Below are 144179 nucleotides of genomic sequence, written 5' to 3'. Positions count from 1 at the left end.
AAAATCTTACATACCTATTACTCTTATCTCATGGCTTTCACTGACATATTTAGTGAACATTGTTTTGAACACATGGCTTATAAGATTATGTTTCTCTTCCTGGAAAAGTGAGAAATAATTTTAATTTTTATATCTGTGGATAGAGCAAACTAATTTTATTTTCAATTTAAGGATATCAGGAGACATTGCAACCAGTATTCAATGTTTGAATTATTTCATTTAGGTCTCTTTTTTTCTCTGCCACAAAATACCAGTGATCTTTGAGTGACAGCTAACAAATGAACCTCATAAATTTGCACTCATCAAATAAGATTTGGATGTCTATTATAATATATGTGCTATATAGTCCGCATTGAAGAAAGATAATTAAATTATGGCTCATGCCTCAAGGAGCTTATAGTCTAATAGAGATGACAGTTATGTTAATAGGCAATTATAATATAAGTAAATATTAGAAATAAGTCACAGAGAAGGAAGTGATTATCTGGTTGGGCAAATATCTGGAAAAAAAAGTGCTTATAACTAAGGCTGATGATTTATTGCAACCAAGTGGATACTATTTAAACAAAATCCCTCTCTACTTAGAGTTTAGAAACAAAGAAACAAGAGAACATCATAACGACAGTAGGTCAGGATACTTGAACTTCTCTTATCCACCTCAAAACTTTTCCAGGAGTGACTGGATGAAGACTTACTGCTTCATAGAACCTATGAGAGCCATTGTACTTTGAGGAAAGACCGTGACCACCTAAAATAAGAAATACCTACAGTTTTTAAAAAAATTTTTAATGTTTATTTTTGAGAAAGAGAAAGAGAGAGACAGAGCATGAGCAGGGGAGGGGCAGAGAGAGAGGGAGACCAGAATCCGGAGCAGGTTCCAGGCTCCAAGCTGTCAGCACAGAGCCCGACATGGGGCTCGAACCCACAAACAGTGAGATCATGTCCTGAGCCGGAGCCAGATGCTCAACTGACTGAGCCACCCAGGTGCCCCACCTACAAACACACTTTGAATTCCACCTCAAGAGAGGTGGATAACGTATCTTCACTCTACATTACCACCCCATCTGATAACTGTCAAAACCATTTTCCCCACCGTACCCCCTAACAATGCTTCCCTTAGTTAAACCCAATTTGTGGAAAACATATCCCTGGAAAACATTGATGCTATCGGCAATAATAGTAGTTCTTCATTACATTTTGCAATGTCCTGTATTCCAGTATTTAATTTGAACCTAAATCCTGCTTGTTGGTTTCTATAATCTACATTGTATAATTAAGAGTACTAAGGCTCAGTGATATCAAATAAGTAACTTCATGTCACACAATAGCACGGATGCTACAAATCAGTGGCACAAATCCACAGTTGCCAGTCATTTGACGTAAATTAGGTATTTTGGGTTTTTTTTTTTTAACCAAATTTTGTGAAGCCTGTCTAAATACTGAGCTACCAAGAAAGCATCCTAAGTATAAATTTTGACTTAGGGCCATTATTATTTGTGAATTAGAGTTACCTTCTCAAGTTATGCAGAAGGTGACATCAAAACTATTCTTAAACAAAACATCAGCCTAATAGACCCATTAGAATTTATATACTGTTATAATTGAAAATAATAATAATCTTCAAAGTTATATAACTCACTTAACTGACTAGATCATGAGTTCTGAATGTTAACATGAAACAGATTCTTGAGATCTTACTCAAGGTTGTGTGAAATTGTCACCCAATTAACTATAATTCCACTTCTTTCTCACTCAGAAAAGCATACTGGAGTTTGAGTGACAATATAATGCATAAACTTAAATCTGCATGATCATAAAAAGTAAGCTATTGCAACCTTTTATACCTTAACCATTATTTTTAAGACTAATCTTAATGTTCTTCAAGACAGACAAAGTCTTACCAGGGTGCCACAATACTATGATTTAGACTTTTGATTTATCCATTTATCACATTTGTGGAGTTTTTTGCCTTTATAAAGTCATTGTTTTAAATTTTTTTAATGTTTATATATTTATTTTGAGAGAGAACAAGCATGTGCATGGGCAAACAGTGAGCCAGGTAGGGGCAGGGAGACAGAGAAATCCAAGCAGGCTCCACGCTGAGCCCAACGTGGGGCTCAACCTCATGAACTGCAAGATCATGACCTGAGCCACAATCAAGAGTCAGACGCTTAACCAACTGAGCCACCAGGCCCCCATAAAGTCTTATTTTAAAAGTACCTTCAGATATCAACATAGTTATTTAATCCTTGGCTTTCACTCAATCTTATTTAAAACTGACCAGCCCCTCCCCTGCTCACCCTCTGTCTCTCTCAAAAATAAAATAAACATTAAAAAAAATTTGCACCAAAATATCTGATAATTATAATAATAAAATGACTAGATAACTAGTATTGCTTTAGTGTTTTATAATTTACCAAGTACTTTCACACCTGTTATACTTGATCCTCAATAATTCTGTAATGTGCTCAGCAATTCCCATTTTACAGATCAAGCTGAGATTCATAAAGGAAATGTTGGAGATATGAAAAATTATGCTTATTGGCACTCTTATCATTCTAAGGTTAGTATGCCTGTAAAAGAGAAAAACTTTGGAACATACAAATCCAGGGGGAATTATCTCAGCCACCAAACCTGGGATTCTTAATTCCAATTGGTTTGTTCTGCATCAATACAGTTAATTAATATACAACTCCAAATTAGCTTTCGCAGGCAGGGAAATGTCAGCGGGTTTCTTCTTGTCCTCCTGCTAAGTGGAGGACATTAAATCATTATTACACATAATAGTTCCTAATTTGCAGGTGGAAATATTAGCTCCCAAATGCATAAAAATCATTCTGAGCCTGAAGGTCAATAGTTGCATATCAGATTGTTTTGGTTTCCTGCTGGTCACTTTACAACATGGTTTAATGGTTACCATAGTATCTTTCTTCCATAGTGAATTGTGACCTGAACTTTAACCTTTCAATTTTGCTTAACTATGAGGTAGCTAGGAAACCAGATTATCAACTGCATTTTTCTAACATAGGAAAAGAATCCCAAAAAGGTTAAATGACTCACCAAAGGTCACACAGAAAATTTGACTGCTCTGTGGACCTTCCAGATTGGTGCAGGCTTTGGAAGGAACTGATCCACGTATATCTTCTTGCTTATCTAAGTGTCTCTTCTCTGCCCTTATAATTCTACATCCCATGACATTCAAGAAGACAGTGGAAAATGCATGGCTTTACCAGCAGCAAACATACCCTGTAAATAAGACTGCCATTAGTGGGGGACTCACTATTGCAGTATTTTATCTGCTGGACGGCCAATTCATTAAAACAGATATCTAGTGTTTTAATCACTCTGCCAAACCACCATCTGTTTTCATCCCTGCCTCTCCCAATCCTAAACATCCCCCATACCTTCTGCCATGGTCCCAATCAGATTTTGGTATAGGAATGGACAGCTTGCAAGTGGAATGTCAGGGGCCCATGCAATAATTCATCTTTTGGGCATGACAGAACAAGCTGTTGGATGCTGTGAATATGCATAGCAGGTCTTGCTGGGCAAAATCCTAGATCTGAAAGGAGAATGGCTCCCACTTGGTGGAAACAAATGCTTTCTTCCTCTCCTCACTCGACTCAAAATGCTTACCAATCCCTAGAGAAAGCCTAAGAAATATTTCAGAGCCCAGGAATAAGCCTCTTCGATGAAGGGGTTGTGAATTCCAATACTTAGGAGATGAATCGAGATCAAATGTGTCATTTATTATTAGAAATAGGACTATCATTTAATAGATTCTTACTATGAGTTAAGACAATGTTAATAAGCACTTTACATAATCTCATTTTAATTCTTAAACTTCCTGGGTAGTAGGTTATATTCCCATTTTATAGATGGATCAACTAAATGAGACTCTGGGTACTAAATGACAGAATGGTCACAGCTATTAAATGACAGAATCTGCATTTGAACTTGTGTTTCTTTGACAATTAAATCCTACACCCTCAATGACTATATTACCTGTCCCCCTGTCAAGTTTCATAATGCCATGGAGATATTAACAATGGGCTGCTTTCAGTGATAATTTTATGTTATATGCTATGGCTTACAGTATGATTGCCTTTTTTATTTTCACTGTAACTGTTAACAAAAACAAACTCTAGTTCAGAAGGTTAAGTTATTTTGTACAAAATTATTCAGCAGAATCTCAGTAGGATAGGTCTTTTGGTGTCCCAGCCCAAAGCTTTTTCTAAGCAAAGTTTAGCCATGAATACACGTCCAAGCCCTTGATAAACTGGGCAATTTTTTTTTCCAAATTAGGAATGAGCCTCAGCCTTGCCACCTCTCCACTTTTCTAATCTGCAGAGGCCAGGTGCACATATTCATGTCCAGCAGTGTACTGGAGCTATCTCATAATGGTCCAGCATTCTGGGTTCTATAAAGTCAAATTGGTAGACCAGGCAGGTCCAGCAACATAATTTACAGGCTCCAAAGCAAAATAAAAATGCAGGGTACCTTGTTTCAAAATTATTAAGAACGTCAATTCGGCAACTATGGAGCATTAAAGCATGGGAGCCTTCTGAGTGTGGGATACTGGGCACCTGCACAGGTCACATGCCCATGAAGCTGGCTCTGTCTAAATCTACAAGAGAGGTCCTGTTTTCCTCCACCTTACTCTTCTCATATTACCCAGAGTAGAAAGAATGTTAGAGTAAGAGGCTCTAGTCCTTGGTCTTGGTTTAGGGTGTATGGTTAACTCGCTTTTTAATTTCAAGTTTGTCATTTAACCTCTGGTGCTAGGAGTCCTCACAATCTGTAAAGTCCACCCAAACCGTCCCAGCCTATAATACGTAGGCCTTCCAATTGCCTCCCTTGCTCTACCTCATTCATCTTTTCAATTTCCCTTAGTGCCGAAGCAAATCTGAAACTTAGTTGGCCTCCGTAATACTGTACCACAATCAACCATGTTTTTCACTTTTCCCAGCCTCATCACATGCTGGGGAGTCACTTCTCCCACTGCAGTTACCAGGTCACCATAGCTCACGCCACATCTTCTCATCAGCTCAGATGCCTACCCTGGGCCATTTGAAGAAAGTTATTTTAAGATTGTTAAAGAGACAAAAAAAAAATGTTCCTGTTTGTTTATTCTAACAACTCCATGATAGTGAGGGGAAATAGCAGGAGATTATCCCCTAAGGGACACATTTGTTAAAATCATGTATTTCTTAGTTGTTTTTTTTTTAAACAAAGGTTTCTGTATCATGAAGATAAGCAAAGCCATACTAAAATTGCTTATTTAGGTACACTTCAGAATAAAAGTCTTTCTTCAAACCGTAACCTCTATCTTGTGAAAAATTACAGTGATACCAACCTAACCTATCTTTTCTCTATCTCCAGTTTTCCTCCACTTGTCCTCTCTACCAAAAATAAATAAATTTATTCTGCTTTTATCTCACTCCCATTCCTGAGTCCAGACTGAATTTCTTTCCTTTTTACTTTAAAACTCTCTCTGAGTCATCTTCAGATCCCTCAGTCCCCCAACCTCTATCACCACCACTGCCGTCGTCTCCTACCAATGACTTTCAAAAACGTTTCTCCCTACCTTAAGGAGTATATTTTTTATAGCTCTGCATTAAAAAGTCCTTGCTTTTTGTTTGAGCTAGATTTGGGAATTTTATAAAATGTACTCCTTCAAAGAAGAGCTCAGATTCCTGCTTTCCGACTAAACTTTCCTGACTTCTATCCATCCAAACTGATGTGATCTTTTGCTTTGCACAGCCCTTTCAGAATATTTATCACTTCTTAAGGTTGGTTAAAAGTATGTATGCACATGCCTCATCACCCCATCTGGCTTGTAGGCAACATGAGGACAAGAAAGCATGTCTTGATTAGATTAGAGTCGTGGTGAGTGTTTGTTGAGTGAATGACTGTGAACTGTTATCAGAGAGACAAGTTAAAACAGGAACAAGTGGAATAGACTCTTATCTCAGCTGACCTCTCCCCCTTGATGTTCCTTGTTCATGTATCTCAACTTCTGAGTCTATCAAAAGCCAAGTGAAGAGGCTGTTTCTCTGAGATCATTCGTCTGTCCTGTTAATTTGTGTTAAGTGGTACTATATCAGAGCCAAGCTTTTAAGTCCATTAAAAGTCTTACAGCTTCTCTCAAAGTTGAGAACACTATTAAAGACAACATCAATCCTGTAGCTCTGCTCTACACTCAGGACAAGCTGATGCTTTCAGTCCAGGTCTCAAGATCAGCTTCAGGACCTCCAGAATAACCCTATGGAATGACAGCAGGCTGTGGAGGGTCACTTCTTCTGAGATAAGAAACAGGCTGTCCTAAACCCAAGAATCCCTCATAAAGATATCAGCTGGAGAAGAAATAAACATGCTGGTGATGAGGCATGTGCATGCTATTATCCTCAAATGCCCTCATCTCTCAAGCTTTATAATGCACTTTTTTAAAACTCTTTTTAAAAACAACAAATTTGACAGGCCAGACACAGCTCACTAACCTGGGAGATTTGTTTTAAAAATACTGATTTCCACATACCATCTGTAGAGAATTTCCGGGGTGAGGCTCAAAATTGTGTATTTTTAAAAGTTCCCTATGTGATTTTTATTTGTAGCTAGGGCTTAGAACTCCTGGAAGCCTATTGCAGACTGCAAAGCAATTTAACATCAGCTATTATTTCATTTGGTGTTTACAGAAATAGCTAGGAATAGTATTCCCATTTTAGGAATGAGAAACCAAAGCTTGGAGAGATCTGATGACTTAACCTAGCATGAGTCCTAACTTTGGTCTTCAGTTAGAACATAAGCTCAGGTCATCTGAATCCCAGTCCAAGGCCTGCCCACTGTTCACTTTGAGATCTTATAACTGTAGTTACCAACAAATTATCATGAACTAATTTATCACACTGTGATAAAAAGGATGAGAAACTAGGGTAGTACATTTTCAACAGAAGAAGAACCACACGAGCAAGAAAAGTTTATATGATGGGGAAGCCCTCATTTATTTTTTTAATTTTTTTTTACTGTTTATTTTTGAGAGAGACAGACAGACAGTGAGCAGGAGAAGGGCAGAAAGAAAGAGAGACACACACGCAGAATCTGAAGCAGGCTTCAGGCTCTGAGTTGTCAGCACAAAGCCCAATGTGGGGCTCGAACTCGTGAACCATGTAATCGTGACCTGAGCTGAGGCTGGACGCTTAACCAACTAAACCACCCAGTTCCCCTGGTGGGGAAGCCCTTTAAAAGCCTTCTTCTATTTCCATTTTTCCTATTTTTTTTTCTTTCTCGTCTCCATCACAGCTTTTCTTCTTTCTTCCCAGGCAATGACTTAGAACCATTACCAATACGAAAAAATGTTAGATCACACAGTTTCAATTAAAAAAAAAAAGAAGAGGATGGGAATGAATTGTGCACACATGTGCCAAGGTTCTGAACTATTACTGTTATGTGGAGGGTTGCCCCTCTTCTCATGTTTTTTGCCCCTGTCTTTCTAAAAATTAAGATCCTTCTCCAAAGATAGAAAGAAGTGCTGATTTGATCAGTTGGAGTGCAGGCCTTCTACGGGGCCATATTTTACAATTGTGTGGGTTTACTCTGCCCCAAAGATTAACACCTGTGTGCATCTCTTGTCTCTTCTTAATAAGACATACATGTACATATGTATTTGGAACTTCAGTGTATGGGAGGCATGTCAGATAAGTGAAGAAAGGAGAGACTATTTTCAGGGCACCTGGAAGGCTTAGTTAAGTGTCCAACTTCAGCTCAGGTCATGATCTCACAGTTTGTGGATTCAATACCCGCATTAGGCTCTGTGCTGACAGCTCAGAGCCTGGAGCCTGCTTCACATTCTATGTCTCCCTCTCTCTCTGTCCTTCCCCTGCTCATGCTCGCTCGCTCTCTCTCTCTCTCTCTCAAAAACGAGATAAATTAATAAACATTATTTTTTTGAAAAAAAGAGACTTTTCAGTTAAGCTAATAAAATGTTTATTCATATAGAAAATGATAAAGTTGGACAACTCTGTCACTTCGTATACATTATAATTAGAAAGGAAAAGATTTATTTAAAAAGTCCAGAATCTAGGGGCACCTGGAGGGCTCAGTTAGTTAAGTGTCTGACTTCAGCTCAAGTCATGATCTCATGGCTCATGGGTTCGAGCCACAAGTCAGGCTCTGTGCTGACAGCTCAGAGCCTGGAACCTGCTTCAGATTCTGTGTCCTCCTCTCTCTGCCCTTTCCCCACTTGGACTTTGTCTCTCTTTCTCACAAGAATAAGCAAACATTTTAAAAAATGTAAAAAGTCCAGAATCTAGCTATTTATCTGCAATTTGGCCAATAGCATCCTCACTGGTCCCCATAACGTTACCTTGACCCCAGTGTCTCATTTCAACACTGCAATCTTAGCGATACTTCTAAAAAATAATTCAGAACCCAATAGCTTAAAATCTTTAATGCTTACCAAACTCATTAGCAATGTAATCCAAAATCCTTAATATGGCTCATTAAGATGTTTCATGATTCTACCACAGACTACTTGCCTGACGTCAACTGGTAAGGTTCCATTTTCCATCAGTCAAACTACTGTAGATGCACTGGCGTCTTTGCTCTTTCTCAAATAGGCTGAGTTTGTTCTTGCCTCAGAGCCTTTGCACTTATCCTTCCTTATCCTAGAATATTCTGCTTATAGACATCTATATGATTTTTCTTCATTTTCTGAAGGTATTTGATCAAATTTATTATTACATAGATCTTCTATGATCACAAATGTATACTTTTTAAAAAAATATTTATTTTGAGATAGAGAGGGAACATGAGCAGGGGAGGAGCACAGAGAGAGGGAGACAGAATCCCAAGTAGAATCTCTGCTGACAGTGTAGAGCCTCATTCAGGACTCCAACTCCTGAGTCATGAGATCATGACCTGAGCCAAAACCAAGAGTTGGACGCTTAACAGACTGAGCCACCGAGACACGCCACAAATATATACTTTTCATGTCTCTTCTGCCTATCATTGTGTCGACCACAGTGTCTGCACTTAGAATTCATTAAATTCATTATCCTCCATTCATTATTCTACTACCTTTTTATTTTATTATTTTCTATTATCATTGGACATATGCTGAATCATCCTATATTAATAACCACAAATTTTTGGTGTCATAGGTAAAAAGAGATTGATTATAATAAGGTTTTGTTTATTCTAAAGGTCTGTCTTGGGCTGGTGGAGGGGGTGGCTCTGTTCATCTTACTCAAGGACTCAGGAAAACAAGCAACCACCATTGAAATATTTCCAGTTACTCTGTCAATAGAAAGAGGTCTGATCAAACTCAACCTAGAAATCAGCTTGAATATCCCTTCATGGCCATATTTATTTCATCTTCTGTGAAATTTCTGCTTATAAATATTGCCCTTTTTATTGCATTTGTCTTCTTAATAATTTGTAGAAGTTATTTATTTACTCTTGGTACTAATCCTTTCTTAGCTATGTGCATTGTAAATATCTTCTCCCCATTTCTCTAGTCTTTTCATTTACTATAAGGTCTTTTGACAATAAAGAAATGTTATTGGTTCTGTTAGAGAAAATGTATTACCAAAATCCATCTCCTATTTCCAGATGAAAGCATCCAAGTTATCAGTCTTTCCTTGTCAAGATGGAATCCTGGAGACCAATTAGGAGACTATTAGGTAGTGGTTATCAAATTAGAAAGAAATAGTTGGGATCTGGATAATTTGAGAGTAGAATGGAAAGAATTTCATGATAAATTAGGGATAGGGAAGGTACATAATGAAGGAAAGGGGAGTCAAATATAACTTTAAGATGTTGGGCTTGGCCAATTAGAAGAATGAGTAATATGTTGAAATTACAAATGTAAAGGAGCAAATTTGGGGAAGACAGTCAAGAGTTTGGGTTTGGTCATGCTTATTTTGAGATATTATCAGACATCTAAAAGCAAATAGATGAGGCACATGGATAGATGTCACAGAATTCATGGGTGATAATGAATTTAGACATGAACATTTGGAAGTCGACAGCATACAGAAGGCATTTAAAACTGTGGGATAAAATACACATACTTACAGAATTTGGTAAATGGTGCAGAGAAAAAAGTTCAAAGACTGAGCTTCCAGGAATTCCAATATGTCCTAATCAGGATAAAGAGGAAAGTAAAAAAAAAAAAAAAAAAAAGGAGGAGGAGGAGGAGGAGGAGGAGGAGGAGGAGGAGGAGGAGAAAAGAAAAAAAAGAAGAAATGGCCAGTGAGATAGGTGGGAAACCAAGAGAAAGCAGTGCTCCAAAATCCAAAGAGAGAAAAATTATAAAAATAAGAGAGTGATCAACTCTGTCCAGGTAAAAGAGCGAGACAAAGAAATTACAATTACGTTTGGCAATGTGGAGGTTTTTGGAAAACTTGACAGAAGTAATTACAGTGCACTTTGGTGAGTGGAGTTTAGTAGAGTGGTTTGAGAGAGATTGTAAAGCTAGGTGATGGGGAAAATATAAATAATTTTTGTGGAGAAGGTTTTTATTTGTAATTTTGGTTTTGTTTGTTATTTTTTTAGGGGAATAGGAAAATATAGCAGTAATTGCATGGAATTTGATAACAAGGAAGTTTGGGTTTTTTTTGTTTTATTTTTCTGTTGTAAAGAAAAGAACAGCAATTGTACTACTAGGTATTTACCCAAAGGATATAAAAAATACTGATTCAAACGAATACATGTACCCTGATGTTTATAGCAGCATTATCAACAATAGCCAGATTATGGAAAGAGCACAAATGTCCATCGACTGATGAATGGAAAAGAAGATGCAGTGTGTGTATATTGTATATATGTATATATATATATATATATATATATATGTATGTATGTGTACATATATATATGTACACACACAATAGAATATTACTCAGCCATCTAAAAGAATGAAATCTTGCCATTTGCAATGATGTGGATAGAGTTAGAGTGTATTCTAAGCAAAATAAGTCAGAGAAAGACAAATGCTATATGATTTCATATGTGAAGTTTAAGAAATAAAACAGATGAACATAGGAGAAGAGGAAAAAGAAGAGAGGGAAACAAACCATAAGAGACTCTTAATGGTAGAGAACAAACTGAGAGTTGACCGAGGGAGGTTAGTGGCACATGTGCTAAATGGGTGATGGGTGTTATGGAGAGTACTGGTTATGATGAGCATGGGGCGTTCTGTGTAAGTGAGGAATCACTAAATTCTCTTGAAACCAATGTTACACTATATGTTAACTAACTAGAATTTAAATAAAAATTTGAAAAACAAAAGGCAAAATCCCAAACCATACAGCATGACTCTATGCCAGTAGGAATGGCCTAGTAAAAAGGAAAAATTTGACAGTGAGAAAGCATCCTTCAGTGAGTAAGATGCAAAGGGCTGGCTTAAGATAGGACCATGGACAGCTAGTCCACTAGAGCTGAAAATGAAAGAGCATATGAGGATATAGAAGCAGACGTGTTAGTACATTTAGGGAGGGAGATTTTTATATTATCCCCTGCCTTTCCAGATCTCAAATTCCATGATTATACCCCAGTACCCTCATGTAATTGACCCCATTAAATAATGGTGGGGGTGATTTCCCAATGTCATTTAGAAAATTATAGACACATTCAGGGCCAGAAATTTAGTCTTCTGATGACCATATCTGCAATATTTAGTTCACTCATACATTTATTAGGTAGATTTTTATTGAAATCCATTTGCCAAGAACTCTTCTAGACACTAGGAATAAGTAGTGAATGATATGATTTCTTTCAGTATATTTGAATCTAAAATGTGAGACAAGCATATTTGCATAATTTGAAATGCCATAAGTTCTACAAAAACAAGACGACTATGCAGTAAGAAAACAATATTGGGACTGACCTAAGGTAGCTGGGGAAAGAGAAATAATTGATAATCTGAAATTTGAAGAATAAGTAGGACTCGTGTGTGAATTAAAGTCTAGGAAGCATGGGTAAGAACATTGAAGGAAGCACAAATACCCTACAAGAGCACCTCGAAATATTCAAATGTGGCAAGGGAAATGAGAATAAAGAAAAAAGGAGTATAAGTTCCAGGAATAGGCAGGAATCATATTACATAGGGATGTAGTTAAAAGTTCCTATTTTGCCTAGAGAATATTGAGAAGAGATTAGTTTAAGCTATGGATCAGCTAGAACAGATCTGTGTTGCAAAAGGATAACTACATTGTAAAAAGAGGAAAGTGAAGAAAACAAATACATATGCAGACAAAATGGTTGGACTATTATTAAAGTAATAGATGTGTGAAATGATGTTAGCATACACTAAGTTGGTTTATGGAGAGATAGGGAGAACTGGATGGATTTGAGAGATATCCAGGAGTGTGGATTGATAGGATACGATGGTAGGTGGTTTGTAAGAGAGAGATACTTTGGAGGATGACTTTAAGGATTTGCATTAGAATATATAGGTTGATGGTGGTGCCCTTACAAAGAAGAGAAGGTTTTAGAGTCAAAAATGAGTTAGTACTGGACAAATACAATGCCAATTAGATGTCAGTGGTATTTTCAGGTGAAGGTAACAAACATACCAAATACCAGCCAAGTGCTATATTGTGTTCTGTCAATAGAGAAATAAAAGTCACATTCTACCCTCAAAAAGCTCATAGTTTAGCAGCTCATACTCTACATTGCTATAGCACCTTTCTCATTCTGAATCTGCTACCAGATCTGAAAGTTCAACTTTGTTCGAGAATGGCTGGACGGAAGAAAAAAAAATCCAAGTCGATATACTTCAACTAGGCAACAGTTACTCCTAAAAAAGATCAGAATGTGGTGTGAAATATGCTAATAACATTTATGCTAATGAACGTTCACTGTATTAACTACAAGATCAAGGGATAACTGCAAGTAATTTGGTAATGGGCTGTAATTACCCTTCCATCTATAGCATAGGGGATGAGGGTGATTCATGAATCAAACACTGTTACTAAATACTTTTGCATTTCATCAGTGCCTTCTCTTTATCATTGTATTTGAACATACCTGGAAAGCTATTACAAAATAAACAAGTCATTTTTACTATCAGGCTAAAGTAGAGAGAACAGTTTATTCTACTTTTTTCCTTTCCCTTTTTTTTTTTCTCTTATTCTTGACTTGATAATGCCTGATAGAGAAGTCTTTCTTAAAGTGTTAGCAACTAGGGCTACAATTCCACATCTTCTAAGAACTAGCTTTGTGACTCTGGTAAAGTTATCAATCTTCTTTTCAACTCAGTTTCCCCATTATTCGTACAAGGATATTAACATTTGTAATCGCCTCTTCAAAAGCATCAGAAATGACTGCTTTTTATTTACTTAGAAACATTTAAGACCATTTTTCTTTTTTACTTTTTATTTTGAAGTATTTTCAAAAGTTGCACAACAAAGAACTTCCCTCTGCCCCCAACTGAATCACATGAAAAGAAGTTTTCAAAGTGGTGTCCCACTCCCTCTGAATACTTAAAGATGTTTTCCTACTAACATGGTGTTATTCTATATAGTCATGGCATGGCTATAAATGTTAAGAAATTAACACTGATATAGTCTACTTCCTACTGTTTAACACATAGTACACATTAGGTGTTTGTCAGTTTTTCCAGTGACATGTTTTGTCGCAAAAAGAATCCATGTAGTATCATGTGTTCTATTTGGTCCACACATCCTTCAGTCTCATTCAGTTTGAAAAAGCTGGTCAGTCTTTCCTTGACTTTCATAACCTTGAACTTTTTTAATATTAAAGCCAATTATTTTATAAAATATCCCTCAATTTGGATTTGTCTGATCTTTTCTCATAATTAGATTTAACTTACGCCCATTCATTTTTTAGGGGAGGAGGCAGAAATATAACAATGTGCTTTTATTGCATTCTGTTGGGTGGTACATGGTTTAAATTTGAACCAGTGATTAATGTGGTTTCTGCCAAGTCTCTCTTTTGCGAAGTTATTCTTTTTCTCTTTGAAAAAAAAAAGCAGTGTTTGTGGGAGATATTTAAAATATGTAAACAGCCCATTTATCTTCAGACTTTTTTATCCACTTGTTTTCATGTTTGTTTACTTTTCTTCATTTATTTCATGTTTATTTATTTCAAAGTTTATTTATTTTGAGAGACAGAGTGCAAGTGAGGGAGGGACAAAGAGAGAGAGAATTCTAAGCAGGCTGCACGTTATCCGTATGGAGCCTGACACAAGGCTTGATCCCATGAACCATGAGATCATGACCTGAGTCGAAACCAAGAGTCAGACACTTAACTGACTGAACCACCCAGGCATCCCATTCATTTACTTTTTTATTTGCCTGATTTCATTATCACTCATATGCTTGAAATAGTATTTTCTGAAATTCTGTCATTTATTTTAAATTTATTACTTGGCATTTTACTGTAATGAGATGTTTTCTCATCTTCTAATTTGTTCATTTCAGATATACCTTTATGAACATATCAATTCCTATTTTATTCAAGGTGTAATTTGCTATTATTTTATTTATTTGAATTATCTTAGATTTGGCCAGTAGCATCTCCTTGAAATGGATTTTTTTTTTCCCCAGACATGTATCCATGGTTCTCTGAGCCCTCCTTAACTGTTGGCACAATAAGATCTCCCAGGCACTTCTTATATTTCTCTTGCCCAGCTTTGGAGTCAGCCAATTATTCAAAGATCTTTTTTTCTTTCTCTTTAGTGGAGGATAGTAGTTGGAAACCAAGATCTGGATACAACATGTGCTCATTGAGCTGGATAATGTGATACCATGCATGGATTCCAGCTACTTTGGAAATGCTGCCCCCAAATACATGCTGACTGTCAAACCCTTTCAGGGACTAACCTCACCTGAAGAAAGCTATCTTGCCCAAGGTCATCTCACTATTAGAAGTACCACCACAGTGAGTTACTGTTTATTAAAAGCTCTGGCTGCTTGCTTCAAATCAGTAATATCCTGAATTACAATCTCAGTTCCAGAGCTTCCCATGAGGCCAGCTGGAGTCTTGATTGGGTCTGCATACTAGCTTAACTTCTTTCTTTGCCCAGTTCTGCTTCTTTCCCCTTCCTTCCACGAGTGTGATTTCCCAAAGGCCTGTCTCAAAGTCTGCTTTCTAGGGAATGCAACCCTAGGAGGTATGGCGTGTCACTGTGCTCATGTCCTCTCAATGGACAAAGCTAGGAAATACATGTATGCATTTCTTCTACTTAAATCTTTGTCTCTAGCTATTTCTCTATATATTTATCTATATAGTGAGCATCACAAAAGTGGTAGGAAGAAAATGGCCCTCTGAAGAAGTCCACATCTCTGGAGACTGTAAATATGTTAGGTTGTATGTTAAGGGAAAATTAAATTTGCAGAAAAGATTAAAATTACTATTTGACTGACCTTAAAATAGGGATGTTAACCTGGAGTATCTGTGTGGATCCAACATAGTAACAAAGTCTTTTTTTTTATTAAGCTTTTTATTTAAATTCCTGTATAATAAATGTACAGTATTATATTGATTTCAGGCATACAGTATAGTGATTCAATAATTCACAGTGTTCGTCATAAGTGTATTCTTTAGTCCCCATCACCTATTTCACCCATATGCCCTGCATACCTCCCCTTTGATGACCATCTGTTTTCTGTAGTTAAGAGTCTGGTTTTTTTGTTTTGTTTTGTTTTTTTTTTTGGTTTGTCTCTCTTTTTCCTTTGTTGGTTTGTTCTGTTTCTTATATTCCATATATGAGAGAAATTGTATAATATTTATCTTCCTCTGACCTATTTCACTTAGCATCATATTCTCTAGCTCTATCTGTGTTGTTGCAAATGGCAAGATTTCATTCTTTTTAATGGCTGAATAATATGCCATTGTGTATATATACCACATCTTTATCCATTCCTCTATCAATGGACAGTTGGGTTGCTTCCATAATATGACTGCAGTACTACAGTAAACATAGGGACATGATATCCCTTTGAATTAGTGCTTTTGTATTTTTTGGGTAAATACCCAGTATTGCAATTACTTGATCATAGGGTAGTTCTATTTTTAACTTTTTGAGGAACTTCCATTCTGTCTTTCATAGTGGCTGCACAAGTTTCCATTCCACCAACAGTGCATGAGGTTTCCTTTTTCTCCACATCCTCACCAACACTGTTTCTTGTGCTCATGATTCTAGCCATTCTGAAAGGTGTTAAGTGATATCTCATTGCAGTTTTGATTTGCATTCCCCTGATGATGACTGATGTTGAGCATCTTTTTATGTGTTCGTTGGCCATCTGGATGTCTTCTTTGGAGAAATGTCTGTTCATGTCTTCTGCCCATCTTTTAATTGGTTTATTTGGTTTTTGGGTATTGAGTTGTATCAGTTACTTAAATTATGGATACTAACCCTTTAGGAGATATGTCATTTGCAAATATCTTCTCCCATTTAGTAGGTTGCCTTTTAGTTTTGTCGATTATTTCCTTTGCTGTGCAGAAGCTTTTGATTTCAATGTAGTCCCAATAGCTTATGTTTGCTTTTGTTTCCTTTGTCTGAAGAGACATCTAGAGAAGTGTTACTATGGCCAATGACAAAGAAAACTACTGTGTTCTCTTTTAGGATTTTTATGGTTTCAGGTCTCACATTTATGTGTTTTGTCTATTTTGAGGGGGTTTTTTTGAATGGTGAAAGAAGTTGTCTAGTTTCATTCTTTTGCATGTGGCTCCCCTATTTTCCAAACACCATTTGTTGAAGAGACTGTCATTTTCCCATTGTATATTCTTTTCTCCATTGTCAAAGATTTATTGACCATGGAATTGTGGATTTATGTCTGGGCTTTTTTATTCTGTTCCATTGAGCTATGTGTCTGTTTTTGTGCCAGTACCATGCTCTTTTAATTACTACTGTTTTGTAATATAACTGAAGTCTGGAATTGTGATACTTCCAGTTTTGTTTTTTTCTTTTTTGAGATTGCTTTGGCTCTTCAAGGTCTTTTGTGATTCCACACATATTTTAAGGTTGTTTATTTTAGTTCTGTGAGAAATGCTGTTGGTAATTTGATAGGGATTGTATTAAATCTGTAGACAGCTTTATGTAGTATAGCCATTTAATCAATATTTGTTCTTCCAAGCCATGAGCTTAGAATATCTTTCCATTTCTTTGTGTCATCTTCAGTTTCTTTTATTAATGTCTTAGTTTTCAGAGTACAGTTCCTTCACCTGTTAGGTTTATTCCTACATATTTTATTATTGTTGGTGCAATTGTAAATGGAATTGTTTTCTTAATTTCTCTTTCTGTTGTTTCATTATGAGTGTATAAAAATGGAACATATGTCTCTGCATTGATTTTGTATCCTGCAACTTTACTGAATTCATTTCAGGAGTAGTGTTTTGGTGAAGTCTTTAGGGTTTTCTTTATATAGTATAATGTCATCTGCAAATACTGAGAGTTTTACTTCTTCTTTACCAGCTTGGAAGTCTTCTATGTCTTTTCGTTGTCTAGTTGCTGTGGCTAGGACTTCTAGTATGTTGGATAAAAGTGAGAAGAATGGACATCCTTGTCTTGTTCCTGATCTCAGAGGAAGAACTCTCAGTTTATCCCCATTAAGGATGATGTTAGCTATGGATTTTTCATAGGTGGCTTTTATCATGTTCCCTCTAAACCTACTTTGTTTGTAGTATGTTGGAATTATGTTGTACTTTGTTAAATGATTTTTCCGCATCTATTGAAATGATCATATGGTCTTTATCCTTTCTTTTATTGATGCAATGTATCACGTTGATTGCTTTGTGAATATTGAACCACTCTTACATCCGGGATTAGTACTTTTTGCCATTTTAATTTTTCCATTTTAATTACTATGTGTCTTGGTGTGGATATCCTTGGGAGGATTCTTGGGTAATTTCTGTGGCTCCTGGATCTGTGGATGTCTGTTTTCTTTCCAAGATTAGGGAAGCTTTCAACTATTATTTATCCAAATAAATGTTCTGCCTCCTTTTCTTTGTCTTCTTCTTCTGGCATCCCTATAATACGAATGTTATTACACTTGATGGAGTCACTGACTTCCTTAAGTCTTTTTCATTTTGTGTATTTTTTTTCTCTCATTTGTTCAGCTTGGTTACTTTCCATTAATCTGTTTTCCAGGTCATTAATTTATTCCTGTGCTTCCGCTAGCCTGTTATTTATTCCACCAAGTTTATTTTTAATTTTATCTATTGTGTTCTTTATCTCTGATTGGTTCTCTTGTAATCTCTCTGTTAAGGCTCCCACTGATGTCCTCCATTCTTTTCTGAAGTACAGTGAGTATCTCTATGAACATTACTTTAAATTCTCTATCAGGCATATTACTTATATCCATTTTGCTTAGGTCTCTTGCTGTGGTTTTGTCCTGCTCTTTCGTTTGGGACATATTCCTCTGTCTCCTCATTTCATCTAACTCTCTGTGTCTGTTTCTGTATTAGGAAAGTCAACTACATCCCCTGCTCTTGAAGGTAATGTCTTGATGAATAAGAGGTCTTATAGTACCCTGCAGTGCAATGCCCACTGAGACCCAGCACTTGGTGTCTCAGGGAATATCTCTATGTGTGTTGTATGTGCCCTGCTATTGTGTCCTGGCCACTTTTTCCTTCAGTTCAGTCATCTCCAGAAATTCTCTTTGCCTGCTATAGGCAATATTTTGTCTGGACAGGGTGAGGCGTGTTTTATCGTGGTGTAGGCTGGTCTGCTTGTGAAATGAGACCTGCCCCCACAGCTGCAACAGAAGCCCCATAGAACATTGCAAGTCAGAAGACGTGTTGGCATGGTTTGCACTGGTCTTCTGGGGGAGGAGACCCCAGTGCCAGCACTGAGGCAAGAATGACTGGAAAGGGTGTATCCACCAAAGTGTGGAAAGAGTCAGGGCTTAGTATAAGCAAGATAGGTAGTGAGGATTGGCCTCTTGCTCATTCCTGCATGTGTCTCTGTGTTTATACTTGGGAGCAGGGGATGGAAATGGCACCTGCCAGTTACTTTGTTCCTGAAGGGGTCTCCCTCCAATCCCCACCTCTCTGGGACATGTTCTGAGATGAGTAAATAACTGTCCCTCCTATGTGCCCCAGGTGTTTTTCAAACTGCTGCTTCTAGGCTATATCTCTGCTGCTCCTTTCAGATGGAGACTCAGCTTTCTAAAGCCCTTGGAACTCCCCCAGAGCTGAACCTTACAATTTTTTAAATCCCAGGTTTTAAGTCCTGCTGGCTGTAAGAACTCACAAGATTCAGCCCCTCTCACTTTCAAAGCCAAGTATTATGGGGATTTGTCTTCCCCATGCAGGCTCCCCAGTATGCTAGTCTGTATCTCACCTCTCACTGTACCCCAGCTCACTCCTGATTACCCACAGCCATGGTCTTCTTCACTCCCAAACCATGTCTCCACCCTTCCTACCTTCTTTGGTGTGGCCTCTTCTCTACCTTTAGTCGTGGAATTTGTTCTGCCAGTCTTTGGGTCATTTTCTGGGTTATTTGCACTGCTGTGAGTGTTACCTAGTTGTATCCAGATGGGAGGAAGTGAGCTTAGGGTCCTCCTACTCTGTCATCTTTCTAGACTCTCCTTCAGTAACAAGGGTTCTTAAAAAATTGGAAGTGGTAGGCAGAAGAAGGAGGCTAGAAGGAGACGTAACTGAAGATGGTGAGCGTGATGCAGTGTAAAAACTTCACCCACAGATGCTGGATTAAAGGTGAAGGAAAGAGGCCATAACCAAAAGAATGTTGGTGGTTTCTAGCAATTAGAAACAGGGGAAGTAATTTCCCCTAAAAGCTCCAAAAAGGAACCTAGGTTTTTGTTTTTGTTATTTTCCAGTGAGACCCATGTTGTACTTCCTACTTACAGAAGTATAAGGTAATAAATTTGCATTGTTTTTAGCTGGTGAAATTGTAAAATTTGTTACAGCAACAATAGACAAGTAATATAAGGAGTTTATACTGATTCCAACTAATTTCAGTCCAATACCATAGCAGTTATTACAATTTTCTCCTTTTCATATTTGTAACTTCCTTTTCCAGCATTGAGAAACATGACCCCCAATATGTTCAATACATTTACTTATTGGATTAACCCTGATCCCAAATCCACTGGGCCACTGCCCTGTGTGGCCACCTTGCTCACTTGGGCCCTACCCTTGTGTCCAATCACCACTGCTAATGACACTTAACTAAGTGATTAGGGAAGGAAGGAAGGAAGGAAGGAAGGAAGGAAGGAAGGAAGGAAGGAAAGGAAAGGAAGGAAGGAAGAAGGTTAGAGGAAAGAATAGCAGCCAAGTCATGGATTTTTTTCCAAGTGTCTATGGATAGACCTTGAAGAGTTGTATTACATAGCCCACCCCCAGAATTTTCTGAAAAATCAGTACTTACGTTTGCTTCCCCAGGGTATAGATCCATAGTTTTTATCACTTTCTCAAAAGAGATGCCTGAACTCTAAATAAGTTAAAAAGCACTGACTTTATAACTATATAGTCAAAAAGTAGAGTGATGACCTAAATGTTCTCCTTAAAATCCATTTACAAGCCTCATAATAGACCATAATAGATCTTCAAAACACTCAAAACACATCTATTCTTATTAGGAGTTGTTAAAAGTTTACTTTCTTTATTTCAGTTTTGTCAGAGGTTAGAGAAATATCTATAGGTGCCCAGAATCCTCACATTTCAGAAAGATAGTAGACCAATTATAGGAAATGCTATAGGATCATGAACCCAGTTTGTTCAAGTTAGTGTTAACAACTTCATCTTCTACAAGGACCTAGATCAAAGAGGCCCTAAAGGATGAATTTATTGATGAGAGTTTTTGATGTATGCATTTACCTATCCTTTCCAATCCCTGCAACTCCCAACTATGGGTCAGTTGTAGAAGGAGTTTCCAGCTACAGGTCCTAAAACTCCCCATGAAAGAAAAAAAAAAAACAGCTTTCAGTATCAGCCAAGTGCAGATTACAATACACCTGGCCACCAAACACCATGCTTCCACTGTTCTCCTGAGGTTCACTATACAGGGATAAAAAACTAAAACCTTCAAAGGAGAGATCAGAAGCAGCAAGGGGAAGGAGAATCAGTTGACCACAGCCTCATTGCCCAATATTTAGTTGCCCTGTAGTTCTATAGGCTGAAAGCCATATAAACTTTCAGGGGAAGAATTTCTAAATTAGGTAAGATTTGGCAGCTTTGGGATAATTGCACTGGGTTGTAGATTTTAATAACAGAAATGAGATTAATTCTGCAACTGAAAGTTACCAAAGGACTACTTAATTCTGTAAAAAAAAAAAAAAAAAAAAAAAATAGAGGAAAAATAGGGTACTTTCCCCAAATTCCATACAAGAAATGGGGGAAATATGTCCATGGATTGTGTTTCAATAGGTTGTGGAAGAAAAATAAAGCTGTCTTCTGCTTATATTCTTGGGTTAGCTTCTGTCAAAAATGGCTTATTTTTATCAAATATGATATTGAAATAGTGGTAGATTTAGAAAAACTTGTATTTTTTATGATCTGGTGGAAAGAGCTCTTAGAAGCCTACTTGTTCTTTCCTGTTTTTCATCTGACACATTGGTGGGCATGTTACCTTAACTCTAAATCCAATATCCAGCTGTGACATTCTACAGTCCTAAAAGCTATTACTCAGTGGTCTTTAAGCACTCTAAAGGAGACAGTTTAAGTAAGGTGATGTTTTCAGAACTTTGAGGGCAGATTATATATACATCAACCTTGGGATATTTTAGTAAACTTATTTTTTTCCTCATCTGAAAACCACTTAAACACTTTCAAAGTTTCTGAGATTGACTTTTTTTTTCTTATTCAAATTTACTTTCTCTCTAATGGCCAAAGCCATTCCATGGATGTACTGATGCCCTCTACCTGCCTTCTCAGTCACCAAGTTACTTTTTATTCTATGGAAATACAATGATTATTAGTAGGAAGAATAAATGAGATAAGAAGTCATAAGAAATCACTAGAAGTCATAAGAAATCACAAGTCATTTGGGAGGATTATTTCATTAGTTTTTCTACCTTTCAGCTTGATAGCCATAAGATGTGCCCCCAGAAAAAAAACATTTAGTCATTAAATAAGTAAGTATTTGTGGAAAATCTATTTTGAGCAACGCCTTAAGCTAGGGACTCAGTAGAGAACCTTTTTAGTTGAAATTATCATCATTATCATCTAAAGAAATTCTACAAACTTTGTCATATTTCTTTCATAGTCTGACAACTCTCATTGTGAATAACCCGTTTATAGGTTCCATGTATTATGCTCCGATCCTGTATTCACAGGACATCTCTATCCATTGCCTTAAATCACCTGTGTGTAGGTTTGTCAAATATGTGTGTATATGTTTATACATACAGACATACACACATATGGAGTGTACTATTTATAGCCTAGGGCAGGAACACAGGACATTCTGAAATAGGCTTTACTTTACAAGTGGATGGTGGAAGAGGGGCTTGCATTTACAGTATTATTTAGAAGTACAGTGGCTAAGATCCCTTCCCTTTTAAGTCTGAGTGACCTGGGAAGAGTCTTATCTGTGTCGACTCACCAGCTTTTTAAACTGACACAAGTCTATCTTATCTCCTATCGGCCTCACTATTCTCATCTGAAAAGTGGGGAGAATAACAATCAGCCTCACTGAGTATTATGAGGTGTTAAATGGGAGGGATACATGAGTGCTAGTGCCCAGCACATAATTTCTGCTCAATGAATAGTAGCTTTTTAGTGCCTGTTGTATGTGCTTGTGATCATGACAATCTTACACAGTAGTGTGAATTCATTTCCCATCATCATTTTTTTTTCCATATGAAGAAATTTAGACTGAGAAAATTTAGATGATTATCTGTGTTTATGCAACTAGTAAATTACAAGATTCCAGACTCAGTCCGCCTTTGGCTGTGACATTCTGCTAACTCCCTTCCTCTCTCTGGTATACATGTTTTGCACTCACAAACACACAAGCACAGATAGACCTAGACCTGCCATGTTCTTGTGGCATTTTAGAACTAAGGAATCTTGGAATTGTAGACCTGTAAGGAACCATTACTAGTAACATTGGAAATGTAATTCTAAGTCCTTAGTACTCCCATTGAAATTTGTAGTTCTAACACATTTTTGCAAATTTTATCTATTTCAGTTCTGGAACTCACCAGTATATCTTGAGCTGGACAGAACATGCACTATGAATGCCAGCTTACAGAAGAGGCAAAAATAAGGATTCAGCATGTTCTTTGACTTTGCTTGGTTCTCAACAGCCTGACTTCTTCATGGCCACACATCTGGTAAGTGGTAAAATTTTGACTTGAGCCTTTCTAACTTCAAGTTCAGTGTTCTTGTAGACACATTACTTAACACATGAGTTATAATCCCTCTCATTTACTGACAGATTCAGTATTTGCTCAGCACTGTTCTAGAGTTTTATGTCTCACAACTAACTGAAGCTTTGACACAAACTTTTAAGGTGTATGTGTATGTATGTGTAAATATATATTTGATAAAGAAAAAAAGGCCTGGAGAATTTAAGTAAATTACTCAAGATCTGACAGAAAAGAAGTTTAGAAACAGGCACATGAATTCAGTCATTGTACTGTGGGAGTTAATTCTCTCCCACTCTACTACCGTGCCTGAAGACGGAGACCAGAGAGCTTCACCATGGAAGATTTTCATACTAACTCCCCACTGAAAGCCATTGCTGCTTTCATGCATGAATTGTTTTCCAGCTTGAGTATGTTGTTCAAGGTCAAACAGCTATTTGATAGATTCCATCTCTTTTCTACTTAGATTCAAGCCATCATCTAATATGCATAATAATTGAATTTAACTTTCATGAAAAAATTCAGTGTACCTGTTTCCCTGTCCTTACACCTTTTTCTTCATCTCTACGCTCAATTAAAAATGATTCAGAGCAGCAGAAATAATTTTTTTAAAAAGCATGGTGTCCCAAATGCCTAGAGCGTTAGTTTTCTTACTCTGTAGATTCTAAGTGCCCACTAGCTGAACCTGAAAGATGTAATAACTTCCTGTGGGACCTTTCTGGGTTGATGTTTTAAAGGGACAAACTGAGAGACATTGCCTTTAATATCCACTTATCCTCTAACCCATTGGGTCTTTTTGCTGTGATACATGATGGAGCAGAAAGTGTTTAAAATGGCAGTGCATGTTGGTGGGAGGGTAAAGCAAGAACCATTTTTGGAGGGCAGTTTAGCAACATAGATCAAACTGAAGGTGTGCAAATCCTTCAACCCAATAATTCTATAGAAACAAATTATAAGGAACAGTTTGAATAAGAGTAGGAGGGAGAGGAGGGGCAGAGAGAGACTGAAATATTGACAAACAGGAAGCAAGCTAAATATGAGTTAGGAAACTAGTTGAATACACCACAACAAATCAATTCAATGGATTTATAAGGTTTTTAAAAAATAATGATGTAAACCTGTATGTAAAGGCAAGGAAAGATGTTTAAGAATTTTTGATAAGTAGAAAAACAGGTTATGAGTAAGTATGCATGTGTATATACGAATGCATCAAATGTTTATTGAGCAAAGATTAAATTCCAAGCATTGCTCTGATGCAGTCAAATTTGTATCATGAGTATTTTGTGTGCACTTCTGTTTTATACACACACAGCAAGAGAGAGATCTAAAGAGTTATTCATATAATGATAAATGTATGGGATTTGGGGAACAAATTTTGCTTTTATTCTATTTTCTTATCAGAATTCTTTACATTTCAAAAATAATTAGCACATATTGTTTTTATAATTAGACAAGTCAAATTCATTTAGAGGAAAAATGAAATGCCTGTCCATTGGCACATGGAATTTCTGCTCCAGTAAGCCCAGATGAAAGTCAAGGGACAAAAATGCCAGTGATGCTCTAGTTTCCCAAGAAGTGAAACGATGAAGCCCCCTCCGAGTTCTACTCTTGAGGGATCATGTTTTAGGCAGAGAGAAGGGATCCAGGAAAGATTGTACTCACTAGTGAGGCTGTGGGGCTCTGAGCATCTGAAGTTCTCTGAGTTAGGGAAACAGTTGCATTAATTATAGCTAATGAAGTTTGCAAAAGGAGGCCAGAGGAAGGCTGTGTCAACAACTGTCCCTAGAGCTCAAAGTCACTTTATTATGCTGGACCTTAGCCAGAGCTGAGATCTGTTCATCTGGCCTCTGCCAGAGACCATGCATTTGGGTTCATGGAGAAGATCCCTGCAGTCAAATATTAGGCGCATGGATGGGGTCATCACCTAAACTCTGGTAACTCTCCCCTCTGGTTTTAAAATCATTTGGAGGAGGTGGGGTACCTGGGTGACTCGGTTAAGTGTAAGACTTTGGGCTCAGGTCATGATCTCACAGTTTGTGAGTTTGAGCCCCACGTTGGGCTCTGCACTGACAGCCCAGAACCTGGAGCTTGCTTCAGATTCTGTGTCTCCCTCTCTGTCTCTGTGCCCCTCCCTTGCTTGTGCTCTCTCTCTCTCAAAAATAAATAAATAAACAGGAAGGAAGGAAAGAAGGAAAGAAGGGAAGAAAAGAAGAGAAATCATTTGGAGGAAGATTTTTAGAAAACACCAAAGCATGAGTAAAATATGTCTGTGATTCAGTAGCCTGGTGTAAACCTAAGCATGAGCATATTTCAAAAGCTCATTAGGTGATCCTGAGCAGACTGCCAACATTGACAACTGGCCTTACAGAAAGAACTCTTGCATTCTTGTCTTATCTCCAATACTTACTGGTTGTGTGGCCTTGGGCATAATATTTCATATGAGTTATCATTTGAAAAATAAAATGAAGATACAAATATTCATTTTACCAAACTCATGGTCGATGTATTATGTTAGAGAATATATATAAAAGTCTTTTGTAAAGTACTAAGTGAATGATATTATTTCATAAGTTTAACCAACTTCTCCCCCTGTCCAAATATGTGACATAATTCAAGGTCAATATGTAATGCATCATTTCTCAATATGTAAAATGTGAAGTATCTACGTCAAAATCTCCTCAACTTCTTGTTAGAAATGCAGAGTAAAATTTTTTTAAGTGTCAGAAAATAGGGTCCAGTATCTGCATTTTAAACAGGCAATCCAATGTGCTTCTGTGAAGTAAGGTTGAGAACCAGTGCTAAATTCTTGGAGGTATTGCAGGAGACTGGTAGCTCTCAGATACAGGACACAGATGGGCAGCAGTTCAAAAGTAGCAGCCCTACCAGCATTAGGTTAATGTTAATGACAAAAGCAGATCAGAAGATACAAACTGACTCTCGGTATTGATTATATCAGAGTGGATTTCCTTAGTGTTCTCCTGACTTTCTGTGCTGGGGCTTGCAAAGAGGACTTATCTCATCCCTGTTTGGCTTGCCATGTGTGAAACTTCACAAGAGTTAAATGCATGATGTTGATTGCTGTTTCATCACTCCGCCATTACACTAAAGGTACAGGCTCTTGTGAGTAAGTAGGTGACTTTCAGAGGTCTAACTCCATAGACTGATTCAGCACCTTTCCAGAACAATGCTTTCCTCATGTCTAGTCTTCTTGCCTCTTATGCCTAGAGAGATGACTATACTTGAGTTAAAAATGCTCTGAGAACTCCTTTATGAAATATTAAATTTCTAAGTATTATATCCTGCCTCCAGCAGCACAAACAACCTCCCAGGATGGAGAAGGAGCTTAGGATACTTGATGATAGCGTGACCAATTCCTATTTTTCTAGTACTTGGAACAATTGCCTAGCACAGAGTCAGCTCAGGGGACACAAGGTAACACACACTCTGTCAAAGTCTGTGAAATATGCCAATCTGTAGACATGCAGAACACCAGGCTGAGTAGCTAAAGACTTGGGATCATGTCCTTTTTCCCAATTACTCATGAGCTAATATGAGCCTCAATTTATAAATTTATAAAGTAGAGAATGCAAAACTTTTTAAGAATTTCTCAGGAAACAAAAGATGGTGTGAGATTAGATTGAGAAAATGATAGGATAATGCTTGGAACGCCACTGAATGTACAAAGTTCTGGAGGATCTTACAGGGCTGTGGACAATGATGTGATAGCTAATTATCCCTCAATCAATGCTCTCCTCCCAAAATAGTACCCTTTGCAAGTGCTCAATGATTCCTGAAATTTCTCTATAAGAGACAAAAGCCCATCTTGCCATAAATTGAAGTCCTATTTTGGAGTGCAAATGACTCGCAGAGCATCTGCTGTCAAGGGGAAGTAATGGTAGAAAGCACTAAGAGCAGAGCACGTGTGCCTCAGCAGTTCTAAGGAGAGTATACAGACTCATAGGGCCCCAAAATAAAGCTGATGAAGGAGGCAGGAAGAATAAGGGCAAGGAAAGTGGGGAAGATTCAAGATTTCTGAGTACAAGCAATGTTAGGGATGTTCTTTGGTACAAAATTCATGGAAGTTTTGAAATTGAGAATAACCTTCGTTTTTGAAACCTCCTCTGACTTGGGAGAAGTCTGGATATGACACAGGAACTGGAGAGACCTCTGTTTGGAGCAGAGAGGTCATCTTCTCCATAGGGAACATGAGGGAGGGGTGCTGGGCCTAGCAGAGCAGAGCATATTAGTGGCGGGTCAGCCCTTTCACAAGGATAAGCTATTTCTCCATAAAAGTAGGCTGCCTAACAGACAAGGGCAGGAAGCACTAATTCACAGGCTTTTAGTGGCTGACAGACACTTCACATTCATAACTCGCTCTCTGCTTGCCACAGCCATTAAAGCAGTGGCAGGGGGCTTGTGCCTCCAAAGAGAACAAGATGACCTTGGTCAGGGTTGGTGGGGAAGAGGATAAAGGGGCAGCACAGAGAGATATTGAGATCTACTCTTATAACAGTAAAAGTAGAATTAAAATAGTCTAAGGCCATTGCCACTTAAACCTAAAACCTCTCACCACCATCCCCAAAACATACCTCTCACCCAGATAACTTGATCTTCAGTACAGACTCATAAATGCTCAGAATAGGACAAAAATAGAACCTAGTCCCCCCCCCCACCTCCTTTATAAAGGTCTAGACAGGATAAGCTGTCTTTCCTTAGATACCAATATGTGAGATAACAATCTATTAAGTGGCATATTCAGACTGGAGATGGTAATATAGGAATATTTCTTGCAATATATCATTTAGCAGATCTCAGATTTCTGCAGAGTAATTTATCATTCTACATTTAGAATGTACTTTGTGTTTTTAAATGCTGAAAAAGTAAATATTTTACTTAGCTCTTTCAGTTATAGGCAAAATAAACACACATAAGGTTTTAATAATGCTACTATTAAAAATGTGTATTGAATGCTTATATACAGGGCACTATGATAAGTGGTTCATGTGGGATTATCTCATTTAGCTCTCACAAGAACTTTATGAATCTGGGTGATTTGTTTTCGTATTAGAAAAGTTAAGACACTTGTTTATGATCACACAGTTAGTGGGAGGCAGAGCTCATATTAAACTCAACTTACAGGCCCTCAACAATCATGTAGATATATTTAGACCCTAAAGAGAAGCAGCCACATCCAATGGTTTGAGCATAAACCTTGGAGGCCACAGTGTCTGGGTTCAATGTGGGCTTTAGCTATGAAACACTACCTAGTAAGTTATATAATCTCTTTGTCTTAGTTTCCTCATCTGTAAAATGGAATTATTATTGGAACCTATGTCAGAAAATTGCTATGAGAACAAATTAAGTACACAAAGGTTATTGAACAACATCTGTCATAGTGTAAGCTTTCATACACATTAGCTAAAATTATTATTAAATGGAAAATAAGAAGGAAGAGTTTAAGAGGTGAAATATAGTCTAGAATCTGAGCATATTCCTTATGATTCAGCAAACAAATACTGAAGACCTACTATGTGCCAGGCATTGTGACACCTGTTGGGGAAATAATGGTGAAAAATTCTAGTGTGAACCCTGGTAACAAGGTACAAGTTCAATTTGTTTCTTAAATTTGACATATGAGTGAAATCATATGGTATTTGTCTTTCTCTGACTTATTTTGCTTAGGATAATACTCTCTAGCTCTATGTCGTTGCAAATGGCAAACTTTCATTCTTTTTGTGGCTGAGTAATATTCCATTGTATGTGTGTATATATACACCACATCATCTTTATATATTCATCAGTTGATAGAGACTTGGACTGTCTTTATAATTTGGCTATTGTAGATAATGCTGCTATAAACATTGGGGTGCATGTGTCCCTTTGACTTAATATTTTTGTATTCTTTGGATACCCAGTATTACAATTTCTTGATCATAGGGTAGTTCTATTTTTAACTTTTTGAGGAAATTCCGTACTGTTTTCCACAGTGGCTGAACTAATTTTGCATTCTCAACAGTGCAAGAGAGTTCCCCTTTCTCCACATCCTTGCCAATACCTGTTGTTTCTTATATTGCTGATTTTAGCTGCTCTGACAAGTGTGAGGTGATATCTCATTATAGCTTTGATTAAGTGGAATTGGAATAAAAACTTTAAAGAAAGGTGACCTGGTGTATATAAATATACAGTGGGATATTACTCAGCCATAAAAAAGAATAAAATCTTGTCATTTTCAATGGCATGGATGGAGCTAGAGAATATTATGCTAAGTAAGATAAGTCAGAGAAAGACAAATATGATTTAACTCATATGTGGAATTTAAGAAACAAAACAAATGAGCAAAGGGGGAAAAAAGAGAAGCAAAACAAGAAACAGACTTTTAACCACAGAGAACAAACTGGTGGTTACCAGAGGGGAGGTGGGGGGGAATGGGTTAAATAGGTGATGGGTCTTAAGGAGTGCACCTTTTGTAGTAAGCACTGGGTGTTTTATGGAAGTGTTGAATCACTATACATATATCTGAAACTAGCATTACACCGTATGTGAACTAACGGAATTAAAATAAAAACTTTTTTAGAAGTACAAGTTCAATAATGAATAAATAAATAAAGCCTGTTCAAATTTCACAAATCATTATAAGTGTTTCATAGCTAGTTTCCATATGAGGAAATTGAGGTTTAAGGGGCATACTTGGCAGAGGTTACAGGAATAATGAGGGACTGAATCAGTATTAAAATGAGTCTTTATTCTAATTTTAAAAATCTGTGTTCTCATAGGCTCCATTATTCTGCATCATAAGTGAGTGTGTGTGCGCGCGCGCGCATGCGCACATCTGTCCTCAGTTAAAAAAAAAGACACCGAGTGGGCAAGATAATGCAGAAAGCTAGATTTAAAACTTTCATTTAAAAATTCCTTTTATCCACATTTTGTATCTGTAATCATACAGGTATACAGTAGTAAAAATTATAAAGAAAATCCTGAGATTGTCAGAACTTTTTGGATACCATAACAGAATTATAGTTAGACTAGATTAAGTTACAGAAATAAAATAAATTTTATCCATACCTGATGGATATCCTATCTGCCTGCCATATACCTCTTTCCACAACCATAGGCACAAAACCAATGACTTTAATCATGTAAAAAGGAAGCTTGACTTTACAACATGCTCTATACACGGATGAACTCCAGATTGATTAAATTCCTAAATGAGAAGGATACGTAATACAAGTTTTAAGGGTGTATCTTTATGACCTTAAGATTATGAAGCATTTCTAAATCAAGACCTAAAAATTGTAAACCAGAAAGGAAAACATCGGTTGATTTTTATATACCAAAATTAAATAGTACTTTTTAACAAAAGATAACATCGACAAAGTTAACAGACAGGTACCAGTGTCAGAGAAGATAATTGCCAAATTAATAACTAACAAAGGATTAATTAAAATTCCTGCAAAACAAGAAGAAAAGCCTATGAAACCCAAAATAAAAATGGACTAATTATATGAATAGCACATGAGGAAAAACTTGACAGACTGCTTACCTGGAAGAGATGGTCAACCTCAGTACCAATCAGAGTCATGCAAAGCACAACAGTAACAAGATATGATTTTACACAATTAGGATGGCAGGAATTCAAAAAACTGATCCAGCATGCTTGTGATGATAGGTCAAAATGGGAATCCTCATGAACTGCTGATGTGGCATAAGCTAATAAGCCACTTGGGAAAATAAAAAATCATGTTCCATTCATCACGTGAGTTCTGTCCATACTCTGAAATACAGCAATGGTGCTCCTGTGTGTATGTCCCAGAGAAGCTTTTATAGGTGCACAGACAGCCAAGTATTTTGTTGTACATGGCCCTTTTTCCACATGTGGTGGTAAATAGTTGGGTGCAATCTATGGTCTCTCAACAAAAGAGCAGATTAATGAAATACATACTTAAGATTTACACTATGCGATGATCAGAAGAACTGAACTCTATATGTGATGATGTGGTTTGTTCCTCAAAGTATGATATTAAGGAAAAAAATTATGAAAGCAATATTTATAATGTAATATGACCTGTCATGATTTAAATGTCATACACCCACTACACAAACCATGTATTTGTAAGACTTTCATATATGTAAATAAATACATGGAAGCATAATGGAAAGGGTTACTTGAATACAAAATTTATAGGTCCCCATCAGGAGAAGGAGATAAGATTATAAATGTAAAATGCAGGGGAAATAATAAAGTATGTGATGACTATGTACTATGAATATTAGAGTGGCAGTGGCTGTCTGAAGTAAGGGAAAATGGTAGTCATATATCATAATTTACTATTTGTTGAGCATATACTATATGCCTTAGTCTGCACTTTCCATTAATTATCACATTTAACTGTCACAAAACATTACAAAGTGATTATCGCATGACTGTTTTACAAAGAAGGAAACTGAGGCATCAGGAGAGAAAATTGCCAAAGCTTACAAGGATAATGAGGGGTTGATGCAAAGTTGATAAAGTAGCACACTGTGAGTCTGAGCCCAAATCCTATGTTCTCATCTCCAATGTCCTGCCTCACGATTATTTCAAAAGATAATCCTATGTTAAATTGTACAGAAGAAGGTAATAAAGTAAAAGTTTACTTCAGCCTAGAGTATCATGAATCGTTTTAGTTTTGAATTTCCAAATCCTAATCACCTCGGCAAATCAGGCAGCAGGACAAAAGCTAATCTTGAATATGCTGTGCTGTTTTGCATAAGGAGGCAGTGGATGGGTATGAAACCCCTAACTCCTAGCATTGTTTGAACATGGTAGGCATCAAGTGGTTGTCCTCAAAATTGTAAGATGGCTCAGTTGAGACTCATGCTTAGTTACGCCTGGGTGCTTCAGTCGGTTGAGCATCCGACTCCAGCTCAGGTCATGATCTCATGGTTGAGGAGTTTGAGCCCCGCATTGGACTCCTGCTGTCAACGCAGAGCCCACTTTGGATCCTCTGACACCCTCTCTCTCTCCCCTCCCCTGCTCATGCTCTTTCTCTCAAAACTAAATAAACATTAAAAAAAGAGAGAGAAGCATGCTTTAAAAAGAGAGATGCTTAAGTTCGGGCTAAGTGGAATATGGAGTAGCTCAAGTTTGATTTATTTTTGAGAGAGACGGATGGAGAGAGTGTGCATGTGTGGGGGAGGGGCAGAGAGAGAGGGAGAGAGAATTCCAAGCAGGCTCCCCACTGTCAATGTAGAGTCCCACACGGGGCTCAAACTCACAAGCCATGAGATCATGACCTGAGCCAAAATCAAGAATCAGACACTTAACTGCCTGAGGCACGCAGGTGACACTACAGTAGCTCACGTTTTAAATAATAGGCGCATATAAACTAAGGAGATTTGAATCAGAGACTAAATTAAAACCTTTATCACAGAGGGTGGAATCACAGAGTTTAATTTATTTGGACATTTAAAAAAGTCATTGAAAGCAATGTTAAGAGAGAATCAGTAAAAAAGTTAGTTGTGTTTCCATTGATAAAAAGAATTCAAGACCCCAGGTCAAATGACAAGGTTGATGTTCAGTCAGAGCCCTGAAGAGCACACACGCCTGACTGAGACCATTATCCTTTGTCCACCGCGTTACATATCTTCTGCTAGCCTAATCCATGATGCCATCCCCTGGGCAGTAAATAGTCCATGTTTCTGAAGTCAAATCCTATTCCTTAGTGTAAGAGTTTGCATGCTCTTCTTCTGAGGATCCACAGCCTGTGTTATGGCTACACTCTACAGGCAGATATATATTTCAGCTTGAGAAGTTTTAGGAAGTAGGCAGAAGGTGATTATAGGGAGTGTCTGAGTATTATCTTCATCAATGCACTCTTACTCCAGGACCTACCCATTTTATCCCTCTCCAGTAGGTCTGAGGCAGCTATCCTAATGCTTAGGATGAAAGTTTCAACCACCATTTAGTGAGGATAGAAAATCTATTTCCATTAAAGCCAAACCTTGTAACCGAAATACCCAGATTCTCAATCAGGGTGTCATGCTTGTCTCTGTGTTTCCATTTAACTGCTAATATGCAGTGTTTCCCAGCTTAAAGGACAATAGGAGAAGGAAAGAAAAGAAAGAAGAATCTTTATGAGAGAGTTAGCAGAGGCAAGTCATGCCATCAGGAAGCATGGAGATAAAAGGAAAGTAACCCTACAAGACAGCATGCAGGTGAAGAAAGCACAGGGGCAAAAGTAATAAGACGTGTCTGTTATTTCTGAAATTTTCCAAAACAGGCTGGCTCACTTTGGGTTAGTCATTTAATTTGACTCTGCTTCAGTTTTCTTATCTGTCAAATGGGATTAATTAGACATATCTTGCGTGACTCACAGGACTATTGAGGATAAAGAAGATAATACTTATAGAGGCTATTTGGAAAATGTTATGTAACTGCTTTTGGAACCTAAAAGGTTATTGATGACAATATGTGACCAGGGAAGGTGCATTTTAATTGATGATAGCTTAGGTATATCAAGAGAAAAAATGTATTCTCACTTATATGGGGATGCAGTAGTAGGGGAAGTAAAAGTGTAAACATGAGTAATTTAGAAATATTTATTAAAAAAGGAACGGAAAGGTATTTTGTGACACAGAATCATTACAGTGTGAGAAGACCTCATAGGAGATGTCTTTTAGGCCAAGAAAATATATAGAAGAACACTGGGGATATTGAAGAAATAATTAGATACCTTCCTTGGGGGAAGGGGGCTGTATGAGGTGAGAAGATAAAATGGAGCACAAAGATAGAACATAAAAAGCTAATAATAAGACAATCTAGGAAGATCCAATGGAAGATTTCTTTCCTCTAGAGAAGTTTGTTGGATGTTGTTAATAAACACCTCAGTTGTAGATGCATGAAGGAAGAATCACATTCCACATGGTCATGCATGTGTCTTTCATGAAATGACACTGTGTCAAAATGTTGAGAGAATTTTAAAGTCAAAAGAGTCTCAGAGATTATCAGTTCCCCACTTCATGCAGGAATTATGGATATGCATTTACGTTCAGAGAAGAGAGGCTCACCACCTCATAAGCTACCCTATGCCATTATCATAGAGCACTTTTTATTCAATGTCTCTTCTTTACAAGGAGAAGACATTTGTTTTTTCTGATGGTTTCCTACTATACATGAAAAGTATACTCAGCCTACTTCTTAACGTTTTCTGAGTCCCTGCTCTGTTAGGCACTGTACTAATCAGTAGAGACTTCAAGATGAAAACAGACTTTTAAATAATTCAGAGATCCAGAGTATAGAAATTATAACTATGGGGAACACAAAACTGCACCCTCCTCTGGGGTCCTTCAAATACTTAAGTGCAATATCTAAGTCTTTGTTGATCTTTTATTCTGCTACATAAATGTATACAGTTTACCACAAATTACTTATTTAATTTTGTTTCTAGATCATCTCATGTTCTTACTTTTTCTTTGCTGGACATGATCTAGTTTTTCAAATCCCTTAATATATGCTATCCAAAATTTTTAAGTTTAATTTTTTTGGAAGTGTGCATTCTTCTGAAATAAGAAGTGCACTATTAGGAACTTATGAAGGATATTCCATGATGATAAGAAAGAACAAATTTGGGATCTCAAATAGCCAAGATTTCACTGGCATCATAGTTAAACCTTCAGCAATAGATGGCACAAGAACAGACACTCAGATCAATGGAACAGAATAGAGAACCCAGAAATGGACCCACAAACGTATGGGCAACTAATCTTTGACAAAGCAGGAAAGAATATCCAATGGAGTAAAGACAGTCTCTTCAGCAAGCGGTGCTGGGAAAACTGGACAGCAACATGCAGAAGAATGAACCTGGACCACTTTCTTACACCATACACAAAAATAAACTCAAAATGGATGAAAGACCTAAACCTAAGACAGGAAGCCATCAAAATCCTTGAGGAGAAAGCAGGCAAACACCTCTTTGATCTTGCCCACGGCAGCTTCTTACTCAACACGTCTCTGGAGGCAAGGGAAACAAAAGCAAAAATGAACTACTGGGACCTCATCAAAATAAAAGGCTGCTGCACAGCGAAGGAAACAATCAGCAAAACTAAAAGGCAACTGACAGAATGGGAGAAGATATTTGCAAATGACATATCAGATAAAGGGTTAGTATCCAAAATCTACAAAGAACTTATCAAACTCAACACCCAAAAAACAAATAATCCAGTGAAGAAATGGGCAAAAGACATGAATAGACACTTCTCCAAGGAAGACATCCAGAGGGCCAACCGACACATGAAAAAATGTTCAACATCACTCATCATCAGGGAAATACAAATCAAAACCACAATGAGATACCACCTTACACCTGTCAGAATGGCTAACATTAACAACTCAAGCAACAACAGATGTGGGTGAGGATGTGGAGAAAGAGGATCTCTTTTGCACTGTTGGTGGCAATGCAAGCTGGTGCAGCCACTCTGGAAAACAGTATGGAGCTTCCTCAAAAAACTAAAAATAGAACTACCCTACAACCCAGCAATTGCACTACTAGGCATTTATCCACGGGATACAGCTGTGCTGTTTTGAAGGGACACATGCACCCCCATGTTTATAGCAGCACTATCAACAATAGCCGAAGTATGGAAAAGGGCCCAAATGTCCATCGATGGATGAATGGATAAAGAAGATGTGGTGTGTGTGTATAATATATATATATATATATATATATATATATATATATATATATATATATATATTATGCTAAGTGAAATTAGTCAGAGAAAGACAAAAATCATATGACTTCACTCATATGAGGACTTTAAGAGACAAAGCAGATGAACATAAGGGAAGGGAAACAAAAATAATATAAAAACAGGGAGGGGGACAAAACAGAAGAGACTCATAAATATGGAGAACAAACTGAGGGTTTCTGGAGGGATTGTGGGAGGAGGGATGGGCTAAATGGATAAGGGGCATTAAGGAATTTACTCCTGAAATCATTGTTTCACTGTATGCTAACTAATTTGGATGTAAATTTTAAAAAATAAAAAATAAAATTAAAAAAAAAAACCTTCAGCAGTAAAGAACAGTTGTAGATTTTAGTGACTTGGGGCAGCATGGTGTAATAAGATAAACTTTGATGTTAGAGTTTAAAAACCAAAACAAAAATGGACTTGAATCCTGTTTCTATCATTTATCAGTTATAATATCTTAGCCATAGTATACTACTCTCTGAGAACATTTGATCATATTTAAAATAGGAATATTATCTACCTATTTCATATATTACTGGGAAGAAAAAACGAAAACAAAATGAGATCATGTCTATGTAACTGCTTTATAAACAATAAAATGGAATGAAAATGTAATATGGTATTGCTATTCTTATAATCAAATGGGTTGACACAGAGAAAACTGTTCCATTCTGTAATTACCTAAATTCAGTAAAAGCATATTATATTCTAACAAATTAAAATCCCAGTAGTACTAATAGCTACCATTTATTGAAGTTTTATTATGTGCCAGGCAGCACCAGGTGCTTTACAAACATTATCCCATTTGGTTCATGATACAGACAATGCTATGAGTTTACCCAACCTGTTTCATTTTCCTTTTGGGCACAAGAAAAGCTACATTTTCCATCCCAGCCTGTAGTTAATTGGGGCCATGTGATTGAATACTGTCCTACCCAGGAATGCCCATAAAATGTCCTGCATGATCTCCCACTCTGTCTTATTCCCTATTCGCTGGAAGGATATAAATGCTCAGGTCACTCTCTAGTGCCATGAACTGAAGGTCACTGAAGATTAGAGTTTCTCTGTCAGCCCTTGGTTTCCAAATGATGTTATGGACCAGAGGCTTCTCTCCAGAGCCCCCATGCTAACCTGACATGTTGGAATGTGTTGCGAGCAAGAAATAACTTTTGTTGTGTTAAGCTACTAAAGTTTTGGACCTGTTCATTATAGAACCTAGCATTAAATATCCTGTCTATTAGAGTTCCTCAAAACATTTACTTTTTGCCACAGTCAGGAAAAAATGTCCATAAAATCACACTACTACATCTATCAACCTACAAGCAGCTGGGCTTATGAATTCCATTTTCCTCCTTTCCTGATTATAGGGATTTTTGTCTGCTTTGTTCATTGTTTTATCTTAATTTCCTGGAAGAGGACTCAATCAGTATTTGTTGAATAGGCATATAAACTTATAAAAATCTTTTGATGCTGATGGTTGCTTTTGATCCCAGTTTTCCAGATAAGGAAGTGGTAATGCTATGTGTATCCGTCTTATTCCAGAGTTCACATTCTTACACACGATGCTGAACTGCCCCATTTGACCACTCTAAATCTACAGTTAAAGATGATGATTATGTTTTATCAACTGCAATTTTCTATTACCAAGATGTTCTCTTTACTTAAGAACAAATTCTGTAGTTCAAAATGAGGGGCTCAAAGACCAATGAGTTGCTTCCAGATCATCTGTGAAGTTTTGGGATCCATATAGGCTTAACGTTAATAAATTTTATTCCTTTCTCTTTAGCCAGCCAGGTAGAATTTGATGTCTCATGGACCATCACTTATAGGAAACTAAACAGAAAATATCAGAGAGAAAAGTAAGGAAATAAAATGTTTAAAGGGAGGACAGAAAAGCTTACTGATTTTCAGTTTCTCTAAGCTACAGTAAGGAATAAAAGGAAAACACACTATTAACTAAATGTAACAAATCATATTTCATCCTAATAAGACCATAAAGAGTGTTATTATTGCCCTTATCTTTTCCAGATTCAACAAGTTGAGATTCAACAAGTTGAAGCCTATTGTATAATTTCACAGAGCTGTTGCATGGTACAGCCTGATTCTCACCTAGTTCTTTGCTCTTAAAATCTTCACTCACTTCAACTAATATTCTTTCAAAGCCTTATTATAATGCATTTGCCACTATCAACTTGTAGCAGAAACACTGTTGTACACAGCAATGGTGAAGGGCAGAGTTTGTAAGAAAATGAAAATTGAGATTGAAATCTGGTTCTGCTATTAATCGGCTGTAAAATCTTGGGCAATTCAATTAACTTCACTGGACTTCAGTTTCAAGTGTATGATGGGGGTTTTGTTAGTACTAATTGAGTTAATGTAGTACAACTCTTTCATGGTGGTTTTCACATATTAAATGCTCAAATAGTAAAACTATTTGCATCGTTGTTATTAGAATTTGAGTCAGTATCCCATTGAAAGCTTTTTGATGACAAAGATTTGTTCTTGTCTCACTAGGACTTTGAGTTCAATAATAGATACTTTTCTTCTGGGTTTAGTTCATTCATTTAATACAGATTGACCAAGTACATACTAAGTTCGTTGAACAATATTAGATATCAGGGATAGATAGATATACAATTTGCTTCCACCATTAAATCTTATTTAAAGTACATACCATTAGTAGCATTTAGCAACAAAGAGACAGAGAAGAATAACAACAACAAAAAAAATCTGTATAAATAACTGATTGAATAAATAAATAAGTAAATTGGAGATAATAGACATATCTTCAATGCAGAAGAATTCAAAATAACTTGTGTACAAGACGACTGGGTGACTCAGTTGGTTAAGCATTCGACTTCAGCTCCGTCAAGATCTCATAGTGCAGGAGTTTGAGCCCAGTATCAGGTTTCCTGCTGTCATCACAGAGCCTGCCTTGGATCCTCTCTCTCTCCCTCCCTCCCTCCCTCTCTCTCTCTCTCTCTCTCCCCCCACCCCCCCCCAGCTGCTCTTGTGCATGTGTGCACGTGCACACTTTCTCTCTCAAAACAGAAAAATTTGTATACATACTCCAGGGTGATAAAGCATAACTCCTAACTCCTCAAGTGTGGAGTTGCAGAAAGTACAATGTTAAAAGGGGAGGAAAGAACCTCACCATGAAGAAATTTAGCACAGCCAAGTGATGAAAATTAACATCAGTAGTGATAAATCATGTGGCTGGCATGCACTCTTCACATGATGTGATAAGAATGATGCTTTACCCTTGTGGCCTTCCACCTCAGAACCCACAATTCCACTTGAATCATGAATTGCCATTTCACCTAATCTTGAAAACATCAGACAAATCCCAAATGAAGAACACTCTACAAAATTCCTGACCAGTACCAAAAACTGCCAAGGCCAGAAACAAAGTCTGAGCAACTGTTCCTGACAAGATGAGCCTAAGTAGATATGGTGACCAAATATAATAGGGTATCCTTAAATGGATTTCGGAACACTTGCAACAAGATAAAACAAAAAGATGTTGGGTGAAAACTAAAAGAATCTGAATAAAATATGGTCTTCAGTTATTTTTAAATGAGATACTATTAACTATGAATATGGCTAAAACTAAAAAGAATGATAGTGCGAAGTATTGGTGAGTATGTGGAGCAACCGTAGCCCCTATAAATTATTGGTAGGGTGTAAAACGGTACAGCCACCTTGCAAATAGGTTTTTGGTTCTTACAAAGCTGAATGCATATTGGCCGTGAGACCCAGATACTCATATTCTCTATATTTATCTCAAATAAATGAAATACTGTGTCCACACAAATCTTTGTACATGAGTGTGTATAGCAGCCTTTTTTTGTAATGGTCAAAAAACTGAAAATCCAAATGTCCCTTTGCAGGTGAATGAATAGACAGATTCTTGTATTTCCTACAATAGAATACTCTTACACAAAGGAACAAACTAATGATGTGTACAAAAACATGGATGAATCTCAAAAACGTTATGCTGAGTGAAAGAAAGCAGAAAAAAATGTACATTGTATATGATTCCATTTATATAATTGCATTCTAGAAAATGCAAACTAAGATAGAATAGATGAAAGTAACAATGGATTACAGAGGGCACAGGAAACCTTTTGAATGTGATGGAAATATTTGTTATATGTGATTGTGGTGATGGTTTTACAGCTACATATACAGCCTATTGTATATGTAATTTATTGTATGTCATGTATTCCTGATTATGTTGTGGCTACATATACAGCTTATTATATACACAACTTATCCTATGTCATCTATTCCTCACAGTTTGTCAAAAAAAAATGAGAAAAGCTTTAAAAAACATGTGCCCTACTCTATCGTCAATCATGTCTAATGCTGCAAGCATCAATACAATAGTTTGAAAAGTATTTTAATCCGTTTTATTTTTAATGAAATATTAAGAGGAAGCCATATACATACACCAGATTGAGATGAAGTTGTTCTTTAGTGAGGTTGGATGTTCCTGAAGCCCTGCACTCTTACTGGTCCCTACTTTTCCACCACAGTCCTAGCTGTCCTTCATTGCCCCCCACAGAACCTGGACTACTATTAAATGAACATCTGGCTCCATGTTTTATTCTAAGCTGTGCCTTTGCAGGTCTGATTATGCCAATAAGTGACCATAGCAACCTCAGCTGTGACAGTAAATCACAATTGACTTGGATAAGTCATTTCATTTCTCTGGATCTCAATCTACCCTTTAAAAAATTTTTTTTAATGTTTATTTATTTTTGAGAGAGAGAGAGAGACAGATTGTGAGTGAGGGAGAGGCAGAGAGAGAGAGGGAGACACAGAATCTGAAGCAGGCTCCAGGCTCCCAGCTGTCAGCACTGAGCCCGATGCGGTGCTTGAACCCACAAACCATGAGATCATGACCTGAGCCAAACTCGGATGCTCAACTGACTGAGCCACCAGGCGCCCCTCAATCTACCCTTTTAAAGAGAAAATCAGAGTGATGAACCATGTTACTTACACTTACTTGACCTATATTAGCTCTAAATAATTAAATTATATATTTTAAAAAGTATATGTTGTGGGGGCGCCTGGGTGGCTCAGTCAGTAGGGCGTCTAAATTCGTCTCAGGTCATGATCTCACAGTTTGTGAGTTTGAGCCCCACGTTGGACTCTGTGCTGACAGCTCAGAGCCTGGAGTCTGCTTTGGATTCTGTGTCTCCCTCTCTCTCTGCCCCTCCCCCACTTGTGCTCTGTCTCTATCAAAAATAAAACCGTAAAAAAAAAATTTTTTTTTAAAGTATATGTTGAAAAACCTCTCCAGGCTCAGTGTGGGAAGTAGCAACCAATCTAGATATTGCAAACAGAAGGAATTTAACACAGGGAATTAAATTCTAAGAGAACATTTGGAAGACAGAGGTAGAAATGGTGAGGGAAGATGCTGATACTACTTAGAAATCCAAGAAGTACAAGAATCTCAGATAATTTCTATCCATTATATCAGCCACTAGGACCACTGAAGTAAGCAGTTTATAGGAGAATATATGAAAGTCACTGACAAAATGTCACACTTGCTTTGTCTAGCATCAGCTGCTTCTAGAATGATAATGGCTTCTCTTTCATTTGTACTTACCAAATAGCTTGCCAGTACTTCTCACTGGTAAAAACCTAAATTTGAATGGGCTGACAAAAAGTTTAGGAAATGTGGATTTTTGCCTTCTAGTTGCTATGATACAGGAAATGGCCTAATATGGTAAAATGCTAACAGATAATCTAGTGCAGGCAGTATTTAATGGGATGAAGTACCAAAGTTTATTACTAGTAAGATACTAATGAACAATCACTAGGTATTTGTTCAGTGAATGAATATGTTCAATGTAGCTTGAAATTACAAGAGTAGACTTTTTGAAGAAACAGAATTCAACCAAGTCTTGAACTATGTGTAAAGATCTTCATAAAAGAAAAGCCAAGTAGAAATCTCCATGTATCAGTTGGATTTTGCTGCATAACAAACCATTCTGAAAAACTGAGCTTTAAACAACTACTGTTAATTTAGCTCATAATTCTGTGGGTCAACAATTCTGGGGGTCTGGGCTCAGCTGGAATTTTTTTTCTGGTCTCATCTGAGCACACTCATGCAGTTGTGGTCAACTGTCACATGGCTTGAGGATTGGTTTATATCTCATGACTTCAGCTATAATGACTCAGCTCTACTGCATATGGACTCTTATCTTCCAGCACATTACACTGAGTTTGGTTTTGGTTTTGGTTTTTTGGGGGTATTTTTTTGGTATCTTGTCAGGTTTCAGAGAGAGAAGAGTAGAAACATACAAAATATTTTGATGCCTAGGCTATGGTACTTAAACCATATCAACTACATGAGTATCTATTGGTCAGAACAAATCATAAGGCCAGTTCAGGTTTAAGGAGTAGACAAACAGTAAAATTGTGTAGGGTATGGGTACAGAGAGCCTGAATATGACTCTGTGTTTTTTACACACTACTACAGTCTGCGAATCGATTCATCCAATATTCTAAAGCTATAGACAGGAATGTTATTGGTAGATTGGAGGATCAGGAAATGGGGATTAGTTATGTGAAGATAGTCCAATTCTGCAGTATTAGGTAGTATTAGGTTTATAGACTCCTGTGCTCACAACATTAAATATAACAGGAAGCAAAGATAATCTTCCTCAGTAACCTTATTTTGCAGATGACATATATTTGACCCAGAAATGTTAACTGAATTTTTCAACGTCTTACATCCATCAGGTATATTCAAACTGGACTGAAACCCTACAGATAATGTCTATTAGTCCACTGCCTTGAATGCCAAGGAAACACTGTTTTGACTTCTCTGGAGTACAGAGTGGATTTCCAAGACATATGTATGGATATGTGTGTGTGTGTGTGTGTGTGTACACATGTGCATGCACGTATTTAGGACATGCATATACACATATACACAGTAGGAGGAGGAGGCATAAGAGTACAATTTTGCATAAGGCTGCTGCCTAATTTTAATTTGGCTCACCTCCTAATTTCTTTTATACCCTGAGCAGAAGTTATTCCCAGAGCTAATTCATACATACACAGTTTAGCACAGGCCATCTGCTTCTAAAACCTGTGGCTGCACACAACACGTGTCCTGTTAAGGTAACTAGGCTCTGGTATTGTCCTAGAATAAATGCAGATCCTGCCTCCTTTAGGAAAAGTAAAGAAATAAGTAATCATAATCCTTTCATACAGCCATTTCCTCTGGCTTATGAAAAACATACAAGACATACCCTTACAAAAAAACCTCATCAGTGTGTTCTCCAGGATGCTTACTGATTTGGACCGAAGGATGTAGAATATCCAGTCTAAAAATGATAAAGTCTGACTTAGAGAAAAGTCTAGTTACAGGAAATTTTTAAGAAACATTTAATATTATTTTGAGGGATATTAAAAAAAATGAATAGTAGTCCATACAGTTTAGCTGAGTCCAATAGCTGTGGTTTTCGGTCCCATTAAATCCCATTTTCTGGAGTTTTTAGTTTTGTGGTTTTATAATTCACTTGGCATCTCTGAAACCCAGTGATCTCATCTTTTAAAAGAAGGAGGTGAGTGATAATAGCACATCCTCTGATTATTGTAATCATTACTGGTGATAGATGCATGGGAAAAATTTAGTGCAGTGCCTGGCAGAGAGTAAATAATCAACAAATGCTAGCCAATTATATTATTATACTATAAAACTCATGGAAAAATTAGTAAAAGTTTATAATTAAGCCATTATAATTGCTATAATTCATGAATTACTGAAGATAAGTAAGGTGAATGTTGGACAGCAGAGATCATCAAGTCAAAATGTGGTAAATAGGGAAGGTGCTAGATATTATATCAGGGGCTTCACATACATTCTTTTATTGAGTCCTCTTCATTAACTCTGTTTTACAGACAGGAAAACTGATGCTTAGAGAAGTTAGATAAATTGCCTACAGTCTTTGAGTTAAGTAGGATTTGGATCCAGATACGGCTGACTTCAAAGCCTTTTAAAGAAATTTGGAGATTTATCATATATGTCTTCATATCCCCAGATCACTTCCTGTTTTTTTCCCATCATATTTAATGTAGATAAGCATTGAGAACATACACCCTGGATCTGGACTACCATACTTTGCTCCATTAAGTGTTGGGTTATAAAATGTCCAATAATAGCATTTGCTGAGTTTCCCTTCTACATTCACAGTGAAGTTTAAGAGGTTATAAACCTTAGGCTGATGCAGTCTTTTCCTCAGAAAGAGGGCAGATATGGAAACTAGAGCTCAGACAATGCTGGAGAATTAAGTAATAATGTCAAATGTCAGGGAAGGTCCAGAGACATAGAAAATGATGTTGGGGTCAGTTGCCTAAAGATCAGATTTCTCCGTGCCAGTCCATGAGTGATAGGTAGAGATACGGCCCCTGGAATGTCCCAGCAATATGAGCAAATTACATCATATTGTTTTGAGGATGAGATTACAAGGCCATAAATGCTACTTTCCAGAATTCTTACTTCAGAAGACTTGCCTGTCTCACCTTACTTTAGAAGATATGAAAGGCACAACTGATTTCTCCGATGTAGTCCTTCTCAAGAGCATTTTTGTCTCCTTAGATTCAAAGACTGATGAAGTGATGAAACCCTGAATTTGACAAGACTAAACTTCACAGGTCATAGTAGATCTGCATCGGTAGTCAGTGGTCCCTAAATACCTGTAGCTAATGGTAACAAGTGCACGTTCCTGTGGAAAGAGTAGAGGATTCAAATGAAGAAGACTGGTTTTAACACTGTGTTTATACCAATTTATTTTAACTCTTTAATTTCTGTTTATTCATCTATGAATCAATGTTTACAGCATTTTTAGTATTAGAAAATGAAGCAAGAATTCTGAGAATAATATTTATATTTTCTACATAAGTCTCATGAGTTATTCATATATATTCATGCTATATATTACTAAATAGAAGACTGATGTTCATACACAATAGTTCCAATACTTGAGTTCAGTTTTCAGAATATCAGAGAAGTCTCTGCCTCCATGATCTATTTGATAGACCTGTTATAAATGACAGCCACCCCCCCTTCTAAGGAGCCCTGCACCTTTATTTTAGGGACCCTTTTCCAGAAGTAGATGGTAACATGTTGTGCAACTACTTTGTAATTCAAGCCAGGAAGCTAGTAGTCATTTTTTTAATTTAATATTTAAATTTTTTGTCCAGTTTTGTTGAGATATAACTGACATATAACATTGTATAAGTTTCAGGTGTACATCATAATGATTTGATATACATATATATTGGGAAATAATCACTATAATAAGTAGAATCAACATCCATCACCTCACACAGTCTTTTTTCTTGTGATGACAACCCTTAGGATCTACTCTCTTGGTAATTTTCAAATATACGATACCGTGTTGGTTGCTATAGTCACCACATTGTACATGACATCCCCAGAACTTACTTATAACTGGTGGTTTGTACCCTTTGACCACCTTCACCCATTTCCCTCACTTCTACCCTCCACCTCTGGCAACCACCAATCTGTTTTTTGTTTAATGTGTGTGTTTTCATTTATCTTTTTTTAAATTTAAATATAAGTTAGATAACATAGTGTAATAATGGTTTCAGGAGTAGAATTTAGTGATTCACTTACATATAACACCCAGTGCTCATCCCAACAAGTGCCCTCCTTAATGCCCATCACCCATTTAGTTCATCCCCCCATGCAACACCCTTCCAGCAACCCTCAGGTTGTTCTCTGTATCTAAGAGTCTCTTATGGTTTGCCTCCCTCTCTTTTTTTATCTTACTTTCCTTCCATTCCCCTATGTTCATCTGTTTTAAACATTTCTTAAATTCCACATATGAATGAAATCATATATTTATCTTTCTCTGACTTATTTCACTTAGCGTAATACATTCTAGTTTCATCTACATTGTTGCAAATGGCAAGATTTCATTCTTTTTGATTGACAAGTAATATTCCATTGTGTGTGTGTGTGTGCATATATATATATATACACACCATATGTTTGTCCATTCATCAGTCAATGGACATTTGGGCTCTTTCCATAATTTGACTATAGTTGATAGTGCTGCTATAAACATCGGGGTGCATTAGCCCCTTAAATTCAGCATTTTTGTTTCCTTTGGATAAATGCCTACAAGTGCAATTGCTGGATCATAGCTCTATTTTTATTTTTCTGAGGAACCTCAATGCTCTTTTCCAGAGCAGCTGCACCAGTTTGCATTCCCACCAGCAGTGTAAAAGTATTCCCCTTTCTCCACATCCTTGTGAACATCTGTTGTTTCCTGAGTTGTTAAATTCAGCGATTCTGACTGGTATGATGTGGTATCTCATTGTGTTTGTTTTTTTTTTTAATTTTTATGTTTGCTTATTTATTTTTAAGAGAAAGACTGTGAGTGGGGCAGGGACAGAGAGAGAAGGTGACAGAAAATCTTAAGCAGTCTCTGCACTGACAGTAGAGAACCTCATGTGGGGCTCAAACTCATGAACCATGAGATTATGACCTGAACCAAAGGCAGACACTTAACCAACTGAGCCACCCAGGCACCCCTCATTGTGGTTTTGATTTGTATTTCCCTAACTATGAGTAATGTTGAGCATCTTTTCATTTGTCTGTTAGCCATCTGGATGTCTTCTTTGAAAAAGTGTCTGTTCATGTCTTTTGCCCATTTCGTCACTGGAGTACTTGTTTTTTTGATGTTGAGTTTGGTAAGTTCTTTATAGATTTTTTTATCCAATATGTCATTTGCAAATATCTTCTCCCATTCCGTTGGTTGCCTATTAGTTTTGTTGATTGTTTCCTTTGCTGTGCAGAAGATTTTTGTCTCGATGAGGTCTCAAGAGTTCATTTTTGCTTTTGTTTCTCTTGCCTCTAGAAACTTGTCTAGTAAGAAGTTGCTGTGGCCAAGGTTAAGGAGGTTGTTGCTTCTCTTCTAGGATTTTGATGGTCTCCTGTCTAACATTTAGGTCTTTCATCTATTTTGAGATTATTTTTGTGTATGGTGTAAGAAAGTGGTTCAGGTTAATTCTTCTGCATGTCACTGTCCAGTTTTCCCAGTACCATTTGCTGAATATACTTTTTTCCATTGGACATTCTTTCCTGCTTTGTCAAAGATTAGTTGGCCATACATTTGTGGGTTCATTTCTGAGTTCTCTATTCTGTCCCATTGATCTATGTATCTGTTTTTGAGCCAGTACCATACTGTCTTGATGATTATAGCTTTGTAATACAGCTTGAAGTCCAGAATTGTGATCCTTCCAGCTTTCGTTTTCTTTTTCAATGTTACTTCAGCTATTTGGGGTCTTTTCTGGTTCCATAAAAATTTTAGAATTGTTTTTTCTAGCTCTGTGAAGAATGATGGTGTTATTTTGATAGGGATTGCATTGAATATGTAGATTGTTTTGGGTAGTATTGACATTTTAACAATAATTGTTCTTCTGATCCATGAACATGGGATGTTTTTCCATTTTTTTGTGTCTTCAATTTCTTTCATAAACTTTCTGTAGTTTTCAATGTACAGATCTTTTACCTCTCTGGTTAAATGGTTTATTCCTAGATATTTTATGGTTTTTGTTGCAATTGTAAATAGGATTGAGTCCTTGATTTCTCTTGCTACTTCATTATTTGTGTATACAAATGCAACTGATTGCTGTATGTTGATTTTATATCCTGCAATTTTGCTGAATTCATGTATCAGTTCTAGCAGTTTTTTGGTGGAGTCTTTCAGGTTTTCTGTGTAGAGTATCATGTCATCTGTGAAGAATGAATGAGATGGGTTTTTTCGTTGTTGTTTATTTACATATTAAGTGAGATCGTGCAGTGTTCTTTCTCTGACTTATTTTACTTAGAAGACATTTAAAAATATTCCCCTCCTCACCATGCAACTCCCATCAGTCACTGAGTCTGTGACTCTACAGTTCTATCTCCACTGTCCTTTTTCTAGTACTCTTGAACTTTCATAGGAATCTTCAAACCTGTCTTTCCATGTCCAGTCTTACCACCTCTGCAAGAAGGGTAAAAATAACATGAAAAATACAATGACCATGAGATCCATGAAAACTCTTTTTTTGAGATCCTTACACAGTTTCTCTTAGCTTTTAAGACAAACTGCAAACTTCCTAGACAAGACAGCATTACAGAACCCTTGTAGTGTGAGCCTTACTTATGTCATCACATCAACTCTCCTTCTTACAAAGTGTACCAGCTCGAACTCTGTTCCATCTACTACCCATACACCCCTGCCTGTAGTGCACTGCTTTGCACATGTTAAAAACAGAAAAAATTGGTAGATGAAGAATCAATGGATATATATGTAAACTCAATGTTTTTTAAACCATAGTTTTTGTTTTTTTCATGGCAGAGATGAACCATCCCTCCCAGAGCATCATTTCTTCTATCTCTAGAAAATGCCCTTACTCTCAAAAATTTCATGAATAACTGAATGTATCTGAATTAGACTGAACAGACTTCATTAGTTCAATTCCTCTCTTTCAGTGAGTCATGGGTTATGCTCAAATACAGTTCAAACTGATTATTAGTTACATGAAAAGTGATTTTTTTTGCTTCTGGTGGCCAAGCTGAGAAGGAAAAAAACTCTGGTCCCTCTGTAATAAGCAAAAGAGAGCCCTATATTTGAAATGAGGCCCATCATTCGGCCTCCCTGACCTCACTCTTTATCTCTGGCCTCTTAGGTTTGAGGCCTGAAATGATCTGGCTGCCAAGAAAGATGTGAGGCTGTGAGTTAATTTATAAGATCGTAGACAGCTAGAGAGTTGGTTTAATTGAAAGATATAATTACCAGGTGTTGAAGGCGAAGGGGTTCATTAATTTCACAGACACTCTGTTGACTGAACTGTCCTCATTTTAATTTTTCACGACACATCAAGGAGGGGGACACCTGTGGGTCATGAGCACAGACCAATTCTGAGCTTGCAGGCACTTAAAATTCCACCCCAGGGGCAAGCAATCTTTCAGAAGTAGAAGGCCAAGTTGTTTTCTCCTGTTTAAAACTCCTCTTTCTAAAATTCTGAAAAGATCCTCCATTGCCCCCTTGGGCTCTGCAAAGCTCATCATAACCTGGCTTTTGTTTACTTCTCCTGCCTCAGTTTTCAGTATACTCCTGGATCCCTGTGCTGGCTGCATCAGATATCTCAAATGGATAGTAATACAAATATAACTATTGTTATTAGAATCATTTTACATTGTTACTACTGCTATTAATATTTACTACACACGTGTTGTGTACAAATCACTGCTTAAGCATTCATTTCCATTAGTTCATGAGGTCCTCCTGATGACCCATGGCAGATACTGTTCCCATTTTACAGACAGGAGGGAGCCTGGGAGCCATACAATTACTTGCCCAAATCAAGGAGCTTGATCAAAGCAAGATCTGGGTTATACAACAAGTCTGTCTGACTTCAAAATCTATCTTTTAAATATAGATTTTTTTTGTTGAATCCTATTGTCTCCCTCCTTCACTTGTGTGTTCTTTGAGGGTGAATACTATGTCTGGGTAACAGCTGTATCCCCAACAAATAGCAGGGTGCTGTGCATTTAGAAGGCTGTTGGGAAATCTAATGAATGAAGAAATGGACAAATGAACTTTTTTATTCCCACTCAATGATACAGGCAGTGACATCTAGAAAGGAAAGGTTGGTTGTGCCCAGGTGGAGATAAATATGACAGCACCTCCTGCAGAAAGTGGCTCTAAGGTCCAGGGTCCTTACCTTGAAGTCCTCAGAGATGCCCAGGGAGTCTTATTTGAGGAAAATCTGAGCAACAGGATGGAAAGTGGCTTGCACATCATTTTACTTCTCTTGACTGTACAAAACAGATGTTCTCCACTCTGATAATACACTTTTGAAACATAGACATACCAGTATCTGTAAGATATGAGATCATCTCATATGCATGGAATTGTGAGGCCTTTTTTTTCACACTGACTACAGTCTAGAAGACTAAGAATAAAGGTAATAGGCAATAGTAGAAATGAAAATAATAATAACACCAGGGCGCCTGAGTGGCTCAGTTAAGCATCTAACTCTTGGTTTGGGCTCAGGTCATGATCTCAGGGTTCATGGGATTGAGCCCTGCATCAGCCTCTGTGCTGACAGGGTGGAGGCTGCCTGGGTTTCTCTCTCTCCCTCTCTGCTCTTCCCCTGCTCGCATGTGCGTGTTCTCTCAAAATAATGAGTACAAAATTTTTGAAAAGCAAATAATAACAGCAATTAATTATTAAATATTTACTATATGTCTGGTGCTATCCAAACATTACTTCTGGTACCTCACAACAATACTATGAAGTACGAATTAATATCTCCATTCGACAGAGAAATAAACCAAGAACTTAACTTCCCAGGGTTAATTGTTAACTGAAAGAGGAGGGGTTCCATTACGATCTTTCTAACTGCAAAACCCTTTCATATTTTTTTAATAAATATATCACTATTTCAGTGTCTTAATTTTTAAATATATTTTTAAGTATGGCTGTTGGCTAAAGGTGTATTTGACATAGAGGATGAAAGTGTATAGTCAAAATAGGGAGCTATTTTAATGGGAAAAAAAAAACTGACCTTGAATTTGAATATCCCTGATATTACTGGCCCAAATTAGCCACATACCCCAGACCACAGTAGACTCTGACAGTTCAATTAACTATATATTGGGGAAAATAGCATTGATTAAGTAGGAATCTTAGGAAGTGGTTAATTACATTTCCTGTATAACTTAAGACATTTTGTGATTCAGCCCATCTTAATGAAAATCTAAATATATCAGACCCTTTGCAGAGAACAGATCACATGGCATTTATTTCTGTGTCCTTGAAGCTTACTTAATCAGGCTTTGTGAAACATACATACTGTCTTCTTCAGTGTTTCTGCAATTATTGTAGTGCTTAGTAATGATTTCTTAGTAATGATTTCTGATTCTGGAGAAAAGATTGTTTCCTTATATTTGCAATAAGGCTATGCTATGACATCAGAACACTTGAAACTCTATATCACATCAGAGAATCTGTATTTAATGACTGGAAATTCATAGATCTTCAGTTTCATTCTTCTGAGTCTCATAGATGTCTTCTTTAGAACTTTGTGGGTTTTGTTTTATTTTAATCTAACCCTAGATTACGTCAGGTAAAAATTTCTAATCCCTGGATTTGATTTTAAAAATAGATTCTAGGGGTGTCTGGATGGCTTAGTTGGTTGAGCATCTGACTTTGGCTCAGGTCATGATCTCATGATTCATGAGTTCAAGCCCTTCGGGCTCTGTGCTGTCAGTGCAGAACCTGCTTTGGATCCTCTGTCTCCATCTCTCTCTGCCCCTCCCCCACTCATGTGTGGTCTCTCTCTCTCTCAAAAATAAAATAAATAAATAGAGTGATTGATTCTAGTTATTTATATACTTATTCTATGTATTGATTTCTTGTTGCTGTTTTTATTTTTACTTTCAACTGTGCAACACATTTATAGAGCACGTGTATTCCTATGGTTATAATCCAAATACCTGACATCCCACCATTAGGTATGTACAAATGTGGCAACATTGATACTGGGGCCTAGATCCCAATTATTCTGAGTCTTGCTGTATGCCTCCAGTTCCTCCATCACCAGGGTGGTGATTTTTTTGCATGGGTTTAGGAGAAAATCTACTTATTCTCCATCTTCTTCAATGTGTCTTCTTGCTGTCCTGCACTTTGGTACACTGTGGCCTATCAGGGGAAAGGAACTGTCCGTAATTCAGAATTCATCAGATGGGCTTCAAAGCAGAGTTGCTTTATCCCAGAGTCTTACAAGTTTTGCTTGAGCTCCATTCCCTCTGTTTTCCACCCTTTCCTTAAGATCTTAAATCTAATTCCTTCACAAGGTAGAAAGAATATATGTCATTTCTATTGTCCCATCTCCCAGAAGCTTTTAGGGTGGGGCTGGGTGGGGAGAAACCATGTACAATAAATCCCTCCTTGTTCATGTAGCCTTTGTCATTACTTCTCCAGGTACAGATGATGAGACAATTTGGGGTAGCATGATATTTGTTAGGAATTAACGCCTATAAAAGAGAGTAGAAGCAGAATTGGGTGGAGGAAAAAGATGAGCTGCAATACAGGTTCAACAAAGCCTCTATCAGCATGGTAGAAAGCTCTAGAGTAAGCACTGGACATGAGAGTTCAACATTGAGCTGAAATGGTCAGGCCTTTACACCCCTAACTGAGCCAGTCATAGGTGAACTGACTTCAGAAGGGTATGACTTCAGTGAGGTGGTTCTCTGCAGTTTAAGCCAACTCTGAAGAAGATAAAGTTGGAAGATGTTTTCTGAGAACTCTTCCTACAACATGGCAGCCACTCCTTTCTTGCAGGAGGGTCTGGACTTTGTCTATCATGGCTTCCAAGCAAAATGACTTCATATAGCTCTTTAATGGAAATCAATACAAGGGTGTTTACAAGGGTATATACAAGGGAAATAAATACAAGGGATAATGTCTAACTCTTCTCCCAGAAGCATTTGAGCCCTTGCACCCCCTAGGAGCTTTTGCCCTTATATTGGATTTAAGTATGCAAAAATTTGAACATGTGTCTGTGAAGAACATGAAGCATGTACAGCATTCTTAATATGTACATCAAGTGAAAGGTCTCAGTCCTTCTCACTGATCACCCTGGAAATGTGAATGTTCATGCTCCACCCAGACACAGGGTGGAGCCAGAAAGGAATTGCCACTTACCAAGCTTGAGTTAGATGCACAGAGATCAAGATCAGAATTTAAGAAGATACAAAATAAGAGAGAAAGGTTGGGAGCTCAAGTGGTCAGAGCCAGATTGCAAAATCAAGGCCATAGACACCTATGATTAGACTCATTCCAAGATGGAGATTCATTACTTAACATAAGGCCAGAAAAGTAAATTTTGACAGGAAAGAGATAACCTGGAATCCTTTGGCATTGATCTTGACTTTCTACTAACATTTTCATTGGTAATGTTGATACCATTTTTTAAAACATTTTTGGGAATATATTATGTATAAGACACTGTATTGAATCTGCATATTATCATATTAATCCTTAAAGTAAACCTATGATTTCGGAGTTATCTTGTCTATTGTAAAAATGCAGAAATTGATTCTTGTTCATATTAAGAATTTGCCCTAACTCAATAGTTAGTAAATGGTGAGACCTCTCTTCTCAGCCTTGTTCTACTGTACCCAGAGGATAGAATGAAGACCAATAATTGTGAGTCACGGAGAACAAATTTGGGTTAAATACAAGAAACATTATAATGATAAGGATTGTCCAAATACAGAATTGGCTGCCTTGGTGGAGATCTCTCCATTACTGGAATGGTTCCAGCAAAGACTAGGTGGCCATCTGTCATGCTCATTGCAGAGGCAAATCTGACTGGCTAGGAGGTTGAACTTAATGATTTTGCAATGCTTTTTCCAATCCTGAGGCTCTAATTTTAAATCCCTGGTAACTCCTGCAATTTCCATTCCAATTCTGTTTCTGAGTCTTTATACAGCTGACTTGCTTCTCCAATATTTAGACTTTCTCTTGATTTAGAGTGAACATTTCCAGTTAAGAATGGAATTTGGATAATTTATACTTTAATACAATTCTTATTGGAAAAAGATAGATGCTCAACTATATACTGTGCCAACATAACCAAGATAAAGCTAGGCTATTCTAGGGCTTGCCTCAGCACAGTGTCACATTTAGAAGAAACTCTAATTTCATATGAACAAATATTTGGAAATTGAATAGGCTATTTAAATCTTTAATAAAGTTTCTTTTAAAAAAATAGATGCCAAGCATAATACTCAGAGAAAAAGAAACTCCTTAAAAGTAATTTTTCTCAATGTATTTTTCTTATACTTAAGTGAGTAGCAACCGGCCCTAAATGTTTCCTCTTTTCAAAAGCCCCAATCTCCTCAAAATCTAACCCATGTTTGATTTATCATTTTATCTTAAGGATACGTCTCTGCCCTTTCTTTTTTAAAACAAGTGTTCTCTCCTTTGTCTTCAATTCTTCAATTTACCCATTAATATTACACATCACTTTCTTAGAGGGCAAGAAAGAAGGGAGCCTTGAATACTCATGTTTTATAATAAAACTTCAGTGAATTCTTTAAGAACCTCCTGAAAGAAGGGAACATGTTTTTTTTTTGCACCACCCATTGGTCCTTCTCATCCATAGCCTGAACCCCTTCCTCTCTTACAGGATCCAGTGGGATCTTCTAAGAGCTGAGCACTGACTGTACCCATTAAAGTTATGTCCAACAAACCTAGGTATGAGTAACTTAGACAAGTCCAGAGTAGCAACCATGTTGTTTTTCAGGTTCAGTCACCTCCCAATCCTGGTTGTATTTCTCCTAAGAAGGAAGGAAGATAAAATGTTTATCCAGTTTGTTGCTTCACAGCTACTTGATGCTTCTCTTAATCTTCAGTTCATCTCTGACATTTTCCCTTCCACTCGTGGGTCCACAGTATGCCAGGTAACATTTTCCATTTTCCATTCCACATTCTCATTGTGGAGATGATTTAGGAGACACAGCCTCTGGCTATCTCTGAAGCATCAGCTGATAGAGTTGAAACCACTCATCTCTGCCAACCTGGGTCACATTTTGGGGTACCCAAATTTAGGAGTCTATAGTATCTCTCAATTCTCATGCCTTACCTAGAGTTTCAGTCTGAGTTCTGCTATTTGATTTCTTTCCAGGGAGACATCATGCTCACTCTTGTCTTTTCCCCTTTCCCCCCAACCTTCCTCTAATTAGCTTTGCTAACAGCAAGAATTCAGACATCTCATATAGGTGGTGAAATCTGAAATAGTTTTGTAACTCTTGGCTATAAATTGCTACTGCACTGACCTGATCTAGGAGTTTCTGATCCTCCAAGCTACCTTCTACCCACTTACTGCCCAATTATCAGCTGTGGAAGTCCCTCCAGTCTGGAAGAAAATGCAACTCGTAAGTCCCTTTCCTGCCCATATACAGCTATCAACTAGACACAAACATTCCAGCTTCTCTTCACTTTTTCTAGGAGATTCAGGCAGCCCATACCAAAATAGATTGCATAGAGTGCATAAATAAATTCTAATCCTGGACCCTGTAGTCTTACTTAATTGCCAGTATTTCTCCTCCTTCCTCTACCTCTTGGTTCACTGCAAGTTTTGCCCACAACTTAATATTTCCTTTGTTTGTTTTTTCTTCTCACATTGCTATTATAGTTACCTGTGCACATTGTCAAGTTTCTTGGAGTAAAAGAAGATTCATGCATTTTTTGTATAAAGATCATAACTTTCAAAACATCACATAATTAAAGATTGATCCTGACACAGGGCATCAGGTCTTTCTGTTTAACATCTGAAGTCACATGTTGCTTTTGGCCCTATCAAAGACACAGTTTATAACTCACAGAGCCCACTTTGAAATTATGAAATTCTTTTTTTTTTTTTTTAATTTTTTTTTAACGTTTATTTATTTTTGAGACAGAGAGAGACAGAGCATGAATGGAGGAGGGTCAGAGAGAGGGAGACACAGAATCCGAAACAGGCTCCGGGCTCTGAGCTGTCAGCACAGAGCCCGACACGGGGCCCGAACTCACGGACCGCGAGATCATGACCTGAGCCGAAGTCGGCCGCTTAACCGACTGAGCCACCCAGGCGCCCCTGAAATTATGAAATTCTTGATGAATTGTTTTTAATTTGAATGAGTCACATAGTGTTAAATATTTTGCATAAAGTGAGATATTGATATTTTATACGATGTAATTTCTAATTTGCAGAATCCAAATTCACATAAAATGTTACCACACTGTGGCCTGTAATATCAGTTCCAAAAGTACTTGATGGAATACCCCAGAGCTGGAGCTTAATTCTCAGGAATTTTGTCTTAAAAATTTGGCCCAGAACAAAGCTTTGAATCAGTCCATTATGCCTGTCAGTGACCACCTGTCCCTTTTGAGAAAGGTCTATAATTCTTTAAGATATTGAATTTCTATAGAAGCCAGGTTAAAACAATAAATATATCTAGCCTAAAATTCACTGTGGTAGCCGTGGAAATTCATGGCTCCTGCTGTGGGGAACCTGGTTGACAGATGGCCCCAGTTACTGACCCACCGGATCTGTCACCTCTGAGACCATACTTGCAGTGGGATGCTCCCAGCCAATGACTGAGCACAATGAAGGTACTAATGCCAGTTCATTCCTGTGAGGATTCAAGACTCTTCTAAGGAGTGATTTTGACCCATCTTAAAGCCTTTTGAAACAAATACAGCCTGAGGCTGCTATTATCCAATCCTCCTTCCTTCCTGTCCTTCTTCCCTGGAGTCAGAGCTGCATCCCAGTCTGAAGGTTCTCCCTGTCTTCTCCTGCTTGCTCCCCATTATCCTTCAATGGGCATTTCTCCACCAATAAATGTGTTGTACATCTAATCCTGTCTTTGCATCCACTGCTCCACAATAATCTTTAATCAATTTAATGAACATCTACTTTTATATGGCCAAATATATTGCCTAAATACCATAATTCTGACCTCACAGTAGTGTCCGTGGTATCTCTCTGGCAATGAGGAGGCATTTCTAGGACCATTGTTGCTCATGTTGGATCAATATCTATCCCATGTGTCATAGGTACGTTAATTTGGCAGCCGTGAAGAAAATGCTCTCTGTGTTAAGTTGGAGGGTGATAATTTTAAATTACTTGAATCTGGGGGCTCCTGGCTGGCTCAGTCGGTTAAGCATCTGACTTCAGCTCAGGTCATGATCTCACGGTTGGTGGGTTCAAGCCCCACATTGGGCTCTGTGCTGACAGCTCAGAGCCTGGAGCCTGCTTCAGATTCTGTGTCTCCCTCTCTCTCTCTCTCTGCCCCTCCCCCTCTCATGCTCCGTCTCTCAAAAATAAATAGACATTAAAATTTTTTTTCAGTGATTTGAATCTGAATATTGCACTTTTTATCCCAAACCCCTTCCAGAATAAAACCAAATAATGTTTAGGGGCCTCTGGGTAGCTCAGTCAGTTAAGCTCCAACTTAGGCTCAGGTCTTGATCTCATGGTTTGTGGGTTCGAGCCCTGCATCAGGCTCTGTGCTGACAGCTCAGGAGCCTGCTTTGGATTCTGTGTCTCCCTCTCTCTCTCTGCCCTCAGCTAGTCGCATTATGTCTGTCTCTCTCTGTCAAAAATAATTAAACATTACAAAAAAATCTTTAAAAAATAATGTTTAGCTACTCCATTTTGGCATAATATGTTGCATTTGTAAGGAACTCTGGTCTGACATCCAAGAAATTTGAAAAGAAATTTACATCTTATTTTGTAGTTTCTTGTAATTGTTCAAACAGGGAGTCAATTTTTAAAATACAACAAAATTTCTTGAAATTCAGTTCTTTAACTTTTCCAACAGCTTGGAATACCCCCATCTCCAGATTTGTTAAAATTCTTCTTTCATAGTTGCCCAACCTACAATGGCTCATATTGTTCTCAATCTCTGCTCACACCTTTCTATATTCTTCCTTGTTCCCAAGAGCGGCCCTGTCCTTTCCAGTGTACATAAAGCTAACATTTTGGTTCTCCATTTCACCCTTCATTCATTGCTTCTTTCACTTTGAAAACAGAAAATGAGGAAGAATTTCAGCATTCTGCATAAACAGTTGTCTTTGTTCCTGTTACTCCCTCATACAAGTATACAATTATTCCAAATCCAGGTGCTTTAACTATAGCATCTTCTCACACTCCAGCAGACTTTAGGCTCTCTGCTAACTTCTGGGTCCTTCCAAGTAAGGGTCTCATGAAAGTAGCCCAAACATTAGCAATTCAGCACCCTTCACAATGAAAAATCCCTTCATCTGAGAGAATTTAGGAGGCAGCAGAATGCCTGGCCTTGTGGCTAATTCAGCAGTGATCTCTCATTCACACTACTGAGGTCTGGCAGCTCAGTTGGAGGTTGGCTAAGGCTAGAAGAGAAGGAAGTACATCCCTGCAGGCTGGTCACGGTCCTCCTCCTGTCAACGCTTCCTGCTGCACACCCCATAATCAATCCTGGCCACCACTGCCCGCTTGCTACTGCTTGGCCTGAATTGGTATTCTTTCTGCCTTACCAGTCTGCACTTAGATTTATGATTTATTTAGAATTGGATTACATCAAGGCTCAAGGCCAAGGCTCCATAATCCGTCACCGTCTCCACCGTGGCCAAACACAAACATTTGTTTTAGCTGCATCAGCATCCCTAAACCCTGTTCGAAGGATACCCATTGTTAATCGCTATAGCAACCGCATCTCCTTGTGTGTGTGTGTGTGTGTGTGTGTGTGTTTGTGTGTGTGTTTCATTGCCTCCCTCCTTCCCTGTTCCAAATAAAAGCATTGACTCCATCAGGTGATAGATATTCATAATTTAACAGAATGGTGGCAAGTCTAAGTTATGCTGTTGAAATACATCACAGGCAGAGTTGCTTTGCTATTTGTTTTTGTGCTGAATAGCAGCAAGTGTTTTAAGTTATGGGTTTCACACACACATAAGGAAAAGAGAGGAGGTATATGTAATTGTCGCCAATATTGATGATGGCTTCTTGCCCACCAAGTAGTCTCGAGAAGCAAAATGAGGGTGCTGCTCCCCTAACCGGCACTAATGTTTTTATACTTTATTATTGTTTGTTAATAATAGTGAGAAAAAACCCATATTTGATATTTCAGTAGCTCATCACAGTTAACAGAGGGCAAACCTCATCCAAAGTCATCCAGACTTTCAAGTGTTTTGTTAAGGGTATTTACACTTAGTTTTGTGAATGAGGAAATGTAAGTGTAGAGGAGTGAAATAGTAAGCCTATACTCTTCCAGTTTCTAAATCACAAACAGAGAACTGAGGGCAGATCTTCAGATTTCAAGCTGAAAGTACCTTCTGTTAAACCATCATTGCCTCCTTAACAGAGGATACATCTATGTGGACTAACATATCAATTTTATTTTTTTTTTCAACATTTTTTATTTATTTTTGGGACAGAGAGAGACAGAGCATGAACAGGGGAGGGGCAGAGAGAGAGGGAGACACAGAATCGGAAACAGGCTCCAGGCTCCGAGCCATCAGCCCAGAGCCTGACGCGGGGCTCGAACTCACGGACCGCGAGATCGTGACCTGGCTGAAGTCGGACGCTTAACCGACTGCGCCACCCAGGCGCCCCTAACATATCAATTTTAAATTGATGTACAGGAGCACCTGAGTGACTCAGTCGGTTAACTTTCCAACTTGGCTCAAGTCATGATCTCACAGTTGTTGAGTTCAAGACCCGCATTGGGCTCTGTGCTGACAGCTTGGAGCCAGGAGCCTGCTTTAGATTCTCCATCCCCCTCTCTCTCTCTGCCCCTGCCCTGATCACGCTTTGTCTTTCTCCCTCCCTCCCTCCCTCTCGCTCTCTCCCTCCCTCCATCTCTCAATAATATTTTTTAAAAAATTAAAAAAAAATTGATGTACATAAGGGCATCAAGAGTATATCTTGATGAAATATATCTCTGTGAAACTGTACAGAAATGGAAGAACAGTGGGTTAAGTGACCCTTTTGAGGATCTGGGGCATGATTACGTATTGGCGAAATAAATCAAACAGCAAATGATATAAAAAATGAAATGGATTGAGGAGACCTAGCTTTTAGTCAAGTTCAGCCATTAACTCTCTGAGAGTCATTTTTCCTCTCTGAGAGTTTCTTTGTGTGTGAATTTTGGGAATTGAAAGAGATTATTTTTAAGTTGATAAACTTGTAATATTCTCAGATTCTATCTTAAGTGCATGTTGTATGCTTATCCTTGAGCTTGACACCCTAAGCTTGTATCCTCCATAATCTTATAAATAATGTTCACAAGACCCAGACATATAACACCAAACAAAGGGATGTAAAATTGTATCTAAATGTTATGTTTTAAGATTCAGATATAAATAATGTAGTTGGCCAAAGAAAAGTTATTCAAGGAGGGTTTGCATGATCAAGGAAGATGATCATGGTAGATCTTCTCTATGGTAGAAGAGAAATCTGAGCTACATGATGAAGGGCAGGAGGAATTTGATAGGCTGGGAAAATGGAAGTCCACACTTAGTGGGGAAGATGAAGTACATGAAATCCCAGTTAAGGGCATGAACCACAGCATCTCCATTCGGCTACGAGTGTTGACTTTCCTGTACCACAGCTTTCTGCTTGGTTGTGAACCTTGGAAGTTGGACCAAAAGTAGGTGCAAAAGGGACTGAAATGATTATTCCCCATTTATTCAAAACCAACCTTCAAAAATTTTTACAGAGAGAGGTGTTAAAGGAGGGGGAAGAAGAATAGAAAATGACAAAATATAAAAGATCACAGTAGAATTAGTATTGAAACGTAAATATAATCCTATCTAATCCAATCAACTAACTACAGAAAGGGAAAGGAAGCCTAAAAATTGAAGTGACTCTTCCAATGGCATACAATGACCACAGGCACCATGACCTGTATACACTCTATATCCTCATTCTGGTGCTCTTGGGCTCTATGGAAGCAGTGAATGGGAAACCAAAGAGAAAGACAGAAAAGAGTGACTAAGAGGGGAAAAAAGGGTGAGGGAAGAAGGGCCAGAAAAATATGCTAGTAGGATTCCATAAAGATGTGTGTGCTCACTCAGGTGTGGGAGGACTTGTTCAAAGCTGCCCCCAAATGGTAGGAATTTGGAATGCTGCTCATGCCCATCCCTCATTGCCTTGAGCACTTCTTTGAGTGTCTTGATGGCTGACAAATGTGAGAGGTCACCAAAAGTTAGAGCTTTAGTTGGTCTATCTGCTTTTATGTGCATTGGATCCCCTTTTGGACTACAGACAATTGAATCAGAATAAAGCTGGCTTTCAATGAGTGACAATCTAGATGAGTGGTTCTGAACTGAATCACATTAAGAGATATAAAAAGTACCCAGGTCCTCACCTACTTGAAAACATTCTCATTTAATTGAGCAGAGTAGGAATTAAGATTTCATAGGGTTTTTTTTCATTTATTTACCCAGATTAAAAAATGAACTTCATAGTAATCTTAATCAGAACCAATATCTGATTATGCCCCCCTACACACACACACACACACACACACACACACACACACACAAAATCTGATTATCCCAGACAGTTGCATCTGGAACATGAGCCAGCAGCTCATGGATGAGTAGATATGAGGGTCAGAGTTAGGGAAGATCACTGATGATTCACTCCTACACTGGAGCATTAACTATTTTAGGGAACTGTGTATCTGCATTTTGTAAAACCCTTCCCCATCAGCATTTAAGGCCTTTCCAGAGATGAGGGGTCTCTTAAGAAAAGACCATAAGAAATTAATACCAAAGCCTCTGGAATACATCACCAAAGGAGACAGAATTCTTATTTGAAAGGACTATGGGGGTCACTCATAATCTGTTCATTATCTGAATTGGGAACTATGTACCCCACTGAAGGTCACTTACCCCTTGTACTGATTTGTTTGAACTAAAGAAATAAGACTGACTTAAGGAGGAAGCGGAGGTTCTTCAACTGGCCATACCCTTAATTTCTCCAGGTTGGCTTTGTACTTGTAGAGCAGTGCTGACTTTTCTAGGGCCCAGATCCTGGGCCTGAATTGTACCTGCCTTCTAATAAGAATGGACATGGGAAAAGAGAAAGACATTTATCTCAGAGATGGGGTGAAACAGAGGCCTCGAGGTCAGTGGGATTCCCCTTCTTGTATTTTAAGCCCAGAATGTCAGCACCTTGATAAGAGCAATAAATGAATGACACCTCATGAACTCTGGAGTGATGAACCTTGACCTCTCTTCTGGGGACTTCTGATCTCAGTCAGCCTCACTCTACCTGAGGGAAAGCCGCACAGAAGCTCTCTTCCCATATACTGAATGGGATTACCAACAGACTAAGGAGAATTATGACTGTGCTTGAGGACACTCTGAAGGCAAATCATACCAGCCCCTGCCACAGCACCTGTGGGGACTCCCACTGAAAAATACTTGTGATATTGGAAAAATTGATGATTACTATAATGAACTATTTGTATCTACTATTTGCTAACATTTTGCTGAGATACATACACTAACTTGAAAACAATGAAAGCTTTTACTGTTAATGTGTATTAGTATGAGTTGAACTGGAGAGTTGTAGATATAATATACATTTATGCAGTTGCATTATTATATGTGTGCATAAATATATGCATGGTATAAGTTGAACTAAGGAGTTGAACAAAATGCTTTCAAAGCACTGATTAGAGGACAATCTATTCTTACAAGGCCGTGGTAGTGGGATTTAAGACATTTTAAAGAGTCTGTGATTTCTGAATCAGATTTTGAAGTTGAGGGATTTGGCTGGGTTGAGAATATTGGGGAGAACCTCCTTCCTGGAGGAGAGTTTGGGAACACAGACTCAAGAGTTTCTGGATCATCCAACTCTCTGGGAGGGCGTTGCCTGGTAGGACTTTGGTTTTGTAGGACTTGAGGACACAGTTGGGACAGCATAAGCCAAACTAGTCACATCATTTCCTAGCCTACAATGCCTTCAAGATTCTAGTCCATACTTCTCTGTCTAGACTCCTGCCTCATTTCCTACCATCTCCTTATGTTAGCTACTCCTGGCCCCCTGCTTTGAGTTTTAACAGAAATTCCTCTGCTCAGTCTTCATCTTGTTAAAGGCTGCTTATCCTTGAGATTTCTATTGGAAATATCAATTTTTTAAAAGTGACATTCATCAGTCTCCAGACCAATGCAAATTTTACTCCTACTGATGAGGGTTTTTTTGGGTGGCAGTGGGGTGCGCAGGGTCCAGAGCCAACAACCAAGAAAGAATTCTTGAAGAGGTATTTGGTGCAAAAAGGTGATTTTATTGAAGCAGAGGGACAGGACCTGTGAGCAGCAAGAGCTGACCCAGGACTATGAGGAGAGACTGGTTTTATACTTTGGAGTTGGGGGAGGTAAAGTCCAGGGGAAATTTCCAGTGAGATTTTCATATGCTAAAGAAGACTTACAGGATAGTGGAGGCCTAGCTATTGTCAAGCTAAGGTTGTTTTTCCATCTAGCAAAGCATTAGCCTTAAGACAGTAGGGAGTTCCTGGAGAAACATTTTACTCTGCCAGCAGATATTTGTCAATGGGCTGCAGGGATGAGGAAATTTAGTTCTATCTGCCATTTCCTTCTGCCTTTGTTTCCCACATCACTATGGAGGGGTGATGGAGACTTAGGTCCTGCAGAACTATGATCTCTATCAGTTAACCATCTGTTTTTCCCCCTTCCTTTGTTCTTGGGCAGCCAGGAGTGCCAGAGGAATATCACACATATCCCACCTGAGGTGGGCTTATGCCCACCCTGTCAGCTTGCCTTTTGCTCCCTCAGCATTACGTCCTCTTTTGCAACATTCATCATCTATAAGTTTACTTTTTCAGTGTTTCTATCCCCATTAGACCTCAAAATAGACTATCTTATTTACCAGCGTGCCCTTGTGACCTACTATTTTCCTTAGCATCTAGTAGGTTTTCAAAAAAAAACTTGTTAAAAGAGAGAATAAGGCCAGATTGTGAAGGACCATGAATGCCAGGGTCAGAACCTTATCCTTCAGGTGACAGGGATCCACTGTAGATTTTTTTAAAACCAGGGAGAAGCACTATCAAAGCTGAGCTACTGAGAGCTCTCTCTTTAGGTGATGTTGAAATTGGCAGGAGCTGAGGCTTTCAGCATGGAGACTCCCTGACTGCATATCTTAAGAAGCCATGTTAGCCATACCAGAATCCTATATTGTTATTGCTGTTTTTACTGAAGAAAATGATTCTTCTCCAGCCTCCCTCCCCTATCATAATCCCAACTGATGAAAAGCACAGCCAATCACTTGTAGTAGTAGGGATGAAGGAGGAAAAGGAAAAACCCTTTCTTCAATTGCTTCCCAAATCTCCCAGTGCTTTGATTTGCTTTCAGAGAACCCTTTAGCTCAACAAACAATTGCAAACTACCCAGTTGCAAGGTAAAATGAAAAGCCCACAGGCATTAATTATATATAGAGATATTTAAAAAGAAGCTACTGCTTAATTATTGTTTGCAAATCTCAGTATTTAAATTGACTTATTTGCAAATGTCTGTTTAGAAATTGACTTTGTAATTATAAAGTCAGTGCAGGGATGTCTCAGGCCCTGGAGGAGTCTCTAACGAGGAATGATAATGTAACAGCCAGAGTGAGACATCCTGAGCTGCATTTTAATAACTAGAGGTGGTTGGCAGGGGGTTGAGATGCTTAAAGGAAAATCCCTAAACTGGTAAATAAAGGGGCCAGGGTCTCCCTCTCTGGCAACAGATCACTGGAGGATACAGGAGGGGACAGTCAGGGGGAATAGAATTCTAAAAACCTGGCAAGGGTGGGGGTTGGAGCTCAGGAAGAGTGGAAGGTGTGCTGTGTTCTACATGAGAATGGGTCCTTCTTTGGAACCAGCCATGGAAGTTTCAAGAGGTCCCCTCCATGAACCATGCCCTTCCCAATTGCTCAAATCTAAGTATTGGCTTTATGAATTGAATTGCATTTCCCTAAAATACACATGCTGATTTTCAAACTTCAGTACCTAAGCTTGTAAACTTATTTATAAATAGTCACTTTACACATTGTTAGTTGAGATGTGGTCATGCTGGAGAAGAATGGGCCTTAATCTAATATAAATGGCATCCTTGTAAAAAGGGGAAAGTTGGGCAAAGGCTATACACACAGGGAGAATGCATATGAAGGTGAAGACAGAGACTGGGATGATGCTTCTACAAGCCAAGGGATGCCAAAGGTCGCCAGGAAGCTACCAGAACCAGGGGAGAGGCAGGGAGCAGATTCTCCCTTGTAGCCCTCAGAAGGAACCAATCCTGCTGACACCTTAACCTCAGATTTCTAGCTTCCAGATCAGGAAGGCAATACATTTCTGTTGTTTAAACCACCCATTTTGTGGTACTTTGTTATGGCAGCCCTAGGAAACTAATGTAACTGGTATGTGCAATTCTCAACGACATTGCAAAACTCTACTACGGAATTGGAGATGGACCAACCTGGAGGTAACCAGAAATTCTCTCAAAACACTAGAATATTAGACATTGAGGGACCATGACCTTAAAACCATTTAGATGACCAGTTGTTCTCAAACATGGTTATGTTTTGGAATCACCGCGGGAGTTTCAAAAACAGTGATACCTGTATCATATCTCAGTGATCCTGGTTTAATTAATCTTGGATGCCTCCTGGGGATTAATCTTCCAAATGCACCTGAGGAGAATCTGATTTGCAGCCAAGGTTGAAAACCAGTCTTGAAAATTTTAGATCATCTTCTCCATTTAAGGGTGAGGAAAGTAAGTGTCAGAGAGGTGAAGGAATAATTGCCCAGGTAATAATGCTAATGACTGGAAGAGGTGAGAAGCAGCCCAGACAACTTGACTTTCAGTTCACTGTTCTCATGGGCAGCACTGCATCCTTTTGGCTCCAGATACAGAGTGTAAGTACTGATTTCCTGGGCATCCTCTAGCACTAGGCAAATGGGAATCTTGGCCTTTGGTATTTAAGGAAGAATGTCAACCTCTACATGGGCACAGTGAGTTTACAAGATCATTTCATACATTCCACATTCTATTGCTTCACATCAACTCTATGATATTAAGTAGGGCAGTTATGTTCTACCTTTTTAAGAAGAGAATGAGTAAGCACAGAGAAATGAGATAGTACCCTAAACCATACCATTGGTTAAAAGCAGAACCAGCATTTAAACTCAAGCCTTTTAAAACTATTCAGGCATCCATCACTTGCCATTGAGAATGAAGTTAAACTGTCTTGATTCAATTTTAGTTTAAAATCTTTCTAAAAACATCCTCTTTTACTCCCCTACCTTCAAGGAAGAATTTGTGAACATAAATATACTGGGTTCAATTCAAATTAATGTCCATTTTTTTCCCAAAGAGATAAAAATCTTGCATGAACTCTGAGCCTTCATTTCAAATGATTTCTCAAGACTCAGAGTAATGGTGGAGAGTCTTCCCATCACAATGTTAGAGGAGTACTCAAAGAAGTATAATGCTGCCATTTTACTAAAGGTACATTTAGTACCCTGCTATAAGCTGATCATCCTGGTTCTTAATCTCAGTCACCTCAGTCACAAAGGTATCTAACTAGAGCTACTTGACCCCTATCTGTGATTCTAATTGTGCTCTTGTTACGGAACCAGGCTGGAACGCTGGCGGAAAAACCAAGCGGCACTCGGAGATTTTGGTGGATCGGAGATTTATTTAACACTGGCGGGCTTAGAGGAGACCGTTTCTCCAAAGATCTGAGTGCCGAATGCAAGTGGGGAGGGTAATTTATAGTCATTAGCTTCCATATCTGTGGGGGGTTTTCCAGCGCGCAGCAAACAAAGGAAGAAGCACATGGAGGAGGGGTCTCTAAGCTACAGACCAGAGTTTGTTTTAGCCCCATGGGCCATCTTTGGCATACTTTATTCACTTCTCCAACCTCCCCCCCTTTGATGCCTTTTAAAAAAACTTTTAGTAGGTATCACCTTTCAGTTTTACAGGTTGGTACTCTCAGAAGGCTAAGATACGTGCAGTAGTTTGGCGAGCAATAGTGTTTTCAATAAAATGTACCACGGCACTCAGCATACAGGGGCCAATGGATACAAGTAAAATTATGGAGAGGGCCCCACCAGGACAGGAAGCCAGGATGCCCAATCTGTGAGATCCCATCCTTTCCATTGATTGATACTTCCCTGTTGTCTATGTTGAATTATTTCCTTGAGTTCCTTAACCTTAGTTGTAACTATTCCTGACTGGTTTACAAAACAGCAACATTCTTCCCCCAGAAAGATGCAAGTCGCTCCTTTTTCTGAAGTGAGGAGGTCAAGGGCTTGCCTATTTTGGAGGGTCACTGCCGCCAGAAAGTTTATTTGGTTTTATAAAGTTACCAGAGAATCTGCCACCCGTTCCATGTCTTCATTTATCTCTTGAGATAGTCTATGGTATAGTTCTACGGATAAACCTATGCCCCCTATTCCGTTTCCTATTCCTGTTGCAATTTCTGTTTCTATCAGAACAGGTAACAGGGCTGCCCATTTAGCCAGGGACTTGGGGCTAAAAGGCTGTTAGGAACTGATCGTCAGTGTATACGAATCTCTCTGGGGTTAGGAAGACAGAATAACGTATCTGAGTCAGTTGGCCTCTAAGCATTGGTAGGCTGAATTAGAACACAGATAGAAGACCCCAGGGGTTGAACACAGGGTTGCATTCCTCTTTAAGGATCTATTTCTTCCGCATAGAGAGGTACCATTCATACCTTCAGGGACCATACAAATTAGATTATCGGCATTTGTGAGACAGACCCCAGTGGCCAGGGATCCAATTAAGACAGAGGTGTTGGTTTTGAGACTTTCAGGAGCTTCCCAGGTCAAAGGGATGGCAGTGGCTACGTAAGCCCTCCAGCTGAAGGGCAAGCACATTCAGCAGGTTTGGGTGTGATTATCTATTTTAGGGAGGACTTGTAAAGTAGTGTTGGCCCATCGCTGAAGTGGGGAATTGGTAAGCATCTGATTTAGGCCTGAAAGGTTCAAACCTTGGTAGGCTGTTGGGGGAGTGGTCGCCTTTATGGCTTATATTACCCTATCCTGGGTACCCTTTATAACTTTTTGAAGGGCCCTGTCTTGTACCCCTCCCCCATCCGACATCCCCATTGAGGAAGGTAAGTGTAGCAAGCTTGCTTCCCTCTCTGGAGGCCCTTGTTGTGGGTTCCTGACATTTTGGGTTATCTCTATGGTCCAAAACTTAGTCCCTGGGGCACCGGGTGGGTGACTGACAGAGAGTGGGTGTTTTTTCCTTGTAGCATTCTTTGTGAAGGGAAGTGAAAGCACTGAATGCCCTTAACCCCCTTATTGTCATATAACAATCCTGGGGGCAAAGTGGGTAAGCGGCAATTGTGAGGGTGAGAGAGGTTATCGTAATATACAGGCAGTACTTAATGATCCTCCCATCCAGAGGAGGTATGTGAGACCCAGAATGCATCTTTTGTCCCATGTCCAGCTTGTTGGTGCAGTCTCTGTCAACCCAACAGTAAAAAAGTAAGATCAGGGCTATGACGCCAGTAAGGGGCAAGGGCTGGCAGAGTTGCATCCAAACCCCTGGGCTAGGTTCATGCATTGATTCCTCCAGCTTCTGCTGTGCTCAGGCCAGCCAGCTTCCGGGGTGTGGCTGGAGCAGGGCTGGAGGTCCTGGGCCAGTTTTCCTTTTGAGGGTCAGTTTAAGAGGTTTGACTGGATTTGGATCACTTTCTCAGGTTGTGGGTTCTTCTGAGTTGGCCTTCTTAACTGTGGAGGGATGGACCCATGGGGTGATACCTAAAACTTTAAGGGCTATAGGAGTTGTTAGAATAACAGTATGAGGCCCAGTCCACAGTGGTTTAAGAAGTTCCCTCTTTCAATCTTTGGCCCACGCAGCGTCTCCTGGCTGAAAGGGGTGAACGGGGGTCCCTCAGGAAATTGGGACCCTCTCTGTGGTGTATCTCTGTAACTTAGGACCCAAGGTCTGGAGCTGTTCTCTTATTCCCTTGTCTCCAATCTGGTGTAGGTCTCCTGGGAGTTTTCCTAAACATGGAGGGTGGGAGGTCCGCCTATATAATAACTCAAAAGGGGAGAATCCTAGTGCCCCAGGCATGCATCGGGCACACAGGAGGGCCAGTGGTAGTAAATCTAGCCATGGGAGATTAGTCTTTTGGTGGAACTTGGCCAGGGTTTCCTTGAGGGTGCAATTCATCCGCTCTATTACCCTGAGCTCTGGGGTCAGTAAAGCAGTGTGCAGTTTCCAGGTAATGTTGAGGGACTTTGTTAGGGTTTGTATAATGTCTGCCACAAATGCAGGCCTGTTATCACCGTGTATGGTTAAGGGTAGACCAAACCGAAGCATAATCTCCCATAGAAGAGCTTTGGCCACCTCGCGACTTCATTCCATTCTGGTTGGGAATGCGTCGACCCATCCTGAATACATGCAGATTATTACAAGGAGGTACCTGAACCCTTTATTTGGTTGTATGTCGGTAAGGTCCACCTCTAATTCTTCAAAAGGGGTGACCCCCCATCCTTTATGTGCCCCAGGCAGGGGCCGTGGGGCAGACCAAGCATTGTTTTTGGCACACGTTACACATTGTTCACTGATAGGTCAGCATAATGCCAGCAGCTGGCTGATATAGTAGTTCTTTTTGAGGAGGGCCTCTAGTGCAGTTTTCCCTAGATGCGTGAGTTGGTAATGTTCCTTCACTAGGTGTTTTCCCATAGACGACAGGACAAAGATGTATCCATTTGGCATGACTCACCATCCCTCTTTGCTTAGCGTGCCCCCTTCTGTCGAGGCCCAACTTCTTTCTTCATTTGTGTACAGGGGCAGGGAGGCTTCCCTCTGGGGCACTAGAGTCATAGTGTAGGTAGGAGCTTCGCCTGGGTCACCACAGGGGGCCGCTCTGGCTGTTTTGTCGGCCAGGTGATTTCCTTGAGTTATGGGCTCATCTCCTTTCTGATGTCCCTTACAGTGTAGGATAGCTACCTTGTCTGGCAGCCATACGGCCTCAAGAAGCTTTAGTATTTCTTCCTTGTTTTTGATAGTTTTCTTTGCAGCAGTAAGGAGGCCTCTTTCTTTATAGATGGCCCCGTGTACATGCACAATAGGGAAGGCATACCAGGAATCAGTGTAGATGTTAACTCGTTTACCTTTGCTAAGGATGAGGGCTCGGGTTAAGGTATACAGTTCACCTCATTGTGCTGACCATCCTTCCGGCAAGGCCTTGGCTTCCAGAACCTTGGTGGTTGTGGTTACCGCATATCCTACTCTTCGGCTTCCCTCTTATAAATAGCTGCTCCCATCGCTAAACAGGGTAATCTCTGGGCTTATCATAGCCTGGTCTTGGAGGTCCAGGCAGCTGGTGTAGACTTCATCCATACTTCGGAACAGTCATGGTCGGGTTCTCCCTCCTCCGTGGGAAGGAAGGTGGCCAGGTTTAATGTTCTTACTGTTTCAAGAGTGACCCTTGGGTTTTCATAGAGAAGGCCTTGGTATTGTGTCAGCCGAGAATTGGAGAGGAAATGATGTCCTTGGGTGCTCATGAGGGACATCACTGCGTGTGGGACCTAAACATTAAGTGTTTGTCCCAGTGTGAGTTTGTCTGCCTCCTTGATGAGCAGGACTGTGGCTACCAGTGCTCTGAGGCATGGTAGCCATCCTGCAGCCACAGGATCAAGTTTTTTTTTGACAGGTAGGCTACTGGCCGTTGCCAAGGCCCCATGCTCTGAGTGAGCACTCCAAGGACTATTTTGTCCTTTTCATGTACGAAGAGGTTAAAGGGCCTTTCTGTGTCAGGAAAACCCAGGGCTGGGGCTCGTCCCAGAGCCAACTTTATTTCTGTGAAAGCGGCCCTTGCCTCGTCAGTTCCTGTGAAGGGCTCCTGGTCTGGCCCTCCCAACAGGTCATAGAGGGGCCCCACTATGGCTGAGAATCTGGGAATCCAAATGCGACAGAACACTGCGGCCCCTAAAAATTCACGCAAGCCTCGTTTTGTTTGGAACTATGGCACTGTGGTGATAACTTTCTTCCTTTCTGGTCCTAGTTCTCTTTTTCCTTTTGTGAGGAGGAAGCCTAAGTATTGGATCTGCTGCTGACAAATCTGTGCCTTTTCCCAAGGGGCCCAGTACCCCAAGAGGGATAGGAGCTGCAGGAGGGCCTTGGCACCTTTCATACAGTCTTCTTGGGTGTCGCTGGCAGGGACGAGGTCATCTACATATTGGAGAAGGACACACCCTGTGGTTTCCCTCAGAAAGTCGGCGAGGTCTGCAGCTAGTGCTTCCCCAAAAAGAGTGGGCAAGTTCTTGAAGCCTTGAGGAAGTCGTGTCCAGGTCAGCTGCATCTGGCACCCCGTAACGGGCTCAGTCCATTCAAAGGCAAACAATGGTTGACTTTGAGGAGCCAGGGGAGGCAGAAGAAAGCATCCTTTAGCTCGAGGCCTGTAAACCATCTGGCTGACCCCGGAATTTGGCTGAGGAGAGTATACGGGTTCAGAACCACTGGGTATAAGTAAAAAGTCACATTGTTAATGGCCCTCAAATCCTGTCCTGGTTGGTATCTTCCTCCTGGCTTCTTGACTGGTAAAAGCAGGGTATTCCAAGTTGATTGGCACTCAATTAGAATACCTGCTTCTCTGAGCTTGGTCAGGTGCTCTTGTATACTCAGTCTAGCCTCAAGTGGAAGGGGTACTGCCTTTGTCTCTGCGGTTGGGCTCCAGGGATCATGTCAACGATGATGGGGGCCCAACTCCAAGCTAGTCCAGGTGGGTTATCTTCAGCCCATACAGAGGGGAATGTAAGCCTGAATTCTGAGGGGCTACAGGGTAGGGTCCGGGTGCAGAATAGTCTCCATTCTTCTTCCATTGTCAGCATAATCACCAAGACCAGGGTTTCCTTCTGCCTTGGGTTTAATTGGAGGTTAGTGTGTCCAGTGTGTTCAAAAGTTATCTGGGCCCCAAGCTTAGAGAGCAGATCCCGGCCCAGAAGAGGAATCGGGCGGTCAGGTAAGTAAAGGAATTCATGCCAGACTTTGTGACTCCCAAGTTCACATTGTTGAGCTTGGCAGAAAGGCTGCTTCATTGCCCGTGTCCCAGTAGCCCCAAGTATGGTTACTGTCTTTTGGCTTAAGGGTGCCACTGGGGAAGTAACAACAGATTATTCAGCCCCAGTGTCAACCATAAAAGTTATTGTTTGGGCCCCTACCTTCATTTCGACCGTGGGCTCATGGAGGCCAAGAGAGAAAGAGCCCGGTCCCCCTCAGTCCGATTCTATCCCAACCAGAACAACGAGGTTCTCGCCTCGAGGTTCCTCCTGATATCGGCTGGGTTTTGAGGGCCCCTTCCAATTCAGACACTCATTCTTCCAGTGTCCTTTCTCTTTGCAGTATGCACATTGGTCCCTTGCTAAGGGGGCTCTGGGCTTCCCCCCTTTTGGTGGTTGGGATCTTCTCATCTTTGCAGTGTCCATTTCTTTTAGTGCTGCTGTGAGAAGGGTGGCCTTCTTTTTTAGTCTTCTCTCTGCTTCTCTTTCAGCTGCGACTTCTCTGTTCATGAAAACTTTATTGGCGACCTCTATCAGCTGAGTGATATTCATCCTGGCAAAGCCCTCCAACTTCTGGAGTTTTCTTCTGATATCTGGGGCAGCCGGTGCCACAAAAGAGGTATTTACCGTTTGTTGACTTACTGGTGCCTCGGGGTCAAATGGGGTATATACACAGTATGTGTCACATAATCTTTCATGGTAGTCTCCAGGAGACTCCCCAGGGTGCTGTGTGACTGATGATTTTTAGTCATGTTCATGGGCTTTTTGGCTCCAGCTTGGACTCCCTGAAGGAGAACTTCCTGGTATCGTCGGATGTGAGCCTTTTCTTCTTCTGTGGTGAAATCCCATGTTAGGCATTCTTCAGGTGCAGCAGCTTGAGCCCAGACAGTAGGGTCATTGATCCCCGGAGGTGTGTGATCTTCTAGGTACTGTCATGTTTCTCTCATTATTCTTCTTTCTTCTGTATTAAACAGAGTACAGAGTAACTGTTGACAATCTTCCCAAGTTGGTCGGTGGGTCTGGAAGAGGGACTCCATCAAGTCAACCATTGCTTGTAGCTTTTCAGAGTATGATGGAGTGTTATGTTTCTAATTGAGGAGGTCGGTTGTAGAAAAAGGTTGATAATACATCATGGAACAGCTGGGCTGGACTGTTCCATCCTCATTCTGCCTTTCAGGTTCTCTTGTCTCTCTTACAGGCATTTGGAGAGCATTAGGTCTGGGTCTGGGGCGCAGTCTGGCTGCTGGCCCCGGTGGGGGAGGGTTCTTCAGGTCCGAGAGGGGTGGGGAGATGAACAGCGCCGACTGCAACCACAGCAGAGAGACAGACGGGGAGGAGTTTTGAGCTCAGGGGGACGGGGAGGGAGCTTGATGGGTCATAAGGAGGTGGAAAGACAGTATCTTCCTCTGCATCTCCTTTAAATATTAGAGGAGCGGTGCATCGCTTCTTTGGCTCCCTGGGTAAGCCTCCAGATAAAGTGGCTAAAACTTTTGCCTAGCTCTGTTTGCTAAGGATGAATCACACCCAAGGTGGGGGTTTCAGGCAATTTCAAGCCAGGAGTTGATGTGTGGAAATTGATCAGGGTGGCCTGGGTTCCCAGTGACTGTTAGCCACACCCACTGCACTATTTGAGCATCTAATGTCCCTTCTGGGGGCCATCCTACATTGAATATGGGCCATTCTAGTTCACAAAAGGTCCTTAACTTCCTGGGTATCATTTTCACCCCATTATTGCCTGAAAATCCCTTTTTAAATTTTTTGAGCATGACCTCTCATGACCTCTCATGACTAAATTGTAGGCTTACTCTGTTTTGATCCTATTATTAATTTCTTTCTCATGTTCGATGTCACAAAGACAGACAAAGGGAGGGTATCCCCTCGGATGAGAGGACCAATCAGATACTCCACTGGTCGCGTTCCGAGGGAAACTTGAGTTGAGGTTTGGCCATATTGGACTCAGCGTCGTGACTTGCGATTGGAATCTGATCTGATACCACCCTAGACCTTAAACTCTCACCATGACACAGGAGAGCCCATTCAGACTCTGTAGACTTTTGGGGACCTTAAGGGTGCCCGTCCGTGGAGCCACAAACTCAAACTCTACTGGCAAGCCTGGCTGAGCCACACACACACACACACACACACACACACACACACACCCCTCAGAGTCTATTACATTCCCCAAAATTTTCTACCTGTGAGACCATTAAGGCCTCCGGGGATTGATCAGGTCCCCCTTCCACCCTTTGGGGTGGGCCTGACTTCTTTGGGGCCCCGGCCTTACCGGTTCTGATGTCAGGTCTAGGTCCTCACCTATCAGGTCTCTTTGAGTCAGGCAGGAGCAACGAGCGGGGCCAACCAGAGGCAACTGAGAAGGAGATTCCTGAATTTCAGGCAGGGTGTGGACCTTCTCCCTTGTGATCCCTTGGTCCATCACCACCTCACCATTCTCCCAAACTGGTGGCAACAATGGGCCAGTGTGTTTGGGTTTCCCAGTCAGGCAACCAAGTGTGTTACAGAACCAGGCTGGAATGCTGGCAGAAAAACCAAGCAGGACTCGGAGATCTTGGTGGATTGGAGATTTATTTAACACCAGTGGGCTCGGAGGAGACTGTTTCTCCAAAGATCTGAGCGCCAAATGGAAGCATGGAGGGTAATTTATAGTTGTCAGCTTCCATATCTGTGGGGGTTTTTGCGTGTGCAGCAAACAAAGGAAGAAGAACATGAAGGAGGGGTCTCCAAGCCAGAGACCAGAGTTTGTTTTAGCCCCATGGGCCATCTTTGGCATACTTTATTCACAACACTCTAAGCCTAATCTTGATAGTGGAGAGAATTGAGGCTTTGTACTTATGCAGATATAGATCCATTGTCCAAGTCCTGGCTCCTGTGTTAATGCATTATGGAACTGTGAGGAATCAAGTAATTTGAGCTTTAAATTCTCAACTAGATAATGGAAAGAATAATGCCTATTCCAAATATTCTGATGCGTAAATTGAGATCATGTAAATAATATTCTTTATATATACATACATACATATACATATGTATGTATGTATATATGTATATGTATATATACATACATACATATATATATGTATGTATGTATATATGTATATGTTTGTATATATATATATATATAAAGAGAGACTTCAACAAAGTCAGTTTGAATCCTTTTTCCAAGATGAGAAGCTAAAAACAATGGGTAGAAGATAGTCATGGTGGATCCTGCTTTGCACCATTACATGAATTGGCCATATTCCCAAGCCCTAGCTTATAATTCCTTGCTTGCTTGCCTCCCAGTTTTAGAGCCCCTGCTTTAGTAAGCTATCCTGGATTCAGTTTCTTTGCATTAGATCCATACTGCTCATTAATCCTTCCAGTGGCTTAAATTTTGCCATAATCCAGCTCTTAGCTCATACTATTCCATTTCCCCTCTGAAACATCACCTATCTTATTTAATGTTCTTCCTGCTTTCTGTGATACCTTCTATTTCCTCATAATAGATGCCCCTGGTCATAACAATCTGACTAGGATTAAATTTTTATTTCCCAAAGAAAAAGAATATGAATGGGGGGACATTGATAGAATAAAGATCCCTTAGCTCTTGAGGAAGAAAACTTCACACCAAAGGGCAAAGAATAAGGTAAATAAGGTAGGACTCAGAAAACCAAAGGAGATTAATTTTTGTATTGTTGAGGATCACATGCTCAGAACAACAACTTTCTGGGTATATGTTATTATGGTAGAGGTGACCTTTGATCTCTGTTGATGGATACCCTTCTCCTAAGGAGCCTCTGGACCTCTCATTTATTGCGTTGATCCCACATGAAGAAAGTAATCATGGTGGCCTCACCCTCATGGATTACAAAGCTGGAAGGTGATGGTTGTTGAAGAAAATGCCATTTTTTATATCTTCCAATTTGACTTGATTCATTGAAAAAAAAATTAGCAACTCTTTTTTAAGTAAAGTTCATAATTTGAGTGAACAATCTCAACAATATCCACGTATTCTATTTCTATTTGGAGTACAGACCATAACATTGTGAATCTGCATATAAAATAAAGAATGTTAAAACTGCATTTGATGGGACACATCCTATGGGCCAAGCATTTTTTGAATCTTCATTGTACCTATGGCAAAATATATCTTATTCCTATTTCACAGATGAGAAAACTGAGGCTTAGAGAAATCAAGTAATTTATTCAATACAAGTTAGCTTCTAGCCCAGCACCCCTTCAGGAGAGACTAAGACAGGGATTCAGCACTATTTTAATCTATAAACCTGTAATCTTCCCCACCCTATTACCTCATTTGTAAAAATAGAGGACTGCATTCATCTAGAAAACCTCTTTAAGCCCCCATGTTTTATTATTCTGATGCAAATACTTCCAGTCCAAGCGAGCAACTACTGCTGAAGGGAAGGAATTAACATTCCACAATTAATACTCCATTTCATTAACAATTAGATATGTTAAATGCCATTCAATTTGTTTGCACCATCAAGTCCTGGGAAGGTGTCCATGCTTCTTGCAACTTTCCAATAAGTCGCTATTACCAACTGAGTTAATTTCCCAAGCAGGCAGGCAGGCATCAGATTTTAATTCCCAAACTTTAATATTCTCCAGCCCTAGGGCCACTGGTGGACCTAGATGAGCTGATGTTGTCACCTGCAATCTGAATCTAAATTAAGGCTCTTCCTTTGGATTAAGGGTGGGCCTTCTCTGTACCAAGAAGACCTACCTTAACACGGTCCAGGTATGGAGCTGTTCTTCCCCATGCCCATCTCTACCACACCCTCAGTGATTTTTTTAAATTATTTTAGAGAGAAAGTGTGCAGAGGAGGAGAGAGAGAGAGAGAGAGAGAGAGAGAGAGAGTGTGTGTGTGTGTGTGTGTGTGTGAGAGAGAGAGAGAGAGAGAGAGAGAGAGAGAGAGAGAGAGAGAATCTTAAGCAGGTTCCACACTCAGCACAGAGCTCGACACAGGGCTCTATTCCACAACCCTGGGATCATGACCTGAGCCAAAATCAGGAGTTGGATGCTCAACCTACTGAGCCACCTGGGTGCTCCCCCTCCCCGGTGATTTTCAAGTGGAAAACACCATAATTTATGAGAGGGTAGATTTTCAAATCCAATACAAATGTCACCTCTGCATGGAAACCTACCCACACTGTAACCTGAAGTGAAGGAATCATACAATGCCAAGTTTAGAAGACATGATAATAACAGTAATAACACTAACAGCAGTAACAGCAGGAGCAGCATTAATTTATCCATTTATCACATGCCATACATGGCAGCCAGTGCTTTATATACAGTTTTGCCCTTATTCTTGACTACAGCCCAGTGAGGTGTGGGTATTATAGTCATGCTCATTTTACTTTTTAGGAAATTAATTATTTATTGTATTGGTTATTAGTTATTGCTATATACCAAATTACCCCTAAAATTTAAAAGCTTGAAACAATAAATATTACCTCACACAGTTTCTGAGGGGCAGGAATCTGAGAATAGCTTAGGTGAGTGGTTCGGGCTCAGAGTCTCTCATGAGTTTATAATAAAGTACTAAAGTGCAATGTACAAGTACAATGACAGAGTGAAGTCATCTGAAGGCTTGATTGGGGCTGGAGGGTTGACTTGGTCATTCAGTCTCACTGTTGTGAACAAGAGGCTATCCTTACAACATGGCAGCTGGTTTCCTTCAGAAAAGTAAACCAAGAAAGAGAGCTGCAGAAGCTGCAGTGTCTTTTATGGCCTTGGCTCAGAAGTGAGACACCATCACTTGTGCTGTATTCTATTGGTCATATACACCAACCCTGATACAATATGGGAGAGGACTACACAAGGCATATATACCAGGAGGTGAAGGTCATCAGAGGCCACCTTGGAGGCTTCCCATAACACAAACTAAGGTTAAACAGCTCATGAGTGGCAGTAAGGTAGCAGGTTTACAAACTCAAGTTATGTCTAACTCCATAATCCATGCTTTTAACCACATTCTGGCTACTTCCTTAAAGGTCGTATGCAATTTATCTTCTAGGGTCTATCAGTACCAATCAGAGTTTGATCGGAGAAGCTGAACCACTAACAGTGACCTGGAATCAGGGATTTATTATAGGAAGTTGACCTTGTATAGTTCTGGATGCTCACTGTACAGTATGTGTAAGGTAGTTTCTTTGGAATCTGGTGCTGAGGCCTGAAGTGCCATCTGTATGGCAGGCGGTCAAGAGGGAAAAACGGACATGAAGAGGGGGAGAACAAAGCTAAACTTGGTCCTGCAAAGACAAACTGGAACCCACAAGGATGAAGTGGGACATGTATTGCACTCTCAATGCCTCCAGCCCTCCAAATTTAATGGAGTGTGTGGGTGACCAGGAGGAGCTGGCACCCTTCCTCATGGGAAGCTGGAAAAATACCTCAGGGTGAACTGGGAGATAAGCAACACTGCATATGATCTGCAACAGCCCCCAGTACCCTGGATACACCTTCCAATTCCACAAAGGATGTGGTAACTACTTCACTTCCTACTTTCAAATGTTATATAAAATGACTCTTGTGGCCCACAGTAACCCTGACTTATCCAGGGAAGGGGATCCTTGGAAAAGTACTTGCATAGCAAGATTAACAGTACAAACCCACCATTCTGTCAATTCTGCCTTGTTGCCACATCTCCATACCGATCCCTTCAAACTCACACGTATCCATGTGCATATACCATAATTTAACAAGACCCTAAAAGCATCAGGTCTCTGCATGTCTCCATGCTTTTATATACACTAATCCCTCTGTCTGAGGTTTCTGAAGTTGCTTTCCCCCAACCAGGACCAACTTCATGGGCATGAGACGTGTACATAGAGCCCAGAGCTTGGTTTAATGTTCAGCACATTTCAGCCCTTCCATGGAACATCACTTGAGTTGCATACTTACAGCAGTTTTGTCACCCCTCCTTCCAGCCTCAGCATCAGTGTCCCTACTGAGGGATAGCTCATTACTGCACCAAGAAGCCAACTCTGGACAGCTTTGAACAGCTGTGATTCTTAGAAAATTCTTCCTCAAAGAAGTATAATTTTCATCTACATTTGTCTTCATACAGAGCCTACACACTGGTCATAATTTCACCCAGCTAGCACAGAAAAAATGAATCTGCTGTCTCTTTTAATTATATTCTTCAGGTAGGCAAAGGCAAAAATCATAAACTACTTATTATTCTGCTTATATTTGCATATTTAAGTGTCTCTGTGGCCTGGATTCATATCTAACAGATCTTTGTGTTATTCACAGGGCCTAAGAGTCTTTAGGTTGGTGGCAGACACAGGCTGTCCTGTTTGGGGCAACTAAATGATTTGGTTCCCCACTGTGTGTTTCTCATTCTCCTGAAAGCTATTCTGGGCCTTTTTTCATGGTGATGAAGGAAGCATAAAGAGAAAACAAGCCCACCTAGCAAGTTCTTTCTTAATCTCTGATTGTGTCACATGCCATTGGCCAAATGGGTGACCAACCATTGTGGTGTTTCTGACTGAAGGATGTCCCTAGGACTGATGAGCCTCCCAGAATGTAAGGTCTTTAATACTAAAACTGAGACAGTCCAGGACAAACCAGGACAGTTGATCACCTGCCCAGTCATGTAGCTTGGTTCAGTGTGGGAGGTACTGCAAAGCTATAGGACAAAGGGTATGGATTTTGAGGGGCAAAGAACTGGGGCCATTAGTGTAATCAGTCTACTGTTGATGGGCTACATATTTTCCACATCACTGCTAAAAGTGTTTAGATCAAATTGGTGCATTCTCTCTCCATTCTTGGTTTTAAACTAAAAAGATACCAAACACAGCAAAGAAAAAGGGAAGGCATGTTGCTAAAAAACATAGTGATTTTTTTATTTTTTAAATCCTCATACAGCTATATTTCAAGTTGATAGCAGAGGTCTCTTGGTCAGCTGCTCCCTAGAGCATTCCCAAAACAAGCCTATGTACTTTCCAATTAAGCCCAGGTGAACTTAGCCCTGACCTGTAGCTCTGAGTGTCAGTGCAATGCCAGAACCACTAGATGAAAAATGTAAAGTACAGCGAGCTGAATTTTGTTTTTGTTTTTATGTTTTGTCTCTACTATTTCAAGCAATATTTGATTGGGTTTGCTCTCAAATCAGGTCAAACTCATGCATGATGACCTGGTGGGCCAAGCCTTCAAGCCTTCATCAGCTATTGCCACCTACCTATGTCTCTTATTTCTCTCATATTGACACTGCTCTTAACAGGAAGTGCAATCATTCATCATCATCCACTTATTGAGCACCTGTTATTGACCGGATACTGTGCTAAACTCAGGGAATGTGGGAATGAATAAGTCTCAACCAGTGACTCAACAGGAGCTGACAGCAGAGATAGATGTATAAACAGATAACGAATGCAAATGTTTATATAAGGTAAATGCAAAAGGTGCTACCATAGAGATATGTGTAAAGTAAATGTAAGGGGCAGGGCTGCTCTCTTTACCCAGACAAACCAAGAAAGATTTCAGGGATTAAGTGCCCTTGGACTAGGTCTTGAAGGATGATTAGAAGCTCACTCATCATAAAGCAGAGCCGTTAAAAATGTGGGCTTTAAAGTCAAGCCAGGTTTGGAATGACACTCTGCCACTGGCTATCTGTGTCACCTTGGGTAAGTTAATTAACTTCCCATTTTCCATTTCAATTATAAGTAAAATGGTCTTTTAAGAATTACACAAGAGGTAATTATGTGTGTGGGTATATATGTACACCCACATATAGTACTTCGCATTGTGCTTTCAGAGAGAAATCACTCAAAGTGTAGCTATTTCCCATTGCAGTTACTTCTGATTGAGCAGTGGCAAGAGTGGTTTGAGGAGAGCATTCTAGATAGAGAAAACACCAAGTTCAGGAACATGGAAAAGCATGGTGTATTTTTGGAATTAAAAAACAAAAGTCTGATTAGGGCTTTGCGGGTAATGGGTCAAGATGCGTGGAAGAAGCCTAATAGATTGTTAAGGCAATGGGGTTACAGAGATAAAGAGGTAACTGAGTAAAGGATTGTGAATGCCATTTCAAAGGAGGGTCACTAGTCAATAGCAAGGGGTCTATTTAATGTCCTAAGAAGATCCATTAGAATGAAAGAAGATGCATAAGTGCAAGTGTCATATCTGGTTTACCACTTCCTCTGGGGACCTAACATAGTGCCTTTCTCAGTGTAGATGCCCCATAAATATTTGCAGAATGAGCAAGTGAGTGAGCAGAGTGGCATCTGGAAGACTATCACAGCAGAACGTGCTGCAGCCATTCGGATGAATGCTGACCATTTGACTCGTGTCAATGGCAACAGTGAAATTTTAAGAAAAAAACTAGGAGTCAAAACTGTTAGGAAGTGGTGAGAAAAAGGATGGAATCAAGGATGATCTGGACTCTAGCATAGATCGCTGGGCAGAATCCCAAGGCAACAGGATTATAGTGAATGAACTCTCTTTTGCTAGTCCAGTTAGAATGTTTTGCACTATTTGTGTGCAACACTGTTGAGGGGATCATATGAGATCATAGATATGCAAGCACTTTGTAAGTTGTAAAGCAAATATGTAACAGTGAAATGTATTTGTTCATTCACAGGTAGATTTGATTGCTTATTATGTGCCCAGCATAATTCTAGGTACAGGGAATATAGCATTAAGCAGACAATGACTCATTGTTCATGGAATTTGCACTCTGTTCTAATAAGAACTGCTCAGATTTTAAGTTCACTTAGAATCACATATACTCCTCCATCAATAAGAGCTAACATGAATTGAGCTCTTTTCATTATACAAGGAAGGTTTTTTTTAAGTTTATTTATTTATTTTGAAAGAGGAGGGGAGGGGGAGAGAGGGAATCTCAAACAGGCTCTGCACCAGCAGCGCTGAGCCCAACACAGGGCTCGAACCCATGAGCGATGAGATCATGACCTGAGCTGCAACGAAGAATCAGACATTTAACCAACTGAGCCACCCACACACCCCAATTATAGAGGGAGCTTTTTAGACAGAATTTTACTGAATGCTGGGAAAACCCTCAAAATAAGTATATAATTCCCACTTTGAAGATGAGAAAAATGAGACTTCAAATATTTAAATAGCATGTCAAGATTCACCATGTTACAAAGTGGTAAAAGCCACGATTTGAAACTGGGTGGGGTGGGGTCATAATGGACTGTTTCAGGGAGAAGAGGGTAAGAAAAGTTTATCATCTGGAAAGCTTTAATATTACAAATGCATATTTAGAAGCTAAAATAAAATCCTTTTATTTTCATAATATAAGGTATAAATATAAAGCTCAACTAATCTCAGGGGCCTGGGTTTAAAAGACTGGGGAGCGCTTTCCAAGATAAAAGATTGATGGGGCTTTCATAAGGACCTTCCTGGTTAAGAACCTCAGCCACTTACATTTCAACCTAAAACTATTAAAAACAGCATCTCAACAACCCCATGAAGTTAAATACCGTTGTTAAAGTGATCACATATATTCCAGTTAAATAATAGCTGTGGGAGAGGGCAATTAGCAGATGCGGTCAGGAGAGAAAAAAGATATGTTTTCAGATGAGATTGGAAATGAGATGGAGAGTCAATGAGGCAGAAATATACAAGACACTTTTTTTCCCCTGAAGTTTCTTGAATTCTGTTACTAATGATACCTTAAGATTCTGAGTGCTGTGACTGGAACAGACACATCATGATCAAGGAGGTTCAAGGAGACTGACACAGAGCCTAACCACCATTGCTTTCTGGCTAGTTCTTTCTTGAGAATGGTGTTTTTGCTTTATCCTTGTTGCGCCCATCACTTGAACTGAGAAAGAATCAGGCACTATGTCTGGATACGTAATCTAAAGGGAAGAAGGCACAAGTCTGCCCCCACCAAGGAGAAGGAAAACATCAGCCCAGGCACAGCAAACAAGGCACTTGGCTTAAATTATTTTCCCTAATTCCTGCAAGTGTGTTCAATTTCCACCACTACTTTGCCATCATTTGGGATTTGGGCATTATTCAGTCTTCTCTCGGGCTACAGAAACGCAAATACCCATTTGTGGTCTTTCACACAATATGCTATACTTTTGGTAGGCAAGGCAAAAGGAAGATACTAGTAAGTGATCTTTGTGGGCCCCTGGGGGGGTAAAAGGCTTTGTGTTCACATGAATGGGGTGTAAATTCTGACCCCTACATTTACTGTCACCAGTCCATCTTATTCATCACTATATTCAGTGAACCAAGAATACTTCATGGCAATTCGATAAATATTTGTTAGAAGATAAATGTGTGACCTTGGATAACTCTCTTTTCACTCTCCTTTCTGCACTCCCTTGCTCTCGTGCATGCTCTCTCTTTGTCCTCATGGCAGAAGCACATTAGTGATATAATTTGAAGCATTGGATGAAATAACATGCAAAAATCTGACCCAGCCCCTGATCCACAATAAATATTTTAAAAATCTCATTTCCCTTCCTCTAATAATTGCAAAAGTTCAAGTCCCAGCTATGCTATGTACTAGCCCTACCCTTGACCAGATCAATCACCATCTCTGAGACTTCATTTCCTCCTTGCTACAAAGGGAAGGACAGAGATGTTTCATTCACCTCTCAGAATTGCTATGAAGATTACAAGAGTTTATGGATTTGGATACATTTATTAAGTAGTAAAGTGTTATTTAACTTTTTTATTATCTTTATTTTTATCATGATGTTAATAACTTGGGTCAAATTAGCTCACTGGAGCTACATCTTCCTTTCGTTGTGGGAGCATCTACTTAGAGTCATTATTTAGAAACCCCACTATGTTTTTATTAATAAAATTATTAATATAATTTTATTAAGTCTGCCTGTTAGAAGATGGATACTTTCTACTGCATCTAATTGTACAAAACAAAAGATCCAATATGAATTTATGTGGCCTCAAGAAGCATAATTAATGGGGTCCCTAGAAGGGGTCCCATCTAAGGATGTAATTTTAGAAGCAATTTTCCATGAAATTGTTGATTGTATCTATCCATATAAATTTGAGCCTGTTTGGTACAATTTTCATTTAGTCCAATAACTGCATTATTTTTTTGATAAATAATTTTGTTTAAAAGGAAGGGATACATTTACCTATTAAACGTGTCTGGAAAGCATACCTCAAACTGGATTATCAGATAAATGTTTCTAAGAGGGCTTCTATTTTTATATTCACCTTCACTGATACACCATGACAAAGGCTTTTACAATTGACTAAAGAAAATGTCTGGGTCACTGGGTTGTCTTTGGTTAGTGCTAAAACATACATCAGCAAAAAAGAATTACATTTCATCCCATTTTATGACCTGATAGACTAACATAGCAAGTGGTTTAAAAGATGGATTTTGGAACCAGGCAGACCCACCTTTGAATACTGGATCTTCCCTACACAGAAGATTGCCCTGAGCTTTAGTTTTTCATATGTAAGAAGAGGTATGGTAGTATTAATCTCCAAAGGTCTTCCAGGGTTGTTGTCAGAATGGAAAAGAAGCTAAAAGTGTAGGTAAAGTGCTTAGCACAATGCAGGGCATATAATACACTCATTAAATGATTGATGTGTATGATATCCTCATAGGATATTAATGCTAAATAGAACCAAAATAAAGCGTGTGTGTGTGTGTGTGTCAGAGATCTGAAGTCCAAAATGGTTATAGGATAGGTCCAAATAAATCCAAAGCTACACAATTAATTAAGGAGGCAGAATGAGCTTCAACGGACCTCAGACATGACTCAGGCCCGTCTTGTCATTCAAGTGAGGAAACTGAATTATAGAGATTAGCGACTTGCCATAACTAGTGGGAGAAACAAGACTAGACCAGTAGACTTCTTAAATACTAACTCGATGTAATTTCATTAAAGCGTTCTTTCTCCCAGAGTTCCGCACAACCCTTTTCTCCACCTATCTGCCCTCATACATAGAGGTTATTGGACAGTTGTTCTTAGAAATGAAACCCATTATGCCATTGCAAACCATACATCTTCTTTTGGTTTTTTTTTTTTTTTTTTTTTTTTTGGCTATTCTTTCCTAGAGAGGAAGGTGTTGGAGAGCATTTTTCATGTCTTCCACTTCCAGAAAGTCAAAATAGCTCCCTCTTTGCAGCCTCAGTGTGTGTGTCATGTCCCCTCCCAATTATACTAGTGTCGGTCAGCAGGAGAGGCTTACAGGCTGCCATGCCCATTATCCTAAAGTTACCAGCATCAATGATGCTCGTTGTGATGATATTGCTCCTATAAATATTGGGTATCCATAGTTACACTCTACCACCTCAGACATACAGACAACCAGGTTCTCTTGGCCTCAGTCAGCAATGCCCATGGCCACACTGTTATCAATTCCCACAACATGGTTCTCCCTTATATCTCTCACACTGGCATTAGGACAGTTTATACCTTCACTGCTTCCTTCCATCTCCAGATGCTTTCAAATTAAACCAGTCTACCATATTTTCTCCCTCATCCTTCAAAATTACACAAGTAATTTTATAATTTTCAAGACTTTGACCTCATTATAACCTAGGTTATTATCTTTTTCCCTTATCTACTCTTTCATCTAACTTTTCAAAAAAATTAATCTAGCAATTTGCCTGTATGTCTTCCCATTTACTTCCTCTAACTCCCCAAGGCATGGTTTATACTCCTCTTCTTTGACATTGATCTCTGTCTCGAAGATAGCAATGGCTCCCTGTTGATGAAAGCAATTGCTTTTTTATCCTTTATTTTGCCTTTAGGAACATGTGGCACTGTTGATCACCCTAAACCCACTGTTCTCGAAGTTTGATTCTTATATGGGAAAAGGTGGCCATGAAGGAAATAAGTAAAAATGAGAATTTACTGGTGTGACTTACAAAGAAGTCTTACAAGGAAAAATGCCAGCTTTTGTGGCATTGCAGACTGATACAATGATCCTTTAACTCATCCACAAATACTCTAGCTTCGTAGCCACTTTCCATTATCCAGGATTAATCCACAAATCTGGTGATTTTTTTTTTCAAGGTTCAGTCTTCTTCCAAACTTTTTGACACTCGCTTTGAAATCAAAGAGCCTCATTCCATATTAGAAAACACAGCACTGATAGCAGAATCGGGATCTTCTCAGTTTGGGTTTTATTTGTTTAATTTCACTTTATTTTACACTTACACAATTGAGTCAGTGGAGCATGCTGCTCTTGATCTCAGGGTAGTGAGTTCAAGCCTCACGTTGGGCATAGAGCTTACTTTTAAAAAGAATTCTCCAATCCAATTTTGTTGGCTTACCAACAAAATTAATTAATTTCAGCAGCTGGGTTTTTACTGTCATTTTGGGGCTTGCGTACCTGGGTTCTATACTGTATCACATGGCCTCATCCAAACCACTTTTGTGTTTATAGTTCTCAATGGCCATGTAACATGGGATCTTACCTGTAACATGGGATCAAATCATTGGTTTTCAAAGTTCTTAAAAAAAACAGAATCACTTTGTATACAAAGAATTTTTGTCCATGATATTGAGATTTTACCAACCTTATCTTATTTCTGATTATATTGTGCTTTTTGTTGTTGTTGTTGTTGTTGTTGTTGTTGTTGTTTGTCAGAGAATATACTCAGCATAATGTACAATTATTTGGAATTTTCTGAAACTCCTTTTGGCCTTTATCTGTCCATATTGTTGGGTGAGACAAGTTCATAAATGTTTCACCTTCTTGGTGTACTGTTCGGTTTATTAAATGAAATATTCTGTTTTCCCCTTGTTAGCCCTAAATTTCAGTTTATCTGATACTAATATAACCAGTTTTTTCTTTTGGTTTATAAGTCCTGGTGTGTATATTTTTCCTTTTTTTTTAAGAGAAATATTTCTTGTAAGTAGTATGTTACTGGCTTTCTTTTTTATTTATTTCCTTTGTCTACTTTCTTTTTTAAAAAATAAATCCTTACCTCCCTGCTTCTGTTAAATTGATAATGTTTTCATTCTAGTTTTCTCTCTTCTAGTTTGGAAGTTACGTATTATTTTTGTTAATTTAGTGGTTTCCCTAAATAATTACTAATTTTTTTTTCTAGCAAGAGCTGAGTTTAATCAGTATTTACAGCTTCCATCCATTCAAGACACAGAATTTAGTTATGCCCTTGTCTCCAATGTTTATCACCTGGTTGGTGGTATTTTAATTCCAGATTGTTGTAGAAAATATGTGTATATATATGTATATTTGCCATGTTTAATCTGGACACCAGTATGTTATTACTTTCTCTATTCATAAGTATTTATTACCTAACATTACTTTCTTCTGTATTCATTATTCTTTATGTATATGTTCAAATCATTACTTTGAAATATTTTTGTTGGTGATTTCCTAATTCCTTGTCCATTTGTAAATACCATTAGTTTCTCTCATATTTAAAGTCTAATTTAGTTGGACATATATTTGTTTTCAATTGAAGCATAGTTGACATATTATATTAGTTTCAGGTGTACAACATAGTGATTTGACAGTTATATACATTACAAAGTGATCATCACTGTAAGTGTGGTTACCATCTGTCACCATACAAATTTATTACAATATTATTGGCTGTATCCCTATGCTGTAATTTTCATTCCTGTGACTTATTTATTTTGCACCTGGAAGTTTGTATTTCTCAATCCCCTTCACCTACTTCATTCATCCTTCCCATCTCCACCCTCTCCTGACTTGAATACGGCATTCTTATTTTAAATTTGTCAGTCACACATTCTGCCTACCGCACCTGTGTATCCATGCTCCATGTTTCTTAGCTTCTCTTTTATAGTTTCCGTGTCTTTACACCTTTCTGATGCTGTGACAGCTTTAGTTTTCCAGGAACCAGTTGTTGTGATAGAATTAGGAATGCAAACACTTTAAAGAGGGTAACGCTTATGATATCACAGGGGAGTGGCTATACTTACCTGACAGTCCCTACCAGCCCAGAAGGGAACTCCAGAACAAAGATTGCTCATTAAAGGAGCCCCACATTATCACCCTTGCTATGTCGTTGGCTGGGAGCTGCCCCACAAATAGCATGCCCTTGACCTAAAAGTCAAGGTAGCCACTTACAAAGCTGACAGCTGAAGACTTTCAGGTAAACCCACCCCTGCAGTTGGACTTTGAGTCCTTTCTTGAACATGGGTATGTATCTCATGTGGCAGAGATCCATTCTGGGAGATATCTACAGCTTGATCTCCCAGGTCGCCAGTTTCCGTTTGACTCTATCTATTCAAATACTCAGCCTATCTTTTCTATTCTTCCTATCATGACTTTCATTACATAACCATTTATATCCCGCTACTAAGATCCCCTGCTCCCTCTTTTATACGATCTCTTACTTTTACTTGATGGAAGTTCCACCTTTCTTTTTCACTGAGAATGTTAATTATGCCTTTATAAATTTCTTTTTTGATCATCTTATTAGTTCTGTTTTTCTCTTTTTGTTGTTTCCCTTTCATAGTGCTAGTGTTCACACACCTTTTAATTCTTGCTGATCAACTATGTTTACAGTTGAGTTTACCTTCAGGGCCACCAGCTAACTCTTCTAAGAGTGGAAGCTTCTGTTGAGTTCATTGCTTCCATTAAGATTAAGAAATGGGTAATGTAGCAGCAGGAGAAGGGTCTTTTTCCCTTCATCTCTCCAGGATTACTGGATACTCAGGTTCTGCCTATCTCCCACCTAGAAATGGTCCCCCTGATCATAACTGCTTATTCAGAAAGCCTAGAATGAGGATGGTCCACAGAGCCTGGTCACCCCTCAATCCCTATCAATTTCCTCCTTCCAATGTGTACTTGGCATTCACATGCAGAGGCATGAAACATCCTCAGTGCTGCCCCTATGCCTACTAGTGCTATCCATAGTTACCAAACAGTCTGGAGCTTCTGCTTCCTTTGATCAAATCCCACCCCCTCTCAGCCTGTCTTATGTTTCTCCCAGTCTCTAGTTTGATATGCCTGTGTGCTTACTCAATTAAAATCCTTTTTTTTTTTCATCTCATGTGTTAGATGCAGATCATGGAGATAGTGGCATGAACTCCAAATACTATGTTGACTAGAAGTCCCACCTTAATGAAATTTAAAAAATTTCCCCCAATAGGGGCATGGAGCTGCTTTCACTGAAAAGCTGGGAGCCTGAAGCCAGAGACTTCTCCAGAGGACCCTCTGCATCTCTCCTATGGCTCCATGAAACACTGTGTTTAAAATCATTGTATTCGATGATCTTCAGGGTCACTTTACTCATGTGTTTTAGGTTTCCAGGGTTCAGGAGTCCCTGTGTTTTCTGTAAGAATGCTAAGGACAGGGTGAATAGAATAATATCTCTTTACCTTCTGTTCCACAAACATAGACTGTTAGAGAGTAGTAAAATCCCATAGGCTATTTGCTTGGTCCAATATTATAGGCAGGAACTTCACTTCTTTAATACTTTGGCCTCTTCTCCACATCTGTCAGAGAACTCTATTTTTCCACATTCAATCAACCTTTCTCCCATTTCATTTCATTATTGATTATCTCCATGATGGTAATTGCTGATAGATTGAGGGCGAATGCAGACAGAGGCAAGTTGTGAATATCAATTGTATGTTTAGTCTAGGCCAGGGAAATGGCTTTATAAATGTGGGAAGCTTGGTAACTTTTTTTTTTTCATTTTGACAAAAAATCATTAAGTCAAATTTTGTTTTGCTTTTTTGGTTTGTTTGGTGGTTTTGTTTTTGTTTTTGTTTTGTTTTTGGTAAATTTTTCACACACTTTAGACACCTGAGTTCAAGGGAAGGACTCTGAAAGATACCAATTGAGTGGCTCTATTAAATGTCTCTGGTTGAATAAAAATGTCCCTATGGTGTTTGAGGGGGAAAAAAGTGAGAAAACGAGTCATGAAATTTCTTGGAGAGGAAATCGTGAGTGCCATTAACATTCCCAATACAACATGGAGTTATATGGAGACAAGTGTCTTCCAGATGTTCAGTGAAACTTACAGCATATGCAGGCAGAAAGAAATCTGGACAAAATAATATTCTATAAGGGGGCTGATTGCCTGATTTTGCCCACTATGAGCACCTACGTTTTGGCAATAATAATTAAGTAGTTTACTCCAATGAAATGTCATTCTATAAAAGCATTTCCCAATGTGCATTCCACAGAACAGTTGTCTTATGAGATGTGCTATGAAAAAAGACCCTGTAGTCAAATAAGTTTGAGAAATACCTTCCTTTGGGAAATCTCACATGCGTATTTTCATATTGAACAGTTTAATTATATTAATCTGGCATTTCTTAAAACTGTTTACCATGGCACCCTCTCTGTTAAAGTTGCTTGACACATGTTGATGTGTTTAGGGGCATATCCTCATGGTTAAGAGCATGGGTCACAGAAAAAAGGACCTGCTTTTCCATCCTCATCCTTCTGTTTACACATTAACCTCTTAGGACTTCACTTTCTTCATCTGTAAAAGGCACACAGTAACAGTTACCTTACAGAACTGGTAAGTTTACACGCACCAATATCCGGATATTTCACTTTTCCTTCATTTGGTCTTTGAGATAGACAGAGTGGGAGAAGAGACCCAGAAAAAGGTTTGTTGTGGTGGAAAGAAAGAAGAGAGCAATAGATATACTCTTTAAAGTCGTTTTTATTATTGCTTCGTCGGCGGAGCCCTCTGTGCACCCAGTAGCCCTTCCAGCAATGACCTACAGGGCTATTTCCTTTCTGCCACTTTTATATCTACCCCGGCAAGGAAGTTGCTCTTACAGTCCCTACATTCTTCTTGCCCCACTGTTTCTTTCTCAGTGATAAACTCTTCACATCCGTAAACACAACCACTGCACTGTGTAGCTGAGGATGTCTCAGAGGAGCTTGGGGAGAGACACATTTTTGCCATAAGTTGAACCTCAGGTCATATTTGAATTGAGAGTTTCCAGCAGCTGTGCTTTAAACAGAACTGCTAACCCTAGTAGGAGGTGGTAGGTTTGGATTGTGCTTTGAGTTTCTCGTTTACTTCTGGATTAGGTAAAAATAAAATAAAGCAACAAACATTCAGATTCTCTGTCAACTGGTCTTATAACTCCAGCCTGAGTGCTCAGAATTTCAACATTAAGCCTGATTAAACATTAATCATGGTTCAGAATTCAAGGAAGCATATGTAGTATAATATAATGATTGAATACTTGAGCTTTGATGTTGAAGACAGGGATTTGCTTGTTTTTGGAAAATTCACTGAGGCTTCACTTTCTTTATTTGTAAAATGAGGGGATAATACCGAATTATGAGGATGATTGTTAAGGTTAAATGAAACAATGAAGAATATTTGCTATTCTTTTGACTTAGGAGACTTAGATTTCAGGAAATGTATGAAATTTGAGTTGGGTAGTTAATGCATCAGTTAGATTGCTATTCTGGAATGGGAGATTTTGCTGACCATCAAGTGTGTCCGTACAGATATTAATGCAGCTTGTGTCCATTAAAGAGGTTGCAGACCAGGTCATCAACAAGGAGATGTTATGTTCTAAAGTCAGAAACGTCAGACCAAAAGACAGTGTCTGACCTGATCTAAAACCAATCTTAAAGTTTCAGAGTCTATTAATAGGTGTGCATTAGTTTCTAAGGAGAAAGTTACAGAAGTCCTATTCTTCACAAAGAATGTGAAGGCTGTACTGCTAATTGGATGGCTTATGGCAGTTTTATAAGAATGTGTCCAAAGTAGCACTTCCTCTGGTGTAGGTGTCCTTGGCCCAGGTTATTTTCAAGCACATGGAAGAACCTGAGATAGCATAACTGGGCTTGGTCGATAGTTTACAGGTAAGGAGTCATGGTCCTGTTCATCAATTCTCCCTTTGGCTGCGTTTAAACTGCTGTTCTACAAATATGATAAATATTGCATGTCAAGTGAGTATATTACTATTATTAAAATAATATAATTAAATGTCAAATAATTTAAATTTAAAGTAATCTAATTAAGGTATTAAAATGAATATTCGTATTTATTTTTATCATTGAATTTTTTTTCAATATCTGAAGTTTATTGTCAAATTGGTTTCCATACAACACCCAGTGCTCATCCCAAAAGGTGCCCTCCTCAATATCATTGAATTTTAATCATTTCTTATATTTTTAAATTCCCTTTGTAGGTTCTTTTTTTTTTTTTGATACACTTATTTTATAGTTTATATCACATGATTCTTAACTGAAGTGGTAGGAGATGTGTATCAGCTGTTTCTTGCATATGCTGCCTCTTGCTCATACTGGTTCATTTCCTCTTGCATTTTGTGATTTGGGATTTTAGGCTCCTATGCAGCCTGAGTTGAGGACATACTCTCTAGAGAAGAACTGTGTTAGAATTTTCCAGATGCCCAAAGGAGGACCCCAGACCTGGGATCATTAATATGTTAATAGCAAAGCCCATGACCTCACAATCCATAAAAATATACTTATATTCAAACTCTACACCTAAAAGTGAAACAAGGTTATGATTTTAATTTCACAGATTCTTAGAGGATTTTTTTTTCCACTGAGAGACTCTCAACAGATGGACATACTTTCTTGAATTTATACCATGCTAAAGGATGGTTTTATATACCTTCTTCTTTCCATGAGGGAGTCCCACTTTAATCTTAGAACCAATTGGATCTTAGAATCCAATTCTCACTTTTACCACTGGTGAGCCCAAGGTCATGCCTACTATCTCTGAATATGTGTTAACTCCCTTGTCCCTAGTTTAGGAGCCACCCTCATTCCCAGCTATAGCGTTAGCTCATGCATATCTACTCTCTCATTTATAGCTCCATTTTTATTCATGGCAGCGGAAGATTTCTTTTTGTTGTGACAAGCTAGGCTATGCATTGAGAAGAAAGTTTGCATTATTTTGCTAAGAATGTCTAAGCTTTTATGGTAGGAGGGTTTTAGGTGTCTGTAGTTGACCATATTGCCCCAGCCCAGAGTCTAGCAGAGCTGTTTCAACCTGGGGTCCTTGGGTGATCCTGAGGAGTTAGTAGCAATAAGAGAAAATTCAGTGTGTTGGCTTTTAGTCCTTCCCCTGCTTTCAGCAGAAGGTTTTGCTTTTTTCTTTCTTTCTTTCTTTCTTTCTTTCTTTCTTTCTTTCTTTTTTTTTTTTTTTTTTTTTGAATTTTATACACTGGGCTTCTGAATAAGAATTGGCTGCACATAAAGCCTCACTATTTTAAAATAAAGTTTTAAAGTCCTGCATCAAACTGTATAATAGGAAACATTGAGGGTGTGGGATGAAGAACATGAATCTCATTGTGAAATGACATGAGCATCCAACCAATTACAAACTGCTGCAATCATTCTACAAACACCCATCCACTCTCTTTATGTTCCTGGAACAGGAATTACCTCCCAACTTGAGATGCTGTGGAGGCAATCACACTTCCCCAGGAAGTAAACTGCTTGAGGAATATAGTGAGCAAGGCCAGAGGCCCATTAACTCTGTGAACTAGGAAAAGTTCCCTCATTAATGCTGGCAGCAGTGGGGACCTTATGTCTTGAAAGAGTCAATAATGCATTAGGTTACTTAAGCTGTAGAAAGAGTTCATTGACTACATTCTTTTAAAGGCTATCTTCAAGCGACTAAAACCAGGGAGGCAAGAACTCCTCCAGTTCCCAAGAGGCTGCCAATAAGGTGGGATATTGGCTATGGGGCCCTGTCCTAGATAAAGTATAGCCAAGGGAGCAAAACAAACACAGGGGTGTGAAGAAGTTTGTTAAAATAAGAAAAAAAAAAAAAGAGGTAAAGGTGTGGACAGAGGACAGATGGCTACAGCAGAGAGAACAAGAGGAGGTGCTAACATGGACAAAATCATCAGATGTTGAGTGTGGGATGCTGCATGTCTGAAGACAGAGACTTGCTGGAACCAGTGGAACAGCCTGAACCAACTAACTTACAAGTATAAACACTTCATGTGTCTATAAGTCTGATTAATACTCACCCTGTGTACATCTAGTGAAACTCCTCCCCACTCTCTGTGGTTATACTGGATTGGCCTTCACTCTGCCCCTCGTCACACCAAGGCAAGCTCTGAATGACACTGAAGCATTGGACATACTACTGTGACACCTCTCCACTTGGACTTCTTTACTTTAAATGTTACTTGCTCAGGGATGTTGTCCATGTTCTTCAACACACACCTCCATGCAAAGCTAAAATATAATGTTTTCTTAGTCCTCAGTAGCTTTTCTTTAACACACTTAGGACGACTATAATGATACCATTGTTTTTGTCATCTTAGGAAATTATGTTTCTTGCCTTACTAGAATGTATATTCCACGAAGGCAGGAATATCTGTTTTTTTCAGTATCTAGGATAGTTCCTGGCACTCAACAAATATTTCTTGGGGAAATGCATTAAAAAATGAAAAAGTGGGAAATGCATTTTTAAGTATGAAATACAATTAGTCTTATAATAAAGTACTTCGTGGAGTCAACTGTTGATTCCCCAAAAGGCTAGCAGAGAAGTCTATTGATCAAAAAAACAAAACAAAAAAAACTAAGTTTATTAGATTTTGTGCAGGAAAGGACACAGAGACTTAGTAACGTTTCAGAATAGAAATATATAAGGTTTGGGGGCCTGGGATGGATGAAATAGGGTAGGTCTTGCAAAATGGAAACTCATTGGGATTGAACAGAGATTGTAACATGACACTTTCAGATTGATGGGTGCGGTGAGGAGAGGGTCTTGAAGGAATTTCTGATAAGTAGGGTATCAATCTCGAAAAATAAGCTGTTTATTTCGTCTGCTGTCTTATCTTCCAGGTGCAGCTATTTCCTGGAGCAAGCAGTTAAATTATTTTTGTTTATTATAAATTATTTTGTTTATTCCCAGCATTGTTTAGCAAAGAAACATGTAAGTATACATCATACTAGAGTTGTTTAGCCCAGAGAGAGGAATTATTTTGGTTTGAATTCTGAGTCCTCCCTTTGACCTCAGCTTGAGGATAGACCATAATTGTCTGAAGATTTGATTAATCCAGATTTCCACCACTGTTCAACTATTATGTTATCATATAGAATTGCACAGAGTTGCAGATATCAAAAAGTATCAGCTTGCCTTATTCTTTTTTTCTGGGAGATTTTTTTGTCAGGTCATTCGATGGGACAGTGGCTTCACGTCGGCACTTCAAAACAACTGCTAAAAGGAGGATTATAACCACATTGTGCAGTCCACTTTTCAGCCTGGAGCCAATGGGCTCAAACCAAGAGCACAGATATTATTCCCAGTTGGGAGAGCACACAGAACCACATTTGCAGGTATTAGATAAAGTATCTAATTAAATTTCTTTCTTTCTTTATGCATAGCCCACGAAGGACATTTCCTTCTCTCAACCCCACTTCCAAAAACAAAACTACAAAAACTGTAAGAATCTGTATTCATGTTGCTTGATTATCCATATTTAAATTAAATCCTTTAAGCCTTGAGGATTGCCTCTGAAGCTAAATATTTAGGGTAGGGAGAGAGTTTTGAAGCAATCTTGTGAGTTCTGACAATAAAAATTTGAGGTGCAGAAAAAGGGAGTAATTGGCTTGTTAAACAATGGGCCAAGTAATGAATATTAAATACTGGATATATATCGGAGTTCTGCCAATTCCAGAGGCCATGTATATCCCACCATTCCATACAATCTCCCTTTGAGGAATAACATGGAATGCAATGAAGTTAACCCCTTACATTTTTTTTATTAATATAGTCATATCTCTGTCACTTGGTAGGGGGCTTAGGTTTTTCCTGGAGACAATGGGAAGCCACAAACAGGGCTAGGAAGGGACTCACAGGTTCAGTTTTTGCTCCTATTGTTGTCAGGAGTGCGATGCTGGCAAACACGGCTGGAGTCACAGAGATCCCTGTTTATAAACCATAGAGGGTTAAAAACAAACTTCTCCTTAGAGATAAGGGTATCTGCATAGATCCACTGTCAGATGGGAAGGGCTGTTGTTTTCCAACTTTAAGAAGGATGCATAATTTAGGCCAAGATAATCACCAGTGATGCATACAGCAGAGATTAATTTGAAAATTTAATATCAAAAGATTGGAGGACTTGCTTATGAAGCCACAGCTTCTAAATTATATTGAGGCATTGGTTGGTAACAAGTGCTCAGGAGCCTCAATGTGCAAAAGAATATTAAAAGATACCACATGTCCTCTAATTAAAATCACAGCAAAATGGAGTAATGATCGCAGATATGATATTAGCAAAGGGTAGGGGGAGGACTGCAGAACAGTGCCAGGAAGCCAACAGGGGTTGGAAACCATGGCCTCTGTGGGGAGAGGCCTTTCTCCAAATTGCAGTGAAATCCCTGGAAATTAGCAAGAGCCAGAGGGAAAGCTAATGTTCATTGCTGGCATTATAGGAAATGAAAATGTTGCTCTATCACACATGATTTGGACAAAGGTTTGGTCTGTTTGTTCAGAGCAAAGTGGCAACTGGGAGCAATTAAAAACCAAGCCCGAGTTTGCAAGTGACTCACACCCAACAATAGCAGTCAGATGTTCCCAAACACTTGATGCTTTAGGAATTTCTGGTTGGTTGACTGTATTGTCTTTGTCTGTTTGCTTGCTTGTTTTCTTTGTGATTTTTTTTTTTTCTGAGAGGGAAGTTAGGAGGACAAAGCCAGAAAAATGGAAAATTTCCATTCCTTCCTAAGAGGACTGTATCAGGTCTAAGTCAAGAGGTCTGGCAAAACTTGCACATATAAATCTTTCCACAAAGTGGGCATGGGAAAGCGTGTCCTTAAGACCATGTCCAACATTTTAGAGGCATGGGTTTCTAAGGCAGTGGTGTGTATTTGGGATGAAGTCAGACTGTGAGCTTTTTTTTGATAATTTCTCTCCAATTGGAGAAAGCTGGTTGGAATTAGCATGAACCATAATGGCGACTGACATAATATGAAGTCAGATGAAAAGAATCACTCTCTTCATCAGCCCATCCCTATTTAATCCTCCTAACCAGATCCTCCTCCTCGCTAGGTTGTACTTCTCAGGTCCTAACCAAAAAGAATGGGGTAAAAGCAAACCAAGATCACCTTGTAAAGGGGGATATTCATTTATATTGCACATATGGTGCCACCTCCCATTTGGCACACACCACAGACATCACTAATCCATCACAGCACTCTTTCCCAGTGACTCCAGAAGCATGCTCAGAATCCTCGGTAGAGGGTTCCAAAAATCACTACTAATTTTCAGAGAGGACATGCCAGGTGCTAGCTACAGGCTAGGGAAATTCTGGAAATTTCGGAGATTACTGAATACTTCTTTTTTTTTTATTAAGTTTTTCTTTTTAATGTTTATTTATTATTATTTTTTATTTATTTTTTTTTTAATTTTTTTTTTTCAACGTTTCTATTTATTTTTGGGACAGAGAGAGACAGAGCATGGACGGGGGAGGGGCAGAGAGAGAGGGAGACACAGAATCGGAAACAGGCTCCAGGCTCCGAGCCATCAGCCCAGAATGTTTATTTATTATTTTTGAGACAGAGAGAGACAGAGCATGAACGGGGGAGGGTCAGAGAGAGGGAGACACAGAACCTGAAATAGGCTCCAGGCTCTGAGCTGTCAGCACAGAGCCTGACGTGGGGCTCGAACTCACGGACTGCAAGATTGCAACCTGAGCTGAAGTCGGACGCTTAACCGACTGAGCCACCCAGGTGCCCCTGAATACTTCTCATCAACAGGAAAGGAAGACGAATCATCAAAAGACCAGGGCTTCTCTTTCCTCTCCTGCTTTACTCTTGTGATTTTGAACAACAGTACCTCTTTGATACTCATTCGCTTTGTTTATAAAACAGAAGTAACATGTAACAGTTTTGCAAATGACACAACAACATTCAATAGTTGAAGAATGTTTTGTGGGCCAGGTAATGATATGACAGTGAAATCTATGATTAGTATTAAAATCTGATAATCACTGAATCTCCATTGTTTGACCCACAGCTACAGCAGAGTTCCTGGCAGACACATCTTTGGCCAAACCTCAGTTACCTTGCTTTGTACCACATTCTCTACTTCAGTTGTCCTCCACCTTGAATGCCCATCAGAATCACCTTGGAGGGGGCTTCTTCAGACACAGAGTGCTGGACCCCACCCCCAGAGTTCCTGATCCAGTTGGACTGAGGGGGTGCGGCCCAAGAATCTGAAGTTCTTACAAGTTCCCCAGTGATGTTGATGTTGATGGTGCCAGGACAACACTTTGGCAACCTCTGCCTCTAAGATAATATAGAACTAAGTTTGACATTAGAATGTTTAGCTCATTTCCCGTATCTCGTGGGTATCATCTTCAATGAATCCAACTGAAGAGATCTTCCATTTTCCTGAGCTGCTACCACACTGACTACCTTCTGTGAGGCTTAGTCTCTTTATGTTTTTTTAGGAAACTTTTTGTTTGTAGTTGCCTTGCCTTCCTAGAGAGACTGGGAAGTGCCCTGAGGCTTCAGATTTATGAGTATGTGTATCTTTCTCTATTGCTAGTGACACTGGTCTAAGCACCCACCTTTTTTATTGCCCCCAGAGTATACCCCTCAAAACATTTCCTGGGTACTTCTAAAGATGCCCTGCATCATTGCCTAAAGGGTGCTAAGGAACAGCTCCCCATCAGCCTTTCCCCGCCTCCCACCACACTGCTGCTGTGTCCTGGAGAGATTAACCTTCCACTGGACACAGTACCCTTTGTTAGTGACTCTGCCTCTACCATCACTTTGCCCTCAGGGGAGGAGACATGCCCCTAAATTCCAGGCTCCTTTGCCTTAAAAGCCTCATAATAAGGTCTGACCTTTCCTTAATTTTCTATAGTAGCAGAGTTTGGCTATAACTAATTGGAGGTCTGTCTAAAGGGTAATACATATAGAAAGAAGTAACTGCAGACATTAATTTGCAATTCATAGCCCAGGCCCAGGCCCACACTATAGTCCTGATGTTCTGACTTGCTCCCAGTGAGTCTCCACGTGGCCGAGTTACGCCACAGTTTTCTTTGCAGCTTGGGCTCCAAGATCTAGAGAAAGGCAGAGCATCCTCCCTCATTACAGTCTCCAGCCCACCTCCTGAGTCCTTGTATTCCTGCCTCCACCTCTTACCAGGACTCTCTGACAATGGAAACAGCCAGTTCGTTCAGGGAAAGCCTTGCTACTACCTGAAAGGAATGGTCTGTTTCCCGGGGCCCAGTGATAATAATCATACAGTAGCTGGACATTAGTACATCCTTAAGTATTTATTTAGCCTTAAAAACTATCTTTTTCCTTGAAGTATCCATGGCTCCATTCCTTCTTCAGTTTCCATTTATGTAGAATTCAAAATACTGTAAGGTATAGTTTCACCCACTGTCATCTTACTACAGATGTAGAAGGGAATTAGGAATGTATGAATAAACAGATGCATATAAAAAATGCATACTAATTTGACCTCTTCATATCTATCTGAAGGTCACTGTGACCTGGGAAGCACATTCAGATCGCTCCAACAGAAGTCTAGATTCTCCAGCCTCTCCTCTGCTTCTCACGCCATTTCTCTTCACATTTAGCCAACCCCCCACTGCATCAAGGTACTTTGGCAGCAGATGAAAGTCCTTGAGTGTATTTGTCCACACAATAGGCCAACCTTCTATCAGTTCTCTCCCCTCCTGAATAATTCTGTGCTTTGCATCTGCCCATGTTTTTACCCAGGCACCCGCAGGTGCTTGCTTTGAAGGCCCTGCCTTGAGCGAAGATCACCAGTTTGAGACAACGCAGTTTGTCCCCATTGCTTATTTGTTAAGATGAGCCCGTCCATCTGTCCCTGTGCCACAGACCCTGGGTGGCAAAAAGTAATAAAAGAAAAACACTCTTTGACAGCCCTCCCGGCATAATGCCGGCATGAGCACAGGTTATTATCTTGTAATGTCGCTGCTATTTCCAACGGCCCCCGATGGATCTGCTGACTGGCGAGACAAAAGGGGAGACACTGTTAACACAGCCCCTGTGCTTTGTAAGGAGCAACATTGTGCTGGGCTTTCAGAGTGGCTTTTACTGCCTATCGATTAGTATTTTGACTGCAAGTCGACACCCCTTCCCCCATTGAAGTTGTCACTGGCGTATTTATTTAATAAATCCCATCTTGGGCCATGACCACTGTAGGGCTGACTTGGCTTCTGTGCTTCTTGGTAGACTGGGGAGAGAAATAGGCTAAGAGCGTGAAGACGTTCACCAGTCCTCTGTCTGCCGCTAAATTGCTACATGACCTTGGAAGAATCCCTCTCCCACACCCACCTCCCCCCGCCCTGCCCCGCCCCAAGCTTCAAATCCTTCCTTTACATCCCAGGTCTGACCCAAGAGGAGTCGATGATTCTGTGATTCTTATTTCAAGACTTTCAACTCCCAGGGGGTTGCAGCATGAACTGCTTGAGAAGGCCCCCGAAATAGCAGCAGAGTAATTGCAATGTATATTCTAATAGCAGTAGCTGTAGTAACAGAGCCGCCCCCTCCCCGGGTTTCCTCTTTAGGGGTGATATGCCAGAATGAGAAACAAAATTACTGTGTCTGTTCAGCAAATTCCTCCTGACAAAAATCTTTAAGCGTTGACAAGAGTAATATACTGAAAATTAGTTTAGAAGTGTTTCAAGTTTCAAAAATCAATCAAAATCAAATTAGGTTCTGAAGACGCTGTCTGTTGAGTTTTAGGAAAAAATAAAGATTCGCTTCAGCAACTCGGGAAAGTGGCTTTGACCCCAAAGGAGGTGACTCTCACACAGAAAGTGATTGTCCTTCCTTACGTCTACCTGTTAGGCTCTCTCCAAGGATTTGGCTGAGTATCCCTGTGTTCTGTCATCTTAGACATTTGTAAATAACTCACCAGCTGACCTACATTTTAATTCCATTTCTTTCCCTTCCGTCTCCCAGCCTCCAAGGCCCCATCCAAAGCTAAATGAGAAAAAAAAATTGTAGAAGAATTAGTCTTACCTCTCAGAATGGTAAAAAGGTCTGGTGGTGGGGAGAAAAAGAAATTAACACCTGTAAACTCTCCTAGTTTGGTCTGATGGTCAAGTGAAAAAGAGCAGATGGTAGAAAAAGAGCTGTATTTAGGATGCAGGAATGCACGCCTCTGTGGGGGCGCATAGTGACCAGAGTTCCAGCGGCTTCATTTCTTTTCCAGATACATAGCTCGTACATTAGGGTCTTCCCCAGCCTGGGAGAACAGTAGTGATGATGTTGACACCTCTGCTCAAACCAGGCTGGCAGCTACCGTCACCACAAAGAGGCCCCCTGTCTTTTCTCTCCTTCTTGTCAATGCCTATTATCCACGAAGCTGCCATCGCTGACCTGCCCCTTGAAAGGCACCAGTGTCTGGGCTTAAGGTGTTATTAGCCAGTGTTTCCAAGTCTTTCATTCTCTCTGTGGAGCTGAGACAATGACCTCCGTCTACTCTCTTCAGGCAGAGTCTCCAAACATTTCTGCTTAGACCTAGAATCTCTTTGTTCACAAATATGTTGTTAAAACATTAAATTCAGTTTCTGGCAAAACTCCTCTAATCATCAAGTGTCAGACCCAGACAAGGGGCTCATCAGCCCCAGTGTGTGTGTGTGTGTGTGTGTGTGTGTGTGTGTGTGTGTGTGTGTGTGTGTGTGTATACACATATCGAGGAACTATACCTGATGCTGTGCTTTGCCATTAGTTCTCAACTAATCTTGAAGCTTCTCTTTGGACATATTAGCATGGAAGCTTCTCTTTGGGCATATTAGCATGGAATATCTCCCCAAATTCCCCAATATAAATGGGTGGGGGTACTTATCATTAAGTACCACATGTTCATTTGGAAAATTCAATGTATACAGACAAAACTAAAAGTTACAATTAAATCCCGAAGTAAAATTGTTAAAATATTGTTATGTTTCTCTATGGTTGTTTTCTGTGCATGTAAGGCAAACGTATTTTCCTTATCAAAATTCTTGTTAGTATAATCTGCTTTATAACCTCCCCTCGCCTTTTTTTTACACTTAAGTTATACCATGGGAGGATTTTTCTTCTGTATGTTTTGCAATTTTCTTGTAAGATAGGATTTTCAATGGCTTCACAATATTCTATTGTGTTGATATATTCCAATGTTTAATTTTCTATTCTTTGACATTTAGGTTTTAAAGATGTCTTTAAATTATAAATAATTATGCTACAACAACTTCTCACATTTGACACATATTTTAAGAAATATTAGGCTATAGGGACGCCTGGGTGGCTCAGTCGGTTGAGCTTCCAACTTCGGCTCAGGTCATGATCTCACTTTCGTGGGTTCGAGCCCCATGTCAGTCTCTGTGCTGACAGCTCAGAGCCTGGAGCCTGCTTTGGATTCTGTGTCTCCCTTTCTCTCTGCCCCTCCCCTGCTCACACTCTGTCCCTCTCTGTCTCTTAAAAAAAATAAAATAAAATAAAAAAACTAAAAAAAAGAAATATTAGGTACACACACACATATCTATGCCATATCTATCTATCTCTTCTCTATATCAGTGCCATTCAAGTGAGTGCCAATTTCATAGCAGTCTTTCTTTTCTCACTCTTGGGTACTTCTTGAAAGCAATGTAAAAAAGGGAACACTTCATCCAATTCTAATAGATTTTCATAAATAAATTACTTTGGGGTCAAATTATATAAATAGGATAAGACTACAATTTTCCTAAAATTAAAAACCAGGAATCATTTTGCCTCTTCCATCTCCTTCTTTCCTGACACCCAATGAATCATTAGTCTTGTCTATATTACCTTCATAGTGAATTCCTTAAGCCTTCCTTCTTCTCCAACCCATCTGGCACTGTTGCTTGCTCTAAATTGCTCCTTGTAGGGGCTCTTTGCCTACGATCTCTATTTTTAATCTAACATTTCTCATGGGATTTCTGTGGAACACTGGTCCCCATGGGATACATGATGAGAGAAATTCCATAACAAATAAAATTATAAAAACTCACCTATTTTTTCCTATTCCGTCTCTTCTTGGAGATACACCAAGCATATCAGTATATTAGATATTCTGGGAAGTCCTATAATTAAACAATCAGAAGAAAAAAATCAATAAAAATCTTAATTAGCTTGGTGGAAACTAAAACTTACTAACTGTAATTTATTCATTTTTTTTCAAAAAACATTTGTTGCATAATTGCAATGTGTGATAGTCGTGTGTGTGTATAGGTATGTATGTGTGAGAATACCTTTCTTTTTTCTAAGAGAGAGATTGTGTGAGAAGGGGAGAAGGGCAGAGGGAGAGAGAATCTTAAGCAGGCTCCATGCCCCATACAGAGACTGATGCAGGGCTCAACCCTACAACCCTGGAATCATGACCTGAGCCAAAATCAAGAGTCAACAGTCAACTGACTGAGCCTCTTCGGCTCCCCACGAACACCTTTTAATAACCGGTTGAACTTCTGCCTTAAGAATATACTTCGGGAAATACTTTTATGTTGCATCTTTCACATAGCTGGTGAAGTAATTTTCTAAAGACTAGATATAATTATACTACTAAACTTTTAAAAGAAGTTTAAAGGAGAGTTAAACTCTTAAAAACTCTTAAAAAGAGAGTTCTCCAGGATAATATAAGTTCCCTATCTATGCCATGGCTTTTGAGACCCTTCATAGTTTGTCTTCATCACAGTTTCCCAGTCTCCAATTGCTTTCCTGAATCACTAGAAAATCTAAGCATGTCAAAGCTCTCTGTCTTATCTAAGAGTGTCATAGATTTTTATCTTTTCATGCCTTGATTTCTGCTGTTTCTTTTGTTGATGTTCTCTAGTGGTGACATTTGATTTACCTCCAATAACAAATACCACTGTCTTGCAAAATCTTGCCCACCTTCTCCAGTGGCCACTTCTTTCTTATCCTTCAAATTCCAACTAAAATGGCATATCTGTGAAGCATTTTCTCATGCTCTCTACTCATTCTTTCTTAATAGCCTCCAAGATTGGCAGGGTAGTGACCATTATCCTCTTTATTTTATTTTATTTTATTTTATTTTTTATGATGAGGAAACAGGTCTGAAGAGGGATTTGCTGAAATGATGGGCCTAAGCAGGGAGAAGAGAACCTATTTGCATAGTTGTGGGTTCTCTGCATACCCTATGGTCTTTGCTGACCACCTAATTATGTGTCAAGAAGATCAGAGATCAGAGAATGGACGGGGGTTAGGAAGTGAGTGTCTACAGACTTCCTGGAATCCCAAAGAGGATGAACACTTAGCTCAGACGTAGAAGGCTTTAGCTAAATCCTGAGCTTGTTTGTGACCATCAGAACGGTGTCTGGCATGCTCAGTTCAGATTTTCAGGGATTTAGGTTTTAACTGGCAAAGGAAGTTGTTTAAACTCAGGAAATGGGAAGGGAAAAACAGAGAGAAAGCCAGCTAATCAGAAGCTATTAAGCTCATAAAAAAGTGTTGGCTTGAGTTACAGTTTGAGGGGAAAATGTTAGTTTCAGCTCACTATTCAATAACTATTGGCCTTTTGGGTCTCCAAATTAGCTGTTGACTGACTCTTTTAAGCCAAGAATTAAAATTTCTAGGCTCTGACAAGCTATGAGGATCCTAGGGTAGGCTTGATAAATGCTGTTTTTAATAGCCTACATTTTATTGACATGTAATAATATGTTGAATGATTTTGCATCTGTATGCTTGTTTTCTAGGATACCTATCATTATACCCATTTTTGGAGAGTGGAAAAATGAAATACAGACACGAAAAGTAATTCTCCATAGTGTTAGGATTTGAACCCATGTGTTCTAAATTCTAGTGATGTAAAGAGGACTCTCTTAGCAGGGTCTGAGTTAAGAAATCATGAGTCAGGAGCTATTTCTTGGTTTTTAGAACTTCTCAGTTATTGAGGGAGAAGAGGCATCCATGAGACAGAGGAAGAGGTGAGACAGGCGGAGGGTGGAGGGTGGGGCGGGGAATGTAGTTCCTCTTGGAAGTTTGGAAAGAAGCTTTGCGGACAAGACCTTGTGGGCAGAGGGCAGGGACCAGAGTCTCTTTCTCTGGCTTACTGTCTCCCCTCTTCTGACTCTTGAATTTTGCATTCTCTTATCAGGAATGATGGTATTATCTGTGTTCTCTGCACAATGGTCTAATCTTTTCCAGCTCCAGGTGCTGACATGGATTGTGCTGGAACATATTGGAAAGGGTTTGATGTAAGACTTTAGTAGCTATTAACTATAAGTAGCTAGATTAAAAATAAATAAATGATGATACACATTCTCCATTTCAACTGCAAAGAGTGTTATATGTGTTCATTATCCAATTACTGATTTCACAAACATTTATTAGGATTTTACTCCATGTCAGACACTCAGTGCAAAGCTCTGAGGTATATGAAAAAAACAAAGTTCTCTGCATTGAAGGAGCTCAGAGTCTAGCAGACATGGTAGTTAAGATGGATCTTAACTTCTTGGAAGGATTCCTGATACTTTTCAATAGGTAGCAAAAGTGAAGAGTTTTCCTGTCTTTCTAGAAACACACACACACACACACACACACACACACACACTTCCAATGATGGGAGGGGAATATCAGCACCTGTTCAGACCCTCTAATGACCAAGCACAGTCCTCTAAGAAGTCCATAAACCTTAAGTTAGAATATTCTGGAATCAAGGACATTGTTGGAATGAATAAATGTTTACTGCATTCCAAGCATATTCAGGGCAGTGGAAATAAAAGGGAATGTTCCAATGACTGTCAGCAACTCACATCACTACTACCCTCTTCTAAGTCTCTGAAGGAAAAGCCAAATGGCATTTCGTAGAACCTCCATGCCCAGTATGATTCTAACTTACAGTTTCACAAGGGAAGATACTAGATTTGGAAAGCAGAAAGGAAAGAAGAAGCCATTATCACCTGGGATAGTTGTAGCCAGATATGTTGGGATGTCATGAGATTTACAGTGGCTTGCCAGAAAGCTCTGAAAGATCACATATTCTCACTACTGCAGACTGAGATGGCAGGGGCTACCCAAAGATTCTTGTGAATTTTAATAGTGTCATGGATAATGTTTGAGAACCACCCACTTCTGTGTTTCAGGATGAATTCTTCTGTAGCAACTTCCTAACTTTTCTTTCCTTAGCTTCCAGTGGTTGGGTAACCCCTTTTTCCCCATATTCAGCCATTCTTTCGTAGAAGACATAGAATGGCTTCTTTTTTTTTTTTTTTTAATTTTTTTTTTTCAACGTTTATTTATTTTTGGGACAGAGAGAGACAGAGCATGAACAGGGGAGGGACAGAGAGAGAGAGGGAGACACAGAATCGGAAACAGGCTCCAGGCTCTGAGCCATCAGCCCAGAGCCCGACGCGGGGCTCGAACTCACGGACCGTGAGATCGTGACCTGGCTGAAGTCGGACGCTTAACCGACTGCGCCACCCAGGCGCCCCAGAATGGCTTGTTTCTTGATGGAACCCTAACTGAGGTAAGGGGGAAGGTATGGCCTCTTTTCTGTTCTCCAGGGTGCAAACTTTTTTTTTTTTTTCCTGTACAAAGCCACATAGTAACTCTTTCTGGCTTTGCAGGGTAGTCTGTCCCTGCTGTTCTACCATTGTATTGCAAAACAGCCGTAGAAAATATGTAAACAAATGAGTGTGCCTGTATTCTGATAAAGCTTTATGACAAAACCAGGTGGAAGGCAAGATTCGGCTCATGGGCAATGATTTGCCAACCCCTGCTTTAAAGGATTGAACTATTTGTATGTCTCACTTCATGACTTAAGGTCTTCTTTGATCTATGGAAAACCCTTTGCTTGATTTATTTTTAATATATATAGTCCTCACATATGTATTTTACTCTTCTATTTCTCTCTCTACTCTGATAGACAGATGGGTGGAAGGATAGATAGATACATAGAAAAAAATCTATATATATCCATTTGAATATATTCAATATATATTTTCCTTTGTGTGTATTTCTGAAAAATATATTGCTTTATTGTACATGTTTTAACTTTGAATGGATTTAAATTTTATTTCATGTTTGCTTTTTTTCCTCATGTAGTACTGTCTTTAATAGTCTTTTTTATGATTCTACACATAATTTTTTTAACTTTTTATTTTAATTCAAGTTAGTTAACATACAGTGTTATGTTAGTTTCAGGTGTTCAATATAGTGATTCAACAATTCCATACATCCTTAATCCCCATCACCAATTTAACCATCACCCCTATCCACCTTACCTCTCTGGTAACCATCTGTTTGATCTCTATAGTTAAGAGTCCCTTTCTTGGTTTCTCTCTCTCTTTCTCTCCCTCTCTCTTTCTCTCCCTCTCTCTTTCTCTCCCTCTCTCTTTCTCTCCCTCTCTCTTTCTCTCCCTCTCTCCCTCTCTCCCTCTCTCCCCTTTGCTCATGTGTTTTGTTTCCTAAATTTCACATGAGTGAAATCATATGATATTTGTCTTTCTCTGACTGACTTCAGTTAGCATTATACTCTCTAGCTCCATCCATGTCGTTGCAAATGGCAAAATTTCATTCTTTTTTATGGCTGAATAATATTCCGTTGTGTGTGTATGTGTATGTATGTGTGTGTATACATTACATATATATATGTATATATATATGTATATATATACCCTATCTTGTTTATCCATTCATTAGTCAATGAACACTTGGGCTGCTTCCATATCTTTGCTATCATAAATAATGCTGCTATAAACATAGGGATATATGTATCCCTTTGATTTAGTGTTTTTGTATTCTTTGGATAAATACCCAGTAGTGTGATAGCTGGATCATAGGGTAGTTCTATTTTTAACAGTTGGAGGAACATCCATACTGTTTCCACAGTGGTTGCACCAACCACTAAGAGTACATTTTTCTCCACATCCTCCCTAACACATATTGTTTCTTGTGTTGTTGATTTTAGCCATTCTGACAGGTATGAAGTGATCTCACATTGTAGTTTTCATTTGCATTTCCCTGATAATGAGTAATGATGAGCATCTTTTCATGTGTCAGCCGTCTGCATGTCTTTTTTGGAGATAGTCTGTTCATGTCTCCTGCCCATTTTTTAATTGGATTATTTGTTTTGGAGGTGCTGAGTTTTTAAGTTCTTCATTTATTTTGAGAGAGAGAGAGAGAGAGAGAGAGAGCGAGCGCTCTAGTGGGGGGAGGGAGGGACAGTGGGAGAGAGACAGAGAATCCCAAGCAGCTTCATGCTCAGCACAGAACCTGAGATGGGGCTCAATCCCACGACTGTGAGATCATGACCTGAACCAAAATCAAGAATCGGATACTTAACCAACTGAGCCACCCAGGTTCCCTGAGTTTTTAAGTTTTTCATATATATTTTGGATATTAATCCAACCCTTTATCAGATATGTCATTTGCAAATATCTTCTCCCATTTTGTAGGTAGCTGTTTAGTTTGTTGGCTGTTTCCTTTGCTGTGCAGAAGCTTTTTATTTTGATATGGTCTCAGTAGTTTATTTTTGCTTTTATTGCCCTTGCCTTAGGAGACATATCTAGAAAAATGCTGCTACAACTAATATCAGAGAAGTTACTGCCTGTGTTCTCTTCTAGGATTTTTATGGTTTCAGGTCTCACATTGAGGTCTTTAATCCATTTTGAATTTATTTTTGTATATGGTGTAAGGAAATGGTCTACTTTCATTCTTTCGCATGTTGCTGTTCAGTTTTCCCAACACCGTTTGTTGAAGACACATTCTTTTTCCCATTGGATATTCTTCCCTGCTTTTGTCAAAGATTAATTGGCCATGTCACTGTGGGTTTATTTCTGGGTTTTCTGTTCTGTGTCAGTCATCTAAGTTTTTGTGCCGGTACCATACTGGTTTGATGACTGTAGCTTTGTAATATAACTTGAAGTCCGGAATTGTGATGCCTTCAGCTTTGCTTTTCTTTTGCAAGATTGCTTTGGTTATTTGGGGTCTTTTATGGTTCCACACAAATTTTAGGATTGTTTGTTCTAGTTCTGTGAGAAGTGCTGTTGATATTTTGATAGGGATTGCATGGGATGTGTAGATTGTTTTGGGTAGTATAGAAGTATTAACAATATTTTGTCTTCCAAACCATGAGCATGGAATGTCTGTTCATTTCTTTGTGTCATCTTCAGTTTCTTTCATCAGTGTCTTATAGTTTTCAGAATCTAGACCTTTCACATCTTTGGTTGGGCTTATTCCTAGGTATCTTACTGTTTTTGGTGCTTTAATAGCCTTTCTTATTGTACTGTGTCCATCTAGTTCACCAATTTTAACTTATGAGTAATACTCCATGGTGGCGGTGGTAGATGTTGGTCCAGCAGCAGGTTCTTATTCCCTGGGGTCATCAATGATCACTGCTGTCCTGAAGAATTTACTTAGATACTCACTGTACTCTTCAGGAGTGAAAAGTAAATTTCTGTTTGTGCTTATTTATTACCATGACATTACCTAGCTTATCTTAGTATCTTGCTTCTAAGTACTGAATTAGGAGCCATGATACATATCCAAAACATGACACCAGTCTAGTATGCTGTCAGTGGACCACTACATTGCTTAGGAAACATAACAAAGTTATTAAATCACCAGTTTCTGGAACCTAAGTGCCTAGATTCAAAATCTGGTGCTATAATTTACTAAATATGTAATTTGAGGCAAATTGTTCATTTGTTTGTTTTACATCTTTTTTGCCTTTGATTCTTCATCTGTGATATGGGGACATTGCTAATACATACTTTACCTATCATTAAGATTAATTACGTTATTGGGGCACCTGGGTGCCTCGGTTGGTTGTGTGTCCCACTCTTGATTTTGGCTCAGGTCATGATCTCACAGTCATGGGACTGAGCCCCATGTCTGGCTCTGAGCTGGGCATGGAGCCTGCTCGGGATTCTCTCTCTCTCTCCTTCTGACCCTCCCCTGCTCACTCTTGTTCTCGCTCTCTCTCTCAAAAAAAATAAGTAAATAAAAGAATAAAAAGTATTACATTTTTAGAATTGTATTTTTAAATGTAAAGTACTTTTTATCATTGAAAAAGTACTCCATAGGTATTTTTAAATAAAAAATTAAACCACATGTTGCTAAAATTTTCAAATACAGCATTTAACATCTAGAGCCTTTCCATTGTAAATGCTCCATGCTTGGAGAAGATGGGGAGGGCAGGTGTTGCCCCAGATTTGCAGAAAAGGAAATCAAGACTCAGATAGGTGAAATCATTTCTCTCAGGTCATGGTGCTCGTCATAACAGAGCAAGATTCAAATCTGTGTCTTCTGGCTCAAAGAGAGTAACTCCTTGGCTTCTTTGGCCCATAGCAATAGGGAACTCTTGTGTGTGGGAACAAGCCATCCAGCAGAACGCATTATGATGGGTATTAACACAGGAGCTCCAAAAGGAAGACATGCTGAATTCTAACCAAGCAGCAGGGAAAGGGAAGTAGGGGGAGGGGAGAATGAAAGACAGGAGTGTGGGAAGGCAGAAACTGCCGGTGAGGTGAGAAGAGACGAGACGTTTCCCCAAGGATAGAGGAAAGGAAGGTTAAAGGCATATTGATCTTGAGTGGGGAAAACATTCTCTGGACTTTTCATCCTGCTTTCAGATCATCTGGCATCAAAAAAGGGTCTGTTACTGAGCTCAGCTTTGGAGATGGCGTGAGAGATACAACAGAGGAACGACCATATGCTGACATGGAGGGCACAAGAGTGGTTTTTGATGATATGAGCTGAGCTGCAAAGTAGAAGCAATGTGGAACCTGATCAAACATGCATCCAGTGATGGGCAAGCAGCAGCCAAGCACAAGCACAGGCATCCTCTGAAAAAACTATTCCATTTCCTGACCTGAAAGGAGGCTGACTTTCTTTTCAAAAGAACTTGCAGAACTACCCAGGTCATACCCGGGGGGGGGGGGGGGGGGGGGTGCAGTAGAGCATGTTACAATGTCCAAGGTGCTTCCTCAACAATTACCTTATAGGATTCTCAGAGCTACACTGTGAGAGTAAACCGGGCACCATTTACAATTCTCGTTTTACAGATGATGAAACTGAGGATGAGAAAAGGCAAGGACACAGGGCCTGGGAAGCAGGCAAAGAGGTAGGAGCAGATCGTGGCTTCCCCATTATTGCCCAGTTATCCTCGCACTAAAGCACATTATGTCTGGCCAAACTGACGTTTCACAAAATGGAGTTGAGAACATCCCTATATGAATATATACGAGCATATCTATCAATCGAACTCAATTATATATTCATACATCTTCATTTCCCATCCATGTTTATAGTGTATCATCCATGATCAGTTCCTATATCTATTAACATTTTTATAATTATCTGATTCAATTTATCTATATAGTTGATCTCTTATCCTTCCTGATTGGTCATCTGTATACAGATACACTGACTGATGTGATGTGATGTGTGTAAGATTAATTACACCATAGCAGAAAGCACACGAACATTGAAGATGTAAATGCATGCTTATAAACCTTGTATTCAAGGTTTGCATTGTCTTACTAATTTCTTTAATCTCTCCGAACTTCAGTTTTGCAGCTTGTCGATTAGAGATAAAAATGTCCACCTCCCAGTTCTGTGAGAGCTATAATAAGACATTGGTTATAAGGTGCATAGTGCCTGGCTCAGAGAAGTCTCACAAATAGTTCCTGCTTGCTTGCTTGCTTTCACCAGATCCTTCCATTCCTTTCTGGCTATCTAGCTTCTCCTCTAATTCCAGTTGGTCTCCATTTACTTTTTCTCTGAACCTCAGTGTCATCCGTTATGTGAGGGATTGTTTGTGCATTTGACACATGGTTCCAAAGATTATCCATTGAGGATCAGATATTCTGGTTTGGAAATCTGGCTGTAAGATTCTTCAGGTAGAGCTTCTCATTTATCATTTAAGAAAGCAAGACATAATTCTTAGTCCACTCTTCTGAATCATCTGAAGGACTTTGCATACAGCATTGCTCATAATTGGTGCCAAGTAAATATTTGGTAAATTAGATAGTTCCCAAGTAGCACTCTTGACCCCGGGAGAGTTTGAGAGTGGAAGCACAAAGGAGCTGATCCTCCATGTATGTAAAAAACTGGGACAGCAGAGACCTCTGCAGTTTTAACAAGAAACCACTTATTCTTTTAGTCTGTGCTTATTGAGCAACAGACCTACGTTACCTTTGATATGTGCTCAGATTACACAAATGCATCAGACACACGCATGCAATCTGGAAAAGAAACAGTTCCATTCTAATGCGATCACTGTGGTAGGGGGATGCCTGGTGAGCTGTGGGAACACAGAGATGGTACACACTTGATATTTGTCTTTGCCAGTTGTCCAGTGTTTCTTTGTCCCTTCTTCTGGTAATAGCACCCCCTTACTGTGAAGAGCTAAATATTGATCACTCTGTGCGGTTCATGGCATTCATGTGACTAGTTCTGGCTAACTACAAGCCCCTCCCCTTGGCCATAGTCGTGGACTCCGATATGGATATGTGACCCAAGGTGGTCCAGTTAGAGTCATTCCCTGCGAATTTATTAGCAGAAGCTGATAGGAGATCTTTCTTTCCTATACATGACTACTGACTTAATAGAAGCTGAGAGATAGATGCTGTTTGCCACCTTCCCTCTCCCCATTGCATAGAAAAAGTCTTTGAGGTATAAGAAAAAAGAAGTCAAACCCTAGGGTGATATAGATAATGGAGATAAAGGAAAAACAGAATCTGGATAATTTTTAAGTACCTAGTGCTCCCTGGAGCCATCTGTACCTTTGGATTTCCAATTACATGAGCTAATAAATTCTCATTTTTGTTCAAAATTTGAATTTTTTATACAGACTTTCTCATATAGTCATTCTATCACTCTAAAACTGTATAGAATTTTATAACATTTCAAAACCATTTTGTGCATATCATTTTCTGTGAGTCTCAGGACAATATTGTGAGAGAGGTAGCTATTGTTTTATGGTTCCTGGTGAGAATGATAAACATAAAACGAGTGATGTGGCTGAGGTTGGTCAAGTGAATTGTGAGTAAGGCTGAGAGAGAAATTAAACTTTCTGATATTTAGGGCCAAGTTTTCACATTTATCCTAAAGTCTGACTACCAGAGCACACATCTAAGTGTTCAGTCCTAACTCTAATTGGACATATGAAGCCTATCACAAAATCCTACCATTCCATGTCCAGCAAGGTGGGGATAGAGTTCACTTCATCCTTCAACATTGCTGACTATATGTGGGTTTAATCTGTGTGTGTGTTTACTATATCTATCACTTTTACTCAGAAAACTTGATCGGGAAATATATTTGCAGGTGTTGATCAGAGTTCCCTGGATAGGTTACTATGCAAATACCACTTAGTAATACATTGCATCACATCACATTGACTTAGGCATGGTGCTGTGCTTGAGATATAAAAGAGGGACACTGGTTTCAGCAATATATTCTAACGGCTTAGTGAGTCACTTGTTTCTGGGCATCCTTTGTGGTACATGGTCAGACCATGCCCGACCTCTGTTGAAAAGAAGCCAATTACCTGACTGCAAATGATGTCAAAGTACTTTCAACTGACCTCAGTCCTGGAAGTGAGCTGGTTGAAAAGCTTGTTATTGATCCGTTCTTCCAAATATTCTTTGAGTCTCTTATTAATTAGATTGTCAGAATCTTGTTAATTTAGGCCCCATCCACACAAAGTAACATGGTCTTTTAGTTTTTTAAATGCATTTTTTAAAAGGTTTTAACACATTACCTGAGTTGTTGCTGTCACATGGATGTGAGAGGGAGTATTTGCTGGTTTGTTTGGTAGTTGTCAGGCAAGTGTATAAAAAAGAAATACTCTTGGGGGCGCCTGGGTGGCTCAGTCAGTTAAGCGTCTGACTTCAGCTCAGGTCACGATCTCACGGTCTGTGAGTCCGTGAGTTCGAGCCCCGCGTCGGCCTCTGGGCTGATGGCTCAGAGCCTGGAGCCTGCTTCCGATTCTGTGTCTCCCTCTCTCTCTGCCCCTCCCCCGTTCATGCTCTGTCTCTCTCTGTCTCAAAAATAAATAAACGTAAAAAAAAAAAAAATTTTTAAAAAAGAAATACTCTTGGAAAGATTGATTTTTCCCCCCCAGTCAAAACCTTGTGTAAGCCATCATTTAAAGTGCTGTTCATTGACCCCTTTGAACTATCCACATGATAACAACTATCTAAAATTGAATACCAGAAAAAGTTTGTGTTATCTCAAGAATGGGTGTGGTTATTTGTGTCAAGCCAGGTTTTACCTGTTCTTTAACACCTTCCTTAAAGTTAATAACAGTTCAAATTTATTGGTAAATCATAGACTTTTTCCTAAACTTATTTCTTCAGCAATTATTATACCCAGACCATCACTCACTGAATAACTCCTGCTAAATTGCGGATTTCTTCCATTCTTTATTTCATTTATCTCCCCAGTGCAAGTTTTATTTTTGGCTTTTTATTTTACAGTTTAATCAAAATGTATACATGCCAAGGGTATAAAAAAATCATTAGAAAGTTTTATAATAAATCCTGGCAGTGCCACACCCAATTTTTCATTCTTTTTGCTCAAAAGAAAACTCATTCCTAAGAATCAATGTTAGCATTATTTTCTAGCATATAGCACTGTATTTCTAAAGATTATGTTCTTAGTAATACTGTTTGGTTTTTCAGCTTTAAGCACTATTTTTCCCATACTTAATGTCTTTCCATAAGCCAACATGATTATAATAATTTAAATTAAACATCTGTGTTAGTATTATCATATTTATATAAATGAACATGAAATTTGTTTTTCCTTTCTTGCATATTTTCGGTGTGTATTTTTACTAGAGTTAGTAATCAACTATCTTTACTTTCACAACATTCTGTAAACTTAACATCATTGTCACATCGATGCATTCTAATTCTTGTTGCTTTTTATAGATGATCTTTCCCACTCAAGGTGAAAGTTTTTAGAATCTTCTATTTGCTCTTGATAATGATGAAGTTATGAGAGTTTATGATTGATTATGTGGCTTATTGGGGGGTCTTTTTAAAAAAATATGGTCATTTATTGGGAACTTTGAAACTTTTAATTTAAGGAATTTTCTTTAAAAAGTAGAATTTCTATTATCTGTATATCGTTCTTCCTAAATTGGTTCTTAGTGTTCTTATCTTTTGTCTCCTGCCATAACCATTAGGTCTAATCAAGAGGCAGAAATCACACAGTTTTAACAGAGAAAGTTTAATGTAAAGAATTATTAATTGCAACATGCCATTATAGTAACGGGGATTTGACCAGAAAAATGAAAGACAATTTTTAAAAATATAGGAATAGCAGACACGAGTAGGGACCTCTATCCCTAGTGATAGGACGGCAGAAGGAGGAGGCGTCCATCCTGTGGCCCCAGGATAAGCTGTAGGTCTCCTTGGAAAGTATGTGCCACAGTTCAGTGGACAATAGGGAGATTCACTGAAGTGCGTCACCAGCAGGACTCTCCCCAGTCTGGCCTCTGGAGTACCAGGGGGTGCCCTCCATGGTGGGGAGTGGCCTAAGAACACATCACAAAACCACACAAGAGGGCCCTGGGGGTGGGGGTTGACGTACTGCTGACCAGGGGTGCTGCTGGCTGCTAAGCTCTACAAGAAACAGGTACTGTAGAAACTGTGTGGCCACAGGAGCCTGGGATTGGAGCCAACTAGAGCTCGAAATTTTTTTTATCCATTCGCCCGTATCTTGGTTGTTTCCCAGTTTTGCAATTATGATTGAAGCTGCTATAAACGTCCATGTGCAGGTTTTTGTATGGACCTAGTTTTCAACTCCTTTGGATAAATACCAAGTGGAGTGATTGTTAGATCATATGATGGTAAGAGTGTGTTTGGTTTTAATACAGCCAAACTGTCTTTCGTTTCTGTTGCTCCAAGTCCCCATCAGCATTCGACATTGTCACTGTTCCAGATTAGGGCCGTTCTAATAGTTACGTGGTGGCATCTTATTGTTGTTTTAATTTGCATTTCCCTGATGACCTACGACGTTGGAACATCTTTTCATAAACTTACTTGCCATTCGTATATCTTCTTTGGTGAGGTCTCTGTTAAGGTCTTTGATTTTTAAATCAGCTTCATTGTTTACTCTGTGATGAGTTTTAAGAGTTCTTTGTATACTTTGGATAACAGTTTTTAACAGAGAGGTGTTTTGCAAATATTTTCTCTCGCGTGTGCCTTTTTTTTTTTTTTTCCATTTTCTTGATGAGTATCTTTTGCAGGGCAAACCTGCACACTTTTTATTTTTTGTCTGTTTCTACTCTGTGAATATTTTTTCAACTTTATCTTATAACTCTTTTATTGGATATGTATATCCATAATTTATAAGACTTATTCTTGTTTTCCAGTGGTATTTTTTTATAATACTCTTTTCCTTTTTACAGATACAACATCTAGCTTATATTATTAATAAGCTTTGGTTCTGAAGTTTTACTCTATTCCCTGTCTTGTATATTTTCTCCTGGTTTTCCCATTCCTATTTATTTGTTTCAGATTTTCTCCCTTGTTTTGGAAGCTTCCCTGAATTGTTAGTTGATCCTTTACTGCCTGTTATTCTTCTAGGCACATAAAACATAAGCTTTGTGTACATGGCAGAAGCTTATCGTTGAGCTTTAGATCAGACTGAAGGGGTGGGAGTGACTAATTTTATTGATTGGTCACAAAAACCATATTTGAAATTCCTTTTTCTAGAATCACTCAGCTTCCCTCTGATCTCCTGTCCTTAGTCTGGGTGTACAACTGCTGACTGATAAAATCTCGAGGAGGGGAGTAATGTTCAGCTCCTTTGTACACAGACATTCAATCAGCCTCCCAATTTTCCCCATCCATCCTCTGTGATACCTGTCAACTTTATCTATGGACTTCTTAGGACTAATTGGTTTGTTTTTCATCAGTGTCTCCCTCTGCAGGCTTATTTTGTGGGTTCTGTTCTTTGTTGACTCTTCCAACTTCAATTTTTGAAACTTGTTGAAGTCTCTCACAGAGTGCCAAATCTCTTCTTCAATTCTCTTGGTTCTTATGGATTTATATTATTTGTGTGTGTGTGTGTGTGTGTGTGTGTGTGTTCCTTTACTATCCACTTGAGAGACCCATTTGGAGAAAAAAAAAGATAAATGGACTCTCCTATTGTATTTCATCTTCTAATTTATCAGCCTTGATCAATCATTTATGGAATCTAAAATTCTTAGGAATGATCTGGTCACAACTGAATAGTTTTAAAGGCTCATATTGAGGAAACGACTGTGTGGGACAGTAAGAAAGAATAAGTGAATGACAAACTGAGTGAATGAGGAAACAAATGAAACAAGAAAGAAATGATTATCTTATTAGTGGACAGCAGGCTGTGGTGGAAAGTACACCAGGCTGGCAGAATTGTTGTCCCAAGTTTGTGTCTCACTTGCTATAAGCCCCGGGCAAGTCATGTCACCAACTTGATCTGAATCTCCTCTGCACAGTGGATCAGGGAAGGTTGGGAGTAGAAATACGAAGAGTCCCTTCAGGACTTAAACACATCTCTACTCCTTATAACGTATCTTTTTTTATAAAGCTAACAAATTCAAAGTTAGGGAAACCCTGGATTTCCTTAGATTACTAGCTTTCAACAATTAGGGTGACACAGACTCTGATGAGAACCTAAACTTCAATTTTTTTTTTCTTAGAACAGTGCACATATGCAAACATGCAATATGTATGTAATTTCAGAGGCTTCTCAGGCCTCCTGAAACTCACATGAGGATCCCATTAAAGTAATGTTGATCTTAGAACCTTCATCCTGCTCCAAGGTGACCTCTGGTCTTTGCCTTTTGAAGGGACTCCTGATGTGTTTTCCTTAGGAAATTGAGGCTTCCCAGAACACGGCTAGAAAACTGCAAAGAACATTTCCCTTACATACAAACCTTGTCATTCAGGTGAACCAATTTTCTCTTTGTAAATCAGGACATTTGCAAATGTTTCATTAGCTTTGGCCCAGATAGCTCTGTAACAAATGCATTTGCTGTGTGGTGCAGATGATGTATCAGCACAAACAGCTCGCTGGGTCTCCATTAATTATACAGGGAGAATGAGGGACTATTTAAATGGAGGCACAGAAATTCCATTTGGGGGTGTATTTGCCTGGGAAAGGAAAGCACTCCCATGTTGCAAGAATCCTATGTTCTTTCTGATCTATTTCTTTTCAGCAGCCACGACACTGAATCGTTCATTCTTTCTTTCATGTATCTACTATTTATTGAGTACTAGGCAAGGATCCTAGATGCTGGAGATAAAATAATAAGCAAAAGACATACAGCCCCTGCCCTCATGAAACAAACTTGTGGAGGCTACAGTAATAAAATAATCACAAATAACAATATAAAATTACCGTGAATATCAGGAGCCATGAGAACAAATCAGGGGTGCAGGAGGGTGCCGATCTAGCACGGAGCAGTCAAGGAAATGTTCCCACAGGGAGTGACCCTAAAGTTGAATGCTGAAGGAAAATAGGAAGCAGACTAGCTGAATATGGGGAGTGAGGAGTAACAATGCCCTGGGCTGAAGCGTGCGTGCAATTATTTGCTGAACAGAAAGAACTCCAGTGTGGCAGGAGTACAAAAAGAGTAGAATGAGAAGAGGCTAAAGAAGTACATGGTCACCCATGGGAGGCCTATAACCATCTGAAAATTTTGATTTTTATTTCAAGGGCAATAATAAGCCTATGGGGAAATTGAAGGAACACAGAAATTAATCAGAAACCCATGCAAGGAACTTCAGACTAAGAACTGGTATGTGAAAAGCATTTATTCCATTAGACCAGAGAAAGGTAATTCCTTGCAAAAAGCCAGATTGTAAATATTTTAGGCTTTGTGTGCAAATCTTTGTCACATTTACTTTTTTTTAAGTTTATTTGTATTGAGAGAGGTGGGTGGGCAGAGAGAGAAGGATAGAGAGAGAATCCCAAGCAGGCTCTGCACTGTCAGCATGGAACCCAAAGAGGGGCTCAACCTCAAAATCAGTGGAGGTCATGACCTGAGCCAAAATCAAGAGTTGGGCACTTAACCGACTGAGCCACCCAGACACCCCTGTCACATTTACTTTAAAACAAACAAAAAAGGGGCGCCTGGGTGGCTCAGTCGGTTAAGCGTCCGACTTCAGCTCAGGTCATGATCTCACGGTCCGTGAGTTCGAGCCCCGCGTCGGGCTCTGGGCTGATGGCTCGGGGCCTGGAGCCTGCTTCTGATTCTGTGTCTCCCTCTCTCTCTCTGTCCCTCCCCTGTTCATGCTCTGTCTCTCTCTGTCTCAAAAATAAATAAAAACGTTTAAAAAAATTAAAAACAAACAAACAAAAAAAACCTTTAAAAATGTAATTCCAATCTTAGCTCAAAGACTGCAAAAACAACTCATGAGCAGAATTTAGACCATAGGCTTTGCACTAAGTTTGCCAACTCATACACCAGACCAACAGCTCTCTCAGAGTACAGGTGGTACTTCTCTTGTTCATTGTAGGGTCTCTAGTGCCCATGTAGAGGCCAGACACATAGTGGATACCTAATATACATTTATTAAGTGAATTAATGACCAAAGTAGTTTTAAATATTCAATATCTATTGATGACGAAAACCAATGCTAGCATTGTTGTTGACTTTGCGTTGTTACCATTATTATTGTTGTTATTACTGGCATATCACAGGAAAGGAAAACAGTTAAATTCTCCCAAGATTGGATAAGTGACAGAGCCAGGATTTAAACCAGTTCTGTAAAATTTCTAAGCCCATTCTCTTCATTCTGATCATTCTACCTCTTATGTAAACAATAAATAAATAGCAATGTATAATATAGGTAAACATCAAATGATAGAAGTACAACTTAATATCATGGAAGAGACATGCCAGTCAAAATAGAGGACAGAAACCATGTATCAGCCTCCCCTTCTGTCTCCGTCAGTTTGGGCTGCTATAACAAATTACCATCGCTTGGGTGGCTCAGACAACAAATATTTATTTCTCACAGTTCTGGAGACTGGAAGGCTGAGATCATGAGATCAGGGAGCCAGCACACTTGGGTTCTCGATGAGGGCCCCACTTTCTAATTATGTCCTCATATGACCTTTCCATGGCGTGGGCACAGAGAAAAAAAAGATCCTGTCTTTTTTATCAGGGCATCATGAGAGCCTCACCCTCATGACCTAATGTAACCATGGTTATCTCCATTTTTGTTAGGTTTGGGGACCCCACCTCCAAATACCATCATATTGGTATGACACATAGCACCTTCCTCCTGAGATCCCTGTTATAATAAAAGTAAGGGAATGTTTAAGTGCAGAAAACCTAAACAAAAGTAAGGAAGAAAGAGGGAGAGGAGAGAAAACCGGAGGGGCATGATGGCTAAGAGAAGTTAAACACGTATCAGGAGCAGACGGGACTGTCCACTAAGGAGACAAATTGAGCTGCATGCTAGGGTGTGCATTGGATGCTTGGAGGAGACTTTCGCTGAAGAAAGCATTGCCCCTCCCAGTAGCATACAGATATGAATCCCTTTCCAAATCTCCTACCCCAGGTGTTCTTGCACCTTCTGTGTCCTTTATCTGGGACAAAATATGCCAGTCTTCCATTGTACACATTCCAAATCTTTATGAATTATTTTCTTGGTATTATTTTTATTTGCTCTGGAGAATGCTGAGAATTTCCTTTTCATTCCCTCCTTAAGATTTTCCTTTTCTTCGGTAGGGAAAAGCCATGTATCAAGAAAATAACACTTTCACGAGACCAGCAATAACTCAACTGATTCTGATGCTCCCCATCCTCTTTACTACCTTAGTTCTCTTCTCCTGTAGTCTAAGGAATAAGGAAGAGGGATACCAGTATCTATGATAATAGGATTAGTTGTTCCTTCTTGGAAAGACCTAGGGGTCAATGGAGGATCTTGGGCTCAAAGTTGGTAATTTTTTGGTTCCTCATTAGAATATAAGTGACTTAGGATATTTTAACTTCAGCTTTCAGACTTAGATCCAAGATATAGATAATAAGAAATAAGTATTTCCTCAAATATCTTATTACAGTAGTATCCAGTTCAGTTTGGAAAAATAGGATATTGATGGTGGATTTAATTAAACAGATACTATTGCCTAACTGAAAGCTTGGAAAAACTTGAAGATATAATAAAGGGACAGGACTTAAGAAAAAAATAAAGATAAGTAGAAATTCTGGAATTAAACACCTAAACTAAAAATTAATAATCTATTTCAAATATAAAACTAGCTGAAGCATGACACGATTTTGAACTTTTATTTTTGTCTGATTAGAAAATAATCTGTATTTGTACTGTTATTAAGAACATCCTCCTTGGAATAGCCTCATAGTGATCACTGACATTAGAACTGGTATGAACATAAAATATGAGTACACTTTCGGGCTCTGTCTTAACTCAGTTATCAACCTGAGTTGTCAGAATCAACCTAGAAACAAATCACAGCAGATTAAACTAGGAGGCTCTCACACTTGGGGTCCTGAGGGCACAAGTTCAGAACTAGCTCTACTTTGCCTTCTTAAATTTTGCTCCCTTGTCTCCTTGCTTGCCTGACCCTAGTCCTAACGCTATCTATACATTCCTAACTGCTGTGCAATGCAATACTACATTATTTTACCTTTTTGTCATCACCATGTAGAGCTAACTGGCACCCTCTAGGCTTGCCACTCAGAGAGTGGTCCAAGCACCAGCAGCCTGAGCTTCATCTGGGATGTTGTTAGAAATGCAGAATTTGAGGTCCTACCCCATATTTCTAGATTCATATTTGCGTTTTAACAGAATCCCCCGATGAATTGTACGTTCACTGAAATTACAAATTCCTGTCCTAACCCACTTTCCTTCCTTACTGAGGACCTTCCCAATCTTCAGCCTAATTAAAATTAGCTGTTGTTGTTTCAAAGCAGTCACTATAAAATATAGGAAAGTCTCATGGAAACAGAACTACAGAGGAAGAGTAATACAGTGGTCAAGATCACACAATTTAGAGTAGGATAGAGCTGACTTTACGTTTCAGCTTTACTACTGAATAGTTGGGCAACTACTTAATTTCTTATTTTTTAAAAAAAATATTTAGAGAGAGCGAGTGTGCAAGTGGTGGAGGGGCAGAGAGAGGGAGAGAAAGAATCCCAAGCAGGCTCCACACTGTCAGCTCAGACCCCCATGTGGGGCTCAAATTCACAAACCATGAGATCATGATCTGAGCCGAAACCAAAAGTCAGACGCTTAACCAACTGAGCCACCCAGGTGCCCCATACTTAGCATCTCTTGACTTCATTTCCTTCAAATGGCACATTAGTTGGTTTAGGCCAGTCTATGCTGTATAACAAATGATCCCCAGATCTCAGGATTCTATTCTATATGTCCATTTTGGCTGTGACTCTCCTCTATATGGTCTCTACTTTAAGACCCAGGTTGATTGGGCACCTCAACCTGGGACCTCGGTGGTCTAATGGTAACGAAAAAAGAGATACGACAAAGCAGACACAGAATCTTAGAGCTTCTGCTTAGCAGTGACACCTGTCACTTCCATTCACCTTCCATATTGCTGCGCCTGCCTTCAGTGAACACAGACCCTGATCCTCAGACTGGGAGAGGCACTGCAGGGAGGGAGACAGGGAAGAGCAGTAACACAACTGACAAAGAAAAGAACGACAGTAGTTTGAGCACTGAATGAGCTAAGGCATGAGCCGTCCTTGATCCTTTGCTCAGTAACTGGGTGGCTAGTTCACTTTTCTGAACTTCAGTTTCCTATTCGTAAAATAAGGACAGTGATAACCAGCATTTAATGGAATGTGAAAAGGAAGGGAAGAGCAGCACATAGTAGGCACTTAAAAGAAACTCTGAACATAATAGGAGTAATTATGTCCTTTTAAGCTGTCTGAGGTAGAAACTGCCTAATCCTTACAGGAAACCCTGAACTGGAGACACTGGAGGGTGCAGAAACAGCCATGAATTGCTTCATTCTCTGCTCCCTCTGGGTCTGCATCCTTCCTTGCCTTAGCTTGACAGGAAGCCTGCTCTCTTTTTGGAGGCATAGGATGGAAGAGGGTGTGTGTTCTCAGAGATAACGTGGGGCGAGTTCAGGGGTTACTAATTGAGTTTCTGCTTACCTTTTATATTTATTCAGCATCCCAACCAGAACAGGGTTGAGTTACAGCAGCCCCCTCCCTCTCCCTCGGCCCCCTCCCCCCTCTGCTGACAGCACTCAAGTCTCTTCCATAGTCGCTTCCCCACTCAAATTGTAAGTCCAATCAGAAATTGATGTGACAGCAAAACTGGAGAGAGACAAATATGTGGCCTATGAGGATATTTTGAGATTGGATTTGCTAGCACAGTACAAAGCAAGAAGGAATTGTAAAGCCTCTCCCAGAAATGGAATCTGCCAGAGCCCCAACCGTCTATTTGTCTACATAAGATACTACTTGTGGTTTAAGGCTGGTTCAGAGAACCTAGAATATGATGCCTAATTATAAAGTTCTTTAAAGTTTACAAATTGTTTCCATGTGATGTGGCTTATTCAACTCCCCCATGAACTCTGAGGAAATGAATGTAGCTGTTGTGATCCCACTTTATAGTCAAGGACACAACAGGTCAGCAAGGTAAAGCAATATGACCACAAGACAACAATTCGAAAGAGGTGAAGGAAGGGCAAGAGTCCATATCATCTGCCCCCTTGTTTTATATTCATTCATTATACCATGTTTCCTTCATAACACCGTAACCTTTTGGTATAAAGGTAAGGTAGAGTTTCTGGGGCCATGAAACTGAGAAGCCAGACTTTATTTAAAAAAAAATTTTTTTTATTAACGTTTATTTATTTTTGAGACAGAGAGAGACAGAGCATGAACAGGGGAGGGGCAGAGAGAGAGGGAGACACAGAATCCGAAACAGGCTCCAGGCTCTGAGCGGTCAGCACAGAGCCCGACGCGGGGCTCGAACTCACGGACCATGAGATCATGACCTGAGCCGAAGTCGGACGCTCAACCGACCGAGCCACCCAGGCGCCCCGAAGCCAGACTTTAAAAAGCAGTGATCCCCCCCCACGGCAACCCTTCTATCTCCATGTTCTACTTTATAAGGTTTTCTGTTTCCTCATCACCTCTCTCACTGCCAGCACCTACCCTGCTTGTTTCCAGCCTCTTCCGACAATGATCATACCCACAGAAGAGCCAGAGGAATTTCATGTGCAAATCTGAACACGTGTCTTCCTCCATATATCCCTCCAAGAGATTTCCTTCAAAACAAGGGGCTCTTTGCCATGGCCTATGATGTCGCTCACCCTCCTACCCTCTCTAACCACAAACCTCTACACTTCTCCCTTCTTACATTTGTGCTCAAGCTAGATCACACTATTTCTAGAAACTGGATCAGTCCGAATTTCTTTGACCTATGCGTCTTGCTGTTCCTTCTGCCTATGTGGTTCTTTTTCCATTTCTCTTCCTCTCCAATCACCATTCACTGAAGAGGCTCACTTTTAGAAGTATCTCCTCATAGGAGCATATGTTCTGATAGCACCCTTTGTCCCTTCTAACTCAATGCTTCTTACTGCACTAGAACTGTCTCTTTGCAACCCCTCCTTCCTCAACCCCAGCATACACACTAGACGAGGATTCCCTTGAGGACAGAAACTTCCTTGTCCTCTTATGTATCAGAGCTTCTAGTGCAGAGTAAAGCCCACGGGGAGCCTGAAAAATGCTTAGAATGAATAAATGAATGAATGAGAAGACATAGAGACAAGGACATTTATTTTTCTAAACTTCACATTCACCTCAGTGTCTACAAAAACTCTTAGGATAGATTTTAGGTAGCCTTCTCCCTCACCATTTTGAATGAGCTGGAACCAGATATTTGATGGCTGAGAATCAGAGAATCCTTGTAGTATTTGTAGGAAGTTAGAGATTGAAGATAAAATTCATACCATCTGGCCTTTCAGGCATAGGGGATAGGCAGAGGGTGGCAGGGGTGGGGGACACTGAGCATCTCTTTCTGAGAAACTCTCTAAATACCCAAAACATGTTCTGCTGTCACAGATAGTGACATCAATTCATCTAGCTGTGCGACCTTCAGCACATGGCTTAACCTCTCTGTACCTTAATTTCCTTATCTGTTACGTGAAGTGAGAATAATACTCTTTCAAACTATTGCAGGAAAAGATAAACTTAAGAGACACTTTAGTCAATTCATTGTGTGGACTTTGGTCTGATTTAAACAGATTAGACTGTCAAAAAGATATTTTTGAGGCAACTGAGGAAATTTCTATATGAATGAATCCTTGATATTAAGGAATTATTGTTAATTTTGTTCAGTATACAAACAGCATAAGTATAGAGAAATAGATGATAATGATAGATACATAGATAGATAGATAGTTACTTCCTCATTAGAGTTCCATACTAAAATATTTATGGGTAAAGTGGCATGATGTCCTGAATTTGTCTTAAAATATTCTGGAAAAATAAGTAAAAATCCATAGATAAAACAAGATGGGCAAAATGTTGATAATTGCTGAAGGTGGGAGACAGGTATTTGGGGGCTCATTATAAATTACAAATTATAAATTTTATCTAAAAATTGTTCTATAATAAAGTGTAAAAATGTAGTATCCTCTCAGAGTTATGAGAAGTTAATATTTATAGAAATGTAGAAAAGTGTTTCCCATATAATGTTATTATAGTATATTAAATGCATATATCTCATTTATTTGCACTCAACATATTCACTTGCTTTTACAGACTTAGTCACATTCCTTATTTGAGCACATTTGCTTATATATGAAGTTACACAATAATAACAAAAAATGAGATAATAAGAATGACAGCTAATATTAAGGTGGCACTTACTCTAAGCCAGAAAAGAAGGTACATTATCTTCTTTGACTTTCACAGAAACTTCAGAAACTGGATACTGTTTTATTTTTTATTTAAAAAAACTTTTTTTAAAGCACTCCCCCCCCCCCCAAAAGTGGATACTATTACCATGTAATAAGATTTTGACCCAGTTACCCAAAGGTGAACTGATGTTAAAAATTTTTTTAAGACTTATTTATTTTTGAGAGAGAGACAGAGTGCTAGCAGGGAAGGGGCAAAGAGAGAGGGAGACACAGAATCTGAAACAGCCTCCAGGCTCTGAGCTGTCAGCACAGAGCCAGACGTGAGGCTCGAACTCAGGAATGGCAAGATCATGACCCAAGCCGAAGTCAGAGGCTCAACCGACTGAGCCACCCACGCTTCCCTAAAGGTGAACCGATGTTAAATGAACGAATGACTCCTAGTCTCAGAAGAGTAAGGCTAACCCTGCATCAATCAATCTGATCAAAACTCTCAGGATGGTACACCTCTCGACCCAGTTCTGATCACAGAAATGTGGAATGTGAAGATACCTCAGTCTTTATGTCCTCCCTCTGTTTCAAAGCCTTTGAATTTAAGGCCCAAGATGATTTATTGTGCAATCTGGCTATTCCAGCTTCCTCTTCCGCTCTCCTCATTTTTCTACCACGTCCTTCATCTGAACAATGAGGATGTAGATCTTATGAATTCCCTGAGCACTTTTTCTCCTGTTTGTTTACTGTTGTATCTCTGGAGTCTGGAAGAGTGTTTTTCACCTCTGGCTGTATTTTACAAAACCCTAGGAGGTTTTTAAAACGTAGTGATTCTGGAATCCCATCCTATGTCAATTGAATAGAATTTGTTGGATGATCCAGGGATTTATTTTTTTCTTAAGTGCACTAGGTTATTCTAATATGCAGCCAGGATTGATACACTGGCACAGAATAAAGCCTGACATAAAATGGGCATTTAATAAATGCCCATTGAATAAATGAATGAATAAACATTCTGTCTTAAGATGTACTTATTAATGTACATTCTTTATCTGTCCAAAGCCCCCAAGCACACATGCATATACTAACTGTGAGCTGCCTGAGAGTGGACACTCCATTCCATATATTTTTGATTTTTCAATTTCTAGCACATAATAGAATCTCAGTGTTTATTAAACAAATATGCTGCCATATATACTCAGGACAAGGAGCAAGAAGATGTTTGGATAGACCCAGAAGGGTGGTGATGTAAATGAGGATACATGGAAAGAGCCTACTTGGGGAGTCAGATGGAGCTGAATTTGACTTCCAGTTTTATTACCTACCAACTCTTTCAACATTGAGAAAATTTCCTCATTTGTAAATGAGAATAAACCACCCCTAACAGCATTATTGTATAGCTTAAATGGAAAGGCAAGTATGAAAGTATTTACTCCAGTGCCTAGTATATTAAAGGTGCCTAAATAATGTCACCTTCCCTTCTGTTCCTTTATCTTTGAGGTCCAGGTAGGTTGGTTAAGTGGGACCTTTGGAAGTTAATAAGAGGAGAAAGAGAGAGAGAGATTGAGGAGAGCAATGTGCAAAGAGTAGAAATGAGTTAAAGGGAAATCTAATGGTGGTTATAGAATGCAGAGACAATTACTATTAGCCACAGCCAAGGAAAGCCAAGGAAATCTTCAGGCCTTGCATTTGATATTCTTCCTCTGTCCAATCCAGACATGTAACAGCCATAAATTACTATCCTTCTGTGTAAGCACTGGATGGTAAGTGCCATGGACACAAATAATAGCATTCATCACCAGATAAGCAGCTTCATATTGAGGTAGCTTGGGCCAAGCTTCCAACCATTTGGAAAAATTCCAAACACCATGCCTCATGCCTTATGTCCTAGCCTTTCTTGGAAGGAGGGACATGATGCTATTGAGACAGTCCTGGCCAAGGAATCTGAAGCAGCTGGGTTCTAATTCAGTTCTAATATGATCACAAATGTATTCACCTGCAAAACAGAGTCAGGGAATCAATGAAATTGCCTCTTGATGTTCTTTCCAGCATTCCATAAATCTGGGGCTCTGAGGCTGGTTGAAAGTCTCCCTTATTCCATTTCAGCACTTACTGATACATTCAACTAACAATACTACTTTTAAGGAAATTGTTCTTGATCTCATCTTTGGTGATACTAAAACTGGACAAGTTCTTTTTTTGTGATCGATTGATCTACAAATTTGGGTGGAAATTGGATCCTTTAATTTTGCTAATGATTTACGTAAGCCTTAATAGCATGAATTCTAGTATTTGCTTCTTGAGTCTTGCCTTATCCTCTGATTTGATGAAAACTGCAAGCCCCAAGTGTCCCCAAAGGAAAGTTAGACTAAGATATAAGCTGGCCCCAGAGCTTCTTCCAAGGGGTTATTGGTTATTAGCCCCATCCTTGGAGGCCTGGGATGAGCATCTTTCTCTTTAATCTGGGGAGCAAATGTTTTCTTTCTCTCATCTACCCTACTTCTTCTCCTTTCCGTTTTTTCCCTATCTTTCTTCCTTAAAAAGGCTAAAGCTGAAACTGCCAAACCCTCACCCAGTTGGAAACTAGACAGAACCAAGAAAATTCCATATGCTGACAGATAAGATCAGCTAAGCTCTCAGCCTTAGGGAGAGAATATTTATCTATGATACATTCTTATTTGATTTTCTCCTTGGATTTGCCTTTTCTTATCATAGTAGTGATACCTTGGCATGGGCAAAAATAGTCACCTATATGGGCCCAGCTTAACCCATCCTGGTTTTGAATAAACAACATCAAGAGTGCACTTTGCTCCTTCTCATGTCCCCTGGGGGAATAGCTTTTCCTTAGAGCTCTCGTGGGCATTGGCTGGGTTGAGATTAAATTTGAGTATTCAAGGATCCTGAGTCACATCAATTGCCACCATTCCTACCACAATTTACAGATACTGGAGAATAAACATTGTAAGTGATATGAACTTAGAAATCCAATTGATGTTCAAACAAAGGAATTTCTATTCCTTTGCCAAATAAATGCTCCATTGATCTTTAGGTTTTAGTTTGTTTGTTTCCATCGCAACATGCTGTTTCTCATATACCTGCCATAGTTTGCGAGATCCCCATGGTCTCTGACTCCTGCCTCCTATTCAGACTCCCCTCCTGCCACTCTTCCCTCACCTATTCCATTCCATCCACACGTCTCCCTATTTCACAGGGGCAGCAAGATCTTTCCCACATCAGGACCTACACACCTTCTTTGCCCACTATCATGGAATGTTTTAACACTGCTTATGCCTACCCCAAGCACCTACCCCGAACAAACACATTTTTGTCTGGATCTTTTCATTCCAAGAAGAATGTAAGTCTTCTTGTCTGCTTTGTTATTGCTGTATCTCTGGTGTTTAGAACAGCTCTTGGTACATAGTAGGTATTCCATTAATATTTATTAAACAGATGGATGTGAGCACATTTCTAGTCTATAGGTAAGAGGGCAATTGGGTAGGGAGAGAAAGAAAATTATAAATACAATAATAGGCAGGGACAGCTGGGAAAGGGAAGGCAAGGAGACAAGCTCAGAGGTCTCCTGGTCAGCAAAAAGGCCATTTTGGGGCATGGAAGCTCCTCCCAACAATCTGGCACTAGTTGGAATGATGAGTCTTCTCTTCACAAGCAGCAAATACATTTGCAAATGAAAATGAATAAAACTTTATTGAAATACGAAATTGCAAATGGAAATGGCTGGTTGGGGCCCTTTGTAGCAATTATGCAAAAGACATTCATTTGCTTGCTTTTATATGCGAGTAAAAAAGATACTTTATTTTTGCAATTTATTTATACAGGGAAGCTTAGCAGGGCTCAGAGGTTTGCATGCATCTTGGCAGCCTGTTTCATTCAATTTTCCAATCAGTTAGAAGACAGTGTAGTTTCATTAAGCAGCAGGGTTTTTCCAGTGTAGGAAATGGCTAACTCTTTAACTTTGAGCTCGCAATCCTTGTGGATTCCATGGATTGATAAATGTAATGGTCAGTTACTAAAATAGGGTCTCCTTCATGCCATTGGATTGACTATATTGGTGCAGTGATAACAGAAACAGCACATCCTTTCACATTCTGCCCTGTTGCCCCCAATTCATCTCATCCTAATGTCTGCAGGCAGCATGACCATAGTCATGTGTATCTTAAAAATGGGTTTGAATCATAGTATTGGGTATATGGTGAGAGTGTTGGTTATTAGTGGCAGCTGTAGCTGGATATAGTAGTGGTTAAGATATTCATCCCCAGAGTCAGTCAGAACTGTTATGAATTCCAGTTCTGCCTCTTGCTCAGGACAGGGCTTTGGGCACATTACTTTCCCGTACTAAATCTCAATTTCCTCATTTGTAAAGTGTTCACAATAGTGATAAGATGTGTACACAGTGCCTGGCATATAGTAAACTCTACATTGGTGGTAGCAATAAAGGAAAGGAGCAGAGATTTCAAAGTCCATACAGTCCCTCTTTATAATCTCAGAGCCAAGACTTGCTACATGATCGTGAACAAGTCACTTGATCTCAGTCAGCCTCAAATGCCTCATCTGTAAAATAAAGATGATGATATCTAACTTTACCATATTGCTTTTGAGATTAGCTCTGGTGCTTGTAAAGTTGCCTACCTAGAGGTTGGTTCATAGAAGGTACTAAAACAAAAAGGCATTTGTTGTTGCTATTATCTTTATGCATTAGTCTCTTTGTGCCTCTGCTTCCTTATTGACAAAATATAATGATGATGAAAATCCCATTCTGTTGCTGCAATTTGTCCACCCTGTGCTTCATCCTCTGCCCCAGATGTAACTTCCCTGCCGAGAGCACTGGCCTTCAGCCCAGACCTCAGCTCCTATTTCCCCCTCTTCCCCTGTGCTCTCATTAACTACTACTCTTTACAATTAAATTGTGCAATGAATGTCAAGTACCTGGGTTGAAAGAATTCTAGCTTGCTGCTCTGAGTATAAATCTCCACCAACAGTCTTTCTGGTCGGATCATAATTCAGGGGCCATTAATCACCTACCTTGCCTCCAGGACCTAGCTGAGGCAGAGGAGTTAATAAAGACCTCTTAGAGAAAAGAGAAAGTATCACAGCCAGTGTTGGGAGATCTTTTGATGGTCACGGAGTGGGCTGTAGATTGCTGGAGAAAGCCCTGGGTAATTAGAGACCTTACAGCTAGAAGTGGTATTGAATCTACTACACGTAGCAAAGGTTATTGTCCTATACGGAGACAGATACAGTGTCTGTCTACGTGGTCTAAATTAAGTGTCCTTTGGCAAGAACACCCTCCTCTAGCTACAAATCCCCATCCTAGCACCAGTTGTTATAACAGCTAAAATTCTACCAATAGAGATTAGTTGCCCCAAATCATTATTAGTAACTTTCATTATGATGAAAATATCAATCCTACATGATATTTAAAGTACTTTAGAGTTTATAAATTGCTTTCACTTTATCATATTTAACTATCCAATCAGGTAAATAGGAGATAATTTTTTTTCTCATTTTATAAAGGAAGAATGTTTAAGTGGTTTCCCAAAGGTCTTACAACCACTGATGGGAGATCAGGGAATTCCAAGACAAGCTGTTGGACAGCACATGCATGACTTTCTCAATGAACACCACATTGTTTACACTGAGGAAGAAATTTTAGGTCTAAGGGTGAAGACTGACAACAACAATTGAAGGAGGTTGTAGGAGAGAGTTAAAACACACAGAATAGATGTTGGGTGTCTGAGAAAGAAATGAATTTCAGCTTTGTCTGGAGACAAAGAAATATTGTAAATGCCTTTGGTGCCATGTTTTGTTGATATTCTCATGATCAAAAACATGGTAATTTGGAAAGAGAATAGGTCCTGGTTTTGACAGACCTGGGTTTGCTTCTTGACTCATGTTCTTCTTGAGACATTAAATCTCCATTTTCTCAATAAAAGGCTAGTGTATAATACCAACCTTGATGCATATGATGAGGCTTAAGTGACATAATTAATGTGAAGCAACTGGCACATAGTAAGTGCTCAACTAATGATAGATATAATTTGTTTCACTGGACTCTTTCTTTGTTAGTCATTGTTCTGCATGATTATAATAGGATACTTTTGGCGCGAGTGAGAGAACTATAACTCAAATGGGGTTAAGTAAATGAAATTTATTGGCTGATAAAATGGAAACTTGCAGTTACCATTGGATCTGAGTTCATATCTGATGTTCTTAGTATGGGCACAAATTCATGTGTTAAAGAACCTTCAGGCGTCTTAATGGCTTAACATTCAAAGGTCTGTTTGTTGGCTTATGGTACAGATATGTGATAGTGTAAATGATGTTAAATAAATATTTACTGCTTTTCCTCTTCCATGGTGAATGAGTCTATTTTCTACCCCATTGAAGTTGGGTTTAATCAGTACTTGCTTGGGACAGTGGAACATTGGCAGACATCACATGAGCAGAGGCCATACATATAGTTATCTATTTTGGCTTGGGCTCCCACACTCATGTGATCCACCATGAAAATAATATGGCTTAGGTAGCTATTACCCATCCATCTGGCCCCATACTGGGACACATAGAACAGACATCATGGCCTGTATAGCTCCTGCTCTAATAAGAGTAAAAGACACGTGAAAAAGACCTGAACCCAACCTCCAGCCTAGATCCTGGAATGTAGCCTAGTCCATCCAAGTTGCAGTCAATTCACAGACCTGTAAATGTGACAGTAAGTGGTCAATGTTTAAAGCACTGAATTTTTTTTTTTATTTTGAATATCTGATTTTTTTCTCTTTATTTATTTTTTTGAAAAGCACTTGTTAGTATTTTTTTTTATTTATTTTTTTATTTTTTAATATATGAAATTTACTGTCAAATTGGTTTCCATACAACACCCAGTGCTCATCCCAAAAGGTGCCCTCCTCAATACCCATCACCCACCCTGCCCTCCCTCCCACCCTGCCCTCCCTCCCACCCCCCATCAACCCTCAGTTTGTTCTCAGTTTTTAACAGTCTCTAATGCTTTGGCTCTCTCCCACTCTAACCTCTTTTTTTTTTTTTTTTTTTTTTTCTTCCCCTCCCCCATGGGTTTCTGTTATGTTTCTCAGGATCCACATAAGAGTGAAACCATATGGTATCTGTCTTTCTCTGTATGGCTTATTTCACTTAGCATCACACTCTCCAGTTCCATCCATGTTGCTACAAAAGGCCATATTTCATTTTTTCTCATTGCCACGTAGTATTCCATTGTGTATATAAACCACAATTTCTTTATCCATTCATCAGTTGATGGACATTTAGGCTCTTTCCATAATTTGGCTATTGTTGAGAGTGCCGCTATAAACATTGGGGTACAGGTGCCCCTATGCATCAGTACTCCTGTATCCCTTGGATAAATTCCTAGCAGAAGCACTGAATTTTTTAATGATTTATCACACAGCAGTATTGCAGCAAGACTTCTTTCTAATATAGTTTATTTGTTGCTGGGAGGGTTCCTCTTCCCTACTAGGGGACTCAGGCCAACATAGGCTCCATATTCCTTGTTTTTATCCGCTTTATTGCAGAAAATTGACTTACAATAAACTACACATATATAAACTGTACAATTTGATACATTTTGAGCATGCATCACTACAATCACCATCACTGCAATCAAGAAAATAAGCCCCCAAAAGTTTAATCGTACCCATCTATAATCTCTCCTAATTCAATCCTTGTCCCTCACCTCTGTCCTGAAGCAACCGTTGACCTACCTTCTTGTTGGTATTGATCAGTTTGCATTTTCTAGAAGTTTTTATAGTGGAATCATTCATCCTGCATTCTTTTTTGTCTGGCTTCTTTCACTCAGCATAATTATTTTGAGATTCATCGCTGTTGTGTGTATTGATAACTTATTCCTTTAAATTGTTGGGTAGTATTCCATTTTATAAACATGTTGCAATATTTTTAAGCCATTTATTTATTGATAAACATTTGGATTGCTTTCAATTTGGTGCTGTATGAATAAAGGTGCTATGAATATTTATGTATAAGTTTTTATATGGACATACACTTTTATTAATCTTGGGTAATACCTGGGATTCAAATGATTGGGCCACATGGTAGTTGTATGTTTAACTTTTAGCTACCTCCTTTTTAGATATGCAACTCATCACCTCCTCAGAGGGTACACCACTTCTACAGAGAGAACATTGTCCTGACCTTGCCACACTGCCCTGCCTCACTATGGCTGATGAGGAATATGGAGTCTCTCTATCTATGCCTTACCATGCTTTTGTCTTTCAGTATCTTCGTTCTGCTTTTCTCTCTGGTAGCTTCATTCTCAATGGGCTTTTATTACAATATGGCCAAAAGGTTGTTACCATGTCAGGCTAGTATCTCATTACATCAAGAGAAAAGATAGTACTTCTTTCGTATATGTTTTATCAAAGTCCAGTGTTCATTCTCATTTGATTAAGTGGGGTCCCATGCTTATTCATAAACTATGGCTAGGGAGATGGAATAAACCAATTGTCAGGCTGGGGCCAGGGAATTGGATCAACCCTTGTAGATAATATCAGAGTGTTGAGGAGGGTCGATGCTCCAAAGGAAAAGCAAGGGCTTCTTTGCCAAAATAAGGAGATAGAGGCAAAGACACACTTAAACAAACAAATAAGAAAAACCTGTACCATGATAATGATTAATCATGTCCATTTCTGTCTTTGTTTAGTACCAAGGGCCTCTCAATGAAATTGAATTATGCCAGTTTACCCAATCTCCTCTTTCTGTCTTCCAATGGGCTAGGATGCCCATTATTGTGTAAAGATAATAACAGACTTTGAATTCATCCATCCCTAAACGTCAATACCATATACAAGGAAACTAAGGTTATGAGGGTGGGGCAATTGTAAAAAGACAAAGCAAAATAAGACAGGATGGACCCTAAGGCTCCATCCACTTCGAAGAGCATATCAATCTATGATTCTACAAGTCTTGTTCTACTATTGTAGGATTCTCTGATATTAGGATTCCAGCATGCCTTGATTCTTGAGGCAGTGTGTGCTCTTGAGCAGTTCATACTCTAATCTTGTTATTGAGTTCAGATCATGAGGTTGATACACCCCTCAGGACAGATTGACATTTTGATGCTCCTAGTTAGCAAAAACACGAACTGGGGAAGCTGCATTAACAAGCAAATAAATTTATGGTAGACTGATGCTAAAACAAATCTTGCCATTTGTCAGCAGCTTTTAAGAAGTGAAATATGTATATGGCCAATAGAAGTGGGGGAGCTCCCTGCTCAAAAGATATCTTCTGTTTCCCTAAGATTTAGAGAGAAGGAAGAGAATGTGGCAGATATTGTGTGGCCATGGGATTATTAGGAATTGAAGGGGCATTTTATTATTATCTTTCCTGCTCTTTTTTTTTTCCTTTCAAATTTTTATTTAAATTCTAGTTAGTTAACATACAGTGTAATATTGGTTTCAGGAGTACAATTCAATGATTTGTCACTTACATACAACACCCAGTGCTCATAATAACAAGTGATCTTACCTGCCCTTAATCCAGCTTTTGTAGCACACACTCCAGCAGTAGGCATTCTTTGTTCTTCTCATAGTTATGCCGAAAGTTTGTCTGACTTGTTTCTGCTCGTAGTGACCAACTTATACTCAATCTCTTAAATTTCTTTTCTACAAGAGGATAATATCTTGAAGGTCTCTATTTTTCTGAGAAGTAGCATTTTCACAATGCACAACAATATAGGGCTTTGTTGCTAGAAGTTCCAAATTTGACTCTCTGATCTGATACTAACTAGCTGAGTCTTTAAGCAAGTGATAACAAGCCTAGATATGCTCATCCATAACAACATCACTGAGATTTGGTGATCTATCATATATAGGATGTTGGAGACAGAGGAGAGGGATAATAAGGGATAATTCTCTCCTGCCACTCCTTGCTGTCCCTGAAACAAGTTCCCTAAGGGATTTGAAAATTCTTTAAAGAATTTTAGTATAGAGAATGGAAAGAAGGTGAGTAGACTAACCATGAAGACATGTTTTAAGAGCTAAACAATATCTCAGTGTTCTCAAACCATTTGATTTTGGTTGACATGGAGTTAAATGGAACCTTTCTACCATAGCATGGAATAAAACGAACTGATATTGTGGGACAATCTTAATTTCATATATCCATTATTTTGTCTAATAGACCAGTACAGTCTCAGGAAATCCAGTATTTCAAAATCTAAACTGTATCCAGGACTCATACATTGATGTAGTTCATAAATCTTTTTCTTTCTTTCTTTTTTTTTTTTTTTGAGAATTTGGCATTCAGGAGATATGATCCCCTACAGTTTCCTTTCTTGATGCAAAAACCCACTAAAATCTCAAATATTGGCCACTGTTAACAATTCCTAAATTATCCCACTGGATTTTGAGTAATCCGAAAACGTAGGAAGAGCAAGAACATTCTCCGTTTTATGAATAAGGAATTAAACCTTGGATGTATGAAACAATGTGCCCTAAGTCAATCATTTAGTAGGAGACAGTGCTATAGGAATCAAAGAGGAAAGTGAATATTAAAGAACACTGGAAACTTGGGTCCTTGGGTAGCTCAGTCAGTTGAGCGTCCGACTTCAGCTCAGGGCATGATCTCACAGTTCACGAGTTTGAGCCCCGTGTTGGGCTTGTGCTGACAGCTCAGAGCCTGGAGCCTGCTTCAGATTCTCATTCATATTCTCTCTCTCTCTCTCTCAAAAATAAACATTAAAAATTTTTTAAAGGACTCTGGAAACTTGAAAAGTATGCATTAGTATGGCATAAATGATAATTATTTTGATTGGTATGAAGTCAGCAAGAATTTAGGTAAGATGCTAAAAAAATTTCTGATGTGTGACTGATTGAAATTATGGCCACAAACTCCCCCCATGCCTTTGTGCATATACCTTTGCCATGTGGCATTTCTTATCCTCCCATTAGTAGGTAGAATTATCTTTTCTACCCCTGTGAGATGTTAAACCTCTAAACATGAGATAGCTTGTAACACGCTTGGACCAATAGACTAGTCGCTGTACAGTTTCTGAAGGAGCTCTCAAGGCTTATAGCTTCTTTTCACAATCACTTTCCAAGCACCATGTTAGGAAGCCTGAATTAGCTTTGTGGGGAGCTTCATGGAAGAGAATCAAGATGGCAAAGTCAACAATCCCAAAGAGCTGCCAGACATGTGGATGAGGCCATTAGACACCCTCCAACCAACTTGTCAACATACTAGTCAAGAAAATATGTATTTAAAGGTCCACAAAGCTCTTAGGAATAGGTCATATTTTACCCATTTCTAGCCAACACTTCAAAATTTATTTTCCACACTATCATTAGAAGTTGCTAACTTAAATTCATATAATAATGGACTCTCAGAATTGAAAGGAAGCTTAGAAATCACTAAGTGGGTACATAGGATGACCCTAGGTCCTTTGGTATGTCTACTATTCTCACAAGATTATTTATATGCCTTTCTATTATTTATATGCAGTAACAGACTTTTAAAAGCTATGTTCATATATTAAGAAAAGACCTTCATTCTCATAGCTCCCACTTATCAGTCTCTGATATTTGAAGACTGCTGTCATGACTAACTTCTGTCACAAAACTTACACAGCCTCACACAAGCATGTGTGCGTGCGCGCGCGCGCGCACACACACACACACACACACACACACCAGTCTTTTCCCTGAGTTAACGATCCTGAACTCCCTCCCCTAAAATCCCATCAATGAAATAGCTGAAGGACTCTTGGTTATACTTTGTCATCCTCTTCTCTGAATATAAGCTTGTAATAAAACTTGAGAGTTTTCCTTTGGACAGAGATGGTGGGTCCATTCTCTGTGCTTCACTCATTACACAGAAATTCCTTTTTTATGGAATTCTTAGGAACACTTTCAACTTTCTTGGCAACCACATTCAAGAGTCATAGATTTCATTTGTAGGAACACTGAACAGGAAAAAAAAAATTATCTGTGGAGACAGGAATAAGAGAAAACGAGTTCATCTTTAAATTGAACAGCCAAACCTTGGGTGGAGTAAAGAAAGAATTTTTTGGTGCAAAGGAACTTACTGAGCCTTTGAAAAAGGATATGAGACAAGTCACTGATGAAGAATATGGACTTCAGGATCTGATAGAACCAAGTTTAATCTAGGCTTTTCTGTATACTCTTTGTGTGTCCTTGTGTGAGTTCTTACCCTCTCTGAGACCATGGTGCTGTGTTTGTAAAATACATATTGTAAAAATACCTGTATAGGTGCAGTGTAAACCTTTAATACATCCTTGTGGCAGTTAAAGAGTACCTAATGAATTGACAACGGGAATCAAATTATAGTCATTATCTAATAGCTAGTAGCATTTGACTAAGTTTCTTAACCTCTTTAAATATTAATTCTTTATTTGTATGTACTGATTAATACAACTTACCTCATGGGAATGTTGATTTAATTAGGAGAGTCAAAGGTTGGCAAAGCAAGGAAGAGTTCTATCAACTAGAAAAACACAAAACTTTGACACAAGTCTGTGACAGATACGGTCCTTTCACTTATGGATTAATACCTAGTGCAGGAAATAACCAAGAAAATGGTCATTTAAGTAATCACTGTAACAGGGAAGAACAGAGTGCTATGAGAGAGGAATCTCGCATCCTGATTGAGGGAAATGATCAAGCAAGATCTCCCAGAGGAAATGATGCATAAACTCACATGGGAAAGCTGAGTAAATGAGAGCCCGCTGAAGGAATATGGTGGACAGTGAGAAGCAGAAAGCAGAATGTAGAGGTAAAGGAAGTCTTGGGTGCTGAGGGAGCCTGGCAAATCTGAGAATTAAAAGAAGTGCAGTATGAGTAGGGCTACAAGTGCCGGAAACAATTTGAGACAACTTAAAATTAGTATTGTCATTGGCCCTTCTACAACTTTATGAATTAAGGCCATATTCTCTGTTTCAGGAATAAGAAAGCTGAATCCCCATTAAAGGTCATTACTTATGTAAGGTTTACATAAAAGCTTTATCTAAAGGACTGGAACTTGAGTATTCTGGTTCCAAACCCATTGTTCTTTCCAATGGCCAAGAGAAGAAGAAAATGTTGACAAGTCGAAGCTCTTGATACCATGGTTTCCAGCCATCCATCTTGAGGGACAGGGTGGACAAGTAGTCATGGACCCTGATGCATCCTTGTCGAGGTTAGCATGAGGAAGACAGGTGTTGTCCTCCTGGGGGAATCACTTAAAACTTACTCTTCTGAGAGAAAAGAATAGTCTTTGGCAAGCATGATTCTCAGATGGTCCAGATGCTTACTAAACTCTAAAGAAGCTGTGAGAACAGAACAGGCAGCCTGCACAGTGAAAAACATGTCTTTAGACAGAATCTTGAACATTTAGACCTGGTCAGCAACTGCAGTCGCACTGAGAATCTGCATCCCACTGTGAGCGATTAGAGCTTTCTGTAAGCACAAGTGGCCCTCCTGATAAAATTCAGCTCCAAGGAATTAAGGAAGAGGCCCTCATTTGGTTATTTTTCAAGGCCTTTCCTATCTCAGGCCAGCAGCTTTATTGTTCTGTGGCTGCTTCAAAGGACCCCCCTCTGGAAAGACTCACACATTCTCTCCCTGAGCCTTATCGGCCTCCCTCAGACCAGCTCATTTGCCTAATGGTGTTGCCACAAAGGCAGCAGAAAGCTCCGAATCTGAGCTGAACAACTTCCCGCTTTAGGCCAGCTGTAGGAACTCCCCAGGCCTCTATGTTAGAAGCTCAGAACTCACTGGATATCCTTTTTCTCCAAATCATGACCTGGTTGCAGTTAGCTACAAACCTGAGAACTTCTTGGGACTCAGACATTCAAGACCCACTGGGTTCTCCACCATGTGTTTTACCACACTTACGGGCTGGCATTGCACACAGTGGTGCCATGGACCACCTGCTGACTCTCCTGAATGATGGAACTATGAAAAGGTATCAGGGTAGGTAGAGAAAATATGGTGTGAGATATAACAGTTTTCTTGTCAGACAAAGCTACAGAACCTTATGAGACCTAGATGTCTGACCTTACATAAGTTAAAATTTCAAAGCTTCTTCATCCTCATTTATAAAACAGGAATATTAAAACCTACTTTATGGGGAGGCTGTGAATATTAAATGACATTATTCCAGAAAAAAAAATGCAAGGCATTCACCTATTTGCTCAAGAGAGATTTATTTTATCATTACTATCAATATGATTTTCTTCTGAAGAAGGGGGCTCAAAGAGATACCTTGGATTGCAATAACTGTAGCTTTTTTATCACCTCCCTAGTATTGATGTTTGAGAAATGTTTCTTTAGAAGAGACCGTGGAAATATGGAGAAGGCAGTTTGGAGTCAGGACACCAGGGTTTACGTTATGTGATATTAAGAGACTTGGGTTGGATTCTAGCACTTTTCAATGATGTTTGACATTGAGCAAAGTACTTCACCTCATTAAGTGCCAGTCTTTGAAAAATGGGTGTAATGATGTTCTCAGGTAGCTGGAAATAATAATCACTGAGACAACGTGATTGGAAGTCCTCTACAAAAGAGATGCTTTCTAATTCACTAATGAAGAACAAATATATAGTAAGATATTCAATTCCTTCTGTCTCAGTCACCCAATCTACAGTCCCTGACTCCATAATGGAACTCTTTGAAGCAGGATTTATTACCTTTATTACAGAAATAAGATTGGAACTTAGAAAAGTTAAGTGCCTTGCCAAATGCCACACAGTGGTACTCCTTCCTTCCAGTTATTTGGGCCAACATTGAAGGCATCCCTGATGACTCTCTTTCTCATCCCCCACATTAAATCCTTCCACAAATTAGTGCTGCCTTCAAAACACACCCACCATGTGACCATGCCCCATCACCTCCATTTAAGTCCCATCATATCTTGCCTAGATTAGTACAAAAGCTTTCCATATGTTTTCTCTAACCACATCTGGTATCTTCTCCAGAATAAAGCTTTGCAACCTTGGTCAACCTGTGTCAGTCCCCAAGTCAAAACATCCCTTATGGTTTTCCATCATAGAACAAAAACAAAAGTCCAAGCAGTGGTCTCAAAGACCTGGGTGTATTTGGATTCTTTTCTTCCTCTGAGACCTTGAGTCAGGCCTCACTCCTTCCTACTTTGCCCACTACACTTAGTTAGTTGAGCCTCATTTCTGCCTTTGCTTGATTAGGACAAATATGCCACCATCACAAAGCCTTTGTACCTGCTCTTCCCTTGGTCTAGAATGCCTTTCCTCACATTTTCCTCACATAGCTCACATTTTTGCCTCAGGTCTTCTCAAATGTCAGCTTACAAAGAGGCCTTCTCTGGTCACACCACATAAAAAGCAACTCTCTCCTCCTGCCACTCGCTAAGCCCTAAACCGTGTTCTTTTCCACCTTAACACCTATTGCCCCCTACTGTAATACTAGGTTAGCCTTAAATTTGCTGATTTTTTGTCAACACCAGAACACAGCTATGTGTGGGCTAGGAATAAATCTCTCTTGCTTTTCCAACTTTATCATATTATACTTAATGTGAAAGTAAACATATTCACTTTGATGAGTTTTGACAAGTAGATGTACTATAATTAGATCTAGAAATTTTTCGTCACCCCCCAAAAGTTCCCTGTGATTCACTCCCCATCCCATGCAACAAACTGATTTGATTTCTAGAACTATGGTTTACTCTTCCTCTTCTAGAACTCATTTAAATAGAATCATACAGTATTTACCCTTTTGTATCTGGCTCCTTTTGCTTGACATAATGCTTTCAAAATCCATTTATATTTTTCTGAATAACAGTAGTTTCTTTTCATTACCAAGTAGTATTCCACTCTAATGAATATATCACAAGTTGTTTATCTACTGACCTAATGATGGAGATTTGGCCTGCTGCCAGTTTTTGGCCTATTATGAATAAAGCTACTAGGAACAGTCATGTGCAAGTCTTTCTGTGAAAATGTTTTTCTTAGGTAAACACTTAGTGATGGGATTGCTAGATAATAGGCTAAGTGTATGTTTAACTTGGCTCTAAATCTCTCTTTTTTGCTAATATATCCCCACTGTCTGCAGTAAGTGTCTGGCATGCAGTAGGCACTCAATAAATGTTTATTAATTGAAAAGTTCCAATAATAAATAGTGAGAGTGGATATATGTCTAAATCTGCCTTAGCCCCGACTTAGAGCTTTGTCCACTGCTCCAAACTGACTGATGAGGGGGAAATTATGGATACATGATCCATCATAGACTTGTGTGGGCCATGCTGATGTGAGCAACCCCTGTGCATCCCTTGGTGAAACTGTTTACAATAGGACATGAGTGGAGAAAACCCTGACATAAGGAAATGTTTCTCTGGCCTTTATATTTAACAGGACTTGCTTGACTGTTTCCTTCTCACCAGGGAGCTGCTGTTATAATCCCCAGAGTTCTCTCTTTCCCCCATCTTGAGGCTGGCAATCCCATTATCCTCCTGCCTGGAGAGGCAAGTTCCTCCAACATTGCCAGAGCAGAGACTTATGTGGATGTATTGAATTCACCACCTGGTGACTACAATTAAAATTCCTCTCCTTTGATTTATTTTGGTTGGGGGAAAGAAATCATTTAGTTCTTGGAGATGCAGATAAGAGATGATACACGTCCCATCCATTTCCCTGACAGCAACACTCCCTGCCGCTAACACAGATGGAAAAGATACTTCAATCACACCCACACTTGACTACCTGTAGGAGGAAAGATGAGGTAGTGGAGGGAAAAAAAGAAGAATAGAGAAGGAATAGTCCAGAGGAAGGAGATAATGAGAAACATGCATGATATTTCAGGGAAGAGGATTTAAACCAAAGAAAGATTTACATCTGCTTGATTCACAATTGTCTTTTACCCTGAGAATGCAGCCCCTCTTTTCAATCCAATGTGTAGGCTCAGATATCACCTTGAGGGCAATATAATCCAGAAGTTCTTATCTTGGGGTCTATGGAGAGACTTGTAGAGGATTCATGAATTTCTTGACATCGAGGGGGCAGTAAAGGCACCTATCTTTCCTCAGACACTCAGAGGGGTCTAATGACAACAAAAGTTTGAAAAATATTGTATACCTGTACATTTTACATGTATATTTTATAGTTAAGGATACTGAAATCCAGCAAGATAAGGAACTTACTCAAATTTTTATCGCCGGTCATATTTGTGTCGTAGTCAAAAATAACACCCAAGTCTCCTGATTCTCCTATTCAGTCTGTTTCTTGCATATCTGCACACCTGCCAGCAGGAAATGTGATTCGCTCTGAATTCCAATCAGACCACCATAACTCCTGGAGGTGGGCAAGGCAGGTGTAACTGATGCCATTTGACAGATGAGGGAAAGGAGCTCAGAGTAACAGTCAACTTACTTTACGATGTACTTAGTAGACCTAAATCAGTGTGGCTTCAGGGATCATGATTCTAATCCCTCCTTCTGCCAGTAGATCCTTTTACCCTCATGTATGGAATATCCACATCTCCAGCCCTACACAAGAGTGCACTTGTCATTCAGGCTGAGCCAATCAGAATATGTCACTGCCCTGGTGACTGTGATTGGCCCAGGGGGATGGACAAGTGAGCCAAGCTGAGCCAATCAGAAACCTTAAAAACTGAAACTGGAAGGATTTTTGTGTGTTTGTTTTGTCTTTTTCTTTTTCTCTCTGGTAAGAGATTGAGGGAGAGACCTCCGATGAAATGGGAGCTGCATAGAGGAGGCTGGGAGAATAAGATCTGCTCAGCAAGGATGAGGAGAAAAAGACAAAACTGGAACGAACAAACAAAACAAAAACAGTATCCTGACATCAATCCATTGTTGTTGTTTCCTTTCCAAGGCTCACTTTTCCATCGCTGCCTTATCTGAGAGATATCCTAGTATGCTCTTAGTAATTCTTTTTGGGGGGAGGTGAAGTGGGGGAGGATGTTTGAGTAAGCTCCTTCCAGTTAGATATGCCACGTGTAACTGAATGAGTTCTGACTACGTGTGAACCGGGTGGTCAGGTATAGGCCTTGTCCCTTGGACTCCTTCTCTTTGGGAAAGTCTTTGAGATCCTTTAAAACAATTGCTTCCACAATTCCAGTGTTTACCTGGAGCAGGAAGTGCTCCGGGGAGCTATCCATACCACTGAATGCAGGATAGCAGGAAGAGAGGCATTCACTGTTCTTCCTAATTTCAAGTTACACGGAGGGTGTCTCATACCTTTTCTCTTTGTCCTTTTTCCTCTCTCACTCTCTCTCCTCAATCTCTTCTGATACTCTTTTCCTCTCTTTATCATCTTTTAATATCCGTGGAGTTCTGATGCCCCCTGCTGCTGGCTGCTGGTTGCTAGCTGCAAGAACCACACATTTCCCTGGTTGTTTGCCTCTCCTTTTTTTTTTTTTTTAATACATATTTATTTTTTTATACTTTTTTAAATTGAAGTATAGTTGGTGCACAATATCGTATTAGTTTCAGCACAGGCAGTACAACATAATCCTTTGGCATTTGAATACATTATGAAATGGTCACCATGATAAATCTAGTTACCATCTGTCACCATACTGACATGGTGTTATTGACCACATTCTCTATTCTGGAGGTTTCTACCTCTTCATCCCCTTCTCGTTCTTGGTTTTCCTTGTCTCTATCTTCTGTGCCAGTTCCTACTTCTCTTCTTATGTTCTCCTCCTCTTATCATCTAAGCGGCTCTGCTTCCTCACCATCTTTCTCTGCCACTTGCATCTTAACCCCCATATCCGTGTCTTTCTCTTCACCTTTCTCCTTCTCTCTCCATTTTACC

Source organism: Panthera leo, chromosome D4, assembly GCF_018350215.1.
Source record: "Panthera leo isolate Ple1 chromosome D4, P.leo_Ple1_pat1.1, whole genome shotgun sequence".
Lineage (NCBI taxonomy): Eukaryota > Metazoa > Chordata > Mammalia > Carnivora > Felidae > Panthera > Panthera leo.
This window is presented reverse-complemented; position numbering follows the sequence as displayed.